At 35.3% G+C, this 144179-nt stretch overlaps 4 protein-coding genes and 2 long non-coding RNA genes across 7 annotated transcripts in view; 4 read left to right on the forward strand and 2 right to left on the reverse strand.

The window, feature by feature from the left end:
- Positions 1–2539, forward strand: part of LOC113317592 (peroxidase 55-like) — a 4169-nt gene extending 1630 nt beyond the window's left edge. For both annotated transcript variants that reach the window (XM_026565757.1, XM_026565756.1), the window contains 2 exons: positions 1291–1485; positions 1631–2539. In XM_026565757.1, coding sequence (XP_026421542.1) covers positions 1291–1485; positions 1631–2194 — 759 coding nt within the window. In that variant the 3' untranslated portion in view covers positions 2195–2539. The remainder of the gene's footprint in view (positions 1–1290; positions 1486–1630) is intronic.
- A 2804-nt stretch (positions 2540–5343) lies between these two features.
- LOC113318651 lies at positions 5344–7941 on the forward strand. The gene is made up of 2 exons (XR_003344742.1): positions 5344–5787; positions 6095–7941. It is a non-coding gene; the product is annotated as an uncharacterized LOC113318651 (long non-coding RNA).
- An 8123-nt stretch (positions 7942–16064) lies between these two features.
- Positions 16065–49605, forward strand: LOC113315509. Its single transcript, XM_026563779.1, has 3 exons — positions 16065–16247; positions 47953–48401; positions 48861–49605. Exons 1-3 carry the CDS (start codon positions 16065–16067, stop codon positions 49603–49605), a joined length of 1377 nt encoding a protein of 458 aa, XP_026419564.1.
- Positions 49606–52902: 3297 nt separating this feature from the next.
- Positions 52903–54335, reverse strand: LOC113315510 (digestive organ expansion factor homolog). The gene is made up of 3 exons (XM_026563781.1): positions 54141–54335; positions 53107–53487; positions 52903–53058 (listed from the first exon to the last, which is right to left on the reverse strand). The coding sequence occupies exons 1-3, from the start codon at positions 54333–54335 to the stop codon at positions 52903–52905; spliced, it is 732 nt and encodes a 243-aa protein (XP_026419566.1).
- Positions 54336–56535: 2200 nt separating this feature from the next.
- On the forward strand, positions 56536–60344 carry LOC113318579 (mannose-1-phosphate guanyltransferase alpha-B-like). Its single transcript, XM_026566763.1, has 15 exons — positions 56536–57007; positions 57092–57189; positions 57262–57362; positions 57455–57533; positions 57736–57796; positions 57898–57944; positions 58047–58139; positions 58265–58355; positions 58617–58665; positions 58840–58956; positions 59064–59211; positions 59357–59449; positions 59536–59604; positions 59881–59923; positions 60031–60344. Exons 1-15 carry the CDS (start codon positions 56950–56952, stop codon positions 60129–60131), a joined length of 1248 nt encoding a protein of 415 aa, XP_026422548.1. The 5' UTR covers positions 56536–56949; the 3' UTR covers positions 60132–60344.
- Positions 60345–68209: 7865 nt separating this feature from the next.
- Positions 68210–69189, reverse strand: LOC113318450. Its single transcript, XR_003344556.1, has 3 exons — positions 69121–69189; positions 68732–68802; positions 68210–68414 (listed from the first exon to the last, which is right to left on the reverse strand). It is a non-coding gene; the product is annotated as an uncharacterized LOC113318450 (long non-coding RNA).
- Between the last annotated feature and the right edge of the window lie 74990 nt (positions 69190–144179).

The following is a 144179-nucleotide window of genomic DNA, read 5'->3' on the forward strand; positions in this document are numbered from 1 at the left end:
GTTTTGTTCGTTGTTGTGATTTGCAAATTTGAATGTCTTTCTGCCGCTTTTGACATTATTGCACCTGGATGTTGCATTTCTAGTTATTTCTTCATTCTTCATCAAAGATAATAAGCTCTCTTTTTTCTGAGATTAGTAGACCTATTTCTCTTTCACAACATTTCAGTTTCATGTTTATCAACTTTGTTTTCGAAACTCTATTATTATGATCAACTATGGCCAAATTCTGGATCTCTTGAGATGTTTTCTTTTTCTTATTAACTTATTGTTTATTTCTTATTTCTGTCATCCACCTTAATTTTGTTTTACTTTTCTCTTGGTTACTCTGTTGGTAGATGTGATTGTAGTGAATTTAGATTGTGGTAGTCGCTTTCATATTTTCTGAAGGTTCTTTTTAGCTTTTGCCATTGTTTTGTTAGAGAATTCCTCCGTTGTCTTTTTCACATCATTTGGCGAGTTTCCTGCACTGTTTATGTTATTATCCTTCTTGTTGCTTTTACTCTTCATCTTGCACTTCTTGTTGTTTTGGTTACAGTCATTGTGTTTTTGTTGCAGTCTGGTTCTTCTTGTTACTTCATTTACAACTGTTCCAGTTCTCGTTGTTTTCTCAGTCTTCATTGTAGTCGATGTTCTCCCCTTACTCTTACTAGTGGTTATGTTTCTGCAGTTAATGTGATGCATGGTTGTCCTAATTCATGTGAGATGACAATTGAAATTTGGCATGTGTGTCGTTTTGTTCATTCTTTGTGATCTGCAAATTTGAATGTCTTTCTGCCGCTTTTGACATTATTCCACCTGGATGTTGCATTTCTGGTTATTTTTTCAGAGATTAGTAGACCAATTTCTCATTTGGGCACATAATATATTCAGTCACATTATATGCCAGAAGTTATAATGTAGTTTGTTTTGAATATTATTGTTCTAATTAGTTCTTAATATACTGCAAAATTGTTGTAGGTTCCTTCTAGTACAGTGAGTCTACTTGCATGTATAAGAGCTCCACTGAATTCCCCGAGACTGTAATTGAAATTCACCAAGAAATTTTCATGAACAAAAGAGATATTGTATTAATACCTAACATTATAAAACCATATAGACCGTCATGGACTAACTAAAATAGTCCGTGGCAGTAGGGGACCTCACAGGACTAAATATCTAATTTGAATTGAATCATGTTATATATGTTGATATCGATCCGTTTTATGAACCGAGTTGAATGAACAATCGCTTCTTTTCAACTTATTCTATCCAACTTGTAAAGGTGAAGCTAATCAGTACTTTTGTTCGTAGGGTTGTGATGGTTCTGTTTTGATCTTACCAACGGAGGCCGATAATTCTGAGAGAAACGCATCTATCAACCTTTCTTTAGCTGGAGATGCGTTTGACATTGTTGACAAGGCTAAGGCGGCGTTAGAAAAAGAATGTCCCGGGGTAGTCTCATGCTCGGATATCCTTGCTATCTTAGCACGTGATGTCGTACACTGGGTAAGTTATCTGCATCTTATAATGCTAATAAAAGAAAAACGTTGATTCAGTTTTATGTTGCAACTTTCCCAACATTAGTTAAAGGCAAAATTGGCGTGGCAAAGATGTTAAAGGATTTGACGTGTGACTTCTTTGTTGTGAACAGTGGGAGGGTCCGCACTGGCAGGTTGAGAAAGGAAGAAGAGATGGACTCATCTCCAATGCAACTGAAGCTCAACTACTCATGCCAAAGTCTGACGAAAACATAACAACTCTCATCCGTGGATTCGAATCGATTGGACTCTCAACTACCGATCTCGTAACATTATCTGGAGCACACACCATAGGTTTCACACATTGTATAGAATTTGCTAGTCGTATCTTCCACAACGACACCACATTGAACTCTAAAATACGAGAAAAGGTAATTCTTAGCTGTCCGTTTCCGAAGATAGACAGAAATGTTGCTGAAGCACTTGATCAAACTTCTGAGTTTGTGTTTGATAATAAGTTTTACAAGAGCTTACGACAACGGAAAGGCTTGCTCTTGACGGACCATTATTTGGCTTTTGATGAAAATTATCTCTCTCGTAAACTAGTTTATAGGTACTCCCAAGACCAAGAATTGTTCTTTCAGGAATTTGCAAAAGCCATGGTGAAATTGGGAAGAGTTGGTGTTAAGTCCGGAAATGAGGGTGAAATCAGAAGGGATTGCAAGAAATTCAACTGATCAGAATTTATCAATTACTATGCCACTGTGAGCATAATAAGAGGGTAATTTACTGTTTGTTAGGAGCTACATACATGTGAATTCCCCATCTATTGAATGTTTGCTTTTCAGTTTAATTCTTTTGCCAATACCATGAATGAAAGAACTATAGATTTTAAAGCATCTTAATAGAATTGAACTCCTCTTCATCCGTCTTTGTACATAGTATTCTTTAAATTTCACCAAAATGTAACTAAAGAAGATTCTTTGGTAGGCTATGAAGCAAACGGTTGTCATTTAGAAATTGAAAATGACTCAACTGGTATCGTTTTTGTACTTCACTAATAAAAATGAATTTAGCGTCCCTAACTTTTCTATTTGCGTCGTTTTGTATATAAGAGGAGAATATCCCAAGCATTTGTATTTTATATTGATAAAAGAAGATTCCTGATTCGTTTTCCATCAAAACTCAGATAATAGGGAGTTTGTGTATCGTATGATCCTTCTGAATTCGACATTATTTTATCGACTCAATTATTATTAGGTTCAGGGTTGTTGAAACTTTTTTTTGAATCTATTAATCATGTATGTGTCCCGCCAATGCGTATCGGATTTACGAGTCATATCACCCTAAGAGCATCCACAGTGGACAAGTATAACCAAAAATTTGGGATGAGATCGTAACACAGTGGGACGGAGTAAAGATCAAATTCCAGACCAAATATGGTCGCGACCAAATCCCAAATTCTAATATAGTCGGGCGTAAATTTAAAGTACGCTTGTTGCTGGGCGTAAATTTAAAGTACGCTTGTTAACGGGCGGAGATTTAAATTACGCCCGATGAAAATTCAAATTAAATAAAAAAGAAAAAGAATGATGAAAGTTACAAAAAATGGGACGGACTTTTAAAGTCCGCCTGATGAAATTTTACGAAAAAAAAAATGGGGCGGACTTTTTAAGTCCGCCTGATGAAAGTTACAAAAAATGGGGTGGACTTTTAAAGTCCGCCTGATGAAATTTTACGAAAAAAAAATGGGGCGGACTTTTAAAGTCCGCCTGACGAAATTTTAATCATGTACCGTTGCGTCACAACACGGACTAAACCCAAAATTTGGTCTTTTTTTTGATCTTTGATCTTTGGTTTTGATCGCACCACTGCAGTTGCTCTAAGGATTAGGCATTAAAAAATGAAAAAAAAAACCGTAGGAGTTGATGTTTGTCGGACATCTGACCGGGGTTGAGCGAGATGGTGAAGAAAATTTAGATGGTGAAGCAATTCCGAGTCAATAAAGAAACAAATGGACATTATCTCACACATTTATGAACATAGAGCAAACAATAACGGATTTGAAACTAATATTTTGGGATATATATTCTTCTTACGAAGCTACACGTTTTATCAAAAATGAGTGCATTCTGGAGTATTAAATCTCACCATCTATCAATATTAATTTTAATGGTAAAAAATCCATTGATTTTCAACGGCTCATTTTCAGAGTGCTAGATAGTGGTGTGCCACAACAGTCGCAACAAACATTATTCGTAATGTCAGGCATTATCACCCTTTAAACCTTGATGTCTGGTAAATTACATTTATGTATATATAGATTTAGAGGGAGGATCCTTTCACACTCTTATTTTCACACTATCTCAAGCTTTAGTCGTTTTTTTTGTATGAATAAAAAATAAATGATACCGATTTGAAGTTAATATTTTGAGGATTTGTTCCCAATAAATTATGAGTATTGAGGGATCATCGATTTAAGAGAAATGAAATGAGACAAGAGATTTAACGTGGTTCGGTCAACTCGACTTAAGTCTACGGACAAAACCCTGAAGGGTGAAATATTATTGATCTCCATACTGATTGTACTGGAATGATTTATAATTACAACGACATTCTTTATTTATAGTGTGAATATGTAAATAAATATTATCTTATTCTTGAGATTAATTAGATACTTTCCTATATAGAAAACTAACTAAATTACACAAGATCTTTTATTCATGGAAACTTATCTCGATCTCCATCAATCTTTTGTATTGTTTGATCTCTGTCGATCTTCTAGTAAGCTTGAGTCTTGATCACTTCATTTTGGACTCTAACTTATAGCTTGGGTCTTGGTCACTTCATCTTGATCGTTGACTTTATCTTGAACTTAACCTCCTCGATATATTCTAACAGTTCCTCTTACAAAGCTCTACATACCTACAAAAAATGTTTGGCTTAAACAGTTCAGTACTACAACAAGTTCTCGTTGGTATTATCAAATTTCATTAACATTAAAATCTCGTTGTTACATTTTGCTCAAACACATGGAAATAAAAGAAAAACTTGGTAAATGCATGGGCTACTTTCTAAGTTAATTTACTAATCATCATGATGTATCTGTAATTAGTTGTTGTTTTTCTTTTATGGGAGTCTTTTGACTCAACCAGCTGTACATATCTTTCACTTTTAATACAACCTTTTCTTCTCGAAAAAATAAATAAATAAGTTTCTTAGAACATATTATTAGCCTAAAAAATCTAGTCATATTATGTTGATTTTCGAAAAGACAAGTTTGCATTTTAAGATCATCCTACATCATTAGTCCAAGAAATCTAATCGTATTATATTAATATGCGTATGTCTTATGTGGGATTATTTTAAGATCATTATACATTATTAGCACGAGAAATCTAATTATTTTTTGTTTTTGAAAATTATATGGCAAACTTCAATAAAACTAGGTAGTCAACAAAGAATTGACACAAAAAAGTATACCAAAAAATAGAGATCAAATCCAAAGGATACAAAATGGGCTTGTTGCTTTCAATAACATCATTACAATTACAAATTGAAGTCTTCAAAAAAGAAAAATTGTGCGCTTGCCCAGTTAAAAAGAATACTTTAGTAAAGATTATGAGTCGATTCATAGATTCTTACTGTTGTAAATAAGATTATTTCTTTCTCTCCAAATATTCCACCAAAAAATAAAAGCTAGAATACTCCAGATTTTTTATTTCAAAAAAAATGAATACTCCAAATCGTCTTCACTATCTTATTTCTTAAATAAAAATAACCACAAATTATTATGGCAACATAAGAATAAATATTGGTTTATCTGATGCTTAGCCAGACAAAACTGGTAAATAATCGATCTAATCTTTCCCATCCTAAGCGGGATGTCTAATGCTAATGCTAATGCATCATTGTAACATAGGTCCAAAATAAAAATGAAGCTGTTTGATAAAAAAAAAAACTTCTAATGAACTTTAGTTAATAGTAAAATAATACTAAGCTCATCTGTAGGTGTAACTAGTTTATCAAATTCATTTTTATTGAATGCTTTCCCATGAAAGAACCGATTCTTTTTCGAGTTTTCTTTCTTTCTTCTCCCTTTTCCTTCTGGTTTCTCCCTCTGCCATGAGCGACTAATAAGACGTTCATAGGCTCTGATGGTAGGGAAGCACTTAAATCTCTAGTTCTTTTGCTCAACAGGGTCATATTTTATTAGGGTTAGATCTAATTTTATATTTGAAGCTTGGTAGTGGTGGTGGCAGTCGAGAAATTGTTCAGAAGCTTTGCAAAATCTACACGGTTGCGTTTGATTTTCAATCTACTATGTCAGGTAATGATTATGATTATCCCATTTCAGTCTGATTCTCTAATTATTCAGCCCTCTGTTGCCGGATTTGGTGGTCTGTTTATCAATTTTAGCTCCCATATTGGACATATGTTGCAATACCTTTGTTCTTCTTACATCTGTTAGAATTTGATTATCAACCTACCTATTCAGCCAATCGATGTTAAATTTGCTCTGTGTTGTTCAATTTTCAATTTACCTAATTGAAACCAAGTGGAACAATTCTTTATTCTTGCTGAAACCCTAATTTTCCCTATTTAATCACCTTTTCAAATATGTTTTCTCAAACCAGGTTATGCTTTCTTTTACCTGAAATCTCTACAACATTTTCTCACCAAATTTCTTTCCTTACCATTCTAAACTTTGAAGTAGCTTTTCAGCTGAGCCCTAGTATCACCATGAAAGTTGTTTGGCATGGTGATGTCTCACAGTCAACAAAACTTTTACAAGCCTCCCTGAGTCTGAGTAATGGTAGGCAGTTTGCTTTATAAGAAGTCATTCCACCTAGGTTCATGAACAATGAACAACTGTGGACAAGCTGTCTGTTAGGGGTCTTTGTTGAACCAGTTGCTAGAAACATCTGGGACGTTAGAAATTCCCTTCTTTTTCAGTGGAAGATTCATGGAGGACTATCATTTAAACCAGTCAATGACTGTATGTTTCTGGAGAGATTTGAAAGAGAAGAAGAAATACATAGAGTTATAGATGTGTCTACAAGAGTAGTCTATGGTGATTTATTCTGCATCAAAAAATGGGATAAAGCTGAGAGAATTGTTGATTGGGTTCCTACTGAAGAGAAGTTATTTACCACAGTGCACAATCTAACACTTGCTCAGGTGAATAGTGACAACTTAAGAAGGTACATATCTTGCATGGGAGAAATCCTTTCCTTTTCTTATCCTGTGAGAAAAGCAAATGGGAGCTACTCTATCACTAGTAGAGCCAACCTAAGATTCATACAAAGACTCATTTTTAGTGTTTATGCTGAAAATGAGATGGGATACACTGATGAATTAACCTTTCAATTCCATCACTTTCCAAACAACTACTGTGGATTCTGCAAGGTGATTGGGCATAAGTTGGAAAACTGCCAGCAGTTTGTGGTGTATTAGCAGCAGATTGAAGAGCAACAAGCTGAAACAGATGTTGTAACGTCAGCTATGCAAAATATTGATGAACATCAAATGGAGATTGAGAATTTGCAATAGCTAGCACAACAGAACATGCAATATGATATGGAAGGTTTTGATGAGGATAGCTTAGCCAGTTCTGATGCAGAGAAAGCAGCTTCTGTGATTTCTTGCTCTGATTACCTCAAGCAGTTTCAAGTGGATCATGATAGTCAAGGAAGTTTTGTGGAGCCTCAACAAAAAAAATGGTAATAGGGAACAGACTAATGATTGTTCTCTAAATGCAGCAGCTGGACCCTCTCATGTTGATATTCATATTGCAGCAACACTTCCATACCCATATGCTAACAGTGCCAACAAAGATTCCTACATGTGGAAGGTATTCAATAAAAGGGACAGACCTGGTAATTGGAGTGTTTCTATCTCAGCACAACAACCTCCCAATATGGATTCAGCATACATCAGTAACTGTAAGCAATGCAATCTTTCTTCCATTGGGATGTGCCACTACCAGCTTCAAAGAAACTAAAGATTTCTGAGATAGATTTAAGCTTCCAGCCACCACAAGTATCTGAGATTCCAAGAGACATTCATGTGATTGAGGATAAACAAGTGAACACTAGCATCAGATCACATCCCCATCAGTGGTTCAGTGGTGAAGGCTCTTATGCATCTCAGGCCAATTTGGACCCTAAAGCAAAGGGAAAGGGAGTTGCAAAAATGGGCTGATGATTCTATGACCCTAATGAATAACAGAAGACTATGAGTACCACAGTGTAGACTTACTCATCAGAGCATATGGCTCTTTTTCTTGATAGTTTTTTGGTTTTCAGTTTGCTTTTTATGTTAGTATCCGTTATCTTTCTGTGCAGTTATCCTGTTGTAATTTGTTCTTTGTGTTCTTGTTAGTGTAATAGTTGTGTCATGTATAATAATCTGTGTCCTGATTTGTGTCCTGTAAATCTTAAGCTCTTCTGTAGCTATCTGCTTTATTTCCATTTTTGCTTAGTTTGTGTCTTGTTTAGCCTGCTAAATCTTTTTATTTCTCCTTTTTGTTTAGTGTGTGCATCTTTCTACTATAGTGCTAACTACCCTGTGAATCCTGTGTTTATCCTTATTGTATCTTGTGCAATTCTTGGGATACCTTGGCCCTCCAAATGTTCATTCTTTTGTCACTATATCATCTGTTTAATCTCTTTTGTACTTTTCTCCCAAGTGTTGTACTTCAATACTCTGACTGGGCTTGAAAATCTTACTGTTTTCACCCTTAACATCAGATTTCAATAATATGCTTTCTTTGGCTAGCTAAAATCAACTCTCTCCCTATAGGCCTCAATTTTCGTGTGTTATTTATTTCATTCTGCCAATATTTTAATCTTAATCTCTTTTATTTGCTCTAATTGTGGTCCTTTTTCTCCCCGATTGATCCTGCTTGTTTTCATTTTCCTCAAAATGAAATTGTTATCCTGGAATGTCCAGGGTTTTGGGTCGCCGCTCACAAAGGACCAATTCAATTATATGTGACAATATTACAAAACTGATGTAGTTTTCTTAGCGGAGACAAAGTCCCAATTAACCCGCATGGACTTTTTTTTAAAAAATTCTTCGTTCTCTGACTGGTTCATCGTTCCTTCCGCGGGAATATCCAAGGGACTAGCTATATCCTGGCATAATACCATCGAAATGAAACTAATATCTTCTAATCTTAACCTTTGTCATTTTGATTCAAAGATAGGAGATACAGAAATCCTGATCACATATTTCTATGGAGCAGTAGAAGTAGACGATAAAATCCAACAATGGACATATATCTCGGACGCGGCGCAACAATTTAAGAAACCATGGGTGCTGATAGGGGACTTAAATATTATCTTGGACTCGGAAGAAAAACAAGGTGGGAATAAGGCAAGCTCCAGCAGTAGATCCTTTGTTCTCAGCATTATTGATTCTTTGGGCCTCATAGATGCGGGATATGATGGATCGCCTTTCACATGGTCCAACAACCAGAAAGGAGAAGCAAACATCAGCGAAAGGATAGACAAAGCTTTAACCTCATTCACGTGGTCTCAGAAATTTTTGGACACTAAGGTAACTCATCTTCCGAGAGTAGGCTCTGATCATATGCCGATTTTATTAGATTCCAACCCCGAGAACTATAGACTACAAAAACCGTTTAGATTCCTAAGATCTTGGTTATCCACTCCACTTTTTCTACGGTCGTGGAAGCTGCTTGGAAATTGCACTCCGACAGATCTGGAGTAAATAGTTTCTCGGGGCTACTCAAACTATTATCTTCGGACTTAGCCCATTGAAACACAAATATCTTTGGAAACATCCACAAAAATATTAAATCCATTAATAATCAAATAGACAGCATCCATAGGACAAGGAATATCGCTGGAAAAATAGACAAACTTAAGAATCTACAAGCGGAGCTAGGGAAATGGTACAAAATCAAAAATGATTATTACCACCAACTTTCTAGGGATAAATTTTTAAAGAATATGATCAGAACACAGAATATTTCCGTGCTTCCACCTCAAATAGAAAAAGAATCAATGCGATCAATTCTCTGAGAGAACCTTATGGGCTTTGGCTTTCAGATAGGGATCAAATCAATTCTTTCATGCTTAAACATTTCCAACAAATATGTTCATCTCAAAACAACAATTTTGTTTTTGATTTTTCTACCATCATATCTCCCTGCATAAATTTCGAAGAAAATGTAGCTTTGATTGTAATTCCCACTAAAGAAGAAATTTGGCTCACCATTTCCAATATGAATCAATGGGGAGCTCCGGATCCGAATGGATTCCATACGGGCTTTTTTAAAGCCAACTGGGACATCCGGGGAAATAATATAGTCGACATTGTCCAGAAGTTTTTTAGATCAGCCACTCTAGACAAAGATCTGAGTCATTCCTTCATAACTCTCATCCCAAAAATCTCCACACCCCAATCACCGAGAGACTTCAGACCTATTAGACTGAGTAATACAATTTATAAACTCATCTCAAAAATATTATCTAATAAACTAAAACCCATACTCAGCAAAATAATATCCACAAATCAATCAGCCTTCCTCCCTGGTCGTCAAATCACAGATAACATCATAATTGCTCATGAACTCATCCATTCGATGAAAACCTGCAAGAAAAAAAGGACTTCCTGGCTTTAAATCTTGACCTATCAAAAGCTTTTGATAGAGTTGAATGGAGTTTTATTGAGAAATTCCTAATAGCTTTTGGCTTTTCGGATCTTTGAACAAAACTCATCATGCAATGTATCTCAACTATCTCCTTTTCAATTCTTCTAAATGGTTCTCCAGGAACTTTTTTCAACACATCCATGGGTTTACGTCAAGGTGACCCATTATAACCGTATCTTTTCCTAATTTGCATGGAAATTCTTTCTAGACTCCTAGAAAAAGCAATCGAAGACAAGAAGATATCTGGATTTCAAATAAATAAAGAAGCCCCGAATATCTCTCACCTATTTTTGCAGACGACTGTTTTCTATTTACAAAAGCGGACCTGGGAAAAGCGAAAATCCTGTTGGAGATATTACAATTATTTGGGAACATCACGGGCCAAATGGTTAACCTACAAAAATCCAGTGTCTACTGCATCCCAAAAATTCATCCACGACATGGAAAAATCATAGCATAAATTCTAAAGGTCCCGCTGATGACGAAAAATAATAGATATCTGGGAATCCCGCTCTTTTTCGACAAAAACCGAAAAGCCAACTTTGAGCCGTTACTACAAAGTTACTACTCCACTTTACAAGGCTGGAAATCTAAATTGTCATCTCAAGCAGTGAGGAATGTTTTAATAAAATCGGTCCTTCAATCCTACCCAACTGACCAAATGAAAGTACTAGCTCTACCAAAGACAACCCTTGATCATCTCGACTGCATTCAAAGAAATTTTTGGTGGAAAAAAAAAGGTCAAAACAAACAAGGATGATTTATTCGGGCGTGGAAAAACATATGCAAACCCATATCTCAAGGAGGACTAGGAATTAAAAACCCACATCATTTTAACCTAGTACTGCTCACAAAACTTGCCAGTAGGTTGGTAACAAAACAATACCAACTTTGGGTCAGACTCTTAAAAGTAAAATATTTTCCAAAATCCCACCCCCTAGAAAAATCCAGAACTTCGAATCTTTCGTGGATTTGGACCAGCATATTAAAAGGTTTGGAGTTGATAAAGGGCAATTTTTTTTGGCATGTCAAAAATGGAGCCTCGATGAAAATCTGGGAACACCGATGGATTCCTAATGAGGATATAATCCAAAAAATCCCCAACACTCAAGATCAGGCACCAACAAGAGTTCAAGAGATAATCACGGATCAAGGTAGTTGGGATCAAGAAAAGATAAACCATTTCTTCTACCCGGAAGATAAGGAAAAAATCCAAGCTTTAAATCCAAGGATTAATGAGCAAGACATTATTAGATGGAGACATCATCAATCAGGAAATTTCTCGGCCAAAAATGTCTACACCTTTCTGGCCAATCAGGATCTTGACAATAATGATACTCTAGAATTTCCATGGAACAAGGTCTGGAGAATACAAGCAATCCCAAGAATTAGACTTCTCATCTTAGAAACAGCATAAAAAGCGCTATCAACGTTGGCTAGATTAGGTGCTCATAATACGGAAATAGACCATATTTGCCAAATTTGCAACGACCAAGCGCAAGAAACGGAAACTCATCTTTTTTGCGAGTGTTCTTTTGCTAGAGCTGTTTGATTTGGACTATCTCTACAACATATAATTTCTAGAAACACCCACAGCACAACTACTGATTGGATTAAATGATGGATTATGGAAGCTAATTTGAGCCATCTGCAAGGAAAAATATCCACCATAATTTGGTTCATTTGGAAATACAGATGTTCTGTAATCTTTGAGAAAATCCATCCAAACCCAGTCAGCTTAATAGAACAAATAAATAGCTTCTTAAATTCAATCCCGTTCAATACCCCTCAAAGCAAAAAGCAGACTCAGGAAAAAACATCAATTAACAATTCTTGGTCAAACCTAAATTCGAATTGGATAATTTTCGTTGATGCTTATTATAAAAAAGAGAACTCTTCGATGGGATACGCTTTGATCCTTTACTATGCTGATGAGGAGACTTATGTGCATATATCGGCGGGCTCATAGTGCGCAACGCCAGCCTTCCACGCAGAAGAAAAGGCCATGTTAAAGGCGGTTACATGGTTAAAAGAAAATATTTTATCAAGTGTGATCATCGTAACAGATTGCAAAGCTCTGGCCGATAGCTTAAACAAAGTACAGTCAGACTCTTCGTGGGCGGCGGAAAATACCTTGCAGGAAATAAGGATCAAAATGGGCGACCTTCCGCAAGCTGAAGTGAAGTATATAAGAAGAAACAACAACAACGCAGCGGACTACATTGCAAAGGAAGCGAGGATTAAAAGATTCCAGCATATGTCGGAAAATTTATCTCACAAGGTTCAAAAATCTAGCATTGATTCTAGTATCTTTGATAACAATGATCTTGTAAATATATTGTACTACATTTGCTAGTTTTAATTCATATCTTTTCCATCAAAAAAAAATTCATTTTTATTTGAAACCTTGTATAATAATAATGTAACGTAACCTTTAATATATTTCAAGATTTTCTTTTCTTGATAGAACACCATTTTAGCATTTCAATATTATATAATATGTTTGACTAAATTAAACAAGATAAACTAGTATAAAAGTATCTAAAATATTCAAACTCACAAACAAACAAAAAATGAATTGTTGAGTTAGGGACGGGCCATTTTATGAATTCCTTCGTATGGCCGTGCTAATTGGTATTTCCTACAAACCATCATACATGAAGACATCAAGAAGTCTAAATCACATATGAAAAAAGATCTAAACACCATCACAAAGAGATTTAAAACAAAAAAATATCTGAATCAACTAACAAAGAGATTTAGATAAAAAATATTTGAACAACATTATATAACATGAGAGAGATAATAACATTTGAAGCCTGAAATTGATAGGTGTAGAATACACCGTATTTACTATATAGAGTTTATGCTTTCTTTGTTATTTTTCTTGTAAATTATGTGTTTTGAGTTTTATAGCTACTTTGGAGTCATGCGGAAGAAAAGAATAAGAAATCATCCAAAATTGAGAAAGAAGGATAAATTTTTCATTTCATTGGCGAATACTATTGGGAACCCAGCCAGCTGATGTTAAGGGGTGGCCACATGTTATAGGATATCTACTGGGTGTCCTCCTAGCCTGCAGTGGGGTACCGTTATCCATCCCCAAACCACCTAACCCTAAAACCGATAGTTTATTCTCTCGTTCCTCATTTTCTCAGTCATTATTTACTCATGAAACATAGACGAGAGAAACAACAGCCGCTGTATATCCGATTGATCGAAAAAGGGATCTGTTGTTGAATTAATGAGATCGACAGAGATGATGTTAATGTGAGAAGAAACCAAGTCGGGCCGTCGACTTTAAAACAAGCGCTAAATGGGAGGCAACCCATAGGTTTTGTATTTCTTATCCTTTTACTTTTACTTTTTATTTTATTTTCTTTTTGTTTTGTTTATTTATTTTTTCTTGTTCCATATCATACTAGGATTTCCCACCTTGACTTTACTTGGATGATTTAATTACATTGAGGACAATGTAAGGTTTAAGTGTGGGGGAGTGGTTAAGCATATTTAAAAAAAATTGCATAAAACCTCCAACTTGTAGAGATTTTAGAGTGACTAGCATACTTCTAGGTATGTTTACATAGAGAATTCTGACCGACATAACTGAACTTGGAAGTGTTAGGGAACTACGTTCGGATTTCTTGCTTGTTAGAGTGTTAAATAATGGATTTAAACATGTCGGTGATGCAGATTAGGAGCAGGGAGACATGCATTATTAGAGTTGCTGATCAATCATTAGTGGAGACTATCCTATTTATATCATGCGAGGCACCGACCAGTTATAAATAACTAAAGAGCTTTCTTTTGAGTGTGTGTCACCGTACGTTAATTCCGGGTAGAATGGTGAGCTATCCAACCTCACACCAATAAAATCACTACTCTTTGATCTCTTGAGTGCTAATTTTGTCAATCATGAGGTGACGTCTATAGATGAAAGCCTCCTTCTTGTAGTTCGATTTGCAGTTAGCATCATTCTCTCTCTCGACAACAACGGATCCATAGAAACACCATCATCATCAACAAGGGAGCGACATGAAAATCTACAAGGAAAGTTGAAAACGTTCAAGGTTTACAAGCAACGGAACAACAAAAGAGTAAATTTCATATCCAAGTAAAACAACATAAAATGAGCGGATTTTATATATACATGTTGAAGACTTATTTACAAGAGCAAAGAAAACCAAAAGGTGAGAATTATTGAAGTTTATGATTTCGAGACGATACAAGTTGTGAAGAATCAAGCGGTAAAGTACTTTTCCCACGGCCATGGTTTGTTTTTATTTTCACTTTGTTTTGTATTTTATTTCTCTTGTCTCTAAAATTTAAAAAAAAAAGAAGAAAAAAATGAGACAAGAGAAAAATTTATCATTGGTTTTATTTATTTAATAAGCTGTGGGGAAGGAAAATCTATAAGGAAGTTTCAAGCAACAAGAATTTAAGGTAAAGAGTTACAAATTGTCAAGGAATTACGAAGTTCGAGAGTTTATCAGCATAGTTGAAGCCGAAGCCGAAGACCAAGAAGATGAAGGCGGGGAGCGAAGACGTTTCTATTGGATGCCGTGAGAGTGGTGTTATCATAATTTTCAATCGGATGTGAAGGTAAGTAAGTAAGTAATCTCATCCTCGATAATAGTGGTTGATTTCCTTTCTTAGAGATCGTTAGAAAAATGGTTTTTCAAAATGTTAAAAGATGTGGGTTTTTAAAATATTTCGGAAGTTGTCCTTCCCACCATTCAACGTGTTGCAGGAATTCTCTCTTCATTCCTACCTGCAGACATGTGAGAACCATAAAAGTACGACTTTTGAGTGCAATTTCATAAAACTCTTTTTGGTGAGGCAGAAGTCGAGGCGAAATGCTTATTGATCGCTTCTCAAACACGCGTTTTCTCATTATGGTGTGGTTATTTCTCACTCAACATTTAAGAATGAGAACATGTTCTTTGGTATTTCTAATTTCTTATTACTAGCATGCAGAAACTCGATGTCTTCATATCTCTTTGGATACTTGGGACGCTGGAAAGCTTTGAAGTTGTAAGTTTTAGTTTGATTTTCTCGAGGACTAGCAAAGTTTAAGTGTGGGGGAATTTGATAGGTGTAGAATACACCATATTTACTATCTAGAGTTTATGCTTTCTTTGCTATTTTTCTTGTAAATTATGTATTTTACGTGTGTTTTGAGTTTTATAGCTACTTTGGAGTCATGCGGAAGAAAAGAAGAAGAAATCATCCAAAATTGAGAAAGAAGGATAAATTTGTCATTTCATTTGGAGAATACTATTGGGAGCCCAGCCAGCTGATGTTAAGGGTTGGCCACATGTTATAGGATATATACTGGGGTGTCCTCCTAGCCTGCAGTAGGGTACCGTTATCCATACCCAAACCACCTAACCCTAAAACCAAGAGTTTATTCTCTCGTTCCTCATTTTCTCAGTCATTATTTACTCATGAAACAGAGACGAGAAAACAGCAGCCGCTGTATATCCGATTGATCGAAAAAAGGGATCTGTTGTTGAATTAATGAGATCGACAGAGATGTTGTTAATGTGAGAAGAGATTGTTGAGTTCTGCTGAATTGAGATGAGAAGAAGGATATTTAAGGGTTTTTAACTGAGAATGAAATCAGGAAATGCTGACATTGAAGATTGATGATGGTCTGCAACTGGAATTAAATCATGGAAGATGATCGTGATGTTGTTAATGAAATGGGTTTGTGGTTATATATAAGGATTAGAATTGATTGAGGTTGAATCTGAGATGAAATTGAAAATGGGTTCGATCTGCGAGAATTAAAGATGCTGCTGATCCTGGGTTCATTATAAAATATGGGTTATGTTGGTCGAAGAATTATGTGAAGATGGAGCTGCCATAGAGGAAGAGATTTATGAAATTAGGGTTCCTTGAACTAAGATTCAAAGCTAGTGATGATAAGAGATGGATTTAACAGAATAACAAGGATTTTCATGGGTAAACGCCGTGGAATTGCAGCTACAATTGTTGAAAAGAATGAAATGGGTTCTTGCTGCAATGGGGTTTATGGTGGACTGAATTTGAGAGATGCTGATGATGTTGGTGACGCTTCAGGGTTGGTTAAAATTGATGTTGCTGTGAGTTTTGATTAAACAAGAAATTGAACAAAGATGGAACTGATGTTGCGGTTGCGTTGAGAATTCAGGGGATGATAGAAGATGGGTTTGATCTGTGTTGAGTAAATCCGAGAATTGCTAAGATGAGATTTGTTGCCTCTGTCAAGAACAACGAGAAATTGAGTTATTGTTGCTAAGGAGAAAATAGGTTTGATTTAGAGATTGGTATTGAGATGATGAGTGAAGCTCTGCTGCAGGAATGGAGACTATAATTGTTAGATGTATGCTAGGAATGTCGCAGGTATTGAGCTGAAAGAATGGCCCGAACTTGGCCTGGGAATACACCTGAAACAGAGTAAACTCTGTCTAAATTTTCCCTCTGATGAGTCAACTTAGTGATTGATCCAGCTCACTTGTCTCAGACCAGTCAGCCGAGTTAGAAGCTGACTCGGCTGACATCCCTTTTTTTGACCCGATTGACTGACGATGACCGTTAGTTTAACTGTTAACTTAAACGGTACCGTGACGGAATATTCCATCGACGGAGAAGTATATCCAGTGACCGGCAACGACTTTCCAGGACGATTTTCAGTGATCCCGAGGACATTCCCGGCGACCCAAAAATTATAGCTTTTTGTGTGGATTCTTCTCATGGGGGTGAATACTTAGATTTGGAAGTTGGATGGAAACTTGGAAGATTTGGAGAATTGGACTTAAAATTGGAATTAGGCTCAAATTGGTAAAGTGGTGTATTATGGAATAAGGATTCTATTCCTAAGAGGATTGCTAGAAAATTGAAGCCTATAAATAGAGAAGTTCTCTACACAACTTTGACACACCTTTTACAGACACAACACTTCTCTTTTCTTTATTCTTTGTGTGAACTTCTTAACATGAGTATCTAATTGTATTGATTGAGGATGAATTCCTAGTTCTTGATATGTTTTGAGTTTTTTTTTTAAATCTACTTTGAAGTTTTCACATGATTATCGTTTGTTTTTACTAATAGGAATGTTTATATATTCATGGTTGATTGATAGGTCGTTTAGGATGCATACTAAATTGATTTGTTAATTAATCTAAAGCTAGTGAAAGTTAGGGTATAAGTAATCGTTTCTTGACTCTTTACATAAGTAGCAAACACGAGACCTTGCGGAGGGATTATGTTGAGCAATTGTGTTTGGGAAACAACGTTAGCAAGTATACCTTGAGCTAAGAGTCTAACTACTAATATAAACCTAATAAATTCATAAATCTTAATGTGTTTAACTAAATTACATCTTGAGTGAGCGACTACTAGGTGGTTTGGTGAATAGAATCCGGTAGTCGAGAACTTCCGTATCTGGTGATACTAGGGATTTAGGGGTTTAGCAATGAGCTAGCTGCTTTACCTACGGTTGGTGATAATCTGTGACTAATAAAAAGTGGAAAAGAACATAACTTGAATCATTGTTTTGCAACGAAGAAGGATTCCCTGATTTAATCTCTCTTATTGATTTCAACTTTATCTTTTCAATTGCTTTGTTTATTCTTTTACTTTATAAAATCTAAACCTCCCTTTTTTTGTGACATTATAAGACAACTAAAACCTCTTGCTCCTCGTGGGAACGATCCTTACTATCTCTATATTACTTGTTAATTAGTGAGAAAAATATTAATTAATTTGTTGTGGTTACGACACGCATCAAATTTTGGCGCCGCCGCCGGGGAGCAGCGGAGCAACTTTAGTTGTTTTTATTTTCGTTTTATTTTTGTTTTCTATATTTTTTATTTCAGGTACCAGTTTTCCATGTACGGTGGACAAGAGTAAGCATATTACAACAATCGATACGGTTTTCAACCTCAACATTATGGCAACTTCCAACCATCTTTAGGATACAATCAAAACCAATCTTTTGGCTATGATAAATTTCCTACAAAACCTTATGGATATTCTCATACATATCAACAACCTTGTAGTAGGTATGTAAGTCAAGCACCAAGGTGGGATAAGTCTACTTCTAAATGGCTTCATTCGAGTTGTATGCAGATTATGAAAGAATAGCAAGATATGCGACAAATACTAGACCAACTTGACCGTGATAAAAATAACGTCGCACAAACCAATTTCTGCAACACTTTTTCTTATCCGACTCTGGATCGTAGTTATGATCATTCACCCATTCAAAGGGAAGAGTCCTGGGAAAGAGAACCTATTGTAGCCAACAGTGGTAAGCGTGTGAACGTCAAGAAACTTGCACATAAATTATACAAGTTGAAGATGATGGAACCTCGGAAGAGCTTGTCGCAGAAATTAGTAGGACTATTCATATGGAAGTTAAACGACGTCTGGATAAAGGTTATGAAAACGATGAAGATTCTTATTATGGTGAGTCTGAAAGTGAAGATGATTGTGTTGAAAAGGACCAACCTTTGGAGACTGTTGATGACGCTAGTGCATCCTACTCGAGCCTTGATCTTAATAATGATCAATCACCTATTCAAAAGGTAGAGCTTGAGAAAGATGCAATTAGTGCTTTTAAAAAAATCCTTTGGGAAAGAAATGAGGCCACGGTAGTGTATGAGCGTTGCAACAATGAGGAATTTATTCCAACTCCGGATCATAATAACGATCCTTCACTTATTCAAAAAGAGGACATTGGGTGTGACTTAACTATTGTTATAAACGGTGTAACACCCTCACAAGATCTTACAATTTATACCGATGAAAATCATTTTAGTGAATGACCCGATTCCGATGATGAGAATGTTGAAGAGATGATGCTAAAGGATGAAACCAAATTCATTGATTTTATGGAAGACCCAATTGAACTTGCCAATGATTTTAAATATGCCGAGACTTTGGTTAAGGTAGAAAACGACGAAGAATGGTTGCAAGGTTTAATAGAGGACCACGATATACAAGAGGTAAGTAATTCACTTGAATTTTTTAAAGATGAAGAGGATTTCGTAATACAAGAAATTGTGCAAGGTTTGTCAAACCCTTTGCATATTGATTCTTCTCCTTTACCTCTTATTGGTTTAAATGTATGTGCTTCGAAAGTATTTTTGGATGATTTTGTTTCTATATATCCACCATTGGAAACACTTGATGCTAATACTACGCAGGTTTGCCAAAAGGAATACATGGAAGTTCCCAAATTCTATGTTCTTTATGCACTTCCGAGTGTGGACAAGACTAAGTGTGGAGGAAATTTCTATCGAGCGATAACATTATTATTATTTTCTTGTGCTAACATTTGTATAGAGTTATTGTTTGCAAAACAGGTATTATGGGTGGATCCCCAAATTTTCAGATTGTTAGTATATGGGGAGTGAATCTTACAAGAAACCAAGTCGGTCCGTCGACTTTAAAACAAGCGCTAAATGGGAGGCAACCCATAGGTTTTGTATTTCTTATCCTTTTTATTTTACTTTTTATTTTATTTTATTTTTGTTTTGTATTTATTTTTTTCTTGTTCCATATCATACTAGAATTTCCCACCTTGACTTTACTTGGATGATTCAATTACATTTAGGACAATGTAAGGTTTAAGTGTGGGGGAGTGGTTAAGCATATTTAAAAAAATTTGCATAAAACCTCTAACTTGTAGAGATTTTAGAGTCACTAGCATACTTCTAGGTATGTTTACATAGAGAATTCTAACCGACATAACTGAACTTGGAAGTGTTAAGGAACTACGTTCGGATTTCTTGCTTGTTAGAGTGTTAAATAATGGATTTAATCATGCCGGTGATGCAGATTAGGAGCAGGGAGACATGCATTATTAGAGTTGCTGATCAATCATTAGTGGAGACTATCCTATTTATATCATGCGAGGCACCGACCAGATTTATTTATAAATAACTAAAGAGCTTTCTTTTGAGTGTGTGTCACCGTACGTTAATTCCGGGTAGAATGGTGAGCTACCCAACCTCCCACCAATAAAAGCACTACTCTTTGATCTCTTGAGTGCTAATTTTGTCAATCATGAGGGTGACGTATATAGATGAAAGCCTCCTTCTTTTAGTTCGATTTGCAGTTAGCACCATTCTCTCTCTCGACAACAAAGGATCCATAGAAACACCATCATCATCAACAAGGGAGCGACATCAAAATCTACAAGGAAAGTTGAAAACGTTCAAAGTTTACAAGCAACGGAACAACAAAAGAGTAAATTTCATATCCAAGTAAAACAACATAAAATGAGCGGATTTTTATATATACATGTTGAAGACTTATTTACAAGAGCAAAGAAAACTAAAAGGTGAGAATTATTGAAGTTTATGATATCGAGACGATACAAGTTGTGAAGAATCAAGCGGTAAAGTACTTTTCCCACGGCCATGGTTTGTTTTTATTTTCAATTTTTTTGTATTTTATTTATCTTGTCTCTAAAATTAAAAAAAAATGAGACAAGAGAAAAATTTATCATTGGTTTTATTTATTTAATAAGCCGTGGGGAAGGAAATATCTATAAGGAAGTTTCAAGCAACAAGGATTTAAGGTAAAGAGTTACAAATTGTCAAGGAATTACAAAGTTCGAGAGTTTATCAGCACAGTTGAAGCTGAAGCTGAAGACCAAGAAGATGAAGGCGAGGAGCGAAGACGTTTCTATTGGATGCCGTGAGAGTGGTGTTATCATAATTTGCAATCGGATGTGAAGGTAAGTAAGTAAGTAATCTCATCCTCGATAATAGTGGTTGATTTCCTTTCTTAGAGATCGTCAGAAAAATGGTTTTTCAAAATGTTAAAAGATGTGAGTTTTTAAAATATTTCAGAAGTTGTCCTTCCCACCATTCAACGTGTTGCCGAAATTCTCTCTTCATTCCTACCTGCACACATGTGAGAACCATAAAAGTACGACTTTTGAGTGCAATTTCATAAAACTCTTTTTGGTGAGGCAGAAGTCGAGGCGAAATGCTTATTGATCGCTTCTCAAACACGCGTTCTCTCATTATGGTGTGGTTATTTCTCACTCAACATTTAAGAATGAGAACATATTCTTTGGTATTTCTAACTTCTTATTACTAGCATGCAGAAACTCGATGTCTTCATATCTCTTTGGATGCTTGGGACGCTGGAAAGCTTTGAAGTTGTAATTTTTAGTTTGATTTTCTTGAGGACTAGCAAAGTCTAAGTGTGGGGGAATTTGATAGGTGTAGAATACACCATATTTACTATCTAGAGTTTATGTTTTCTTTGCTATTTTTCTTGTAAATTATGTATTTTACGTGTGTTTTGAGTTTTATAGTTACTTTGGAGTCATGCGGAAGAAAAGAAGAAGAAATCATCTAAAATTGAGAAAGAAGGATAAATTTGTCATTTCATTGGCGAATACTATTGGGAGCCCAGCCAGCTGATGTTAAGGGGTGGCCACATGTTATAGGATATATACTGGGGTGTCCTCCTAGCCTGCAGTGGGGTACCGTTATCCATACCCAAACCACCTAACCCTAAAACCGAGAGTTTATTCTCTCGTTCCTCATTTTCTCGGTCATTATTTACTCATGAAACAGAGACGAGAAAACAGCAGCCGCTGTATATCCGATTGATCGAAAAAAGGGATCTGTTGTTGAATTAATGAGATCGACAGAGATGTTGTTAATGTGAGAAGAGATTGTTGAGTTCTGATGAATTGAGATGACAAGAAGGAGATTTAAGGGTTTTTAACTGAGAATGAAATCAAAAAATGTTGACATTGAAGATTGATGATGGTCTGCAACTGGAATTGAATCATGGAAGATGAGCGTGACACTGTTAATGAAATGGGTTTGTGGTTATATATAAGGATTAGAGTTGATTGAGGTTGAATCTGAGATGAAATTGAAAATGGGTTCGATCTGCGAGAATTAAAGATGCTGCTGATCCTGAGTTCATTATAAAGTATGGGTTCTGTTGGTCGAAGAATTATGTGAAGATGGAGCTGCCATTGAGGAAGAGATTTATGAAATTAGGGTTCCTTGAACTAAGATTCGAAGATGGTGATGATAAGAGATGGATTTAACAGAATAACAAGGATTTTCATGGGTAAACGCCGTGGAATTGCAGCTACAATTGTTGAGAATAATGAAAATGGGTTCTTGCTGCAATGGGGTTTATGGTGGAACTGAATTTTTAGAGATGCTGATGTTGTTGGTGACGCTTCAGGGTTGGTTGAAATTGATGTTGCTGTGAGTTTTGAACAAACAAGAAATCGAACAAAGCTGGAACTGATGTTGCGGCTGAGTTGAGAATTCAGGGGCTGATAGAAGATGGGTTTGATCTGTGTTGAGTAAATCCGAGAATTGCTAAGATGGGATTTGTTGCCTCTGTCAAGAACAACGAGAAATTGAGTTGTTGATGCTAAGGAGAAAATGGGTTTGATTTAGAGATTGGTGCTGAGCTGATGAGTGAAGCTCTGCTGCAGGAATGAAGAATATAATTATTAGATGTATGCTAGGAATGTCGCAGGTATGGAGATGAAAGAATGGATTGAACTTGGCCTGGGAATACACCTGAAACAGAGGAAACTCTGTCTAAATTTTCCCTCTGATGAGTCAACTCGGTGACCGATCCATCTCACTTGTCTCAGACCAGTCAGCCGAGTTAGAAGCTGACTCGATAACTGACTCGGCTGACATCCCTTCCTTTGACCCAATTGACTGACGATGACCGTTAGTTTAACTGTTAATTTAAACGGTACCGTGACGGAATATTCCATCGACAGAGAAGTATATCCAGTGACCGGCGTCGACTTTCCAGGCCGATTTTTGGTGATCCCGAGGACATTCCCGGCGACCCAAAAATTATAGCTTTTTGTATGGATTCTTCTCATGGGGGTGAATACTTAGATTTGGAAGTTGGATGGAAACTTGGAAGATTTGGTGAATTGCACTTAAAATTGGAATTAGGCTCAAATTGGTAAAGTGGTGTTATTATGGAATAAGGATTCTATTCCTAAGAGGATTGCTAGGAAATTGAAGCCTATAAATAGAGAAGTTTTCTACACAACTTTGACACACCTTTTACAGACACAACACTTCTCTTTTCTTTATTCTTTGTGTAAACTTCTTAACATGAGTAGCTAATTTTATTGATTGAGGATGAATTCCTAGTTCTTGATATGTTTGAGTTTTGTTTTAAATCTACTTTGAAGTTTTCACATGATTATCGTTTGTTTTTACTAATAGGAATGTTTATACATTCATGGTTGATTGATAGGTCGTTTAGGATGCATACTAAATTGATTTGTTAATTGATCTAAAGCTAGTGAAAGTTAGGGGATAAGTAATCGTTTCTTGACTCTTTACATAAGTAGCAAACACGAGACCTTGCGGAGGGATTACGTTGAAAAATTGTTTGTGGAAACAACGTTAGCAAGTAGACCTTGAGCTAAGAGTCTAACTACTAATATAAACCTAATAAATTCATAAATCTTAATGCGTTTAACTAAATTACATCTTGAGTGAGCTACTACTAGGTGGTTTGGTGAATAGAATCCGGTAGTCGAGAACTTCCGTATCTGGTGATACTAGGGATTTAGGGGTTTAGCAATGAGCTAGCTGCTTTACCTACGGTTGGTGATAATCTGTGACTAATAAAAAGTGGAAAAGAACATAACTTGAATCATTGTTTTGCAACGAAGAAGGATTCCCTGATCTAATCTCTCTTATTGATTTCAACTTTATCATTTTAATTGCTTTGTTTATTCTTTTACTTTATAGAATCTAAAACCCCCGTTTTTTGTGACATTATAAGACAACTAAAACATCTTGCTCCTCGTGGGAACGATCCTTACTATCGCTATATTACTTGTTAATTAGTGAGAAAAATATTAATTAATTTGTTGTGGTTACGACACACATCAAATTTTGGCGCCGCTGCCGGGGAGCAGCGGAGCAGCTTTAGTTGTTTTTATTTTCATTTTATTTTTGTTTTTAACTTTGTTTTCTAGATTTTTTATTTCAGGTACCAGTTTTCCATGTACGGTGGACAAGAGCAAGCATATTACAACAATCAATACGGTTTTCAACCTCAACAGTATGGCAACTTCCAACCATATTTAGGATACAATCAAAACCAATCTTTTGGCTATGATCAATTTCCTACAAAACCTTATGGATATTCTCATACATATCAACAACCTTGTAGTAGGTATGTAAGTCAAGCACCAAGGTGGGATAAGTCTACTTCTAAATGGCTTCATTCGAGTTGTATGCAGATTATGAAAGAATTGCAAGATATGCGACAAATACTAGACCAACTTGACCGTGATAAAAAGAACATCGCATAAACCAATTTCCGCAACACTTTTTCTTATCCGACTCTGGATCGTAGTTATGATCATTCACCCATTCAAAGGGAAGAGTCCTGGGAAAGAGAACCTATTGTAGCCAAAGGTGGTAAGCGTGTGAACGTCAAGAAACTTGCACAAAAATTATACAAGTTGGAAGATGATGGAACCTCGGAAGAGCGTGTGAACTTCAAGAAACTAGCAAAAGGAGAACAAGCAATTAAATATGGAAAACTAATCTGAGACTGAAATTTGTTGAAGAAACGATTTAATCCTCCAGGATCTCATTCTTGTTATAAACCATTATTTTATTACTAAGATGCTCTTCGGGTCTAAGTTTAGGGTTACATATCTTGGACACCAAGTCGTCTATCTATATAAATAGAAGCTTAAACATTGTATTTTATACACACATTAATAGAAATCTCTTTCTCTTCTTCCCATCTACTTTATGTCTTCCTCTCCCATTTCTTTATTCCACAAGACGTTATCATGCACGTAGCTGTGCCGCTTAGCCGTATAGGATTTTTTTTATGATAATTAAACACAAAAAGATGATTAAGAAAAATGAAAGAGTTGACCCGGAGAACAATCTGCTATTTATAGAATACTATTTTATTATTCTTGTTTTCAATCTTATGTCGTCTATTTTTTAGTTATTGTACACATGAACACAATATACTAATTATTGTTTGTTTGATTTAGATTTGTACGTGGGATGACTTCTATAATTCCCAAAGCAACATCCGGACGTTTTAACCCAAAGAATCATGGGCTGGGAGATACCATACAATGGCTGGTTGAATTGCGTATCAACTACCACGATGTTCTTGTTGTGTACACAATATTGGTAGTTTTGCTTCTCTTCTGTTTTTTTACAGCTATCTTCCAAGCTACAGTTCTTTATTTTTTAGTTACTGGTTGTGATTATATGCTTCGTTAAGATATTTATTTATATATGTGGGCAATCAATTTTAGTTTCCTTTCTTATCATATCCATTTTATATAGAAAGAACAAAAAAACAAAAATTGTCGAAAGATGTGGTTCACAATTTCAACCCCCTAATGAAGTTGTAATCACCAAAAATTGGTATTTTGTTCTCTAATTTTTTCATAGACAAAAAATCCATCTTTTCAATTCCTTTAATGAAACTGTAATCACCAAAAGTTGGTGTTATCGCAATTCAATTACCTTTATGGTAACTAGTCACGTGCATGGTTGAAAACCTACGGCCAATTAAATTTGGTATCTTTGTCCTTTAGACAAAGATCAGGTAATTTGCCCATATGGTTTCTATTCCTTGCAAGAAACCATCCTCCAATCAAAAAACAGATTTTACTTATGCGATGACTAAGATGACAATATTTGTTTATTTTGTCGATACAAGTTTGATAAACCAATTCTATAAGGTTAGACAAAATAGATTGTCTTCTTTTCTAAAATTTTGCCTATAATGTTGTGATTTTCGCCTATTCTGAAAGATTGGCGAAGATCGTTTGAAACAATTCTTTTACCGTTTCAACCAAATTTTTACAATCAAATATACAAGGTTTTATCTAGTAATAAACCATTATTTTCTTTTTCTTAAAAGAAACTATTTATCAACTACAACCTGGTGTTTTACCTAGAATAATACTGGTTCACGATTTCTTTATCTTCTTAAAAAGAATCTTTCTCTTAATCAATTCCAAAAGGGTTGAATATCGTTATTCGTAGTACTTGCAAATACCAATTAAATGAAGAATTGTTACATCCTCGAGGGATATTGAGCAATTTTCACATATACTTTTTTTAACGTGGTAATAATCTCCAAAACTGACCCTATTCCACTTGTAGTTACTTTAGATCACAGAAGATCAACGGGTCCACACCTGTCATGTTATCTTGTATATTATTAGTCTTTGTAGTAACTAAATTGATATTGAATTTAATTTCTTTTGAAAAATATAATTTCCGTAATCTCATACTGAATTAATTATCGTGTTGGTCCAAGAGGTCGTGTTTGGAGTGTATTTGCATATTTTATATGTTTTTGGTTGTAACCAATAAAATGCATGGTTGATGTTCAATTTGTATTTCAAGCATATTGTAATTTCAGGATTTTTTTTTGACTCTTGGAGTTTGTATCTACTATCCAACCTAGTATTGATTTCGTATATCAGATGGAAATATTTTTTCCATTATCAGGGAGAGGCTATATATTTACTATAAGAATCTTGTGTTAATTAACTTAATAGTTATATAGCTATCCCATTATGATCAAATCGATAAAGGATGCCATATATGATTGACGTAAATTATAACACCCCCTCAACCACGACCGACGATATTTCCCATCCTTTGGACACCCCACGGGGGTAAGTGGTTTAGTTCCTGGGGCTTTTTAGGACCCCAAAAGGCCCCGTCAACTTGGAGAATTCGAAGCGTACCTTATTATCCCAGGCTCTGGACTCTTCTTGAGAAATGTGGTACTATTTCAACCACACCTCCAAAATAGCCGTCCTCGGCTCTGATACCAAGTTTTTAACAACCCCTCGACCACGGCCGACGATATTTCTAACCCTTTGGATACCCCATAGGGGTAAATGGTTTTGTTCCTGGGGCTTTTTAGGACCCCAAAAGTCGTCGTCAACATGGAGCATCTGAAGCGTACCTTATTAGTCCAGGCTCTGGACGCTTCCTAAGGAAATGGGGTACTGTTTTAGTTTGTAACACCTCATCGACCACGACCGACGATATTTCCCACCCTTTGGACACCCACATGCATACGTCTTTTTGTTCTTGGGGCTTGTTAGGACCCCAAAAGACCTCGTCAACTTGGAGAATCCGAAGCGTGCCTTTTTTATCCAGGCTCTGGACGCTTCCTGGGCAATGTGGTACTTTTTTTTTTCCAAATATTGTTAAATTATTTTTATTAATTATTGTTCATATTTAATTAATCGATACAATTAGTGGCTAATTCGTCTATTTACCGCTCTAATAGCGTTGACGTGATTGCGGGTCTTTACATTCTCCTCACCTTATAATATTTTCATCTTCAATAATAAAACCGTTCTTATGATCTTCAAAAACTCCCCACCTTATAGAGAAACATTATCTATTGACTTAATGCAAGTATTGCCCATATTTACAAACGCGCGAAAATTAACTCACTTTGAATGAGTTTGAAGCAATATAAAATGAAACACAAACCTATATGGCTTTCTACCACTAAAATCTATAATTTGTAGCTCTGGGTTCAATAGACTATTTTCTATTCAAAATATTACTGGTTTTGAGTATATTAGAAGATACTCTATAATAAAGTTTCTATATGAATATGTAATCTTTCAATCAAAAAATTATCAACCTCAGCTATACTGCTTTAAACACTAACAAATATATAATTCTAAGTTCTTGAAACTAATTTTTATCTCTATAAATTGATAGTGTTACATATAAGTCAAGGTACTCAATAAGTTTCTATATGAATTTTGGGATCTATCAAATATACTAATCTCATTATTTTTTCTAGCACTGGACTGTCTACATGTTCATAATTGTTAGAATATTACTCTCTAATCTCTATTAGCTTTCCAAAACATAAGGTAATTGGTTCACCCTACTATTTTTTTACTTCTTAATACGCCCATACAACAAGAAAAACGAATCAATCAACCAGGTAATTCATTTAGTTTTTAATAGTTTTTAGTGATTAAGATTTATCTCACAACCCACCACGGTTCTAAACTAATGTATTTCACCATCTGATACTAACTATCATCTATTATATCTCATGTAAAATCTAATAGTGAGCTCTGATACCAAGTTTTTAGTTACTCCTCGACCACGATCGACGATATTGCCTACCCTTTGGACACCCACATGGGTAGGTGATTTTTTCCTGGGGTTTGTTAGGACCACAAAAAGCCTCGTCGACATGGAGAATCCGAAGCATACCTTATTAGCCCAGGCTCTGGACGCTTATGTCCAAATTATTGTTATATTATTTGTTATTAGTTATTAGTTATTGTTTATCTTTATCGGATAATTCGTCCCTTGACCGGTCTAATAACGTTGACGTGATTGCGGGGTCTTTACAAAAATGTTTCATTTCGGTTTTTTAAAAGCTTTTTCCTTTTAACAGGAAAATCCAGTCACATCTAACAAGTAAGTAGCATTCTATAAGAGGCTACATGTAGGTTTTCATTTGAGTTTACCAAATTCACATTCTCAAATATAATATCTTCCCACTTGAAAACAATGATATTATAATACCTGTGGATGCTGGTACCAGTAACTAATTGAATTTTCAAGATATGCATAAAATTGAGAGTTGTGTAGGTAAGCCAGTTATTGTCGAGTGTTCATTAATGGTAGCTACTGAAATAATAAATGATGGTGGTTGTTAACCCCTCTGCAGAGGAATATCGTCGTATGTGATTGGTTGGCATACAATTCAAATTAGGTTGGATTAATCTCGATTGATTGAAGCAATTTTGGATCTAAGACTAACACCTTTAAATTTCCAAGCATATTAGTTACAGGTTGGTGTAGTCATAAATGCGTTACACAAGGGTTGTGTTTTATCTTAAATCCTAGGACTGGTTCAATAATCAGGTTTAACAATCTTTTTTGTGTTTTTTGTAAAATGGTAAAACTTAAGATCAAAATACGGATTAGTTGATCATATCAACTTTACAGGTCTCTTGAGGAGTCCCTAAAAACACAAAAATCCACGTTTTAACAGCATAAATATTATTTTTCTTAAATATGTAGTTTAAATATTATGCTTGCTTAAAACTTGTCTATGATACAAACTATATTCATGATTTTAGTGCTTGTTTTCTGTAATACGCATATAGTTGGGTTAGCATCTATACATATGTCAAAATTTGTACTCTCTTTCCTTCGTCAGGGTTTTTTCCCACTGGGTTTTTCTTGTCACGGTTTTAACGAGGCAACATCTCGTTGATATTTATTTTTCTTTCAAAACTTTGATATTTGTGCTCTTTTTCCTTATTCCAATTTTTTTCCCATTAGGTTTTACTGGCAAGGTTTTAGCGAGGCAATTTTATTCAACATGGCGGTTATCCAAGGGGGAGTTGTATAATTTCGATTATTTGGTGGATTCCACCGTTAACTAGGTCATTCGATTAGATCAAATCAACATAACCATTCCCTAGTAATTTGGATGTTATTCATAATTACAATTTTGTTCATTTATGGTAAAGTATATACACCTTGTCTCTTTTTTGAAGAAACTACATCAACTACCACAAATCATTCCCTAGAATCTAGCTATCCAAGACACAGGTCCTCAATATGTTGAAGAAGAACGTATATTCGACAAGAGTATTCACGAAGATAACACTGCTTGTATTGCACAAAAGAAGACTTCATCAACTAGCAATTTTCTTAAAGAAAGTGCAACAATCTTCTGCATTCTAGAAATCTGTGCACCAAAGTCGGAAGTCTCGACTCAAAGATTCGCAATACAAGAATTACTGAAGTACTCATCAGGTGGAGCACCGTCATTAAAGGTGCATTTACTGTGCTTATCGCCTTGTAATCTTTTCCTTCATAAAGGTTTTGTCCCACTGGATTTTCCTTGTCAAGGTTTTAACGAGGCAACATTTACGTGTCCAACACTGTTTTAAGTGTTTACATGCTTATACATTTTAGGTTTTTCTCTTTTGAGTTTTCCTGGTACTTTTGTATTGACTTAGACACAATGGTCATGAGGGGATTGTTATAAACCATTTTTTATTTATTAAGATGCCCTTCTTGTCTAAGTTTAGGGTTACATATCTTAGATACCAAGTCTCCTATCTATATAAATAGAGGCTAAAACGTTGTATTTTATACACACATTAATAGATATCTCTCTCTTGTTCCCGTCTACTTTATATTTCCTCTCCTATTCATTTATTTCACAAGACTTTTATTTGTTTAATCGCCACCAAAATTTCTCTCCGTCTCGCTTTCTCTCTCTCAATATTTTCTGAATTCAAATATCCGATCCAAAATAAACTCAATTCAAAAACCTATATTTTTACATGGAATTGGTGGAAGGTTATTTCTGGTATTCAAAAAACACAGAAATCGCTGAAACGTTTGGACTTTGAACTAACTCGTCTAAAACTTGGATGAAACTGTAGAACCTGGGATCATTTGGACTATAGCATACTAGGATCCGGGATTTGGAGGTTTGAACCAAAGGTCCAAAATCCCACTAAAAAGTGATTAAACATTATTTCCTACTATAACTCACGTTAAATAATAAGAAATTTACACGTGAGAATGCAGCAGTACTCGAGACTCGAGAGAGAGGTTTTGAGTAGGAAGTTCTTTTTGAGTCGCTTTATCACAACGATGCGACTGTGTGTCATCCATCTTTCTTTCTTTTATCTTCTGCATCTCTCCTCATCACATCATCAGCTATCATTATTATTACTAAAGCATCCCATGATTTCATGAGCAGAGAATATCCTCCATTCTTAGATCTCAAATCATCAAAAACTCAATTTCTTCTCGCTTTCTCATTATTTTGTCATCACTCTCTCAATCACTGGACGACAAACCTTGAATTATCTGACAAAATCCAAATAATCTCTAAATTAATTTGTATAATAAGGAGTGAGAGCCACACTATGGAAATGAAGTACCAACAACTCTCAGTTTCTTAGAGATCTTTCTCCAAATTTTGATTTCTTGATCTGAGAAAAAAAAAAGAGTTCTAATGAGAAAGTTGTCATTGTGATTATGGTTGGTGGTCCAACTAAAGGTACCAATTTTTTCTATCCATTACAGAATTCAGAATTTACCTTACATTTGATCCACTATTTTATCTATTAGAGTCATATCTTCTTATGTAACTACTTACTCTTTATTATTACGATACCCGTGGATTGATGTAGGTTCCATTAACAACCGAACCACATAAAACTCATGTGTGCTATATTTACTTATCTTGCCTTATTTACATCATATGATTCTTTCTTTAAAAAAACTGGTAGGTACATGGGCTACTTTCTAAGTTGATTTTCCAATAGACAAGTTTGTATTTTAAGATCATCTTATCCTTAACCTAATAGATCTAATTATATTATTTTGATTTTGATATGTGTATGGCTTATGTGGGATGTATTTTAAGATCATTGTATATTATTAGCCCGAGGAATCTAATGATTTTTTTATAAATTTAGAAAATTGAATGGAAATTTCATTATAAGTAGGTAGTCAACAAAAAAGTGACAAAAACACAACGAAAAATAGAGAGAAAATCCAAAAGATACAAAATGAGCTTGTTGGTTTCAATAATAGCATCACAATTAACAAATTAAAGTCTTCAAAAAAAGTTCCTGCCTTTCCCAAATAAAAAGATACATTTACTAAAAATGATGAGTTGTGAAAAGGTGAGGGTACCCAAATATACCTCAAGCTAAAACTTTTCCTACCTATAAGTCCTTTCTCCGAAAGTAATTGTCTATGGAATGTGTCGAGACAATGCAACTAATCGGTTCACACTTCGTGTGATTTTCTATGGATACGAGATCAAGACAATACAACAGTGAAGTGTGTTTACTTGATAAAAAGGTTCGGACTTAACCAAACATAATAGGATTGCTTATCAAGTAAATAGGAATTAACGTTTGTGTAATTTACTTTAATTATAATAAAACAATTATAATGTGGAAATATAAAGTAAATGACACAACAAGTTTTTTTTTACGAGGAAACCGCAAATGCAGAAAAACCCCGAGACCTTGTCCAGAATTGAATACTCTCAGGATTAATCCGCTACACAAAATTAAACCAAGTTCGTATAGTTGAGACCAAGCAACTAAACCTATAGTTCACCTAGTTCCGTTTATATTCCCACGCCTCCAACTTATGAATAAGTCACGTACTTGGAACAATTCATTTAATTCATATTCCAAACAGTAAAGGAGCAACAAATCTGTTTGGTATCAACTCTCTTCAACCAAGTGACGTGAGTCAGACAAAGGCTCTTCTGTTTATCATAACATAAACTCCTTCGTCAGGTTCTTATATCTGTCTTATGTTCAATCACTGAAGTGATTGTTAAGATTTTGCAATCAATACTTTTAATCACAAAGAATTGTATTGATGCCGATCTGCACAACTAATCAATCCAATCTACCACAAGGATAAACCGATTATAGTTGGATCCTCTTATACCGAAACAAATATTGTGCACAAATCAGAAATCTTTAATATCTTCTTTGTCTTCAAATCTTCTTAGATCTTCAATAAACACATACATACAACAACTTGAATCTCTTGTGATCAACCACGCATAGAACGAAGTCTGTTAACAATGGATTATCACAAGATCGTCTTTAGCACTAACAACAGTCTAAAGATCCCTGTCGAAACTTCGATCTAGTTTGAGTAAATGTTATATCAGAAGAGAAGATTCTCAAGCATAAACAAACAAGGTGCAATCAAAGTTCAACCACGATTAGTCAATCAAATCAATGGAAAACACAAGATAAACCGCAATTATATACTTTCCCACCAACGGTACTCGTAGAGCTTCTCAATCCAAAAGAAGACTTTAAACTGAGCGGCCGTTAGAGATTTCACCTAATTAGGTTACTCTCCTCTCCGATTAGGCGGCTACACCAGTAACAACACAATCGAGGAAGTTTGTTGTCACGAAGGATTAGTTTGCTAGAAATGCAAACTTCAAGTATTTATAGACAAGGAAGTTTGGACACCAAGGAATTTCCAAAACCGAAAATATTCTCAAAGATATTCAATATATTCCAAATTCGGTTTTCATAATTCCTGGAAATGCTCTGTCCAAAATAATGACCGAAAATCTCTTTGGAAAATCTCAATTAGTAAATATACATTACTAATTCTCATTTTCCTAAAATAAAATTAACAACCTTAATTAAAAGATTCTTAACTTATTTAAATTTTGATCCTGGGATTTTCTTCCTGTACCTATTAAGGAATAACTTTGAACAATTAAAAATAAACATTCACATCACGTGTTCAAATTATGTCGACATCCTTACTTTGTAAGTCCTCTTTCATACTTACAACGTTGAAACCGATTTGCCACACTTTCAAACAAGTTTAGAATTGGTTCATCCGACTTTCAAGAACTCTGTGATTGATCAAGAACACTCAATCATAAATCATGGGTTTAACGGTTCTACCAAAACAAGTTTCGGTTCTACCTCCATGTGAGTACTGTGCATAGTCACACTATCTTTCCAAAATTCAGTTGACTAGGTACTAGGATCGGTTCCCCAAATATATATGGTATATAACTTATATGTGTTGCACATGTCCATAGGATCGGTTCCCCTTTGCCTAAAAACGTGTTGCACATGTCCATAGGATCGGTTCCGCTTTCTGCTATAAACTTGTTGCACCTCATACAAGGATCGGTTCCCCTTTCTGCTATAAACTTGTTGCACCTCATACAAGGATCGATTACCCTTTGTGATGTGTTTCACCTCTTCATAGGATCGATTCCCCTTTACCCAGATTCGGTTCAACAAATCACAAACTTGATCATACCATCTCAGGTGATTACTTAAGATCGGTTTCACTAATAAAATTCATACCAATACATAAGTCAGGCCTTTGTGAATAATTTTACCAAGAACACAAACAAGTCGTGAACGGCTATACCAAATCACACATATTGGATGTTCATAAGATATGCTACAAATAACAATCCCAATAACGCCTGGCGATTTCCTTTTTACTTCCTTAAAACACATGTAAAACATTGTTTCCTAGGATAAAATCATCACCTCATACCCATACATAATCACAATAGCATTTAAACGATTATGTCGATGTTTTATCTACAAAGTTTAATGGTTAAGCAATAAACTTCATATTGTCTTCCTTAATACTATGTCTATCTATAGTGTTCATGCTTCGCAGTTTCGTTTTCAATATGCACGACTTGAAAGATATGTTAGGGAATGAAACAGTTCAAGTCAATATCACTAACCTCAATCGGAAGGATGATGTTGTCGTTGTAGCTTCTTACTTCTTCACTTCTTCAAGTCTTCGCAATACTTGTAATGTCTCATATCCTAATACTTTCAAGCTAACCTATACGAAGTTGACTGATCGAATTTTATATAGTGGTAAGAAGGTTGTCGTTCACTCGGACTTTGTTGAATTGATTCTAGGCTTAAATATAAAAATACTAAAAATAAGAAATTATATACAAAATATGTCACGGGATGAAGAATTTACTGGGACTCGGAATTCCACTGCTTTTCATGTTCATGGGGTTAATAAATTCATCCTAGACATTTATAGCTCAAAACAAAAGAAACAATAACTATATTCTTTGGCAAAGTAGATTTCATAAAACATTAGTTGTAAGTTGTGAGCATGACGCATCAAAAGTAATTAAAACCAAGCATGCAACGTCAAACAAAATAACAAATAATTAATAGAAATCATAAAACAATTAAATTCTATGCAAATAATTATTTTAATTACCACATGAACGAAACACAGCCTCCTCCGTCGTCCCAGTGATGGGTTTAGTTCCTCATTATTATAAAGAAAACTAAATAGAAGAAATAAAAGAAAATTGTGAAACTGGCTACCGGCTCACCGGCTCTCCAATCACTCCCCTGGTTTCCTGTTCTCGACATCAATATATAGATTTCAACAAAATGTAACCTTCCTCTTTTAATTATCTTCTACATTTCATGTCCAATGGGAGTGTTCCACTTGTCTAAGAATACACAATATCATCTAATAAAGACTCGCCACATGTCCGACCACTTGCTTTTATTTTCATGGGAAAGAAAATATTATATGAGCACATACTGATCTTATGCTCAAAATCAATCTTCTTTAGTTGCAAAAGATGTTTAGTTTCCTTTCTTCCTCCACCATGTCGACATACCTCGTACATTAATTATTGAGTAGGATTTTTCATTTTACGTGATACCTCCTAAATCCTTCGAGAACTAATCACCAAGTCCTTCATCCTAAAATCCACGAGACCAAAATGCCCGAGCATGTTAATTTCTTAAACCAACTTCAGCCCATCATCTCCTTCACTAACTTAAATTGGGAGTATCCCATTTAGATCCGAAAGTATCCACGACCCATGTACTCCGTAGTCCATATTTTTTTCTTGGAATCCTAGGTTTAGACGATTTTCTTGGAAGAGCCCATTTTATTCATTTACCCACAAAAACACAATAAATACCAAAATAAGCACCAACAATATGTATTTTGGGTAGTAAATATGTAAGAAGTAATCGCTCATCACACCCCCAAACTTATATTTTGCTAGTCCTCGAGCAAATTTATTCTAGAAAATAAAAACTCACTAGGTGGCCCTAGTGACCGAGTTATAATCTCGGGAGGGTTTACCAGAGGTATACCCACAAAACCTTTACTCCATATCCTATCTATCTACGCAGAACCTTGAAAGGCACTAAAGAATCTCCTTGGTTGGCATACAAACATTGACTATAGGAGGAAGTACCATGATGCGAAATTGCAATTGTTGTACACGAGTTTGCACTCAACATACTATAATTCATATATAAGTGACAGAGCTCTACTCAGATAGTTTCTAGACATCATAACCGGATTCAACCAATCACATGGAAAGATTAAGAAGATGGATAAAGAGAAAAATAGATGGTTTAAAGTGAACAATGTTTCCCATATGTGTCTGAAGGCCTCTGCCAAGATGAACCTATCCTAATGTACTGAGATACCGGTCTGACTGATATCAACACAACTGGAAAATACAAGGGAACCAATGGTCGATAAACCTAACTCTAGGTTAACACAACTGGCATATACAAGGGCACCAGTGGTCGACTTTATTGAATTTATTTCGGTTGGTTTGATGGTCTGGTCTCAAATTTTTTATTTTTTTTGGTATCTCAGTCACTCTATTTCACCCTAGCAATGGTAACAACTTGAATCGGGTGCCCCACCAAATCACTTCAAAAAAATAAAAACAGAAGGATTATGATTCAACGAGATATGGCGAAACTACCATTTTTTTTTCAATTCTAACACCTGAGCTCTGTGCTTTTATGAATAGACTCTTTAGATGTTTCCATCTAATCAGATTGGTTCCTCAACTCCTACAACCAAGATGTTCCCATCCACTTAAATTGGTTAATGCCATCCTTAATAAACATAAATTTCTAGGCTTTGGAGTTTATTTATTGCAACTAAAAAGTTTCTCCCATACCCCCAAACTTAAATTTAACATTGTCCTCAATGTTCGAAAGATAAAATTAAAATCATGAACAAGGAGAAACTGTTACCACTCGAAGCAAAAGAGTTAAGGAAAGATATTACCGTGTTGCATGAGATTGGGTTACCTCCCAAGAAGTGCTAAGTTTAAAGTCTTCATCCAGACATCGAAAATAATTAATCACCTCATAGAGTCATAAAGCAGTAGCCGGAATAACTGTGGGTCATCTGGATCAAAAAATGCTAACCACAAGAAGAGGAAACTACAACAAACCAAGAAAATATCGAACATACCCTTGTTTAAGACAACATCTAGTTGTGGTTCAGGTTCAGGCTCTATAAAAGGGTCTAAATAAAAAGATTTCATCGGTTGGATTTCCTCAAAGGCATTCTGAAGATAAGACTGAAGAGTCTGAAAATACTCAACTAAGAACTTAGAAGCGCATAACAAAAGCCTGAATAATTGGGGATCCTCTAAGTCAATCAGATTTGACTCACACAGCTGACCACAATGAAAGAGGTGGTCTTCCTTAAGAAAATGTGTCGACCCTATTTTCCTAAAGTAATTAGGTTTAGTCTCAAAACTTAATAACCGGCACATCTGAAAATCATATTTTCCCACAATTGGAAGAAAAGTTTTTGGTAGGAAGACAATGTCAATCTTGGTATCATAGCCTGGGTTAACCACATCAACCAGAGGATCGGTTTCTAACAACTGAGCTCTCTTATGGAAACAACTAGGTTCAGGAAAAAGTGTATGAAGATAATCTTGTAAGATGGTCGAGGCACAAATGTCAAGTCCTACACGAGGGAACTTTCTAAGAGTTGAAGGTAAGGCACCAGGAAAGTGATAATCACCCTCAAACTTAGAGTTTTCAGTGTCTCTAGGTAGACTAGTCACAAATTCCCTAATTTCTAAATCATTAGATTCCTGAAAATGGTCAATTGATTCTTCTAAGTTGTAATCAGGTGCATCCTCACTCATTTTTACGAGTTCACTTTCTTTGTCTAAGACTGGTGTTTATAAATCGCTAGACTCAAAACTCGTTCCTCTAAACCATCATCACAATCATATAAAAGATTATCAGAGAAAGTTTCTAATAAAGGCCCATTAACTAAGGTGTTAATCAAAGTTAATTCCTCCGATTCGCTGATAGGCACATCTAATAATGGATTATCCAACACACTGCAGGCAAAAGGATCATGAACTACATCGTCTAAAACAGTGGTATCCCTAGTCAAATCATCATCCTTTTGAATAGGTGAATAATTATTAAAATTATTTGGGTTTGTACTAGAAACAAAACTATCATTATAAAACTCAATCGGAGTAACAAATTCCTGATCACTATGCCTACATATTTCATGTTCTTCATCAATAATATCCTCATCATAATCATCATTATAATAACATGAAAATGATCGAACCTCATCTAAACAAGTAGTGTTACCAATTTTAACCTCTTCATCTTGATTATTATAAAAATTATCCTCATTTTCATGGGTGATATAGGAAAGAATGTATTGGAAATCACGAGTAATTCGAGCTTCTCTTTATTTCGTCTCTAATTCAAGCCTACGTGTTGACTCAGCAAACTCACGTGTTGACTCGGTTAACTTACATGTTGACTCAGCTAACTTCCTGAGGGTATCTTCTAAAGAAGTTTCACTCATTTTTACCGTTCTTTCGTCCATAACTAAGTCATTTGTGTCCGCTAACTTATGTGTCGACTCAAGTAACTTACGCGTTGACTCAAGTATCTTACGTGCTTCATATAGAGGAGAGGAATTATAAGAATCTTGCTCGTATGACCGATGAGCATGTGGATAGTAATTGGGATCACCATGGTATGACCCATAACCTTTAAAAGTTTGGTGTTCCCAACCACTATTCACACTATGGTCATAAAAAGAATAATGTTCATGTTGCTCAGTCGAATAATCATTGTATTGGCTATACCAGTTCGACATCCTAACTGCAAGGGAATCCTAAACAAACACAAAGAAGGCTGACTCGACCACAACAAGCCTATTTTATCTAGCAAACAAAAAGCATGATGGCTCCCTTAGATTTTTTCTAGACCAGCTTTTATTCTTTCGAAAAGGAATTCGTTACAATCTGAGCAAACCTCTCTGGAATCAATTCGATTTAAAGTAAGTTGAATAGAGACGAGGGAAGCTCAGTGGAGCTTTGATACCCAAGGCCTCACCGGCATTACAAGGCGGCGTATTCAACTCACAGAAACCATCATGTACTTCAAAGTATGCTCAAAAGAGTAACCAATATTTTCTGAACGACTTTCCTAATAAGCTCGTTACCCTATCGGTCACGTTCTAGTCCAAATTTTAAGGCTTAGGTTCACGTAGGTTACGTGTTCCTAAGGAGGGAAAGAAGGAAACGGTGATGAAATCCGAGTCCTTATCTTGATTTGGCCAGGCCTTTCCCTTTACTAGAAAATTAAATCCGATTTCAGGTCCTCAACATATATGCTTATGAAATCATCTAGTAAACCCGCTAACAGGGGATTCGCGGGTATTCAGAATTCTTACCTCCCGTTCCAGACGGGGGATGAACCGTTGAAGTCGACTGGGGCCACGACTCCTATGTCATGTACGAACCCGAGGGTCCGAGGCGATATCATAATCGCCGTCCTTCTCTGCAAACAATTTATTTAAAACTACCTTTCCGTAGGGTTTTTAAAAATAAAGTCCAATGTTCAATGTCCAAAAGAAAAGAAGAAGGAAAAATGTCCAAAAATAAAATATTACAAAAATAAAAATCTTAATTACAGTTTCTAAAAAAATAAAATTAAAATTATTTACAAAATCTTCTTCTTCACTCCTTTTGGATTTCTCTTTTCTTTCCTTTTTGGGTTTTTGCTTTCTTTTCAGCACTTTCTCTTTTCCTTTAGCTTAGCTCCAAATCTGAAAGCAAACAAAAATACCAAAACGCGTAAAAAAAAAAACAAATAAAATAAAACTTAAAAGCAAATCTATAAACAAATCCGCGTCGGCGCCGCCAAAAATTGATCGAATTGTATATAGTGGTAAGAAGGTTGTCGTTCACTCGGACTTTGTTGAATTGATTCTAGGCTTACATATAAAAATACTAAAAATAAGAAATTATATACAAAATATGTCACGGGATGAAGAATTTACTGGGACTCGGGATTCCACTGCTTTTCATGTTCATGGGGTTCATAAATTAATCCTAGACATTTATAGCTCAAAACAAAAGAAACAACAACTCTATTCTTTGCCAAAGTAGATTTCATAAAACATTAGTTGTAAGTTGTGAGCATGACGCATCAAAAGTAATTAAAACCAAGCATGCGACATCAAACAAAATAAAAAATAATTAATAGAAATCATAAAACAATTAAATTCTATGCAAATAATTATAAAAGAATTATTTTAATTACCACATGAACGAAACACAGCCTCCTCCGTCGTCCCAGTGATGGGTCTAGTTCCTCATTATTATAAAGAAAACTAAATAGAAGAAATAAAAGAAAATTGTGAAACTGGCTACCGGCTCACCGGCTCTCCAATAACTCCCCTGGTTTCCTGTTCTCGACATCAGTATATAGATTTCAACAAAATCTAACCTTCCTCTTTTAATTCTCTTCCACATGTCATGTCCAATGGGAGTGTGCCACTTGTCTAAGAATACACAATATCATCTAATAAAGACTCGCCACATGTCCGACCACTTGCTTTTATTTTCATGGGAAAGAAAATATTACATGAGCACATACTGATCTTATGCTCAAAATCAATCTTCTTTAGTTGTAAAAGATATTTAGTTTCCTTTCTTCCTCCACCATGTCGACATACCTCGTACATTAATTATTGAGTAAGATTTTTCATTTTACGTGATACCTCATAAATCCTTCGATAACTAATCACCAAGTCCTTCATCCTAAAATCCACGAGACCAAAATGCCCAAGCATGTTAATTTCTTAAACCAACTTCAGCCCATCATCTCCTTCACTAACTTAAATTGGGACTATCCCATTTAGATCCAAAAGTATCCATGACCCATGTAATCCGTAGTCCATATTTTCTTCTTGGAAACCTACGTTTAGCCGATTTTCTTGGAAGAGCCCATTTTATTCATTTACCTACAAAAACACAATAAATACCAAAATAAGCACCAACAATATATATTTTGGGTAGTAAATATGTAAGAATTAATCGCTCATCATTGACTCTAGTACACAATCAAGTGACTTTTAAAATGAGTTTTGATTCACTAAAATATGACAACCGAACTTGACATACCAACGCTTGGAGGGTTCAACCGAGCTATGCTCTAACAAGTTGATTCGTAGATCTTTTCTTATTGCTTTGAACACGATTATTTCGTTCTTTCCAAATATTCCACAAAAATCTAAAAACTAAAACACTCCAAATTTTTGATAATAATAAAAAAATACAAATTGTCTTCACTATCTTCTTACTTAAACAAAACTAATCACAAATTTTCTGACAATGTAAGAGTAAATGTTGGTTTATCTGATGCTTAGCCTCACAAAACTGGTAAATAGTGGAGAAAATCTTTCCCATCCTAATTAGAAAGTCTAATGCTAATGCATCCTTGTAATATATGTCCAAAATAAAAGTGAAACTTCAGCTAACAACAAAATAATGTTAAGCTTGTTTGTGTGTGTAACTAGTCCATCAAATTCATTTTTGAAACTTTATATAATAATAACGTAATGTAAACTTTATTATATTTGAAGATTTTCTTTTCTTGATAAAACACCATTTTAAGACTTTCTTAACTTTTTCGTTGGAGAAAATATATAATTGGCGTTTTAATCTTTTATAATATATTTGACTTAGCTAAACAAGATTAATTATTATAAAAAAGTATCTAAAATATTTAAACTCACGAAAAAATACCAACTGGAAAACAAATAAGTATTTGTATGCGAAATATATAAAATAAAAAATCATATTATAGAAAAACTAATGGCAAAAGATGTATCTATTTTCGAATATTCATATGCAAAAAAATAAAAAAAATAAAAAACAGTAGGATCGATATCGTGTTTTAACAGATTGAGACACATTTTTTACAATTAAGTTGGTACTAATGCAATAATGAATATGTAAAGAAATATGGATTTTTATTACCTATTTTATGTAATATATACTTATATTAGGATATGACCCGTGCCGTGACGACATGGGCTTTAAACCATTATTATTCACGTCACACTGCGGCACGGGCTTTGATCCGTTATTACGCATGTAAATTCATGTAGCACACGCACACACATCCATATAGTATGTATGATGATGATGCAAACTATACCTACTACTAAACATATGATAATGCAACCAAACCTTACATATTAAGTCCCCCTTTACTTTTTTTTAATCTTTTTGATCAATCGATAATGGAAATTGAACCCGTAACCTATAGGTTGGAGTCCAACCCCGGTTTACTGAGCTAATGCCAGTTGGTTCCCTTTACTTAAGAATTTTTTTTCTTTTCTATAATATATGGTTAAAGAACATTTTGCTATTTTGGAGTCGGCCTCGGTTTGTCTTATGAAATAAACATATTTTTAGGTAGTGATTTTAGAAACTGACAATAGAGTGTCTAACACCAAGTTAGACGTTGAATATTTTTACCAAGAAACTCATCAATATTCAGATCTCTATAAAATCTACTTTGGTTCTAGATTTAGTTTGGCTTCTTGATTTGAACAGTTTTTCCCTCCTTTTAACCATGTCACCGCAAAGAATGCAAGACTTAGCTCATTTATTGTGCCTTCACGATTTATAATGATTAGAAATATACCCACCTCAAGAGCTACTTCAAAAGTTTACAAACATTTTAAAAAACGAAGAAATAATTCAACTGGTTGGTCTTTGATCTAACTATATGTAGACATTTAAATTCACTCTCCCTTTGTCGTAGTCATATCTTTTTATTTTTTTTAGAACTTTTTATCTAACATGGCATCTATCTTGACACCTTTTTTTTTTATGATTCTTGATCTGTCAATTGTAAAAATAAATAAATTTACCTTTGAGTCGACAATAAATAACAGCACTCCACTACCAATTACCAAATGCACATCAAAATTTTCTGTAGAATTTCCTCTGCCGTCATTCGGAAATGAGAAGATTTAAAAGAGCTTGACTTATACCCCACAATGCTTTGGGGTTAATCGTACTTAATGTGCGGATTCGGCATCGAATATTGTCGTAGCATTTCCTCTAGTTCTCTTTGAAATGTTCCAACAAAAACATACTGTACCACCTTTAGCTATATTTAAAATTTAATTATCATGTAAACAAAGTCCGTGGTTAGTATTGAATTACAAAATCATGCAAATGAGGAAAAACCAAACTTCAAATAGAGGAATTGATGTTAAAAACTTAAAATAATCTTGATCTCGTAGCTGATAAAAATGCATATGAGCAAAAACATAAAAGATAGCTAATATAAGCGGATGTAATTGGAATAAAACCAAACTGAAACTTAAACGAAAAAAGTGGTCCAAAGAGGAAGACTCGGATTAAAACGAAGCGAGTAGGAAATGAGAAATTATGTTGTTATGAACATGGTGGTGTAGATCCAGCCAAGCCTAAAATAAAGTTTTATGAATCTAATATTTAATTCAACACAATGGTATTGATGAACACTTGCCCACAATATTGGATCACCTTAACCAACAAAAATGAACACAAAAAAAAGAATCAAATCAAACCAAACCAAATGAATACATAATAATCGTGGTTGTGATTTCTAACCTGAGCAGCCACTCCACTAACTACACATTTTTCTGCTTCAGAAAAAAAAAATGCATATTTTTGCTTCCCCTCTTTCGTCACTTCCACTCTATAAATTCTCCTCTATCACTTTATCTTCTATTCTTTTTGATCCATAGAAAAAAAGAAACCAACAACAACAACTAATTAAATCTCTGATTCCCCAATTTTATTCTCTCCGGTGAAAAATCAAAATTGCTTAAATATGTGAATGTGATTCAATGTACGGGTGGACATTCAATGTAGTCAAATAGAGGGCTAAAGAAAATGGGAGGTTCTTTAAGGATTCAAGAAATACGTTACAAAAGTTTTTAAGAGTAAAAGATACGTGTTGAAATGCGGGTGAGTGAAAACACTCATTTGCGACCATAAATGAACTTGGAAACCGCTGAAACTGAATGGTAATGAATTATGGCAAGGGAAAAAAGAAATGCTCCTAGTTAAATACTTACAGCATGACTAATCAGAGCGTCATCGGAATATGAGAATTTGTAGCTGAATCTCGACCACTCTTTATATACTTAATCTGTAGATCTGCGTCCAACGAAAAGGACACACATGTTGGAATTCTTAACTAAATCTTGACTGTTCTTTATATATCCGAAATGTGGATGACCGTCCAATAGAAAAAACACCATTGTCCCTTATAATATAGATATAATAGTAATAGCCATGGAAAAACTTATATCTAGCATAGAATACTTTAATATTTATATGAAAAAAATAAAAAATAAAAATCATCCCATAAACTTTGTAAACAAATTAGTTTAACATTTTCCTTCCACCTGAGCATGAAGTACAGGTTGAAGACGACGCCAATACGCAATTGGACATTGTTGATTATATTCCATCTAAGAATATTAACAGAGCATCAGAGATAAAAGGCCAGCATTATAACTGGATTATATTGTGTATGAATAATAGTAAGGAAGGATAAAAATAATTTTATCAAAGTTATTGTCGTAGAATGAGTACAGAGAGGCTCAAGGGAAAAAAGAAAGATAGATCAGAGATGGAGCAGGAGGGGATATGAGATATTATATATGATTTTTTTGGGGCAAAACTAAGCCGTGGAGATTTTTTTTCCATCTGCGTTAAAAGTTTATGAAAACCAAAATTATTTGCTATAACATTTATAGTAATTTTATTGCTGTAATTTAATCATGTTTTTGGTTAATCATCAACGATCACATTGGTTAATCATGTTACTGTGATTCAAGCACGCTGATGAAACTTCAGATCACGTTGGTGGGTGAACCCTTAGTATTTTTTGTCTTCTTTTAAACGTGTCATGCTTAGATTTTATGCGGAGAAACCAATAGAAGTCGTGATTTTTTTACTATGAAAATTATTTAATATCTTATAATTGATATTCAAAGTCAGGTCTTACTAGTTGGATTGACATCCCATTAATAATTTCTAAAAAAACGAGTAAAATCCTGGCTAGATGTAACAATTAGTATTACAGGTCAAGGTCCATAATCTCATGGTTTTAGTATCAATTTCATATCACGTGCTCAATGAAAGTTCACAAAATTTCTCTCGATTATTTTTCTCGAAGATGTAGCAGCAATCTTGTCTTTTCCCTTTATAATTGACAATTTCATATGTTTTCTTATATTTATTAATTTCATTGTGATCAACTTGTTTTAATTGATATATATTAATTTCTCATAAAGTAATGAAATGAATACAATGGTGTTTTAAAACCATACCTGAGTTCTCTATTGCTGTGAAATCTCCTCCACATAAGTAAGTTAGCTTCATATACTAGTCCAATTCAAGGATTGATGGATATTCAAACATAATCAATATACATATCAATGGGATTTCCTAAGCTTGGATATGGGGGTAGTTATAGCGGCCATATTAGAGAAATATTTGAAAAACACTTCTTTATTTTTTTTAATGGTACTAATGTTATATCATCGCTTCTCTCTTGACAATATTTGACTGGTGACTCGCAATAATAAATGCTTGGAATCTTATTACAATAAATATATGTTGGGAAATTTGGATAAAAAACACACAAGGATTATAGGAAAGTCGAAATATGCTCGACAAGGGACAAAAGAAAGGGAAAATTAAGAAAGTGACCAAATTCTGAACCCCTAAGTAATAAACCGACTATTTTTTATTCCGTTATATAAAATGGATTTCCCGTTAGATTTTCTATCTGAACCCACCAAAACTGTCAACCACGTTGATTTAGTCATTTATCCTCATCAAAATTACCACATATCCTTTGCAACCCTAGGTATATCTTCACTTTGTCGAGACCAACCCTATTCCAAAAATTTATTCTCTCAAACATGGGAGAGCCGCAGAAGGAGACATTGTTGGTGAGAAATCAGTCAGAAGATTTTTGAAGTTTTGAGAAATCAGAGGAGGAGACCAATATTACCATGTTTGGAAGATTTATGATGTTTTGGGAAGATATTAAAAATCATTGGAGGAAAGTTGCAGAGAGTTCTTCCATTTTCTTCTTTAGTTGAGTGGTCATGATTTCTGATAGAGTTTTGAAATTTGGATTGTTTGAGTTTCAATTATTGTTTGAATGAACCGATCTTCCACCATCAAAACCTCTATGTCTCAATTGTTCCTACTCTCCCTCAATTATTCTTAATCTATTGTAAGTAGGTGGTATTTTTTTTATTTATTTTTTTCTTTTGTAATTTTGATAATTCTTTAATTAGATTGATTCAATTATAAAACAATGGGCTTATATTAATTCATTTTATACATGTTTTTTTAAACTTATTTCATGAATTAGGATTTCTGAATTAAGAACTAGTATAAAGCTAACCCATATGATCATTCATGATCCAAGGTAAAAACCATGACATAACGTGTACTTGAACACAAACCTGAATCAAGTTTTATGTCCCCAATCATTTGGCACAAAGCACTATCACTATTTTGCCCAATCACCAGCCGCAAAGAATCTAAACCACAGGTTGGGCGCATAGAATTCACTATTGCGTCCGATGATCAGGCGCAAAGAATTCGAACCATAAAATTAACATACTCGTTGATGATCCATTTCTTGCATCAAATCAACAAATGTAACAAACTCTTGGGCGCAGGAAAAAAAGAGTTGAACCAGCATAACTTACTGTCCTGCTAGAGCCACCATGGACTGTATCCAGCAGATTATACCCGTGGGACCCCCAGAAATTTATAGGGTTTTTGAGTCAGGTGGGTCCCACGTTGGGATGTCTCGCGTCATTCAACTTGAAAGTTAATTTTGGGGACTGAAATTACCGTATGGGAGGTCGGTTTGATATCCAAAAGGTAGAAATTGACGTTTAGTCCAAAAGTTACTAGGTTTGGGACGCTTCAGTCCACTCATCTCAGGCCTAGTACTCTTTAGTCCAAAAAAAACCCGCGTACAACATTTTAGTCCAAATATGGACGAGTTAGTCCAAAAACAGAAACGGTTCCGATTTTCTGTACTTCCAATATCCCCTAACTACCGTTGAGCCGTTTCCGCATATATAATCAGGATTTGAAATCGATTTTTTTGGATCTCAAACATGAATTCAAGATAGGGAGACGTTCAGAGAATAACTTTGGAGGCGATTTAACATCAGTTTCAGAGAATTTGTTCTAACTAATCGTTTCTTCAACATAATTCAACTTCAGGTTACCGTTGAAGTGTTTTGAAATTGATTTTTTTTTATCTCAGATTTGAATTCACGACAGATTCAGAGATAGATCGATCCAGATATAAGTTTCAGAGGTGATTTAACAGATTCATAGAGGTTAGGTTGGATTTGATCGTTTCTGCAGCAGAATTCAACTTCAGGTTAGTTTTCTTTTTTCTTCATCGTTGAATTTTCTTTCTGATATTTAGTTTTTTAATTATTTTATGAGTTGTTGATATGAATTCGATATGTTGTTTGTATGTTCTTGATTTGATTTTTGTTATATTTTAGCTTTTGATTTTCGTTAAATGATTTTGATTATTGTTTTTTGATTTTGGTGTTATGATGCGTGATATGAAATCGAACTGATATTAGATTGTAGGCTTCTGGTTTATTCAACTATGTGTTCTAGTAAGATTTTGAAGCTTATATCTTCAATTAATCGATGGGTATTTTTCATTTAGGTTTACGGTTATTTGATTTTTGGCTTCGATTAAATGTGTACTTTCTTGTACACTGTTTAAGTTTTAGGTTTCCCAAATCTGAAATTTTGATTTTAAGCTTCAAATGTTTATTATTATTTCTTTTGTAATATGTAGGGGTATCAAATATGTCTGAGAAGTTTATTCATGTTGTTTTGTATAATACTGAGCATTCTGTTGCTTTTCGTGTTAATACTTCGAGAACCGTAGATGAAGTGAAGCATTTTGCATGTAAGCAGTGGAGGACTTTGTCTCCCGGGAGTATACGTTTGAGCTATATGGATACTAATTAATTAGTTGTTGTACAAGGTGAAATATAGCTGCAAAGTTTAATTGGTTTTGTTATTCTTATGAACAATGAAGATATCTATTTGAATGTCGATGTGATTCCGAAGCGTACTTCTCGTTCTAATTCTGGGTGTAGCACTAGTTCTGGTTCTAGTACTGCAAATTCTTGTGTAAGTGAAAGTCCTAAACTTCTAAGGGTGGTCGATCATGACGCGGACAAGGACAAGCCTCTTATTATCGATGAATGGGTTTATATTTTTGACAAGATTGGTAGAGAATTTATGGGTGGTGTTAAAACTGCTAGGATTGCTGTTGATAAGTACAAGATTGCTACTGGTCACAAGATTTTTATTCTTAAAACAGACAAGACTCGTTTTACTGCAAAGTGCGAAGAAGATGATTGTGGTTGGAGGATTCACTTTGGGCCTGTTAATGGTGACATTTCTCGGTTTGTGCTGAAAGATTCTAATGTTATTCACAGGTTAGTGGTGTTCATATTAGTCTACATTACTGATTCTTGTTTTTGTGATCCACGTTATTTATTTTTAGGCTTTAATATGTAGACTTGCTTTAGGTTTACTTTGTGGTGCACATTACTTGTTGTAGGCTTTTTAGGTGGCACATTGTGGTGTAATTACATATTCTTGCTTGGTCTGTGCTTTCTTTTTGCATATGTATTGTTTGTTTTGAGATCTTATTAGGTGTACATTGTGGTGCATATTACTTATTCCAGGTTTTTTTTTAAAGAAAACAAGTTTATTAATCATCATCAACAACAAGGAGTTTACAATTGTTGGATGGAAGCCTGGCAACAAGCTGTGCTCCAATCCCTTTATTGAGAACCACACCTATCCTATGAAAGAGAAAATCCCCGATAAAGACATTCTCATCATGACTAGCCATATAGTTTTTTTTTTGGTAGTTGTGGTGTTGGTTTGAGGTTGAAGAGTCCTGCAGTGACAACCAAGTTAGTTAAGCATTTGATCGTTGACAATATACATGGTGATCCCACTTCAAAACCCAGACAGATCATGTCACTTTTTAAGAAGACTTATGGGTCCAATATTAAGTATCACCATGCCCATAGAGGGAAACAAGTCGTATTTGAAGAAAAATTTGGTGATGACGAGAAGTCGTATAGCGATTTAACTTGGTATGTCAAATCCATTGAGCAAACTAATCCTGATAGCTTTGTGAAATTTGAAGTTGATCAAGCAACCAGAAGATTTCAACGGATTTTCATTTGTTTCGGTGCTTGCAAGCATAACTATAGGTATCTCAGGCCCATGATTTACTTGGACGTTACTTTCCTTACTGGTAGATTCATGGGTACTTTGATGGATGCAACATGTATCAATGGAAATGATAGTTTTTACTCATTTGCTTTTGCTCTTGTATCCGCTGAAAACAAAGATAACTGGTTTTGGTTTCTGGATAATCTTAAACAAGTGGTCGATCGTCATCCAATTGTCTTTCTTAGTGATCGTCACGAAGGACTTTTGCAGGGCATTCCAAAATCATTTCCTGATTCATATCACAGCTATTTCTTTTACCACATCAAGTGCAATCTCCCTATTGGATCACGTGATGCGAATTTCAAGGCTGTTATTGATTTGTTTTACAAAGCTGGTTACTCTTACACATCAACTAACTTTGAAGAATCTTGGGGGCATGCATGCAATTAGATGTGGACATGTTGCCAACTATCTCAGGACTATTCCAAAGGATAAATGGGAAAATGCATTTTTCCCTGTATGCATATATGCTCCTCACTCTTCAACTCTTTCCGAGTCATTCAATAACTGGATTCTTGAGTTCAAAAAGTCGCATGCTTTTTCTCTTCCCGATGCGATACGGTGAGTTTTATGTTTAGTGTTTCATTCATTTATTTTTTACCTGTCTTTTTACATGTGTACCACTATGTACACCTTGGTGTACAGTGGATGCTACTAGTCTATTTTGTTTGGTAATATTCTATGTTTTCAGATCTGTATAATTAGTAATTACTTTTGCTATGTTCAATTTTTATGTTTTCACTTCTACATGCTATAAAAACTTTAGTAATATTTTTATGTTTTCAATTTTTATACTTTTGATAAAGTATAAAAATCTGTCAGTACATGTGTACCATTATGTACACCTTCTAAACATTTTCTGCTCTGTCAGTAACTGTGCACAATCAAGTGCACCTTAATATTTCAAAACCTGTAATATACACTTCAATGGTAGCTAGTGATAAGTCATAAACTTGTAACACCAATAACATCAATATTGAAACTAATAAAAATATTAATTCAAGGTCTTTATAGTAGTGATAAGTCATAAACAAAGTGATAAAAATTGAAATTTGAAAAGTTGTCTGAAAGATAGAAAATGTTTAGAAGCAATTCAGAAAGTCATCTTGTATGATGAAGCTTAAAAACTCTTCTTCCTATTCAATGGTTTCATTTCCATACTTAGGCGCCACTCCTTGTGATGTTCATCAGTTGCTATATCCCACACCTTTTCATACACTCCGACTTTTTTCAGCATCTTGGCCACCAATTTTGCTCTCATTCCCTGACAAATGTCTTTGGCCCTCTGCTGATCTCTTTCGGTACTCTTTCTCTTCTTCACACTTCGTTTCATAAAGTAGCAAGTGTATAGGAGGCAGTCTGGATTGATTCCTTGAGCAGGGAATTGCATGATGTTTATTTCGTGTGGTTCTATAGGTGCATCACCCTATAACGCTCTCTTCTTGTTGAGTTCCAATTGCACTACATTTGCCATTTGCTGTGCATCATCTTTATAGTCCTCATTTGAGTGCAACGAGTTGTACCACTTCCACTCTTCAGCTTTAAAATCAAACTTCAAAAGCGACCAGTGAACTCCTACTGCCATTTGTACTGTAGAATGATTGACGGGGATTACAAGAACTTCCAGATTGTCAGAAGTGTCCCATATGAAATCAACCACAAGCTTTTGTACCTCGTTTATGATATTGTTCTTCACATAGTACTGCAATCAATAATTTGTTGAAAAATAAAACGAATTAGGTACACCTAAATCAGACCAGAAAACTAACAAGCATGTACCCTACTACATATCAAACATATGTATGATATAGATGTATCCATAACGTATGATACAGGTGTACAACTATGTACACACCTAAGTAAATCTAACAATCAAGCATCCATGCAAACACTTAACAAAGCATGTGCCAATCATATAGCATACTGGTGTATATCTATGTCCACTCCTAAGGAAATCTACAAACACATATAACACGCCATGTCAATCAGGTGTACTAGTATGTACACGCCATGTCAATCAGGTGTATGAATGCTATCTCTGACCATTGATGTGCAACGTCGATGGATATAGAACTGCAGTACCTCTTGGTCCAGATATTTGTTGAACATGAGTTCACGAAGTACTTTTCCCGCAATCAGAATTTGTTCCCTGACTGTTGGATCTTCGAGTACTGTTAGTTCCCAAGCTACAGAGATGCAGAATCATAAAGGAAATGTTAACATCGTGTACATGCATATACCTTTCTTTCAATAAGATTCAATCATTCGTATAGTGCGAGGTCTTGTTTTCTGAACTTACCCCAGGCTTGCATAGTCGAAGAATTTATGTATCCTTTTTTTGTCCTGTCCTGGTTCCATGGTTTGGTATAGTGGTGAATGACGAACATCTGGCAATGGGAGAGCAGAATGATACTCATTTTCATTTTTCCTTTTTGGTGCAGGATAGCTTGGTTCATCTCCCTCTTTGATCCCCTTTGCCTCATCCACTTTCATCCTAACTTGTCTGGTTTTACCCTCGGCAGTGAAGTCAGGAGGTAGTTTTTTTTTTGCAGCTCTCTTTGGTGGTGTCTTGGAAAACTTGCTAGACGCTTTTGTCTTCAACATCTCTCCTTCCTTCATCCTATCTTCTCTTGTCCTCACTGGTGTCGTCTTCTCTTCTTCTACCTCTTGGCTGCTAAAAAATTCAGTATGATTTTATTGGATGAACTGCACTGCTTCAGCAACGATCATTTCTCTTACATCTTCATTGGATAACGATTTTTGGGACCACTGTTCTTTAGGATCTTCTTGGCTCAACAATGAAAAGCTTGGACAATCGTGTCGGATCACGGTTGACATCTTTTCCTCCACTTCAGATGGTGCCGTTTTGTGACAACCTTTTTCAAGCTTTACGAACACAGATTCATACAAGTTATCTAGAAGGTCCTCAATTGATTTATAAGTCTCCTTCTCTGTATATTCTACTTGTGTGAGTAAGAGGACATCTTCTTTAACCGGAAACATGCCTTTAGGGTCCATTTGAGATATTGTTTGAACTGCGATTATCGTAGCTTCATCAATTTCAACATTTTGAGTGGTATTCCTCACATCCTGGTTATCAAGTCCATCTCATCTTCAGGGATTTCATTTGTCTTTGGCAGAGAGCTGCTGAAAAAATGCAATTTTGTTAGGTTGTACAAAGTTGAGCACTACTGTACACACACACATAATAAATCAATAAGGTGTACATCTTGGTACACATATACAGAAAATGAAATGAAATATGAGTTGAGATCATTTTATTTATACCTCGGCTTGTTAGCAGTTTCAGACTCAACTCTTAGGCTTGTTCCATCCTTGCCATACTCTTCTTCATTTGACTTTGGCAGAGGCCTGCTGAAAAAAACAATTTTATTTGATTTTTATCAGTGGTGTACAAGTATCTACATAAAAAAATGAAAAGAAATGCGAGCTTAGATCAACATACCTCGGATTGTTAGCATTTTCAGACTCAACTCCTTTGTCATATTCACTTTCATCCTCCATATCCTTTTATTCATTTCCCTCATTAGTCTTTGATGAAGCAGTGCTAAAAGATGCAAGTTTTGAGAGAAGATATGAGTCACTGGTTTACAACTATGTACACATATAAAGAATATAAAAAAATGACTGCCACATTTAATAAAAGTGATATTATACCTTGGCTTTTTAGGAGTTGGATTCAGTTCTATCCTCATCATCACCACCTTTGCTACCCTCTTTGTCATTGTCATCATCATGTAGATTACCACCATTTCCACCCTCCTCCTCATCATCCTCATCACTATCATCATGTATATCACCACCTTTCTTACCTTCCTCCTCCTCCTCATTATCATCATCACTATCATCATCATCATCACCATCATCCACATCACCACCTTTGCCACTTTTTTCACCTTCCTCCTCCTCCTGCTCATCATCATCACGTTCATCCTCACTTTTTAATTCTTTGTTAAATGAAATGATTTGGTGCAAGGTGTCAACAACTAAATCAACAAGATCCTTATCATTTTGCACATTACTCAGATCAGTTGCATGAATTTTTTTGCTTTTTTCTTCAATGAACCTAAAAAGATTTTCATGTTTAACCTGCAAGTCAGAAAGCTCTTCCAATGCTTCATCTCTTTGCTGTTGTGCTATGTACAACTTTCTCTTCAGTGCATCTGTGCTATTTTCTTGCCTATTCTTTATGTACTCATCCAAAATCTGTTGATGTTCATCATTGCAAGCTTTTACCCATGCTGGTTGCATCTGAAAAAATGCCAAAGTATCAATATGGATCACAGGTGTACATCTTTTTACACCTGTATTATAGTGTATATTGTTATACACATGACAAAATTTTGAATTTTGTCACCATTTTGTACACCTTATCAAGGTGTATATTAATGTACACATCTAGGAAGAAATCACTATCTTAAGAAAGATATCGAGTTACCTTTTTCATAGCTTCATTAATGTCTTTCTCAATTGTTGTACTGATGTCACTTGTTACTCACCTTAGAAACCTTGGGAAGCCTTGTTCATTGCTTGGCATCATGCTGTTGTTGTGTTCAGCAAACCAATACTGTATTAATAAACAAGTAAAGAGTTAGAAATTTTAGGACTCAACAAATACAATGAACCAAAGCATGTAAATTGGTACAACTTAAAACTGGTGTAAAACAATGTATACATGTAAACTCACCAACAAGTATACCATACAACCATTAACTTTAAGGGGTGAATCGATATGTTTCCTAATGTTATCCATTAGATATTTATGTATATGAACTGGTCAGTTGGTTTTTTTCATTCTATCCAATTATTCAAAGTAGTGAGCAAATTGGCTCTTGGTAAGCGCGCTTCCATTTTCTATGGTAAAAAAAAACAGTGATGCACAGGTACATCCCAAACAACACTACCAAGTCCTCAGCATTTCTTTCAATCTCTCTATCCAACTTTGGTTTTAACTTCATTATACACAATATTTCATTCTCCACATCTAGTTTCCCCAACTTAGTTGGATCCTTCAGTTTCATTCGGGTTATCAGTGAACCATATCTCGTCTCAACTCTAGTTTTGGTACATTCTCTTTCTACAGGTTCTGATGCCACCATATGTAATCCAAAAATTAAAACAAATCTTCTTCCATACTTTCTACCTCCACAAACTTTTTCTCCTCGGAAGTATTGAAAACAAAAACATTTTCCCCTGAATTATCATGGCGGAACTGGTTCACAATCTTAAAGATTGATGCTGGATTCTTGAACCACACATCTCTCTTGTTCTCCTTTTTCTTTTCTGACTTTTTCTCCTCTTTCTTTTCAGATTTCTTGTGAACAAAAATGTCTACTAAAGGTCAAAAAGGGCTCTCCTTTTGCTTCTCTAACTGAAAGTCAGTGAATTACATTTTTTTAGGATCCTTCTTCCTTACTTCTCCATCCTCCTCAAGGTTCTTGTTCACAAACTCATTGATTGCATGAAAACCTGACCTATAAGGTTTGTTTGTATCTACGAAAATAGACAAATGAGAATAAGAAAAGAGAAGTAAAACACAAAATACTCGTACAAAAATGTTGGTGTACAAACCAGTACACTGATACATAAACATCTTTAAAACACACATAACATGCCCTGAATCACTGCAATAGAATGCTTGTGTATAAATCTGTACACATAACTGAAAAAAACAACTCCAAAACACATATAACATGCCATTAACCATAAAACCACTAACACACTCACATAACAGGACATGTTGGTTTACAAATCTGTACAGACCAACAATAATTCTCACAAAAATTGGTCAAAAATAGACATATGATGACATGAAACAGTACAACAGCATGTTTTTGTACTAGTATGTACACACCAACAAGAATTCTCTGAAAAATTTCTCAAAAACAGACAGAACTGGACATGAAACACTGCAACATCATGTTGGTGTACTAGTATGTACACACCAACAACAATTCTCTGAAAATTTCCCAAAAACAGACAGAACATGACATGAAACACTACAACAACATGGCGGTGTACTAGTATGTACACAAGCAACAATTCTCTGAAAAATTTCTCAAAACAGATAGAACTGGACATGAAACACTGCAACAACATGGCGGTGTAATAGTATGTACACACCATCAAAAATTCTCTGAAAAAATTGCTCAAAAACAGACATAACATGACATGAAACACTACAACAACATGGCGGTGTAATAGTATGTACACACCAGCAACAATTCTCACAAAAATTGCTCAAAAAGAGACAGAACTGGACATGAAACACTGCAACAACATGGCGGTGTACAGATCTGTACATATATACAAAAAATCTCATAAAAAATGCTCAAAAACAGACATAACTAGACTTGAATTGTTACTTTATTTCTTTTAACAGATGTTGAAGGCTTTGAAGACTTTTGATGCTTTGGAGGATTTGAAGGCTTTGAAGTCTTTGAAGTCTTTGATATCTTCTTAGTTGGTGATATTTTTGAAGTTTCTGGTACTGAAATTGATGTTGAATCTTCTAATGATCTCTTCGATCTCGTTTTTGGTCCTGTTGATTTCGGAATTCTTCTGCAGCAACTGATGGAGTTGGGGATGAAATTGGTGTTGAATCTTTTAATGTTGACTTTGATCTCATCGTTGGTGATGTTGATTTTTGAATTTCTTCTACCGCAACTAATGGATTATCTTCTTCAGTTGATGTTGAATCTTCCACTGTTGGTGTTGCGTTTGTCTTTGAAGCTACTTTTTTTCCTTTGAACATGATGTTACTGATACTGCACTCATCTAGTAAGATTTTAGGGTTTTGATTAAATGTTTTCAAAGAAATTTTTAGGGTTTGTCTGCAAAATTTCTTCTGAAGTTTTTTTGCTGTTTCTCTTCTGGTTTTAGTCTGCAAAAGCAAAATGTTTGATTTAATGTTTTCCCCATTATGCTGCAGTTTTAATTCAGTTTCTTTTTTCAAGCTATGTGTCACAACCACGTCTATTCTGTCAGTTACAAAACTGTATCTATTTGCTGCATGTGTGCTTTATTAAAAGCGTGCAAAGGATATCAGCGTTTTTACACAATTCTTGGATTAATCTGTACCTATTCAACTAGGTCTGGACTAGAGTGTATTATTATTTGAGAGGGCGTTTTTTTCCCATCCAAAAAACTGCTTAGCAACTGCCGGGCTAGAAGATTCTGTAGGGATGAAATAGTTTGGATAAAGCCGGATCTCAGCGTTGAACCTCATCAGAGGGCATGTGAAACTCACGGTAGATAATGCGCAATTTACACGTGACAGTGCAGCAGTAGTCGAGACTCCAGAGAAAAGTTTGAGTAGGAAGTTCTTTTTGAGTCGCTTTATCACAACGAAGCGACTGTGTGTCATCCATCTTTCATTCTTTTATCTTTCTCCATCTCTCCTCATCATCATCTGCTATTATTATCATTACTAGAGCATCCCATGATTTCATCAGCAGAGAATATCCGCCATTCTTAGATCTTAAATCATCAACAACCTCTCTTTCCCCTCGCTTTCTCATTATTTTGTCATCACTCTCTCAATCACTGCACGACAAACCTTGAATTATCTCACAAAATCCAAAATAATTTCTGAAATTTAGTTGTATAATAAAGAGTGAAGAGCCACACTCTGCAAGTACCAACTACCAACAACTCTCAATTTCTTAAGAGATCCAATCTCCAAATTTTGATTTCTTGATCTGAGAAAATAAAATGGGGAGTTCTGATGAGAAAGTTGTCGCCGTGATTATGGTTGGTGGTCCAACTAAAGGTACCAGATCACAGAAATCAGAATTTCATTCACTGAAAATGCGCCAAAGTATGGAGATTAATAAGTTTAATTTTTTTTTTGCAGGAACAAGGTTTAGACCGCTATCGTTGAATGTTCCGAAACCATTGTTTCCATTGGCTGGTCAGCCAATGGTTCATCATCCAATTTCAGCTTGCAAAAGAGTAAGTCAGATTTCAATTGTAGAACTAGAGATGTCATCTCAGAGGAAATTTAACTGGAGTTTTGTTTTTTAGATCCCAAATTTGGTGCAAATTTATTTGATTGGATTTTATGAAGAAAGGGAATTCACACTCTATGTATCTTCCATCTCTAATGAGCTCAAAATTCCAGTCAGGTAATTTCCAAACACACACAGCTTTTAGGTATGATTAACTCTGAGTATAAAACAGTGTTTAAACATTTGGATCTTATTGGTTATTGGTGTAGATACTTGAGAGAAGACAAGCCACACGGTTCAGCTGGTGGTATTTACAACTTTAGAGATCAGATAATGGACGACAGCCCGGTTTGAATCTTCAACTCTTTTCTAATTTCTATTTTATATATTGAGATTAAAATCTGGCTGGCTACATGAGTTAGATAGATCATTTTTTTCGTGCTTTTGTCTGGCTGCAAGAGTTTTGGATTGCCAGAAAAACTTTGCTGTTTTGATTGGATCTGTTTCAGCAATTATTTATTTGTTTTGGTGGTTGTTTTTGTTGTGGCAGTCTCATATCTTTCTATTGAATTGTGATGTTTGCTCTAGTTTTCCATTGCCTGAAATGCTCGGTAAGTTTTGCTATCATTATTCACAGCTTAATAGTTCCTTGGATTTTCTTTCTTTTCTTTTTCTTCGTAAGCTCATCTTAAAGCTCGATGTAAATTTGCAGATGCTCATAAGAGGTATGGTGGGATAGGAACAATTTTAGTAAGCAAGGTGATAAATGCAGGCATGAACTGTTTCGTTTCGGCAAATGAGTTTCAAACATTTTATAATTTTTTAGGATACTCATGATGCTTTCAACTTTTCCTTTTGCAGGTTTCAGCTGAATCAGCGAGTGAGTTTGGTGAATTGGTGGCTGATCCAACAACCAATGAACTTCTGCACTACACGGAGAAACCCGAGACTTTTGTATGTACAATCCCGTAAAATTAGCTACATTTGTAGAATATAATATTGTTCAGAGGTTCAAGTGGTTGGTTCTGTTTTCTCCGTCCTCCACATAATATGGTTTCATTGCTTTATGTGTTATTCAGGTGAGTGATCGGATTAATTGTGGTGTGTACATATTTACCCCTGATATCTTTAAGGCTATCCAGGATGTTTCATCAAACCGAAGAGATAGGGGTGGGTAACCGCAGTTTCTTGTCAAGTCTTGTGTTGAGGGTTAGATCTTACAGTTGATATGTAGGCTTGGACAACACAAGCATCTTAAGTTATATGGTTCACATATATATCTTTGACAGAACAAGTGGAGTTATTCCTAGTTTCTACTTAACAATATTTGAATAGATGTACTCATTTGTTGCAGAATCAATGTGCATCAGTATCATGTTCCGAACAACATACAATAACCTGGTCTTACTCTCTCGTTTTTCATATTTACAGCTAATCTTCGACGTGTGTCCAGCTTTGAGGCCCTTCAGTCTGCAACGAAGTAAGACTTTTTTCTGCTTCTAAACTTTATAAGCATATTAATTTTCATGTACATAGTAATTGTTTTGTTTTGTAATGGTGTACAAATTTTTTAAAATACCATTTATTACTTTTTAAGAAAACTTTACTTACTCTGGAGCTCTGGAATGACTAACGAGTTATATTGCTTCCACAGATCATTCCCTACTGATTTTGTAAGACTGGATCAAGATATCCTATCACCTCTTGCCGGGAAGAAGCAACTTTATACTTACGAAACACTAGATTTCTGGGAACAGATCAAAACCCCTGGGTAGACCAATCTGCATTGACTTTCTTTTATTGCTTACATGTTTCCTCTATAGTTTTGAGTATACTTGTTAACATAGAATGACCAGTAAGATTTGTGTTTAATTTCAGAATGTCTTTGAAATGTTCTGCTCTGTATCTTGCCCAATTCCGCCACACCTCTCCTCATCTTTTGGCAACTGGGGATGGCACAAAAAGTGCTACCATCAGTGGTGATGTGTATATCCACCCATCAGCAAAAGTACATCCAACTGCAAAGGTTAGGACTCAATTTGACCCCCTTTCTGGATATGTACATGGCATCATCATTTATCTGTTAGAGTTGAAGAACATTTACATATTCGTAATATGGACACACTCATGTTCGTATATTTTGATAATAACAAGCCGATTTGTCTGCACAGATTGGTCCCAATGCATCAATTTCTGCAAATGCTCGGATAGGACCTGGTGTAAGGTTAATCAACTGCATCATCCTAGATGATGTTGAGATAAAGGTATGGACTTGACTCAAAGGATGTAAAAACTACATGTAACATGTTTCTTTAAGTCTGACATTGCTGTCTTTATTATCTACTTACAGGAAAATGCAATTGTTATAAATTCCATTGTTGGTTGGAAGTCTTCAATTGGGAGGTGGTCGCGAGTCCAGGCAAGTCTCTCTTTTCTCTATGTTTTCATCTCTAGCAATAAATTGGGGGAAAACCCTGCTTATTAGTCATTGCTTCACACTTTCTATCTCCTGACTCCTGAAGTTAAGCGAGCCAAACCGAAATGAACATACCTGCTTAGAGTATATAAACACTCGTATTTAATAATTGTATACTACGCTTTGTGAATGACCCTATGAATTATCTTTTTCTTTTTTTTTTTAAATTTATTGCTTGGATTTTTTACCAATAAAAACACTTTTCATCACCTGTTTCAGTCTATTGGAGACTACAATGCAAAACTTGGGATTACCATCCTCGGTATGTTATTCTGTTATAATTTAATTTCTGTGTGTTTCCTGTTTTCTTATTTCCCTTGAAGGAGAGATCCCAATCACTGTTCTAACAAATTATTTTTTTCAATGCAGGAGAAGCTGTGAATGTAGAAGACGAAGTCGTGGTCATTAACAGTATTATTCTTCCAAATAAAACTCTCAATGTCAGTGTGCAGGAGGAGATCATTCTATAAGTACCAAGAATACGCCGCTTTACTCTTAGATTGCAAGTTTTTCTTTTTTTCTTTCGCAGTTCACCTGTTTCATTATTTGTTTCTGTTGTATCATAATTTAAGATACATATTGGACTTCAGACAATGGCATAAGTTCTACCCCATCTTTGAGGGGCTTCAAACTGTGTGAAAAAAATAATAGTAAAAATAAATCGAGGCATGTCTTTTACAGTGGTTTTACTTGCCAAGCAACAATAGTGTCAGACAGAAACTTGCCAGGCCACAACACGGACCGTGAGTTATGACCCCGAATGTGTCATTATCTATATACAAAAACTCCAATAAAACAAATCATGCACAAAAACCTCATTTGATTAATCTGTCTACAATACCCTTAGGCCAAGCACTGTGGTTTGCCTCATCCCTTCCCTATCCCTCGTTCGTTGGGATAAATCCCAAAACGCAATCACTATGGTCTCCCATATCCCTACAAACATATGTATTCCCTTTCCTACGAAGTGTATCACATCTGATAAGGTTTGTAGGGAAGGGAAATGTGACGGAAACTCAGTTTCCGTAGCATTTTTGACGGGAACTAAGTTTCCGTATTTGATTTTTTTAGTTTTACCTTAAAACTTTCTTTTTTCACTTTTTTTTTTTACTAAAACTCCTTTTCTATCTATAACTAGTTGGTCACCCGTGCTATGCACGGTCCAGTATCTCGATGTTTTAAAATTCAATAAGCTTATGATCCTGAAAATTAATAAAACATCCAATAAACTAATAAAAAGCAATGTAATAAAAGAAAACAAACTAAAAAGTTATGCCTTTGAGACTTTTTCTAGTTTTGATATTTTTTAAATTTCTGGAGTTTATGCTTTTTCTTTTTTGCTTTTTAATGTATTTTATTTTTGCATTTTCTGGTCCATTCAATCATTATGTGCATGTACTTCATCAGCAAAAGCGTCATAGAGATCGCGATACATGATAATCTGCTCAAAAGATTCTCGTTTGGCCATTTGATTTTTTATAAGCTCCCCAGTCGCGATGATGTCCTTCGATATTTTTGGTATATCATTGAGGTTAAATAGATGTAGTAATTTTTTCGATAACTTAATAACTTTTTCTGATTTTCTTTCTTTGCATAAAACTAAAAATACTTTAAATGAAAATTAATCACTAAATAAAGAATAATTAGAACTAAAATAACATAGAAAAATTAAAATCAAATACTCTCTCTGTCTTTTTTAATTTATCTGTCTTCTGTTCTGTTTTGGTATGTCCTTTTTATCTATCCGCTCTTTTTATAGACATATTTTCTCATAACTAGTCATTTTTAATATAAACTTATTCCTAAATTTTAAATTGTATCTCAATATATAAATAGAAAAATCTATTTAAGATGTTTCTTATCAACTTTCATTCCTTTTTAAATAAATAAAAATATTAACTGTCAGATTTTTAATAAAGCTTTTTATCTATCTCCATTCCCTTTCTAAATAAAAATATTTGCGGCTATATTTTCTAAATAAAAATATTTATGGCTATAAGATTCTTTTAAACATTCCCCAGAATAATAAAATTACCTTATACATTTTTTTTATCAGTAACAATATAACATTTAATATGGTTGGTCACGAGATTCTCACCGGTCCCTTTAATAACTTGACTTAGTCAAATAAGACACTTAATAAAAGACAGAAGAAATACAAAATAGAAATTACAAACATTCGAGGATCCACATAAGTTATTAATTAATTCAGAAAATATAATTACACAATGTTGTAACCTACTTGTATTTTTGATGGAGCAAATCATGTTGAACTGGAAACACTTTCATTTGTTCATGTATTTTGACTTATGTATAAACTATAATTACTTCCTTGGCGTAAGGCCGTCTTACTCGTCTAGGGTATCCTATGCAAACTTGAAATTTGAGGTTTTTTATGGGTTACCAAATCATTATAAGAGATAAAATTTTAGATTATAGGAAAATATATTTTGTATGTTTAACGCGATAACTTGAATTAGGCTATGGCCGTAACAAAAATTTCAGCTCCTTTGGTTAGATTTTGGGTTCTAACCTGAAATTTTGGCATAAACTACTGCCCAAACTGGTTGCTGTTTTCAAAAGCTAAGATTTTAAATAACTTTTGTAATTGTTACAAACCATTTACTAACAACTATAAGTGTTACAAATTATCTGTAATGCAAATAAGTGAGACAGAACACTTTACTCATTATATGTTACACATTAACAACTATTAGAAGAATCTTTTTTTATTTTGACCCCTTAAAATTTGGGGCCCTAGGCGACCGCCTAGTCCGCCTTGCTCCTAAGACGGCCCTACCCTGGCGATTTCCACTGAAACGGATTACAGAGTCTCTCCAAATCATCACCGTCTTTTCGAATAAAAATGTATCTACGTTCACAAATCTCAGACATATAGTATACGCCAAGCAATAGTGGAGCGAGGAATTATTGTTCCTTAGTGGGGGGAGAGGGAGTTGATTAACCAAACCAATGCCAGTTTTTTGATAAGCTTTTTTTATGACTGTATCTAGTTCATGTCTTCCGTACAACAGTCTCATAGGTTGAAACTTATACATGCAATTTATAAAACAATATCTGATCTTTTTCAATTTTTAGTTTGGATGTTTGGTTCAGGTTCCATCATAAAATTGGGTGCTCACATTTTCTTTAAAAACAACATTATCCGAGTATCTTAGTCATCCAAGTTATATACACCATAGAAAAACAACATTATCCACGCATCTTATATGTTAAATGCAGTTCATTATATGGTTAATCATTTGTAATCCAAACCGACGCATTTTTAGTATTTGATGTCACTGTCACAGTGGAATAATCCAAGTACAATACATGCTTCTCTATAAGTCTTGCAGAGGGTTACACGATCCTTCAAAAATGTTCAGCATACAAAGAAAATACCTTTTCACTGCATGCAGTATGATGAGCATTATACAGTCTTTTTTTTTTGATAAGTCAGATGCATCTAGCACACTGAGGATTCAAGTTCCTGAACAACCGAGTCTACCAAATTCATTTCGTTTTTTCTTTTCTTCTTATCATCCATTTTGTTGTTTTCTTCTACTCCATTGCATCGGGTTATTGCTCCAAATGAACTTTGTTGGAAATCCTGCGTAAGTCAGTTCTCTAATCAGCTCCCAAATGAAAATTCCCTTCTGCATCAACTACATATTTCAAGGACAAATGACTATTCCTAATAAGTGTTCGTCCATTGACTATCCTTACAATCTAAAAGCATCATACTCATGCGTGTCTGACGCTTCAACGTGGCATTGTTGAGATATAAGTTTTGTGTATTTAATTTAGGAATTGCAGATAAACTCAACTTGTACCCAAATCAAATCTTTGGCATCTCTTCACATGATTGCATCTCTATTCATTCTACGATTTACCCTTGTTTCTTCTGGATCCATCCTTGGAAATCTCGGAACTGCTCCTATAACTGTATTCCTCCTTCCGACACTAAAAATGCATTTAAAACAGTAATTTAATATCTCGTGCAAGTTGAAGAATAATACATACATATATGTACATACATCTCACCGAGACGTATTCCACGTGTTCTCTTATTTTTCCTCTCTAATATCACACCCTACGTCGCAAACGATTTAGTCTTTCTTGTAAAGGAGTTACCGGCTCCAACAGCCTAACTTATTTAATTGATTTCATGCATCAATTATTGCATTAACAAAAAATAAAATTTTGTTCCCATGAAACTCAAGAATACCAAAGCATGCATCGGAATCGTAAATATGTGTATGCCAAACGTACATTCGGTTGATGTTGTTAACTAAATGAAAATTTTAGTTTGTTTTCCGCCACAATTTTCGCATTTATTTATAAACTTTTTAGGGTTTTTCCAAGGTACTGTGAGTTGCAATTTCAGGTTGATATCTTGTTGAAGCTTGTGTATACCCCAACAGTAGTCTTGATTGGAAACTTTCCCACCATTTAATATATTTCAGGTAACATATCTCTTAATACAGTTGGAAATATGTGTTAGGAACCGTATCTAGTAATCAGTCCTAGCACCAACAATATCTTTGGATTCTCTTTAACATCCTAAAAAGTTGCAACGAAAAGACGCGACTCTGGGTAGGATATCAACAGACAGATTATTGTAAGAACCCACAATATCATCAGGAAACCACCCACTAATTCGTAACTCCTTAACTTGTAACTCAATTTTATCTGTTGGATGTGCTACAAGTATGCAAAAATGCTATTCCTAAAGTAGGTTTTTTTAGTTCGGAATCACTCTAGTTTGAACAATTGTTTCCGCCGCTAACCACACCGATACATAAGGCCCTTTTGCATGTCAAAGAAACATTCCGTTGGAGAGACTTTTTATTATTAAAGTACTTGGAATTAGTTTTTTACAAACCCAAAACTCCATTGGATGCTGAAGTGTAAAAAATCTAATCAGCTGCATATCCATCAGCTCGTTTGTCACTTTCCTTGCACGACTTACGGTTAATACGGATGTCCCGTTGGGAAGGCGGAGGAGGACTAAGATTTGTTGGAGTAAGCAGGAGAAGTGATTTTGTTTTCGAGGCTTCGAGGAAGAGAAGTATTAGGTATGTCTAGGGACATTATAGCTCTTTTTTAGGGATAAGTCACTTGGATGTTATCTTCTTCTCCCCAATTAAGTCCTCAAGAGTATCATACAATATAATATTAAATCTGCACCGTTGTTATATATGCCATATTACCTATAGTATTTCGTCTTCAAATCAATTGGGATTCGAGTGCAACCCTTACAACTATTGGTATTTGATACGAATACAGATAAGCAAAGAAATTATAATGCAGTCGACAAACATGAAAGAGTTTATATCAGTGAATTGACTAAATCCTAAGACAAACCAAAGAACTCAACCTATAATGTAACCGTGATGAACTCCTACGCCATATCACTTATTATAACCCTTTGTCGAACCCTTGGATGCCACCCCATACAAATTCAGGGTCTTCATAAACACAAAGAACCTGAATTAACCTTTACGCAAAAGAAACGATTTAGTCGAACTAAACCAACAACATGAAAACACGCATTTTTTTTTTCTTGAAAGTCAAAATTTCCTTCATCTAATATAACCCAAAACAGTTTTTACAAATCTATCTATTTACAACATTCTCCTTCTGTTTCTTGATCTTAAAAACCTTCTTGACAATCTCCTGCTCCAAAACCAAGAAAACACAGATAATCCTACAAATAACAAAGAAATTTTTAGTTAACAACATTCATTCAAGTTACCGAAAATCTGCAATGGTCTCATATGACAATCTTCTTGACATATATTGTTGATTTAAAAATATTCAAATTGATTACGTTTCTCATATGATCATAAAACCTAAAAAAAATAGTGTGATGGTATATGTTACAGCTTAATCTAAGCTAGCCTAAGCGATTACTCCGTTTATGAAGTACAGTTAGCATTTCTTGCAAGAATGTATTTGCGATTTTAGGGTGCAACATCGAACTTGCATATAATTAAGTAGATTCAAAGATTCAAAAGAGATATACCAAATCCTTGCGGAAATTCATCAGGATTCTCATAAGTACTTTCGAGCTTCCCATGAAAAGCTTGAGCATACCTGCAAAACAAATGCATATTAGTAATCAACCAACAATAAGAAAAAGAAAAAACACGACCAATACCGTAGATGAAAAGCTTTTGAGCATACTTGCAAAACAAAAAAAAAACTACGATCAATACCGAAGAACAAAAAAGCAATGTGCAATATTTTGTCCAATTTTAAGGTGCAACGTCAAACTTGCAAACAGAAAAGAGCTCGCATTATCACCCACGGTGCCAAATTTCAGAATCAACTTATATTGGGTATCACAATATTTAATCAACTTGCGTATAAGAAGATTCAAAAATTCCAAAGAGATATACCAAATCCTTTACCTCTTGCGGAAATTGATCATAATTCCCATAAACACTTTTGAGTTTCCCATGAAACACTTTTGAACGTACCTGAAAAACAAAAAACAAACGCAAATCATTGATCAACAAATAATAATAAAAAGAAAAAAACTCGAACAATACCGTAGAAGAAAAAGCGACGTGCAAAATAATGTCTTGTCCTATTCTTGAGTGCTTTATATAGAGCAAAACCTGCAAAATTCATTAACCTTAGTTTTGGAAATAATATAATAAATTTCTTATAGTTTTTAGTATGTTTTTGGATAGCAGAATATTTTCCGATAACTATGTTATTTGTTGCAATATTTTGTCTAATTAATACCTTATTTAACGATCCAAAAAATATATTTTGTACAAAAAATGTTAAACATCTATTTTTCACGTCCAAGAATATAATTAATATTTTTTATTTTATTTTTTGTGTTTGCTTTTTTACACAATTGAGATATATTGAGCATTTTCTGCACATTTAAGAATGAGAATCTTTTTTTATGGAATGAAAAATAATATTGAAACTCATTCATCATTTTGTATCTCATTCATCCTTGAATTGCACCCTTGGATGCCACCCCATACAAATTCAGGGTCTTCATAAATACAAAGAACCTAAATTAACCTTTACGCAAAAGAAACGATTTAGTCGAACCAAACCAACAACATGAAAACACACATTTGTTATCTACTTGAAAGTCAAAATTTCCTTCATCTAATATAACCCAAAAAAGTTTTTACAAATCTATCTATTTCCAACATTCTCCTTCTGTTTCTTGATCTTAAAAACCTTCTTGACAATCTCCTGCTCATAAACCAAGAAAACATAGATAATCCTACAAATAACAAAGAAATTTTTAGTTAACAACATTCATTCAAGTTACCGCAAATCTGCAATGGTCTCATATGACAATCTTCTTGACATATATTGTTGATTTAAAAATATTCAAATTGATTACGTTTCTCATATGATCATAAAACCTAAAAAAATAGTGTGATGGTATATGTGACAGCTTAATCTAAGCTAGCCTAAGCAATTACTCCGTTTATGAAGTACAGTTAGCATTTCTTGTAAGAATGTATTTGCGATTTTAGGGTGCAACATCGAACTTGCATATAATTAAGTAGATTCAAAGATTCAAAAGAGATATACCAAATCCTTGCGGAAATTTATCAGGATTCCCATAAGTACTTTCGAAGTTCCCATGAAAATCTTGAGCATACCTGCAAAACAAATGCATATTAGTAATCAACCAACAATAAGAAAAATAAAAAAACACGACCAATACCGAAGAACAAAAAAGCAATGTGCAATATTTTGTCCAATTTTAAGGTGCAACGTCAAACTTGCAAACAGAAAAGAGCTCGCGTTATCATCCACGGTGCCAAATTTCAGAATCAACTTATATTGGGTATCACAATATTTAATCAACTTGCGTATAAGAAGATTCAAAAATTCCAAAGAGATATACCAAATCCTTTACCTCTTGCGTAAATTGATCATAATTCCCATAAACACTTTTGAGTTTCCTATGAAACACTTTTGAACGTACCTGAAAAACAAAAAACAAACGCAAATCATTGATCAACAAATAATAATAAAAAGAAAAAACTCGAACAATACCGTAGAAGAAAAAGCGACGTGCAAAATAATGTCTTGTCCTATTCTTGAGTGCTTTATATAGAGCAAAACCTGCAAAATTCATTAACCTTAGTTTTGGAAATAATATAATAAATTTCTTATAGTTTTTAGTATGTTTTTGGATAACAGAATATTTTCCGATAACTATGTTATTTGTTGCAATATTTTGTCTAATTAATACCTTATTTAACGATCCAAAAAATGTATTTTGTACAAAAAAATGTTAAACATCTATTTTCACGTCCAAGAATATAATTAATATTTTTTATTTTATTTTTTGTGTTTGCTTTTTTAAACAATTGAGATATATTGAGCATTTTCTGCACATTTAAGAATGAGAATCTTTTTTTATGGAATGAAAAATAATATTGAAACTCATTCATCATTTTGTATCTCATTCATCCTTGAATTGCACCCTTGGATGCCACCCCATACAAATTCAGGGTCTTCATAAACACAAAGAACCTAAATTAACCTTTACGCAAAAGAAACGATTTAGTCGAACCAAACCAACAACATGAAAATACACATTTGTTATCTACTTGAAAGTCAAAATTTCCTTCATCTAATATAACCCAAAAAAGTTTTTACAAATCTATCTATTTCCAACATTCTCCTTCTGTTTCTTGATCTTAAAAACCTTCTTTACAATCTCCTGCTCATAAACCAAGAAAACATAGATAATCCTACAAATAACAAAGAAATTTTTAGTTAACAACATTCATTCAAGTTACCGTAAATCTGCAATGGTCTCATATGACAATCTTCTTGACATATATTGTTGATTTAAAAATATTCAAATTGATTACGTTTCTCATATGATCATAAAACCTAAAAAAATAGTGTGATGGTATATGTGACAGCTTAATCTAAGCTAGCCTAAGCGATTACTCCGTTTATGAAGTACAGTTAGCATTTCTTGCAAGAATGTATTTGCGATTTTAGGGTGCAACATCGAACTTGCATATAATTAAGTAGATTCAAAGATTCAAAAGAGATATACCAAATCCTTGCGGAAATTTATCAGGATTCCCATAAGTACTTTCGAGCTTCCCATGAAAAGCTTGAGCATACCTGCAAAACAAATGCATATTAGTAATCAACCAACAATAAGAAAAATAAAAAAACACGACCAATACCGTAGATGAAAAGCTTTTGAGCATACTTGCAAAACAAAAACAAAAACTACGATCAATACCGAAGAACAAAAAAGCAATGTTCAATATTTTGTCCAATTTTAAGGTGCAACGTCAAACTTGCAAACAGAAAAGAGCTCGCGTTATCACCACGGTGCCAAATTTCAGAATCAACTTATATTGGGTATCACAATATTTAATCAACTTGCGTATAAGAAGATTCAAAAATTCCAAAGAGATATACCAAATCCTTTACCTCTTGCGGAAATTGATCAGAATTCCCATAAACACTTTCGAGTTTCCCATGAAACACTTTTGAACGTACCTGAAAAAACAAAAAACAAACACAAATCATTGATCAACAAATAATAATAAAAAGAAAAAACTCGAACAATACCGTAGAAGAAAAAACGACGTGCAAAATAATGTCTTGTCCTATTCTTGAGTGCTTTATATAGAGCAAAACCTGCAAATTTCATTAACCTTAGTTTTGGAAATAATATAATAAATTTCTTATAGTTTTTAGTATGTTTTTGGATAGAAGAATATTTTCCGATAACTATGTTATTTGTTGCAATATTTTTTCTAATTAATACCTTATTTAACGATCCAAAAAATATATTTTGTACAAAAAATGTTAAACATCTATTTTCACGTCCAGGAATATAATTAATATTTTTTATTTTATTTTTTGTGTTTGCTTTTGTACACAATTGAGATATATTGAGCATTTTCTAAACATTTAAGAATGAGAATCCTTTTTTTTTATGGAATGAAAAATAATATTGAAATTCATTCATCATTTTATATCTCATTCATCCTTGAATTGCTTCGATCACACATCACAAAAGTGAAGCAGCAGGGACAACATCATAGGCGCAAAATCATAAAAGGGAAAAAATCATAGGAACGGTAGCAATAAAGATCCGAAACAAAGATAACCAAAGATGCTCATTACCTTACCTATACACTCATACGAAAGTAAACGTCCAGATTTAATTTTATTCTTCAATATTGACTATGAGGAAAGATTAAGATCAACTGAAAAATAAAACCAAATATAAATTAAAAGGAACAAAAATACTAAACAATAAAAGGAATAAAAAAAAACGGTTGCATAATAGAAGATGTTTAAGGAAAAACTGTGAACTATGAAAGATAAAAGTTCATCGCTTCATCCTTCGGTGCGAGGATATATCACCATCATCTGCAAAAAAATTCAATTTCCAAAATAAAAAACCAAAAAACAATAAAATTGTAAAGACCCTCAAGCTCGTCAACGCTATTAGACTAGTCAAGAGACGTCTTAGTCGTTAATTACTCGATTAGTTTAACACGAACGTTAATTAATAAGAATTAGTCTAACAACGATCTAGATACGAAACTAGTATCATAGATGAGATCTCGAAAAGTTACGTGGATTAGACTACTCAAACGTGTCATTCGGTTACCAGACGAATAAGAAATCATCGGAACCGTGTGAAAGGCAAAATAAGCATTTGGTGTTTTAGCCGACCCGGATGGCCTTATCATTTTGAGGTGTCCCATTAACAAACCTTGACCTTATCCCTAGCCGATCGAGAGGATAACTCTCATTCTTTCTTCTTCTTCTTCTTCTTCATTCCTCCTTCTTCTTCTCTTTCTTTTCTCCCTGCTCTTTTTCTGCCGACATTTGAGAGGTGAGTTTGAGATTCGATTTGAGAGAATCAGTTGATGAGGATATGCAGAGGTTGAAGGTGATGGTGTTGTTGTAAGTTGGGAAGAGAACAATTAGTAATCGAAGATATTAATCAAGGGAATTACAGTTAGGGTTTGTAAAACTAGTTAACTGAGTTCGTATGGAATTGATAGGGTAATTAGGTTGCTGCTAGATGAAGAAGCAATGGGTTGAGGTTTAATTGCAGTTTTGAAGATGTTCTGGAGTAAATCAGTTAGTTAAGGTTTCTAGATTTGAAGCTAGATTTGCATGGAGCTGATAATGATGATTTCTAGTTGTTAATGGATAAAGATCAAATGGGTTGATGTTGTGTTTGTGAATTGAAGAGATGAGGCAGTTCTGCTGAAGAATCAATAAAAGGTAATTAGGGTTTCTCAGAAGATTGTTTAGGAATTTGGATTTGTGATGAACTGATGAATTGAGAATTGAAGGTTGAGAAGTAAGATTAGAGATGGGTTTTATCTGAATTGGAGATTGAGGTTGAATATTAGCTTGAAACTGGCAGTTAGGGTTTGGATCTTTTTTATGGAAGATTTGGGATTTGAATTGGATTAATTGAGAACCGATTGTGATGATGGGTGCGTTTTGATGTTGAATTAACTGAATTGAGGGGTTGTAGTTGTTCTTGATATGAATTGCAAAATCAAGACAAGTTAAGATGAAGAATCTGATTTCAGTTGCTTGTGAAGAATCATTTAGAGGTAATTGTTCTTTTCAGCTAACTTTGTAATGTTATCTACTTTCATTAATGAAGTTTTGAGTTATGAGTTGTTATGAAGATGCTTGAAAGGATGATCCATGCAGTGAGATAGAAATACCTTTTGGAGTGTAATCTGTGTTGGTAGTGGTTGTGTGAGTTACAGAGATACGGGTGATGAAATTGAACTATGGTTGTAGTTTAGTAGGTATTAGAGATGATATGAGTATTTCCCTGAGAAGATGTACATGGTGGTGGCTTGCTGAGGTAAACTAATTGAACTGAAGTGATGAGTCTAGATGATTGTTGGGTCTAATGGTTACTACAGAGAAGAATTGAGTTAAATGATAAACTGTGAATGGTCGAGATGATAAAGAGGAATGAGTAATGGTTATGTAGCTGTAATTAATGGAGTTGTAGGAGTTATGTCTATTGATTGATGCAATGATAATTGAAGATCATATATGTGATGGTTGAATTAGATTTGGGTCACAGTTGGTGCTGGTGCTGATGCTGTTGTGGTGATGTTGCACAGTTGGTGGTGTTGGAGTGGTTAAGGGAATTGAAGTGTAAAGTTTATGGAGTTAATGAATGAGTGTTGTTGAGTTGGGTTGTGTGTTACAGTGGTGTAGAAGATGATGTTTCATGGAATTGAGATGTTTCCGATATAGTGTCTGGTAGTGGTGTAGTCTTGAATCTGGGATTGAGATAAATAGGAATGTATTGATTGGTAATGGCAGTTGATGCTAGTGTAGTTATGGTAAAGTTTCGATATTGGTGACTGTAAGAAGTTAAGTGTTGTGGTTGTAGTTGAGTTGCATGACAGAAATTGGTAGTGTCATAGTTGTTAGAACTTGATGGTGTTTATAAGATGCTTGAGCTGAAGTTGAGTGTAATGTTGTTATGCCAGTGATCTTAGTGGAAGCCTGCAGTGCAGATTAAGGTAAACTCAGTTTACTTTTGTAATTGAGTTGTGGAGTTTGTTTAATAATGAATGTATAATTTTAGTTTGATATTTAAAATGTTAATGAAGTAGACTTTGAAATGAAGCTAGGGCAGGGGGAAATGTTGCTCAGTTTGAGCTTAGTTTAGTATGTTGAGTCTGATGATGCATCATTATGGTGCAGCTCAGATTTTGGCCTTGAGTTAGTTTAGCTGAATCGGTTTTCTGACTCAGTTGAATCAGTTTAACTCAGTTGACCTGACTTGACTCGGTGGATTTTGACTCGTTGACCGTTTAACCCTGGACTTGACTTGGACGGATGTGGACTGTTAGTGACCCTTTGACCGTTATATTAACCTGAATGGATAGGCCTTAAGTTAATTGGATGGTTTAATGGACTGGGATATAGGGCTAGTTTTCCAGTTTGAAGGATTCAGTCTGGGCTAGTTTTCCGGTTTGAAGGATTGGACTCATAAGGAGTCTGAATTAGCTTTCGGTTTCTTTTACAAAGTTTTAGATACTTATAAGACCTATCTAATGACTACAGAACCAACCTAATTCAATTAGTAAACCTTAGCTATGCTAAAGATAGATAAATAAAAGATGTAGAACCTTAAATGGGTCTAAAATCATTAGAAAGACTTGTATAATACTTGTGTGAGCCATTTTGGCTAGAATCTTATAATTCTTGTGTGATTAACAGTTAGTTATTAATAAAGATTGATTCAAGGGATGAACCAGTGGATCGTGGATCTCGAGGTAGGCGTGGCTTGTCATCGAAAGAGGTGGGAATACATTTGACTCTTTGGTAACCATTATTGTTTTCCTTTACAAAAGTTTATGTTTAACAAACTCATGTATTTATGTTTATGCGTTCTATGCATTGTTTAACTTGTTTTACGATGATTTTGTTGATTCTGTTAATCTTTCCATGGTTTGGAAAGGACCTGTAATGTGTTGTGGTCAATACGAATTGTTATGGGAAATAAAAATTTCCACGTGTAGTATATAGGATACGCTCCTTCACATTTATACCTAGAGCTTTTATAATATATTGGTCGACAGTTTGCGAGTTCGGAATTGTCGACATCCATATTTACAATTAGGTGTGGATTTGCGAGTTCGAAATTGCACAACCATAGTATACATTGTTTGAAGAAAGAGTGTTGTTATGCATAAGATGTTATTGCAGTATGTATAAGATGTTATGCAGTATGCATAAGAGGTTATGCAGTATGCATAAGATGTTATGTAGTTAATATTGGATCTGCATAAGATGTTATGCAGTTAACTAAAACATATTAAAGAAGAAACACAGTTTAATGTGGTTCGGCTATAGCCTACGTCCATGGGAGAAGAATGATTAGGGTTTCTTATTATCAATTGAGGTTTTACAAGACGTGTATATATATCTCCTATACATGCCATATACTCGTATAGATAGCAACATATCTAGAGAATATTTTCTTGCAGTGTAAGCCAATCGTAAATAGAGAAACCAAATATTCTCCTTTGTTCCAACACTCCCCCTCAAGTTGGTGCGAAGATATCAATGGAGCCCAACTTGGATAGAATTCCATTGAATTGCTTGACAGGTAAACCCTTAGTAAAAACATCTGCCAGTTGTTGATGACTACGAACGAAGGGAGTGCATATTACTTTGGCCAATACCTTCTCTCTAACAAAATGACAATCCACTTCTATGTGCTTTGTACGCTCATGAAAGGTGGGATTTGATGCGATTTGTATCGCTGCTTGATTGTCACAAAACATCTTAGCTGGCTGAGGTGACAAAAAACCCAAATCTTTAAGTAATGCTCGCAGCCAAACAGTCTCACAAGTTGTTGAAGCCATGGATCTGTATTCTGCTTCAGCACTTGATCGAGAAACAACATTTTGTTTCTTGCTTCTCCATGTAACCAGATTACCACCAAAGAATATGCAGTACACTGTTGTTGATTTACGATCAACTGGACATCCAGCATAATCAGCATCTGAATATGCTGTTATACAGCAGCTATAAATTGAATAGGCTTCATTCTTTGTCATCAAGACTCCTCTTCCTGGTGATCCTTTTAAATACTGTAGAATCCTAGTTACTGCATTCAGATGGTTAACACGAGGTGTATGCATATAACGACTGACTAAGCTTACTGCATGTGCTATGTCAGGTCTGGTAACAGTGAGATAAATTAACTTGCCTACTAACCTTTGATATGACCCAATATCACTTAACACATCACCATCATTATCAAGTTTGTTGCCAATTTTTGTAGGAGTATCACAAGGCTTTACTCCCATTTTTCCTGTAGCCTTCAACAGGTCCAACACATATTTTCTTTGATTCAGAAAAATACCCTTCTTTGAGTAAGCAACTTCTAATCCCAGGAAATACTTCAGTATTCCTAAATCCTTGATGTCAAATCTGGAATGAAGCATTGCTTTAAGATTTCTAATTTCTTGTTGATTGTCTCCTGTAATCACAAGGTCATCAACATACACTAGAACTATAGTTGTACCAAGATTACTTCTTTTAATAAACAAGGAAGAATCGACAGAGCTCCTTTTGAACTTATTCTGGATGAGCACTGAACTTAGCTTTGCATACCATGCACGTGGTGATTGCTTTAAACCATATATTTCCTTCTTAAGCTTGCAAACCATATTGCTCTCTCCTTCTCGAGGGTGTCCAGGTGGTATACTCATATACACCTCTTCTTCTAGATCACCTTGTAAGAATGCATTCTTCACATCCATTTGAAACAATTTCCAATCTTTATTAACTGCAAGAGACATAAGAACACGAAACATATTCATCTTTGCAACTGGTGCAAAGGTTTCTGTGTAGTCTTCTCCATATCTCTGAGTAAAACCTCTTGCCACTAATCTTGCCTTATAACGCTCAACAGTTCCATCACTTCTGTATTTAATTTTGTACACCCATCTACATCTAACAGTCTTCTTCCCGGGAGGCAACTTGACAATACTGTATGTATTATTTACATCTAAGGCACGTAACTCATTCTCCATTGGTGCCCTCCATTTTGGATTAGACTTTACTTCATTGTAGTTTTTAGATTCTTGATGACTGGATATAGCACTTAGAAATGCAGAGTGTGAAGAACCTACATGATCATAAGTTAAATGTGCTTGTATAGGATACGCAGCGGAATGATATGTAAAGAAATCTTTGTATTTCTCTGGAGCCTTCTTCTCACGACTTGAGGTTCTGACAATTGGTACCACTGGTTGTGGAACCATAACCTCAGTTTCTGGAACTTGATGTGGCACATCTTGTAGTCCTGTATTATCATCAGTAACATTAACATTATTGTCTGAAGCTTCTTTATGAACTGCTTCATTATGCACATCCAACACTGCAGTAGGTAAGTCCACCAACTCTACCCCATCACCATTATCTCTGTGAGAATCTGTTGCAGTAGGTATCTCATTAATAACTGGAAGTGGTGCCAAATCTGTACAACACTCCCCCTGAGACCGACTGCCAGAATCACACTGAAAATACGCCACTGTTTCATCAAACACAACATCACGAGAAATCTGTAGCTTTCTAGTGGGTGGATGATAACAAATATATCCTTTCTTTGTAGAAGAGTAACCAAAGAACACACACTTAGTTTCCCGTGAATCCAGTTTATCACGATGCTTTGCTTGTAAATGTACATAACACACACAACCGAAAACTCTAAGATGAGAAATGTCAGGCTGTTGATGTTTTAAAACCTCTAATGGAGATTTGAACTCAAGCACACGACTAGGCAGACGATTGATCAAGTAAGTGGCGTCAGAGAACCATGAGACCAAAATTTGTTTGGAACATGCATCTGAATCATAAGAGCACGGGTTGTTTCCAGAATATGACGAAGTTTCCTTTCAGCAACACCATTTTGCTGTGAAGTACCAACACAGCTAGTTTGATGGATAATACCATGACTACGCAAATAACCTGGAAGAGGGCCTTTGACAAACTCAGTGCCATTATCTGATCTAAAATTTTTAACCTGTGCATCAAATTGGTTGCGGATCATACAATGAAAATCCACAAATACAGATGAAATTTCAGTTTTGGATTTGAATAAATAGATCCATGTAGAACGTGACCAATCATCTATAAAGATAACGAAATATTTATACCCATCATAAGCATCAATTGGAGCAGGACCCAATAAATCAGAATGAATTAATTCAAAGGGCATTGTAGCTCGAGTCACAGAGTTAGGAAATGGAAAACGAGATTGTTTAGAAAACTGACAAACATCACAGACTTGAGACTGAACAGAAGAAGTGGGAAAAATCCTAGACAAAACACGACTGGAAGGATGTCCAAGTCTTTGATGATAAAGAAACTGCGGAGTTGATCTGTGAGTGAGACATGCAATGTCACTAGAGCGTAACAGGTACAATCCATGAGAAAAGATGCCTCTACCAATCGTCTTCTTCGTCTTTCGATCCTGAAAGATGACCGAGGTAGGGGTAAATGTAACATCACAATTCAGAGAATTAGTGATTTGACCAACAGATAACAATTGAGTAGGAAACGAGGGAACAACAAGTGCATTAGATGGCGGACAATTTGGAAAAAAATGCACTTTCCCACTTCCCAGCACAAGAGCAGTAGAGCCATTAGCAACAGACACATTTTTATGAGAGCTGCGAATAAATGCATGAACTGACGAAGGATCATTTGCCATATGATCTGTAGCTCCTGAATCAATAATCCAAATGTGATGGTTGGAAACAAGCGTAGTAAGAAAGGCTAGAAGGTTACCTGAAGTATGGTTGGCCTTGCGCTCATTCTTATTACTCAACTGGTGAAAGAAATCCTTCAACTGGTCTATGGTAAAGGATGAATTATCAGCTACAGCAGCTCGAGCAAGCTTATTTTTGTCAAAATTAGCTTTAAGATGAGGATAAATATCCCAACAACGATCCTTGGTGTGACCAGTTTTATTACAATGATCACAATGAAAAACTTCTCTCTTACCCTTAGCACGAGAAGTCTTGTCCTTATCAAATGGCATGGCTCTTCGTTTATCATCTCTGGAGCTCAGAAGAGCACTGGATTGCTTTTAGAAACAGGATTCATAACTTTCTTGCGTGTCTCTTCACGATGCACAGTCGCACAGACACTAGACAAACTTGGCAATTCAGCACTCATGAGAATAGTGCTTCTAAGAGATTCATACTCTGATGTGAGGCTACTGAGCACATCAAAAAAATTATCCTCCTCAACCCTCTTTAAGAGAATTTTGGCATCAGTTGTATGAGGACGATATGTATCCAGTTCATCCCACTTCCTTTTTAAATAACCAAAATGCTCAGTAAAACTTTTCGTACCTTGTGCAGCCTCAGCAATCTCACGCTTCAGCTCAAACACCCGAGCAACATTATTCCGTAAGCCATACAGACTAGCAACAGACTTCCACAAATCCTTTGCAGATTCTGAAAACGAGAAAATTTCCGAAATATGTGGTTCCATCGACTGGAGAAGCCACGTGCGAACCAGTTGATCATCAGCAATCCAATCTTCATACTTTGGATCTTTAGCATCTGGACAAGTACTATTCTCACCAATATACCCAGACTTTCTTTTACCCCCAAGAGCAAGAGCAGCATCCCTAGACCAGCTGACATAATTGACATCATTCAGCAAGACAGAGGTTAAACGCAAACTAGTATTATGATCTGATTGTGCCATAGTAAACACACAGAGAAACGAAACTCGATTACAGAGAAACGGCCAGGATCGTTAACGATCCCCTGATACCATGTTGTTATGCATAAGATGTTATTGCAGTATGTATAAGATGTTATGCAGTATGCATAAGATGTTATGCAGTTAATATTGGATCTGCATAAGATGTTATGCAGTTAACTAAAACAGATTAAAGAAGAAACACAGTTTAACGTGGTTCGGCTATAGCCTACGTCCACGGGAGAAGAATGATTAGGGTTTCTTATTATCAATTGAGGTTTTACAAGACGTGTATTTATATATCCTATACATGCCATATATTCGTATAGATAGCAACATATCTAGAGAATATTTTCTTGCAGTGTAAGCCAATCGTAAATAGAGAAACCAAATATTCTCCTTTGTTCCAACAAAGAGCTTGTCCATATTCGTGTTTGTGTATCTCAGTGACTTGGTCACTATTTAATGTCTGAGAAAACATTATTGTTTTTCTTATCTTGTTTATGATTACTTAGAAGTTAAATGTTAATTATTCTCACTTTCAGTTTTCAGAGACAGATCAGAGTTGCGCAGCGAAAGCCACAAGTGTTGCCTCCGTTAATTAGTTAACTTCTGCTATGTTTATTATGTTGTTTATTGTATCTGTAAACCAATTGACTATTATATATGTATCATTTGAGAGAAGTTCATGTATTATATTCTGAGCGGGGTTAGTTTTGGGATAAATTTTGTAGCAGATTTCTTAATTGAAGGTTTAAGTATTTGAATTAGATTCGTAATGCCTCTTTATTTAGTTAATCTCTTGGATTAGTCAGCTGCTAGCTTAGGAGGCGATACAAAAATTATAGGAGAAGAAAAAACAATAGGGTAAATGATAAGAGTTTACCTTTGTGCGAGTGCTTTATATAGAATTCGACCAAGATCGAAAATTCCATAAATAGAAGACGATTTATTGGAAATAATATCAATTTATGGTAACCATATTTATCTTCTGAAGAAGGAAAAACTAAATCTTGGAAATAATATCGATTGATATTCGTAAATTTCTTACCATAATCTGGTTGAAAAGAAACTGCATCATGCATTAATGAGGAAACAAAAAAAAATTATGAATTGGGAAAAGCAAAATAGAATAAGTCATGCTACTGTTGGAGGCAGCAAATGCAGGAAACAAACAAAAAAATTAAGAATTGGGAAAAGAAAAATAGAGTAAGTCATGCTACTGCTGAAGGCAGTAAATGATGAACCCAAAAATTAGAAAAAGCAAGAATTTTAATTGCCAGTGAAAGAATAAACAGAAAGTTGATCTGGTTTCAGGTACACATATTATTCGCCCAAAATTCTTTTTTCCCATGGAAAACTAAAAATGCTCGAAATACAGATTCTAAGAAACAAAATATCAAACTCATCACCTCATCTTTACACGACATCATTGAATGTTGATTTATCGCCACTAAAGCAAAGAGATTCACAACCAACATATGTAAATCAAAAACCAAACATCATCATAAAGATCCGATATTCATTAATATTATTAATAATAATAAAAAAAATGAATAATAAAAAAGCAAGAAGAAAAAATCTTAGCGGAAAAAAACTCACCACGTGATCCCAACCTTGCAGAGCACTTTATATAGATAGCGTGAGCATGAAATTCCCAGGAAAACAAAACCTCAAAATAGGTAAAACAATATTTAATTTAAGGAATAAAATCGTGATAGGTATCAAAATCTCTTTAAATTTTGGACATATATATTATATCCATATCATCATAATCAGTGGTTGGAAACATATTAGTATACAAAATCCGGGGCATATCAAGACATAACAAAATTAATAATTCATCTTGTTTAATCTTTCTTTTTTTAATTTATTTTACATCTATTTTGTTTTAATTATGGTATAAACAAAATTTTAAAAAAAGTAACGTCTAAATGACGTTAACTAATTCAACAATATTGCTCGTTTTTTTATGATTATTTTGTATGAGCTTAGTCCGTTGTATTTTTTGTTTGTTTGCTCGATTATATGCTAATCAATATTTGTTCCTATTATTTTGTTTCAAATTCTAACGATTGCGCAGTTTTTTTGTTGTCAAACAGGATTAACAATAAAGTCATTTGCAAGAAAGACACATTCTCTGATCGAAAGGTTAGTATCCACAATCAATTTAATCATTTTTTTAAGTTTCTCATTATCAGAAGTGTCATCGGGAATAATTGATTTTAATTGATAGAACGAAATTGTAATTAGGAAAAGAGAAATTCGAAGAATTGTAACAGGACATTGGATATACTTTTCATAATTTTTTTTTTTAATTTATTAATGTTATAATCGATGATGCGATTGATTGCGTGATTATTTTCGTGATTGATGCATGATTAATTTAGTTTTTGGGTGAAACCGTGAATGCATGACTTAATTATTTTTGTTAATATTTTATTTTTTGAGATAAACTTTTATTGACAACAAAAAAATATTTTTTTACAAAAAAAATTCGTGGAATCATTTTGCACTTTTCCTTATGGTACACGTCAAATAAACTTCCTTTTTAAAAATTCGGTGGGGCAATCAACCAGAAGTTCTGATTAACCACGTCGCTCGAAAAAACTCTGTTTTTATATAGAAATATCTATTTTTTACCTAGTATATCTCATTTTTTATTATAAATTATCTTTTTTTACCTGAACTAATATATTCCAACGAAAAAAAAGGGATTTTTTTTTACGGAAACTGAGTTTCGGTCACATGTAGGGAAGGGACGGAAGAACATCATAGTGGAGCTGCCTTATGACATGTATCCCTTCCCTACAAACGAGGGATAGGGAAGGGATGATGCCAACCATAGTGCTTGGCGTGATGAGTTATATTATTCCCAACAAACATAAAGAAAAAAGAACATGTTTCCTCTTCCGCTCTTTTTCTTTGGTTTCACTACCACCAATCAGCATGTATTCTCCACCACTAGCCAACTCCACCACCACCAGCAACAATACAACCACCAAGTAGCAGCAGTACCAATGTCACCACCACCAGTAGCAGCACAACCACCAACTTGCACCACCACCAACCACCACCAGCAACGAGTACCACCGATCACCACCACTAGCAATCAGAACAAACACCAACTACCATTAGCACCACCACTAATGAGCACCTCCAACCAGCACCGCCACTAACCACCACCACTACCAACGAACTATCAACTACCAGGTCCACCACCACCACCAACGAACTACCCCCACCAATACTATCGCCACCACCAGTACCCAACACCACTCACCATCACAAACCAGCACTACCACCTACTAGCAACACCACCACCAATATCACCAACAATATTGGTTGCAACAATAAAAATTAGGTATAAAAATGATGAAACCAACATAAAATTTGTAAATTTGATGAAACCAAAACCGGTTTCATCATTTTCCTGACATTTCACCAACAAAAAAATTTGTTTTCAACGTTGTTTAGTTTTGTAAACTTTGATGAAACCAAATTTGGTTTCATTGTTTTTCTGACATTTCACCAACACAAAACCCTAGTTTTGAAGCAATGATGATGTATCATTTTTCTAATGATGATTTGCGACGATGATGATCTGGAGGTGTTGGTGATGTTTCTAGAGGATAAAATAAGGAGGAGAAGATGTTGTTAGTGGCGGATCTGGATATATAGTTATGTTTGGAACCAATTCTGTTAGAGGTTTACTTACTAGTTTTTTTTTTTTGATCAAATCAAATTTGGTTTCATCATTTTTTTGTCAGTTCACCAACACAAATGTTGATTTTGACGATGATGATACATGTCATAAGGAAATGTTGGTGGTGGTTTTAGAGGATTAAAGCAGGAGGCGGAGGTGTTGTTGGTGACGGATCTGGAAGTGGTGGTGGTGGTTGTAGATGATAGAAGAACAACAATACGGAGGTGTTCGTTGGTTTCATATCTGGAGGTGCTAGTGGTGGTTGTCGTGAATAAAAGGAGGAGGTATAGGTGTTGTTGATGGCCATCTCCAAACATGGTAATAGGTTTGGTGATGGTGTAGGAGAAAGAAAAGAAGATGTTGGTTGGAAAAGTGGAAGCGCATGTGTTGCTGGTGGTAGATATGGGTATGGTAGTGGGTTGGATGGTGGCGTGGGATTAAGAAGAGTTGGTGTGGTGGTGGGGGAAGAGAAGAAAAAGGATGCGGTTGAAGCGGAAGAAGAAGATAAGAAGAAAGATAAGAAAGTGCAGGTATGACTTTTAAGAAATTACTAAAAACTAAATTTAAACACTATAAATATAAATGGGATTTTTGTGCCATTTTATGTTCAAATGGTTTGTATTTGTAAAAAATAATATGGCTGGAGTTTTTGTACCTTAAATTTACTCACCTTGGTGTTTTATCACTAGTCCTGAAAGAATTTTTTTTGTGCACGCTCTTTAAAGGAATGCGCACAAGGTTGGTCTCAAATGTTTGCTACATATATAACAAAAGCTAAAATGCTCTAGAAATTAGTAGTTACAATATCATGGACTTCTTCTTTCCCATGCCTTAATCCTGGATTTACCACAGTTGTAATCAACCCAAGACCCTTCTTATTCTGCTTCTTTATCTCGTTCTATAGATGAATCATAATAGAAACCAAATCAGATGCGAGTTTGACACTTTACTATCCAGAAAGATACATACAAAACAACTCCCTAAACTTTATTTAAATTTAAATTCATTTTGATGAGAGCTACAAAAATGTTATCTACAAACTGGAAGGGACGATAAAACAAATGCATGAAACCTATGCGAGAATTTTCCCTTCTTAGAAACATCTAAAAATTATGTATATGCCAGCAAAAACTACATCCAACCACCAACAAAATGATAGATAACCATAAAGTTCTTACCAGAACCTTCCTACGCAACTCAGAGTTCCAACCAAAAGGCATCGGTTCGGAAAAGATCACTGCATTAGTGTTGTTCACGCGCTCCTTGCGCATGCACCAGATCAATCTTGACCTTCTTGTATGTACACCTTTCATCATCCACCACGTGTACAGAAAGAGACACGTGGAAGGCATGCAAAACAAGATATCAAAACGTGATAGCAAGCATCTCATCAGAAGATGTCACCGGTCAGCAGATCTGACGGTCAGGGACAGAGGGTCACAGAGATATGATGGCTCAGAGGAACACCAGATAATACCCCTTGGGTGTTATCACATCCAATCCCGAGGAAGATCCCAGATCAACGGCTGGTGGGCCCGGAAAGCGTATAAAATTAAGCGTAATAAAAACAGGCCTACAGTAATACCGCAAGTGCACGGTCGTCAGTTGTAGCTCGTGCAAGTACGGGTCGATCCACAGAGATCGGGTGTGTTTTGTAGTTTCTAGCTATTTGGGCTCTAAATTGCTATTGGGCTATGAAGCCTTTTGGGCTTTGGACTTAGGGTACCTTTGGATTATAGGCTTGTTTGATAGTAAAATGAGCTTGGGCTTAGTTGGTCTTGAAGTGCATTAGGCTTTGGCCTTAAACTTAGGCTTGGGCTCAGTTGCAGCAGCAGCAGCAGTGGAAGGAAAAGGCAGCTGCAGCAACAGCAGGGGAAACAACAGCAGGGGAAGCAACATCAGCAGTAGCAATACTGCACAGTAGCTGCACAAGCAGTGCAAGTAAAGAGGAAGGAAAACAGCAGTACTGCAGCAGCAACTGCACAAGGCACAGAGGGCAGGCAACAACAGGGCAAAAGCAACAGCACAAGGGCTTCTGGCTTAGCAGCAAAAGAGGAGTGTAAACAGTGGTTCTAGGCCAAATTGGAAGCAAACCAGAGAACAAAAGAATGGCAAAAACAGCAAAGATTAAACAGACTAAAAACTAAACCGCAACAAAACAGTGAACAAAAACAAAACAAAATGGAACAAAGTGAAAGTGACACAAAGGCAATTAGCCTAAGGCAGGGAAGATGGTGAAACTAACATGGTGACAATGCAAGGCCAAGGGAAGAATACATGCATGCAAATAGAATGGGAAGAGAATTAGCTTGCTATGAGCACTAATTTCTCCCAATGCTCAATCAACACAATGCATCCTAAGCATACAAAAATGGAATGGCAAGATAATCATCTTGCTATGAGCACTGATTTCTTCCATTACTCAATCAATTCAGTGCTTCAAAGGCTTCTAGCCTAGCATTAACAGGAACATAACAGGAACATTATCAAAGGAACTTATCAACACAATGCATCAAAACAAGCACATTAACAGGATCATCAACAGGATATGAAAACAAGCACATTAACAGGAACATAAACATGAAATTAAAACAAGCACATTAACAGGAGCATAACAAACATTTAAACTACTAAACAGGGAATGTAAAACAGGGAAAGAAACTAAAATTGAACAGAAATGAACATGAACAGAAATGAACAGAAATGAAATTGAAATTGAAATAAAATTGAACTAAAATTAACAGAACTAAGTTCTGGACACTGGCTAGTCCAGCATAAAGTTTTACAACAACACCCACAAGGCTATTTATACCCACAGACACAATTAGGGTTCTACCAAAAAAAAATCCCAAATTAACAGTAGACTAGGGTTTGATTTTTTTACCTAATTTGATATAGCAACATCAAATTAAACTCGACCCATTCTTCCTCTGACTCTCCTGGTGCCTTTCCCATACCTTGATTTCTTTTCTAGCTTCACCTAATTCTCTACCATGTCTATCAATGCTTTTTCTCTATTTTCAAAACCCTAGACTAGGGGAAAACAGTGAAAAGAAGTGAGAGGCATGTTAGAGTGATAGGGGTTTCGGTGGTTGAGCAGGTGGAGAGTTGGTGGTAGCGGATATGGAGGTGACAGAGGTGGAGAAGGTGGTGGTGTACGGTGGCGGACGTGGGTTTTCTGCAGAGGAATGGGGGAGAAGAGGGAGGAGAGATCGATATTTTTAGGGATAGGGTCTGTTTGGCTTGAGGTCTAGGGTGTTCGACACTTGGGTGTGAGGCAAGTGTAGAGAGTTTGATGAACAGCAAGACTAAGCCGTGAGATGTGGAGCTGGTAGGTAGATCGGACGGTGATGCGGAGGCAAGCGAGGAGCGACCGTCGGATGAAGGGATACAACGAAACGAACGGTGCTAGATTAGGTTAGGTGCTGTAGTGTAAGGCGGAGATATCAAACTTTGATGAACAGCAAGGGAGCAACCGTTGGATTCAACTACCATCTAATCTGAAGGCTTGGAATTTCAGCGCTGTGGTGCTTGGCAGAGAGTTCAGATTTTGATGCTCTATGAAGGAGCGACCGTCGGATGCTTCTGAGAACTGATCTGATGGCTGAGAACGGAGGCGTTTTTGTGTGTAGAAAATGAGGTTGTGCGCACCATTCTTCGCGGCTTCCTTGCGTGATTTCTTCCGGCTTTTCACTACTTTTCTGCTCTTTTTGCTCCGCAAGTCATCCAGACTTTATTTATTACCTAAAAATGCAAAATTAATTAATAAAAATATTTATTCTTGAAAACAATGAAAATACAGAATATGGGATAAAATGTAGAATTAATGCATAAAAGATGAGTTAAATGCCAACAAAAAGGGATAAATATATACAATATTTGGCACTCATCAACGGCCGAGAGGAAGTTAGGCTGACACAGATGTGACCAGACAAAGAGACACTTGTCTGACACGAGCAGACAATCATCTACCCGCATTAAATACCAAAGAGATATAACGTGTCAATCAACTCGTGGAAGAGGCGAGGATAACTCTTCGTATTCAAGCTCAGGCCGCAGCATACGCCGAAGACCTCTGTGTAATGGGCACAAAGCATAAGAAGATAAGAATACAACGGCACCTCAGAAGTAGAACCCACGTTCCAACCCTATAAATACCCCTCTTCACTAAGAAAGAAGGGATCGATCAATTCAGAGCAATTAGAGGAGAATATAAGAGAGATAAATAGGAAGAGTGAGTAATCCCCCTACTTCCGCAGACCTATGGATATTCTAAAGTCATTCGACTATCTTTTAACCATTCAATACATAGTGAAACACCAGCCCCGTGGATGTAGGACTTAGCGCCGAACCACGTAAATCTGTCTTACTTACATTTCAGCACCTTACATTCAGCGTTAAACTTCATATGCTTAACATTTATACTTGATTCTTGGTTTATTCCTTTATTCGAACATTATTTACGATAATACTCGACTAGACAATGACAAGCCCGAAGGCTTCGAGTCGATGAATCGGTATAATCATCCCCTTTATGCATACGACGTACAATTCTAGAATTAGGATGTATGCGAATATTGTTTGTGAACACGTGGATGGCTTCGTGATTTATGTGTTCACACTTCTCATATAAGGTCAAAAAAAATTCCAGGTCCTCTGCTGCTATCATGTTATCATGTATCACCAATTAATGTGCTTTACAATCTCTGCACCGTCTAGCTTCTTTTGCATCTGAAAAATAAACATAAGAAGTAAGAAACGACATGCTATAATTGAAAAAAGTTCATCTCCCAATCAACATTAAGGAGACGACCTCCTCCATTCATTCCATGCTTTTCCAAACACTATTGCTAGGTTCCAGGATTTCCATTGGTTGGTTGGGGATGTGAGGAACCTCAATTTTTCTCCACTCCCTCAATTTTGCAGCCTGCACAGTAACAATACTGACACAACAAAAATAGATTGATACAAGTGTGTATAGAATTTGGACATTTAGTTAATGAAAAGGATACTGACAACTCTGTAGAAAATTACTCATGCTTACATAAAATACACTAAGCTTAATCATGTTTTCAGTGACATAACCCTTTCCTATAAATACACCACTTTTAGAGATTACAAGTTGATAGACACATTTTTGTGTCTAATTAGTCTCAATTCTATATAATGTTTGTGCCTATTTTTATACTTATTATGGTGTTTTATGTGTGTATAAGTATTTTCGGGAAAGAAATATTTTTAGGAAAATCGACTAAAAAAATTACTAAATGCATCCCAGGGTAACTGCTAAAGGACCCCCTACCAGATAGGGGACTCCACTTTCCTCCTTAGAAATTGGTGGGAAATTTAGTTTCCTGCAAATTTAGTTTCAAATTTTCAGTTTCCAACGATATTCTCTGGCAGTGATTTTGACGAGTTTCGGAGAGATTCAATCGTAGAATTATATTGGTTTGGACTTGATTGGGCTAAACATGGTTGGTATAAGCTTTGAATTCAGCTAGATTGGGTTGGACAATCGGATTTGAAGAAAACAAGGGACCACACTCACCGGAGGATATATTCACGGAATTACATAAGTTGCAGAGAGTTTTACACGTGTCCGTAAAACTTTATATACCATTTGGAGCGCGAAGGACAAAAATAAGGAGATTTGGCAGCTGCAGAACACATGGAGAAGATTAAAAAGGGAATTATTCTCGTAACTTTACCGAGTGTAAAGAAGGATTATTTGCAGGTATTACTGAGATTTTACGGTGCTGCGAAGTATATAAAGAGGTCTGGGATACCATAGAAGAGATACAAAAAGTTGGGAGAGAATATAAAGCGAGAAATAAAGAATTGCAGAACTTTTGTTGATGTTGTAGAGAAGAAGAACTTGAAGAACATTGAGCTACTGAAGATGGTCGTTAATAAACCGTGGCCTATTAACGGTCGTTAAGTTTACAGTATTTTTCTTATGCGACAATTTATTTGCATGTTTTCTGTAACAGTGAGTTCGCAACGAATATAAACGTAGCAAATTTATGGTTTTAATCATTTTTTCTTTCATCTTTGTAAACCATTTTTGAGCATGATGACCTAATTCCCACGTAACTAAGGCAATAAAGGAAGCTATTTACGCACGATTGATGGGTAACTATTCTATTTTCTCTAGTGTTAATTTATAATTCACTTAATCACTTCTTTGGAAGAGTGTTAAGTTGTTTGCATAATTTTCCTAATTACTTTTGATTCAGTTTGATAGGTTATACTTTGTTTAATCAATTGATAATCTATGCTTAGTCAATACAATTAATATTTGAGAATATGCTTGATTATCTGTGAATTAAGAAGTAAAAGGACTTAGAAGATAACTAAGGTTTTGAAATATTTGTAACATAGTTCAATCATGTGTAATAGTGGAATCCCATGTCTTGGTTGTTAATCAATTTTGAGTTATGTATTTCTTTATTTTTAGTTTTTAAAATTTAGTTTAAAATTAAAATCTTTACAAGTCTGGGAATCGAATCCTTATTACCGCTTTTTATATTATATCACAAGTTTATTAGACTCAGCAAAAAATTTAAAACCTTTCCTGAACAAGCGGGGGTCTAACAACAGCACCCAATATTTCGCTCAGCAATCTGTATGGACTAACTCCAATATACTTTTCTAGATAATCAACTAGACAGTCAGACTCAATCTAGATTAAAGTATATCGAGGAGTTAATATTTCTTTCTTGATTTGATTTACTCGAGCTAAAAGAATCAGCGAGTCTTTAATCAAATACAAGGAATAACTTGGATGGTACCGAAGACCAATATCCAAGGATCAATCAATGACAATCAACAACCAAAGGTTGGATTACTCTAATTGATGATCTAACGCACAACCTGTATTATTTCAATTATAAAGATAAAACAATATAATGCGGAAATTGAAATACCACAGACACCAGAAATTTTGTTAACGAGGAAACAGCAAATGCAGAAAAACCTCGGGACCTAGTCCAGATTGAACACACATTGTATTAAGACGCTACAGATACTAGCCTACTCCAAGCTAACTTCGGACTGGATTGTAGTTGAACCCAAATCAATATCTCACTGATCCAAGGTACAGTTATGCTCATACGCCTCTGATCCCAGCAAGATGTTGCGCACTTGATTCCCGTAGCTGATCTCACCCACAACTAAGAGTTACTACAACCCTAAATCGCAGGCTTTGACAATAAACAAATCTGTTTCACACAGACAAGTCTATCAAAGGATCAATCTGTTTCCCACAGATAAACCCTAAAGGTTTTGTTCCGTATTTTGATAATAATCAAGGTGAACATGAACCAATTGATAATACGGTATTATATTCCTGAAGAACAGCCTAGAGTTATCAATCACCTCATAATAATCTTAATTGTATGGTAACGAAACAAGATGTTGCGGAATCACAAAAAATGAGACGAAGGTGTTTGTGATTACGTTTTATATCTTACCTATCGGAGATATCAATCTCAAGCCAATCAATCTGATTGTACTCGTACTATAGAAGATGCAAGATCATATCACACAACTACGATGAAAGTAGTATCGGTTTGGCTTCACAATCCCAATGAAGTCTTTAAGTCCTTAACTGGTTTTAGAAGAAGAAAACCAAAGGTTAAAGGAGAATCGACTCTAGTATGCAAACTAGTATCACATGTGAGGTGTAGGGATTAGTTTTGCACAATACTAGATGTCTCCTTTATATAGTCTTTCAAATCAGGGTTTGCAATCAATGTCAGCTTAGTAACAAAGAATTCCATATTCACCGTTAGATGAAAACCTGATTTAGATTCAAGCTAATATTTCTCAACCGTTAGATCGGAAACTTAGCTTGTTACACACACTTTACAATGCACACTTCTAGGTTTATTAACCGTACCCAAACGTATGCACTTGTTGGTTCAACAATAATTAACCAAATGGTTAGCCATGTGAGCATTTCATATTAACCATGTTCTTCTTCACCATAACTAGTTCAAATGACTTCAAATGAACTAGTTAGAGAGTTGTTCAATTGTAAGGAAATCTTATGTACTACACAAGACACAATTGAAGCAAAGATGATTTGATTCACTCTAATCGGTTCATGAACTTTTATAGACACGTTTTGCAAACTGCATTCCTTAGTCTTTTTAAGTTTAAGTTCAAAAATCATCTTCAGATATATAACCTTCTCAAGTTCGCAGACTAGGTTCGCGGACTTAAGTTACCGGGTAGAGTTTACAAACTCCAGCAGAAATTCTCGGGTATGAGAACTTCGCAGGTCTGCAGACTTAGCTTCACGCAAGTATTTTGTCAACTCCAACGTAAATTCTCGGGTTTGAGAACTTCGGCAGTTCGCGGACTTGGCTCACGCCATTCTCCGGTTCTCTTGATCAACAAAGTTCGCAAACTTTGGTTCAAGGAATAGGACTTACACATAAATGTGTTTCCACAAAAATGCTTATGTCCACCATTTATTATGTAATCTAAACTCTCATTTCAATCATTGAAACATTCTTAGAGGACGTTATATAGTTGTTACATCATTTCTCGTCAAAGCAATTTTCAAGATGATTGAAACATAACATGACTTTCGTCACATGGTAAAGATAAACTTGATCGAAGCAAAAAGCTTTCCAACACATATTTCGAGATATAGATAGGCGAGGTATACTCGGCTCGAAATACCAAATGTGTATAATCCAAGTCTATATATATAGCATACGACTTCTTGTCTCAAGGAGTAGGAGATAGAGTAGATGGACTTTTGAGTGATAGATAAGTTCAAGTCTTCACATACCTTTTTGTCGAGAAGGTCCACCGGTTCCTTGAGTAGTTCTTCTACTTGTATGATGAATCGCCATGAATTCCTTGAGCTCAACTACACTTTCTATCCTAGTCCGAGACTTAGCTATAATAGACTAGAAATCAAGACTTATAGTTTTGGTCACTAACATTGACAAACATGCTTGAGATAGCAACGCATGCGATTTCGACCTAGCAATGCTCTAACAATCTCCCCTTTTGTCAATTTTAGTGATAAAACTATCAATACATATGGAATACAAAAAAGATAAAGAAACTTTAGTAGCTCCTATTCCACGTGTCTAATCGTCAACATTCCTCGAAATCTTCGTCAGTTCCAAGTACTCCAATGATCCCAAAGGTTGTAAGTTTAGCATCACCGCTATTGAAGATCCGTAGCTATAACAATGAGAAAACATAGTTCTCGATCATTATTATAAAGTGTCATAGTATTATTACACAGCGTCAAAGTTCAATTGTATCACAACTTCAACAATAATACTATGGTGATATGTATCACTCCCCCTTAGTCAATACTCCATCTCACATGGAAACCACTTCCCCTTACATAATGATCCGAAAACCATATGTATTTGTAGTATGAACTACATATTATTTCTCCCCATTTTTGTCAATAAAATTGGCAAAGGTACAAGAGCGGGATCATAATGAAATTTTTGAAAGAGACATTTCATGACCAAAAGAAAAAATACAAACCAACTAATTTAGATGCAATCATAAAGCCGAAGCTAAATGCATTCATCAAGGAGTTTAATGATACAAGGTAACCCCTCTAATATTCCACAGTCGCACTCCCCTTAAGATATTACCATTAAGAACAAGTTCAAAAGAACTCTCCCCCATTTGATGTCATTCCCGAAAGAACAACAAGAGCGACCTTAATTTCAAAAGAAAAGAAGGATTTTATTGGACACCAAAAACCATGAGAATGATTTTTTATGTCCAAAAAACTCAATCAAATTAATCACAAGTAAACCTATGATTAATTTAATCGGAATACACAATCAAATTAAACACAAGAGGTGATCAATTCAATTGATTATGCTCAACATAAGAGAACTTACGGAGACACGAAAGTACTCAACTAGATTAATTGCAAGAGAACCCATAATTAATCTAATTGGAATACACAAATAAACTAGTCACAAAAGTAATCAATTTAATTGTCATTTGTTTTGCTCGACATAAGAAAACTTACGGAGCAATAACCAAATAACCAAACAAGATGATTAATTTAGTTTAATATGCTCGACATAACATATCTCATGGAACACCAACTAAGTTAATAAATCAACTTGGTTGTATAGTGCTCAACATAATATGCATTACGGAGCCTCACAGTAATACATAAAATATGGATCAGGGATGATCAATACTGCGGAATACACAAGGATTCATTCTATCTTCAATCACTATTTGCATATCGACAATTAATAGAAATAATCCTTGAAAACAAAATATTTTAACCTATATTCCATCAAATGTTTGACAATATAGGCTTAACTTTTGTATTTGTCAAAAGTCCATTCATTCTTTTATCAATACATGCATATCGACATATGAAAGATTTTACTTTTGACAAGGTATGTGACAATCAAGTTCACAGACGTAAACACACATATCCCATAACAATATTGCAATATAAGAAACCATGAAGATTAATACTGCAAAAATCATCTTCCAAACAAATTTAGAATTTAAACAAATAAATCTAAAAATATTAAAGATGAAAATGTTTGGCAATAGCTATGTGTAACCACAATAATTGATATTCCAAACTCTAGTAATCCTTCTCAAAAACAAGAATAAATTCTCACAAGAATATTCCTAGGCATCAAGACAAACTCGTAATGCACATATAAGATGATTTGTCCTTAGTTGGTAGAATCAATCTTTTTTTTCCGGATTTACACCAAAAATAGCTACCAAAGGCGTATAAAAAGATTTTCTTAATAAATAAGAACATACAAAGTCATTAACGACCATGCACTTCACATAAAATGACTGTGAACATTCAAGAATCCCATAGTAATGCGTGTTACTGCCCATTCTTGAACTTTCTTCTTTGTGATTCACCAACAACATTCTTGTAAAAGCTACAAATGAGCTTATAAGAGTAGTACTCCACGAATAACAAGTGCCCAAGTCCAAGAGAAGTGGAACGAGTGCGACGAAATGAAAAACACTCAAAAACAAGAGAAGGGACAAAAACCAATCTTAACTCATCCAAATACAATAATTCTCATATCCATTTTGAAGAGAATTCAAAGGGGAAGAGAATGTAAAAATAATGAGGTCATTCCGAGTTCGGACGAACAAGTTACGGCCAAAACAAGTTTACCGAATATCGACGTCTACAGGCAAGTATGCATACGGGTTTGCAAACGAATTTTCGTGACCTGAAGCAGTATGCAAATAGGTATGCGTACTTTAGTCCCTGGATTTTGATTCTAAATGATGGTATGCACACCAGGTATGTGTACCATGAAGTCGAAACATCCCGAACTACTATTTTCAAACCTAAACATTTAAGGACCTTAAACACAGATCTAGTTAGGTAGAAATGAACGATAAAAAAGGTACGTGGATCATTATAAAAACACAAATCTTTCTCAGATTTATAGACATACCTTTTTAGAATAATCCGGTCGAATTCTACAGCCTTCCGAACATAATCGGTGTGCCCCAATTATCGTGTTTCCCTCACCATATACATAGCAGGGCATTCCTTTGTGAGGATGCACTTACAACACAATCAAGTTGCGTGTTGGGGGGAACAATGTCTTGCTCACCACAAGTGACCTTTGGATTATCATGAAAGAGATCGCTTTTAGAACCTTTCACATCCAATTCCATTTTTCCAAAAAACTTGTTAAGTTCCAATATCATGGATACTGCCTTCTCCATAGTCATGGAAATTTCTGGAAGATCATTCCTTTTCACACTCAAAGCATCATTGGATTTCTTTGGTACCCATTTCTGAGTGCGTTTAGGAACAACCGGAACCTTCTTCCCATTATTCTCTTCAAGATTTCTCGGAAGAGAATTGGATCGACTATTCTTTTACAAGTTAGTATTTCTCCAATCGGGAGCATCAGATCTTGTCTTAGTCTTTACGAATTTATCCTTTTGATAACCATTACGATTGTGAAAAGGATTCGTATGACGTTTATAGGAAAATCTTGATTTATCATTGCATTGATTCCTTTGCCTAAAGGTTGGACAGTCACAACCTGTAGTGTTAAGGGGATTAGTCTTAACATATGATATTGGTTTCACAACTTCTTGTGATGCCCAAACAAGAACATCATGAAGTTTCTCATTCCTTATACGGAAACGACATCTCCTTTCCAAGTGACCTTTATTTCCACAATAGTGACAAACATAAGGAATGTTCTTACCTCGATCTGTGTGTGCTAACTTTGGAGGTTGATATACTTTGCTCTTTCGAACCTTAACTGCCGGTGAAGGTATTTCACTTTTGCCATCAGTGGATTCCTTTTGTTGAGAAGCATCACTAGCCTTGACAAATTTTACCTCTTTGCTAGTACTTGGAGCATCTATTCCCTTATAGCCCAATCCTCGTGTATCATGGTGATTTTTACTTTCTCCTAGCATAGTGGTTAATTTGCTTGAACTAGTATTGAACTTTTTCAAGTCATCTTCCAACATCTTGATTTTATCAAGAGCATCAGTTAAATCATCCTCAAGGTGCTTTTCTCGAGCGAGATAAGCACTTTCTCTGTCATCAAAACTAATTTGTTGAGAGTTAAACCTTACTTCAGATTCCGCAAGTTTCTCTTCCAACAAAAAGTACTTTTGATAAAGATTATCACATTCAAGTGACTTCATACGTAGGTTTTCCTCAGAATCCTTGAGGATCGATTTGTTATAACGATTAGAAAAATAAACACATGCGTAACATCTTCTCAGTTTCTTGTTATCTCGAAAGAGAGGAGTCAGAAGAGGTGTGACATGAGAAGTTGTAATCTTCTTCATTTTCCACGAATCCAAAAACTTAACATACTCTGAGATTTCCTCATCAACATCTCTATCAATATCGGAATCATCTTCATCAGAAAGTTCATCCAACTGTTCTTTTAGGAGTGTTTCCCAATCAACAGTTTTTACATCAAGAGAATGTTTAGATATTGACTTAGATGTGACAGTTCTCTCAGGTGAATCAAAGCTTTCAGAATCATCTGGTAGTTTATGAACTGGTACGTTATTAGAGATAGACTCGTCCATATAGTCAGACCGCTACAATCACAGACTTTTGAGGTCTTGAACGTGTTTGCCTGCTCTGATACCAATTGAAAAGGCGGGGGTCTAACAACACCACCCAATATGTTGCTCAGCAATCTGTATGGACTAACTCCAATATACTTTTCTAGATAATCAACTAGACAGTCAGACTCAATCTTGATTAAAGTATATCGAGGAGTTAATATCTCTCTCTTGATTTGATTTACTCGAGCTAATGGAATCAGCGAGTCTTTAATCAAATACAAGGAATAACTTAGATGGTACCAATTCCAATATCCAAGGATCAATCAATGACAATCAACAACCAAAGGTTGGATTACTCTAATTGATGATCTAGCGCACAACCTGTATTATTTCAATTATAAAGATAAAACAATATAATGCGGAAATTGAAATAACACAAACACCAGAAATTTTGTTAATGAGGAAACTGCAAATGCATAAAAACCCCGGGACCTAGTCCAGATTGAACACACATTATATTAAGCCGCTACAGACACTAGCCTACTCCACGCTAACTTTGGACTGGATTGTAGTTGAACCCCAATCAATCTCCCACTAATCCAAGGTACATTTATGCTCATACGCCTCTGATCCCAGCAGGATACTGCGCACTTAATTCCCTTAGCTGATCTCACCCACAACTAAGAGTTACTACAACCCAAAATCGCAGTCTTTGACAATAAACAAATCTGTCTCACACAGACAAGTCCATCAAAGGATCAATTTGTTTCCCACAGATAAACCCTAAAGTTTTTGTTCCGTCTTTTGATAATAATCAAGGTGAACATGAACCAATTGATAATACGGTCTTATATTACCGAAGAACAGCCTAGAGTTATCAATCACCTCATAATAATCTTAATCGTATGGTAACGAAACAAGATGTTGCGGAATCACAAACAATGAGACGAAGGTGTTTGTGATTACGTTTTATATCTTACCTATCGGAGATATCAATCTCAAGACAGTCAATCTGATTGTACTCGTACTATATAAGATGCAAAATCAGATCACACAACTACGATGAAAGTATTATCGATCTGGCTTCACAATCCCAATGAAGTCTTTAAGTCATTAACCTGGTTTTAGAAGAAGAAAACCAAAGGTTAAAGGATAATCGACTATAGTATGCAAACTAGTATCACACGTGAGGTGTAGGGATTAGTTTTGCACAATACTAGATGTCTCCTTTATATAATCTTTCAAATCAGGGATTAGTTTTGCACAATACTAGATGTCTCCTTGTTGGTTCAACAATAGTTAACCAAATGGTTAGCCATATGAGCATTTCATATCAACCATGTTCGTCTTCACCATAACTAGTTCAAATGACTTCAAATGAACTAGTTAGAGAGTTTTTCAATTGTAAGGAAATCTTATATACTACACAAGACACAATTGAAGCAAAGATGATTTGATTCACTCGAATCGGTTCATGAAATTTTATAGCCACGGTTTTCAAACTGCATTCCTTAGTCTTTTTAAGTTTAAGTTTATAAATCATCTTCAGATATATAACCTTCTTAAGTTCACAGACTAGGTTCGCGGACTTAAGTTACCGGGTAGAGTTTACAAACTCCAGCAGAAATTCTCGGGTATGAGAACTTCGCTGGTTCGCGGACTGAGTTCGCAGATTTATCTTCACGCAAGTACGTTGTCAACTCCAGCAGAAATTATCGGGTTTGAGAACTTCGGTAGTTCGCGGACTTGGATCACGCCATTCTCCGGTTCTCTTGATCAACAAAGTTCGCAAACTTTGGTTCAAGGAATATGACTTATACATAAATGTGTTTCCATAACAATGCTTATGTCCACCATTGTTTATGTAATCTAAACTCTCATTTCAATCATTGAAACATTCTTAGAGGACGTTATATAGTTGTTATACCATTTCTCGTCAAAGCAATTTTCAAGATGATTGAAACATAACATGACTTTCGTCACATGGTAAAGATAAACTTGATCGAAGCGAAAAGCTTACCAACACATATTTCGAGATATAGATAGGCGAGGTATACTCGGCTCAAAATACCAAATGTGTATAATCCAAGTCTATATATATAGCATACGACTTCTTGTCTCAAGGAGTAGGAGATAGAGTAGATAGACTTTTGAGTGATAGATAAGTTCAAGTCTTCACATACCTTTTTGTCGAGAAGGTCCACCGGTTCCTTGAATAGTTCTTCTACTTGTATGATGAATCGCCATGAAGTCCTTGAGCTCAACTACACTTTCTATCCTAGTCCGAGACTTAGCTATAATAGACTAGAAACCAAGACTTATAGTTTTGATCACTAACATTGAAAAACATGCTTGAGATAGCAACCACATGCGAGTTCGACCGAGCAATGCTTTAACATTTCCCAAGTAAGATGGTCTCAGAGATAAGATTCTTGCATATGTCCGGATTTACCACAGTTATAGCAGTTACTTTTGGTGGTGTTTTCAGAGACACCATCCTTAAGTTTAAGATGGTTACCTCTAGAGTTACGCGTTTGTTATGTTTGTTACCATTTTTGTTGGATATTTTCCATCATGTCCTTTATTTGGAGTAGCATTATCATATAGGATATGAGCTTTATTTGAAATGTCTTTGCTCAATAAAAGGTTTTTGTCCTTGCAGCATAGTAGTTCTTACACTTGAATCTTTTTTCCCAGCTCTATCACGATGATTTCACGAGTCTTATGTTGCAATATCCCTTTGTACTCAGTCCACGAAGGTGGAAGTCTTTCAATGACTGCAGATACTTGGGAAGCTTCATCAATAACCATTACTTTCGTAGAAATTTTATTGATGATTAATTGAATTTCCATGAATTGATCAGCCACAAGTTTTCCATCACTCATTTTGTATTCAAGGAACCTAGCCACCAAGAACTTTTTGCTTCCAGCATCCTCAGCAAGATAGTGAAATTCTCATAATATCAAAAGTAGTGAAATTCTCTTTTGCATTATAAAAATCATATAGTGAATCATCCAATTGGAGATCATACTTTTGCTTATGTTTTGGAAAATATCCTGATGTGTTGGAAGGTAACTGTGATGCAAAATACACTAGTAGGTACATCTTCACACTTGGAGGTGCACATGTCTCACGGAAGTATTCCAAATACTTGTATAACTCAATCCACTATGGAGTCAAAGTTTATGGCCTTGGAAAAGGATGGAGAAGAAGTTGAATGGCTAAGTATTTTCTTAGAGGGTATTCCACTTTGGCCCAAGACCGTGCCTTTAATCGCTATCCGCTTTGATAGTCAAGATGTTATTCGATGTACAAAGAACATCGTGGAAAGTATAGATATATTCAAAGAAGTCACGAGACAGCGAAACAACTACTTTCTAGTGGTATTATCTCTCTTGATTTCGTAAGGTCCAAAGATAATATTGCAGACTCTTTGGCGAAAGGATTGTCTAGAGAGGTAGTTAAATCTACATCGAAGGGGATGAAACTTAAGCTCATAAAATAAATCACCATGAAAGACACTCAACCTTGTGATTGGAAATCCCAAGATATAGGTTCAATGAGAGAAAAAGTTTATGGTAATAAAAGCGACACGCATTATCAAGAGATTTTATCTTTGTTCCTCCCTATGGTATAATTGTGTGATAGTGCTACCTTCATGAGAAAATATGATTTGTTATGGTCTTAATGGGTTCCATAGCTTTGTTTATAGCAAGGATTTTTTGGACATTAGAATCCTTTAGGTTGAGCAACATAGACATCTTCCTTAAGGCTCCCATTTAAGAATGCGGATTTCACGTCTACTTGATATAGCTTAATCTTGAGAAAACAAACATGAGTTAATAGAAATCATATGGACTCAAGACGTGCAACAAGAGAGAAAGTTTCATCAAATTCCATTTCTTCAATCTTTGAGTAGCATGAGCGACAAGTCTTTCTTTATTTTGAAACACCTTTCTAAATTCATCTGACTTGTTCTTAAATATCCACTTGGTAGTTGGTACCAATAATATTTACAATATTTGGACAAGGAACAAGATTCTACTTCTTGTCTCTTGAATTGATTAAGCTCGTCATGCATAATACTAAGCCAGGAAGGATCATTCAAAGCTTCATCAATATTTTTAGGCTCATCTTGAGACATGTAGCATGTAAAGTTGCATAGGTTTTGAAGCTGACCACATGTCTTAACAGTTGAGTTTGTACCACCAATGATATTGTTGATATTATGATCCCTACGAACCTACAAATTACGATAAGGAGTACATTTGATAGGGACACCCTTGTTTGCCAACCGTAGGGCTTGTTCACGAGTTAGGGTGATACGGTTCGTAAACCGGTTTCGTTAATATTACTACACTACCGAACTCAGTTGACCATGATTTGTGAACCGGGTTCGCCAACTGCCATCCAATTTATCCAACTTATAATTTTTTGTATAAGTCCGACCACTTAGGTATGCGTACCCTTTGATACTTGAGTAGGTTAAGTTCTAAAATCGGTTTGTTCATGAACTAATACATTTATATAACAAGGAGTGCAATCTTTTGCAAACCGTGGCTATAATGTTCATGAATTGATTCGAGTGAATCAAAATTGATTTTGCTTCAATTGTGTCTTGTATACTTCTATGAGAATATAAACTATTGAACAACTCTAGAACTAGTTTCATTTGAGTCATTTGAACTAGTTATGTTAAGATGAACAAGGTTGATATGAAAGTGTTCATATGACTAACTTCGGTTAATTATAGTTTAGCCAACAAGGTGTACACATTTAGTAAAGATAAGTCTTAACTCGTATTGTCTTCCCATGGCAGTCAAACTTATCTTTTGGGTTCCAAATTTGAACGAGCTCATCATTCAACCAGTTCATGTCATAACTTGGATAGGGTGAGTCGACTGATATATCATGGATATCTTCTAAAGGGATACCTTTGAGAACAACACAACTTCCTACTTTGTGCCCAAAATGCAGGCAGTGGGAGCAAAACTTGGAAGGAATATTTAAGTAGTTGAAATAGATAGAAGTGACTGGGTATCTTCCCACTTTGATTAACAGATAATCTATAAGGGTTTTTTCAATGTTTACCCAAACTAAAACTCTAGGTTGGCAATCAGATGTTTCACGACCTTTGCATACTCTTGAAACTTGTCCAATCTTGTTGGCAAATAATCCTAACATTTCATGACTTTTCCTATGCTGATATTTAGTTTTTGAGATGGTAGCCCATATAGGGATTTCTTTAACTTTGTCAGTTGAAATACTCATTCCTTGATAAGCAGTAGTTGCAACAAGAACATAACCAAATGGATACCACAGACCATTTGTTGAGATCCAAATGAAATCATCTTCTGTTTTAAAGGTGATAACGAAGAGGTTCGTATCTACTTCCCTTATTTGAAACCTAGATGCACACCTCAGAAGTTATTCAAAGCTCCTCTAGCCTCTCATTGTTTCACAATAGATGTTGAAAAAACCCTAGCTAAGATACTAAATGGTTTAATACTATAGACTCTAATAAAGGAAGGTGGAGTCGGGAGAAGCCCAGTATTACCTTGGTTTGCAAAACGTTGTGCTAATGAGAGGCCACTTAGGTGTTTGTAGAGATTTAAGTGATCTCCCATTCAAAAAGAAGTTAGATTTCAGGGAGGAAACTGATTTTTGGTAACTAAATGTTATACCAAAGGTTTATATGGAGAGAGTGAAGATAAAATTTTAGATGAATAACTTATGAGAATTATCATGTTGCAGAACCAGTGAATGATGAAGAGTTCGAGAAGAAGATTTTCTTATATCATAGTCTATCAACAATCGACAACTGCAAGATTCAAATTTAAACAGATAGGAATGATACCTTAAGTAAAGGTTAGCAGTAATCCTTTGACTAAACTATTTATTGGGATATGTATTATCTTAGGAACATAGTCCAACAATACGAGGTTGGATGACACTGACATTCCTATGTTTTCTTAAAAGAACAATGCACGGAAAAGTGAAAAAACAATATCAGGGAGGTTTGAAAGTGAGGTAGATGAGCAAGCTAAGGGCACAATACAAAGATAGTGTTATTCTAAATAATTTTCTGGGATGAGAGACCCTAAACAGATTAATTTTATTGAGAATAAGAGATTACAAAGGTAGTATTTATTTACCTCTTAAAGTTTTCCTTGGAATCCTCTGAGATACTAGTTAGCAAGACAAAGGAGAGGAGTACACACATGACATAGTAGGGTTTTATAACTAATAAAGTAAATCTATGCCTTAGAAATGTTCCAAAACCATGGTTTGAACAAATATAAATTCATCATTGTCGAATTTAAGAATGATCCTTCCTAAGCATGGAAAATTAATTTAGATATAATCGGTGGTCCTATTATGTTCAGTCCTCACTATATATAAGCTAAAAATATTGCAAGGTATCCTCAAATTACCAATGCTACCTTACTCTATTACATTCTAAAGATTGAGAATATAACTATGAATTGATCGCTCAAAAACCATAGAAAGGGAATCGTGAAAAACTGTCCTATAAGTACATGGCATAGGCCTAATTAAGGAGCTACTTTTTAACCTTTGGGAACTCTTCCTTTTATACAAAGAATAAATTAAATATCTTAAACCTAAATATCTCATTAATGCTGAATATTATTTAATAATTCATCTAGCTAATATGTTACTGATTTTCTTTACTAGACTATGACAATATAGGAAGGCATTCTGTCACTTCCAATGAGAAGGAAAGATGTAGAAGGAGTGCATAGTAATCTTGTAAAATAAGAACCTAAACATACCTAAACTTATTAGGGGTCTATTACTGATAGACACATTTTTATGTCTAATTTGATCTCAATACCATATATTGTTGGCACTCGATTTTGTACTAATTTTGTTATTTTATGTATTTTTAGGTATTTTTTGGAAATAAATATTTTTGGAAAATTCGGCTCGAAAAGTTGATTTTGGCACCCGGAGGACACGTGTTGTTCGGACTCCCAAGTTTGGATAAGGGGTAACCTAATTACTAAGGGGCACCCCCAGGTCACCCCAAGGCATCTGCTATTCGCATCCCAGAACTGGATAGGGGGACACCCTTCTTCAAAATTCAAATTCTGAAAATTGGCGGGAAAATGTTCACAGTTCAGGAGAGATTTCGATCGAGAAAATGAAGGAGTTGTAGGTCGATTCAATGGCTGAAATTTGATAGAGAGATGTGATATAGGTTAAGGAACACATTTTGGGCAGTGGGTTTGATCGGAATTGGCTGGAAAACGCGTGATGATTCACACACCCAAAACAGAGCACGTGTACTGTAACACGAGCAAAATTGAAGTTCTTGTGTGCATGGAGGAGTTCTACTGGCATTGGACGAGTGCTGAGGCGTGTAGAAGGAAATTGGGAGTGTGCAGGAAGCAAGAGTACGTAAGAATCTTCTATTTTTGGCAATTATTCCATATTTTTGGACAGCGGAAATAATGAAGATTATCTCGAGTTATGGCGAGATTAAACGCACCTGTTGGGTATAAAAAGACCCCTTGGATTTAGTAGAGAGGTTGTCGAGAGTTTGGAGGATATATGAGAGATAGCAGAGTCGAGAACCATGATTTCTCTCTGCTGCTGCTGCTGCTGCCATTGATGAAGGTGAAGAACACGAAGAACACACTGTAGAAGACAGTCGTTTATTGACAGTCGTAGTGTGAGTCATAAAACGCGACAACGACACCTTTATCCTAGGGATTCTTGATGCGCCATGCTTAAAAAATACAAATAATATTTTTATAAAATCTACTTTGGCAAAGAATAGAGTCAATAATTATTTTGTTTTGAACTATAAACGCCTAGAATTAAATTCTGAATCACTTGAAAATGAAAAACAGCCGAATCCTTAGTCCCAGTCTCTCGCACCACAATTGTTAATATTCTTGTATATGTATTTTAAAAATCTAAAAATTTCATTTCCTTCACAAATCCGAGAGTTTGAACCTCACTACTACTACAACCACATTAAATATTTGATCAAAATGGCGCCGCCGACGCGGACTTGTATATAGATTGATTTTTTTTTTTTTTTTTTAGGTTTATTATTTTTTTAGAATTGTTTGTTCCTTTTTACGTTTCCTTTTGTCTTTATTTTGCAGGTTGAAAGTGAAAACTAAGGACTTGGAGAGGAAAAAGCTTAAAGCGAAAAGCGAAAAGAGATGAAAAAAAAAGGACAATTTTAGGATTTAATTTTTAATTTTTTTTAGAGTGTGTGAGAAAAACTGTAATTTATTTATTTATTTATTTATTTTGTACTTTGGACTTTATTCTGGACGATTGGACTTTATTCTTTTTTTTAACCCTACGGAAGGGTATTATTAAAAAAAATAAAAAAAAATTATATAAACTGTGTGCAGGGAAGGACGACGATTACTATATCGTCTCGGCCCCTCGGGTTCGCACACGGCATAGGAGTCGTGGCCCAAGTCGACGACAATGGTTCATCGCCCGTCTGGTACGGGAGGTAAGTCCAATCGAAACACCCGCGAATCTCCTGCAAGCGGGTTACTGTCTGCCTTAAGGTGATAATTGTTTGAGGACGAACCAGACTGTCTTTATTTTCCTAGTAAAGGGCAAGGCCTGGCCTAAACAAGATAAGGGTTCGGATTTCATCACCGCTCCCTTCTTGCCCGCCTTAGGAAAACGAAACCTAACGCGAACCCAAGCTTAAAATTTGGAATAAAACGAGACCGATAGGGTAACGAGCTTAATAGGAAACTCGTTCGAAAAATATTGGTTGCTCTTTAAGTACACTCCAAAGTTCATGATGGTTTCTGTGAGTTCAATGCGTGACTGCGCCGCCTTGTGATAGCGGTGAGGCCTTGGGTATCAAAGCTCCACTGAGCTTCCCTCGCCTCAATTCAACTTACTTTGACTCGGATTGATTCCAGAGGGGTTTGCTCAAATTGCAACGAATTCCCTTTCGAAAGATAGAAGCTGGTCTAGAAACAATCTAAGTGGAGCCATCATGCTTTTTGTTTGCTAGAAATCTTTAGGTTTGTTTTGGTGGAGTCGAGTCGGCCTTGTTTGTGTTGTGTAGAATTCCCTTGCAATTAAGAATGTCGAACTGGTATGATAGAAGCCAATACAATGAGTATCGACCTGAATTTGAATATGGACATCATCCTTTTTATGACCATGTTGGGAATAGTGGTTGGGAACGCCATCCTTTGGAAGGATATGGGTCATACCATGGTGAGCCCAATTACTATCCACACATGCATCAGTCTTACGAGCAAGAAGATTATAGTACTAGTTCTTCGTCTCTAGAGGATACAATCAAACTATTGAAAACTAGTCCCTATTATGATCCTTCTGAACCTGTTCTTCCTCTAGAAGAGTCTCTCAAACAATTAACTGAGAATACAAATAGGTTTGTGTTAGAAATGAATCAACAAAATGCACCCATGAGTGAACCTTCTATACACGATACCATAAGGAAGTCATGTGAGTCGATTCAAAAGCTTTTATTCGAGGCCCAGAAGAACTGCTCAAGATAGTCTTAATTTCCAATATAGTGTTTCCAATTCTACCCTTGATATCAATAGTGAATATTTGCCCAATCTAGAGGACGAGGTTAGAATAAAAGACACTACTTTAGATGAGGTTCATGATGATTATGATGAAGATAATATTGATGAAGAATCATACATTTGTAGGCATAGTGATCCGGAACTAGTTACTCCATTTGAGCTTCATAATGATAATATTATTTCTGGTTCAGATCCCAATAATTTTAATGATTATTCACCTATTCAAAAGGATGTGGATCTGACTAGAGATACCACCGTTTTAGACGATGTAGTTCATGATCTTTTAGCCTACAGAGTATTGGACAATCCATTATTTGATGAACTTATTAATGGATCGGAGGAAGTAACTTTGATTAACACCTTAGTTAATGAGCCTTTATATGAAACTTTCTCTGATAATCCTTTATATGATTGTGATGATGGTTTAGAGGAAAGAGTTTACCCTGAGAATACTGTTTTAGAATCTAGCGATTTAGAAACACTAGTCTTAGAAGATGATAAACTCGTAGAAATGAGTGAGGATGAACCCAACTTAGAAGAATCTATTGACCATTTCCAGGAATCTGATGACCTAGAAATTAGGGAAATTGTGACTAGTCTTCCTAGAGACACAGAAAACTCTAAGTTTGGGGGTGATTATCATTCTCCGTGTGCTTTAACTCTTAGAAAGTACCCTCCTGTAGGACTTGACATCAATGCCTCACCCATCTTATAAGACTATCTTCGTACACGTTTTCCCGAACCTAATGATGTCCAGAAAGAAGCTCAGTTGTTAAAAACCCATCCTCTGGTTGATGTGGTTAACCCAGGCTATGATACCAAGATTGACTTTTTTTTCCCACCAAAAACTTTTCAACCAATTGTGGGAACTTTTGATTTTAAGATGTGTCGGTTATTAAGTTTTGAGACTAAACCTAATCACTTTAGGATATTAGGGTCGACACATTTTCTTAAGGAAGACCACCTCTTTCATTGTGGTCAGTTGTGTGAGTCAAATCTGATTGACTTAGAGGATCCCCAGTTATTCAGGTTGTTGTTATGTGCTTATAAGTTCTTAGTTGAGTTTTTACAGACTCTAATACCTGAACCGGATCTTAGCTTTGAGGAAATCCAACCGATGAAAACCTGTTATCTAGACCCAGTTATAGATACTGAACCTGAGCCACAACTAGATGTAGTTGTCTTAAACAAGGGTATGTTCGGCATCTTTTTGGTCCGTTGCAGTTTCCTCTTCTTGTGGGTAATACTTTTTGATCCAGATGACCCACAGTTATTCCGACTACTTCTATATGATTCTATGAGGTGACTAATTCCTTCCGATGTCTGGCTAAAGACTTTAAACTTAGCACTTCTTGGGAGGTAACCCAATATTCTTGCGACACGGTAATATCCTTCCTTATCTCTTTCGCTTCAAATGGTAACAGTTTCTCCTTGTTCATGCTTTTAGTTTCATCTTTAGAACATTGAGGACAATGTTAGATTTAAGTTTGGGGGTATGGGAGAAACTTTTTAGTTGCAATAAATAAACTCCAGAGCCTAGAAATTTACGCCTATTAAGGATAGCACTAACCAATCTAAGTGGATGGAAACATTTTTGTTTTAGGAGCTGAGGAACCAATCTGACTAGATGGAAAAATCTATAGAGTCTATTCATAAAAGCACAGAGCTCAGGTGTTAGAAATAACATATAGTTTCGCCATATCTCGTCGAGTCCTTTTCACTTTCTATTTTTAGTTTTCTTTTGTTTCAAGTGATTTGGTGGGGCACACGATTCAAGTTGTTACCTTTGCTAGGGTGAAATAGAGTGACTGAGTTACCTTTTCAAAAAAAAAAAAAAAAAAAAAAAAATTTAGACTAGACCAGTTAGACCAATCGGAATAAGTATTAACACTTGGATAGCAATATGCGTGTGTTCTCCCTGTTTCCGTCGCCTAAGCAAGCGTGGAATGCAGGACCCGTGGGAACTATCGTGTAATCTGCTGACAAGAAGCATGTGCTTGGATCAAAAAGATCTATTCATGTCGTTAAGTTAAAAAAAAAATGGTTATTGTTATGTGTAGTCAACTGCTGGTTCCCTTGTATTTGCCAGTTTGTTGATCTAGATTTAAGTTATTGACCACTGGTTCCCTTGTATATGCCAGTGTGTTAATATTAGTCAGACCGGTATCTCAGTCATTTAGGTTAGGTTCATCTTGGCAGAGGCCTTCAGACAGATATGGGAAACATCGTTCGCTTTTCAACCATCTAAATTTTTCTTTTTCCATCTTCTTAATCTTTTCATGTGATTATTCTGACTCCGAGTATGATGTCCATCGTGAAACTATCTTAGTAGAGCTCTGTCACTTATATGAATTTTAGTATGCTTGAGTGCAAACTCGTATACAGCAATTGGAATTTCGCGTCAGGGTACTTCCTCCTGTAATTAATAAGTATGCCAACCAAGGAGGTTTTTTAGTGCTTTCCAAGATTTTTCGTAGATAGCTAGGGTCTGGAGTATTGGTTTTTGTGGGTAAACCTCTGATAAACCCACCCGAGATTAACTCGGTCACTTTTCAAGAATAAATTTTGCTCGAGGACTAGCAAATAATAAGTTTGGGGGTATTTGATAGACACATTTTTGTGTCTAATTTGATCTCAATACTATATATTGCTGGCACTCGATTTTGTACTAATTTTGTTATTTTATGTATTTGTAGGTATTTTTTGAAAATAAATATTTTTGGAAAATTCGGCTCGAAAAGTTGATTTTGGCACCCGGAGGACACGTGTTGTTCGGACTCCCAAGTTTGGATAAGGGGTAACCTAATTACTAAGGGGCACCCCCAGGTCACCCCAAGGCATCTGCTATTCGCATCCCAGAACTGGATAGGGGGACACCCTTCTTCAAAATTCAAATTCTGAAAATTGGCGGGAAAATGTTCACAGTTCAGGAGAGATTTCGATCGAGAATATGAAGGAGTTGTAGGTCGATTCAATGGCTGAAATTTGATAGAGAGATGTGATATAGGTTAAGGAACACATTTTGGGCAGTGGGTTTGATCGGAATTGGCTGGAAAACGCGTGATTATTCACACACCCAAAACAGAGCACGTGTACTGTAACACGAGCAAAATTGAAGTTCTTGTGTGCATGGAGGAGTTATACTGGCATTGGACGAGTGCTGAGGCGTGTAGAAGGCAATTGGGAGTGTGCAGGAATCAAGAGTACGTAAGAATCTTCTATTTTTGGAAATTATTCCCTATTTTTGGACAGCGGCAATAATGAAGATTATCTCGAGTTATGGCGAGATTAAACGCACTTGTTGGGTATAAAAGGACCCCTTGTGCAAAAGATTCAGCTTAATGGTACCACGAAGATGAGGGGGACTTTCTTCGGACCAATGTCTCGATATTGGTGCTGGATGGAACCAGACTTACATGTTTAGTCAAAGCCAATATCAGGTACCCATAGCATATCTCAGTAGATGTACCATTTACACATCTTTTGTGTAATGCGAACCACAAAGTGATTCATTTCCTTTGCTGAGATGTAAACCGATCAATCTTAAAAAGTAAGGGATTACGTAAATGCAATTGTGTCAGCTTTTTCATTTAAATATGTCTAAACCTTTAATGTTGACGAAATTAATGGACTTCTAGCTACAACGCTCAACCAACAGATTGAGACCATGTTTTACCGAGAATTTATCTCGAACTCCTGATTTAAGCATTTTTGTTCTTTGGAGAACTCTTCAGGAGTTCCAATTAAGTAGATGTTGGATAAATCAGATCTAGTAAATACACAACATATGAGCATATAAGATGGTTCACATATCCCTGGATAATATAAGCATTCACTCATACGATTGACCACTTTCGTCTATATTGAGCGAATGGATATGACATGGTAATTCTACTGATAGGTGAAAAACCTTTTTGGAATTTGTATGAAGTTTCCGTATCTAGTCTTTCATACAGATCTGCAGTAACCACATCAACTAGATGCACATCGAGTCCATAGGGACTGCCAGAAGAATACCAAAAGAGGTATTTGCATCCACAACAGGGAATATTTTTCTTTGCAATCTATCTCAGGTTTCTGTGAAAGACTTTGTGCCATTAGTTGACTTTACTTTTCTTATTATGCACACACACCTACCCGTAGCCACTCGGGGTTACATTATCGGATGTCGAAACTGCAAACACCCACCTATGGCTAAGAGTGGCTCACATTATCGAGTGTTCGGGTTGCAGTACCAATGTTATGCATGTTGCAAGAAATTTGTTATTCTGCTTCGAACTCTCATTTAACCAATCATATCTTTGATGACATTCCCCTATAGAGAGTGGTTTAACACCAACATCATCTATGACATCATCATTAGATACTTTTGAGTATGTCACCAACAATCATTGTATTACGACCGCAAATTTCTCTATTGCATGCATGCCTTATGGAAATCCTCTCAATTTGAAGTTTCACAGCCTTTGCATAGACATTCTCTTATTAGGATAACTATACTAAGAAAAATCAGATCTTCTTTTGATAGTCTCTTCGAGAGCACTATCTTTAAATGATTATATGACCGGTTTTTCCTTTTAGGAGGCGCAGAATATTTTAAGTCAACTAGTCATCTACGCTGAAGGTGTGTTTTATGTGACACACTTGATACTACATTCACAGCTTCTCAAGGAAGCAAATTGATTAATAATTTCTGAAGATATCAAGTCTTCTGCATATCTTTCATTGCTTAAAACATCAAGATGAGATACATCCTGGTTTATATTGTGCAAACCAGAATACTTCACGCCGTTTTTCAGGCGACAGCCTTTCCTCCCCCGAACGGTGGGAAGACTTTCTCATCAAATTTGCAAATCTTTTAGTAGTACTAGTAACCATAGTGGATTTAGCACATGTCAAACAAGAAAACATGACAATGGTTTCATGAATAATAAGTTCAAAATGCTTGATGAATGAATAACAAAACCATTCAACGAATGCATAAGAAAAATAAAATACTCACCATCAACTCCTAGAGCATCACTAGAATGATACAACATCAACGATTGACAAACATGAGCTTCATTAAAATCTATATGAGTATAGATACACAATTACAACTCAGGTGATGTGTCGAGTCATGCATGACAACCAAACCATACTTTCATGAACCTGGTTAGTATCCGTGGAAACTCGTTGTCAAGGTTGGCGCTATACAACGAGTGACTTTAATTCTCTCATCACGCTTTCTTATAAACATCAAATTTCGAACTAAAGTTCGTTGATGCTAAGATTGAGGTCCTAAAAGCAAATACAAGTGAGAGAACAACCCAATATGGACTGAGATCCATATTTTCCAATCATAAGAACTTAGTCGATAATTTCTTTGCAAAGGAGGGATATCCATCCACATCGAATTCAGTAGCTACTCTGAACATTATCGACAACCAGTTAACAATCAGTTAAGAACGATCTCACATCATTCTCTCAAGTAGGAGGATATTTTAATTTAAGTCGAATCAAGCAAACGTACTCTTGATAGACCTAGCAACAGAGTAATCTCCAACACCTCAGGCATTTCTTGGTGTGAGAATTTAGATGAGACATAATTGGAATTAACGAATGTCTTCGACAATTCTCCCCCTGATCCATAGGCAGGAATGTCTCATCAACAAAATACTCAATTCTGCAGGACTCTACCTATGAAGGGGGAAACTGGGTGCAGAAAACAATAATAACACGCAGCCCAGGAGAGGTAACTGATCAGGTTTCCTCTCTCATTTACTGTCCAGCTGGAATAATTTTAATAATTCACATTTCCATGTAAAACTAATAGTAAACTGTAAACGAATTTTGTGACCATATACACTATCTCACTATCAATACTAGTCCTGTCAAGACGACTGATAGAGATTAACAAAAATGAACAACATTTCAAATATACGTACTGTGTCTTTTATGTCACATCGATAGCAGAGCTCTTCCAAGCTCAAAGATGGCTTATTCAAACCAATCATTATGCTATCGTCCCGTATTTTTCCACTTCTGACGGTACGGGGTTTACCAGATTTTTCAAACCTGATAACTATTTTGGTTCCCATAATCAAATATGCCTACCACAACTGTATTTTCCTCATTTTCCTTGTCTATTAGTCTGTGAGAAATAGACTAATATTTTTATAGGTACAAGTGCAAACCTAATTCACCAAATCCATGATTTTAGGTAATATCTCAGGCGACAGAAATACTTGATATTAACTCTAAATATCATTTAAAGAAATGCGACACTCATTATTGATTGACGTTTGTATATCATACGAGGCGCAGTTAAAACATGCAACACTCGATTGATGTTGTCACAACATATACAAAGTGCAAATTAAGCACTAGCCCTTTAAATTGCTCGTCGATGCATATAATAGGCGCATATTATGCACGTCGTAAAACTAGCAGGAACACATAAGAGCGCAAAATATGCGACTCTCCTTATTGCTCGCCGCAAAATTACATACAGTGTATATAGATTCTCTAAAAATCGAGACGAACTATTTACTCTAAAAATCAACGGTGAAAACAAGGAAGACAACATTCAAAAATGTAACATACACAGTTCTAACACAATACCGACGAATCTCCGATTTCTTTTATTAGGGTCGACGAAATATTAATTTATCAAAGTTGAAATATGAATACATTCTTCATACCTTAAAAGAATCTGTCTCGATATCAATTGCAGATCACTTCAAGGTCCGTTGATAGAGACTGTCTAACCGTGTTAACCCGACGTCCATTTTTCATCGTATTCCAACTTTAGGTGGAACTACTTTGAATTCTGGAGATTACTATAGCAAAGGAATATTAAAATTTTGCTATCCCTTAGGATGCAACAATTCCTCACTTTGCCAGTATTAAAACTGTTAACACCACATAAATCATTGGTGTACTAACAAAAGGCAATTTTATTCTCTACCCTATCCAAAAAAGACGCCGAAAAACCTTCCGTTGGTTGGCTAAAGAGGAAAATAACAAAACGCTACAAAATTCAAATATTTGGCTAAATTCGGAAAATCGAATAATGTCACAAATATGAGTCATTGCTAATACGTACCTATTTTGGATATATCTTCATATACCGTATAATTACCTGTGCTCCAAATAGCATATACGAGACGCGGTAAGATGTATAACTTTCTCTTTAACAAGTCCTAATCAAATTAGGAAACAAAGTTAAACACTACATGCATAAAACTATTCAACAATAGTTAAATCAAATATGCAAGGGTTGAAGAATTATCCTTTTTCGTATCGTCCGCCCCCATGCCGATTGCCGCAGAGCAATTCGTGCTGATAACGTTTTACGTAATCATCTATTCTATGTTCTGTAGTCACTTCATTCAGTTACACAGTTAAATAAAACACCCGTGCACACAAGACAAATAAGCTAATTTAATTAGCATAAGGCGAATGGAGAAGATGAAAGAAATGTCAACGAGAAATGAAGTTTTTATTACTTCTAGCAAAAACCGTACATGAGACGAACCCTTGAGGGTTATTTATACTAGGTACAACATGGGATAAACATCCCCATAGAAAGATAACTATTAACGTATAGATGCCATGTCACAGACCATGTGTGATATGCTTGGTGATTAGTGTGGGTCCCACATAAAGATCTGTCCACGGGTGGATCAGCCACTTGGACCAATAATTACACAACATTTCACTCAATATTACTTGAATAGGTTCGGAGTAGCCGGACTACTAATCGATTTATAATTGAAAGAACTTGAAGCTTTTATGCAGTGTATATTAATCGATCTACCATAGGAGCTTGTACAAACTTATGCAGTGAACAATAAACGTAACATATTTCTCTAACCCTTCCTTAGTTTTGCATAGGTGACGACCACCAAGTTGTCTTGACCTAGTAGCTTCTGCTAATAACAGAAAGGTTCAAGAGAACAAGGTTAGCAGTAGTGGCTAGGATAAGCAACTCAGCAAAACATTTACACCAATAACTCCAGAATGCAATTGAACCTGATCGCACCTCAAACCCTACAAACAATATAAAACAAAAACGCCATCAATGTAGCTGAATATGCATTTCTAGATGTTAAAGAATGTTTCATTAATAATACGGTGATTCAGTAGTATTTAGGATAAACTTTCTTGTCAATAAACCTATACATGGGAAAAATAAAATCATGCAGTTATGATTTTTATCAATATGTCTAAATGATAAAACCCGTAAAACTGCTATCATTTATATCAAATCACACCACATTAAATCACTTGTTAATTTAACTTCTTAATTAAACAGCAAGAAAAGCAAAATACAGTAGATTACCATTTGTACAGAGACCATATAAGGTTTCTTTTTAGAGCGTCAATAGTTGTGATCTTGTTCCCGTCAAGTCGTTAGAACCATTTGTAACCATTAGAGCGGATGGATAACATAAAAAGGAAAATTAACTTTAATGACCCAATTTTGATGAGTAATACAAACATGAATCAGTAAATAAAAGCTACAAAATTTATCAAAAGTCTCACATAAAATCGAAAATAACAAATTTCATAACCACCAAAAGGGTGGGTATTCTCACCGCGCAACTTGGGGGCTTATATGAGTTAGGATTTTAAAGGAATTGATTCTACAAAAGGGGATATGGGTTGTTTAAAATACGTTAAAATAAGAAACTTTAATCATTTCTATTGACAATCCAACTTTTGATTAATATCTTTCTTTTTTTTCAAATTTCATTAAAAAATCAAAATCTAAAACCTAATCACAAATGACAGTTGAATTCTCAGGGTTTTTTTTTGGTTTGAAACAATATTTTGGCGTCAACGAATTCAACTAAAACCAACTGCTTTATGGTTAGTGACACACCAAACTTCTTCTTCTTCTGTCTTCTCAGACCTTTATCCCTTAGTCTCTATTATACCATAGAGTTCTTTACAATATAATCAGTGTTTCATATTCTCCTTCCATATCATATAGTTCTCACCGGTCAAACTAAAAATTTATTACAAGTGCTAGCTTCCTTAATTGCGCAGGATTAGCTCAACCCAAAAGCTTTGATACCACTTGTCGAGGGAGGCTTACAAATCCGAGTTTGTATGCACAATACGAAACATACACAAGCAATGAAATACAATGCGGAATAATACAACTAAGATGATATAGAAACAATCACACAAAACCAAGGATTACGTGGAAAAACTCCTCAAATGCGAAGCGTAAAAAACCCACGGGCAAATCTTCCACTATCAACAATAATGGTTTATGCAGTTTCTCCTAAATTGGGGATAGCAACAACTTCAAGGTGCATATAACACTTGGATACTTAAGGCTTATATGCTTTATTTTAGGATTTTAGACATCATTCTTTGATGTTTTGGTACTTTCTTACCAAAGAAAACACCCGACTTTTCAAAGTTGATAAGTTGAGCAGAAGCTTTACTAAAGGTTGCGCTAGTGTCTAGTAAGTTACTACATTCTACAAGATCATATTTCACAAAGAGAAGACAGTCATATGCGAAGAAGAGATGTGAGATAGGTTCACTCTTAGGGGTTATCTTAACCCCATGAAGGATCTTCTTATTCTCTTGGTTAATAAGAAGTCTAGAAAAAATCTCCATACGTATAATGAATAAGTATGGTGAGAGAGGATATCCTTAGCGTAAACCTCTAGAAGGGTTAAAAGCCTCCCCAGGAGATCCACTTAAAAGAACAGAGATAGTAGTTGTTGAAATACATCGTTCTATTAACATACAGAAATCCTTACTAAAACCAAATGAAGTCAAAGCTAAAAGGAGAAATTTCCAACTGAACCTATCAAAAGCTTTAGACGTATCTATTTTTAAACCTAAGCCACCAGTTCTGGCTTTCTTATTTTTGAAGGAATGAATAATTTCATGTGCAATTATATTATTATCAGAAATTTGTATAGAGGAAAGAAAGGCTAATTGGTAGGGGGAGATTATTCTTTCCAAAAACGGTTTAATTATATTGGCAATAATCTTTCCTATTACTTTGTATACAATATTACACAGACCTATTGACCTGAAATAACTGGGAGTCTTATCTTGTTTTATCTTAGGAATTAAAAAAAGATGAGTTCTGTTTTATTTCAAAATGCATTTCTTATGTATAAAGAAATTTTGAATTGTCAGAGTGAGTTGAGGGCCTATTATGTTCCAATTTTTTGCAAGAAAAAATTAATTAGGAAACCATCGTCTTGGTGATTTATTAGGCTTCATATTTCTTAAAACTAGAAAGATTTCCTCCCTAGTAGGGGGTTCAAGATGCTAAAGTTATCTTGAGCAGATAAAACTGGGATGATATCCTCAAATAGGTGATCATTAGTGTGCTGATCTGGGGGAGCTTCAGTAAAAAGGGTTTGAAAATAATCAGTTAAAACTGTGCTAATCTCGGTTCTATTTATAGTAGCCATATTTTGAGCATTTAGTAAACTTTATATGTTGTTCCATTTTCTTATTCTCAAGGTAATTGTACGAAAGTATTTAGTGTTTATTTCCTCTAGTTCAATAATGTCATCCCTAGATTGCTGCTTTGCTATGGCTTCTTGAGTACCATTCAGGACTTCTAATTCTATTAATTTTTCTTTCAGTATTTTTTGTTGATATTCTGTATATCCACCTTCTTTTAGCCTTTCAATGTCTTTAAGAAGTTTTTTAATCTTCTTTGAGGGAAGCCCAAAGATATTTCTTTTCCAGTCCAGTAAGTTAGTTCCTACAGTGTTCAAATTAGTCACTAGATTTTGAAAACTATCATCAGTATTATGATCTTTCCATGTTTCTTTGATGACTTGAATACAATAACTCTCTTTCAACCAAGTATTGTAAAATTTAAAGACCCATTCCATTTTAGTTGTTATGTTATCTGTAGAAAGCATAATAGGGAAGTGATCAGAGCCTATGGCTACAAGATGTCTCAGGGCAGCATTAGGAAATTGAGAGAGCCACTCAGCATTAATTACTGCTCTAACTAGCCTTTTTTGAATGTTAATTGTGACTTCCTTCTCTATGATTATCCCAAGTGTAGTCTAAACCAGAGAAACCTAAATCATATAAGCCAGCTCTTTCTAGAATGTTGTAATAGTATTCATTGTTGGATTTATTGAAAGGCGGACCTCCTAACTTTTCAGATTGATTAGATATCATGTTAAAGTCTCCTAGAACTATCCACAAAATATTTATCCTAATTATTTGTACACTTATTTCTTCTAAGAAGTCCCAAGCTATGTTTCTATTAGAGGGGTAAAGACTACCATAAAAACATGTTAGAGCCCATTGTTTGGTGTCAAAAGCATAGTTAACAATTGTTAGAGCATAGCTCGGTTGAATTCACCAAGCGTTGGTATGTCAAGTTTGGTTGTCATATTTTAGTGTGTCAAAACTCATCTAAAGTCGCTTGATTAAAAACTAGAGTCAACTTCGTTTAGGTTAGACTAGAAAGTTTAGGAATGTTGAGACATACAAGTATTACACCGAAGACCTGAAGAATGTAAAGAAGAAGCGAACTACAACGACGACATCATCGTTCCTCGTGATGTTAGTAATATTGACTTGAACTGTTTTATTCCTAACGTATCTTTCAAGTCGTGCTATATTGAAAACATAAATACGAAGCTATATATATTGTATAATAGTCTAGTGATGTGACATGGTCATAATTGTATGATCATAGTATTAGGGAATTAAACTACAAAGTATAACGCTTATCTTTAGAACTTCTTAGATATGACATCGACATAATCTTGTATATACTGTTATGATTATGTGAATGGGTTATGGTGTAGATTTCATCCTAGGAAACAATGTTTTACATTCCTTTAAAGGAAGTACATTCACGAACTTGTTTTATGAATCGAAAGGGAATCATTAGGCTTATTGGTACGGCTATTCATTGCAAATCTTTGGCTTACCAATATGTGTGAGATGGTAGAACCGATCGTAACTTTGTTATGTATCTTGGTACAACTAATCACAATGCTTGACTTATGATTTGGTATGACTAGTTTTTAGTAATTGGTGTAACCGATCCTAGTAATTGGTGTGACCGATCACATAATATTGTGTAATCGATCCTTGTAATTGGTAATCGGTCATGGTAATTGGTGTAACCGATCTTGGTAACTGGTGTAACCGATCACAAGCAATACCATGAGAATATGGTAACCGGTCCTGATAACTGATGTAATCGGTTCTGGTAACTTGTGTGACTGACCATAAGTATTTCCATATTGAGGTATAATCGATCCTAGTGATTGGTAGAACCGATTGAACCCTTGTATGTGATTTGATTTGATCAATCACATAGTTATTTTGGAATACAGGTCAACCAATTCTAAACTTGTTTGGAAGTATGGTATAACCGATTCCAAGAATGTAAATCCATGCAAATATGAATAAGTATTTACAGTGAAAAGATGTCGACATACTTTTAACACGTACAGTAACTCTTATCATTTATTGTTCAAAGATATTCCTTAGTACTTAAGAAGATCATGTGCCGAAATAAATTGAGAATATTTTAATTATGGTCTTTGGTTTTATGTGCTTTAGTTACTAGCAATTAAATGCATATCTCTAGAGAATAAAAATTAGTAATCTGCATTTCCTAATTGGAGAGTTTCTATTGAGAGATTTCGGAAATTTTGGACAAGCATTTATTGGAATTAAGAAAACAGAATTTTGTTTATTCATTACATATCTTGAGAATATTTTCGGTTTTGGAAAATTCTTGGTGTCCAAACATCCTTGGTCTATGAATACCTAAGTTTGCATTTCTATCAAACTATCCTAAGAGCCAGGAAAACTTCATTCTTGTTGTTTCTGGTGGAGCCGTATAATCGGAGAGGAAAGTATCCTAATTAGGTGAAATCTCTTACGACCTCTCGTTTAAAAACTTCTGTGGGATCAAGAAGCTCTACGAGTATCGTTGGTGGGAAACTAGATAATTGCGGTGTTATTAGTTTCGATTTGATTGACTAACGGATGTTGAAACTTTGATTGCACCTAGTTTCTTTATTCTTGAGAATATTCTCTTCTGATATAAGATTCACTCAAAGTAGATCGAAGTATCGACAGGATCTTTAGAACTGTTTGTAGATCTAATGACATCTTGTGATAATCCATTATTAACAGACTCCATTTTGTGTGTGATTGATCACAAGAGATTCAAGTGGTGTTGTGCAGGTTATTATTGAAGATTAAAGAAGATTTCTTATTATCATATATTTGTGTGTGCACAAACCTTGATCGGCTGGGGTCCAACTAGAATCGGATTTATTCGATTGATTAGTTTCTTGAGATCGCCATTCTCAATATATCTCTTTGAGATTTATTTTGATTGAGTGTGAATCTAAACGTAACTACTTTTGTAGTTATTGGATAGATTGATCTAACCAGGAAAATAAGTTTATTAGATTAAACAGAAGAGCCTTTGCATATGACTTGATATATTTTATCTTGAAAGAATCAATAGAGTTGTTACCAAACAGATTTACTGTTTCTTTACTGTTTGGAATACGATCCAAAGGAACCTTCAAAGTCGGAAGCGCAGGGATACTGAGGAAACTAAGTGAACTAGGGGTAGTTTCTTGGTCTCAACTATACGAAGTTGGTATAGATTTTGTGTAGCGGCTTAATTATGAGAGTATTTAATTCTGGACTAGGTCTCGGGATTTTTCTGCACTTGCAGTTTTCCTCTTTAACAAAATCTTATTGCGTATTTAATTTTGTTTTCCGCAGTTATATTTGTTTATATAATTTAAAGTAAATTACACAGACGTTAACTCCGATATACTTGATAGTGATCCTATAGAGTTTGGTTAAGTCTGAACCTATTACCAAGCATCACACTTTGGTAGTCTTATTGTCTCGATCCCATATCCATAGACAATCACACAACATGTGAATACCGATTTGTTATATTGTCTCAACTCTTTCCATAGACGATCACTTTCGGTAAAAGGACTTATAGGTTCAAAACAAAAATATTGTGGTGTATTTGGGTACCCTCGTCTTTTCAATTGGTATCAGCGCGGGAAAACACGAAAATATCTAACAATCTGTGTTTGGCGCGATCCAACCTATAAGAATTGAATCTAATGACTAATTATGTTAAAGTAATACAAGATACCAAGAGTTTTGAATTAACTCTTGATGAAGAGAAAAAAAATGATTCTTCGAATATAGAAACATCTCAGTCAAAAGCATTATACGAAAAATTTCTTTTATGTTCAACCAAACTAATTCATGCATTAGAAAGAGAAGGAAAGATTCTAGACAATATAAGTTGTTTGCAAGCCAAGAATGATCAACTTATTATTGATCTTGCCTCCTCAAAGATTGAAAATAATTCTCAACATATATAGAATCTTGAGGACAAAGTAAGTGCTAGTCTTTATCGAGCGGAACTTTGAGAGAAAGATCGTAATGCTGCTCTTGAAAAAGTCTATTTGTTGGAAAAGAAACTAGTTGAATCTGGAGTAAGGATTAACTCAAGTATAAATCATCGTGATACACGAGTATTGGGTTATAAGGGAATAGATGCTTCAAATATTAGCAAAGAGGTAAAATTTGTTAAAGTTACAAATTCTTCTCAACCAGAGGATTCCACTAATGTCAATGATTCTCCTATTTCTCGTAAAGAAGAAAACCTGTCATTCCTAAGAATTTTGTTCAAGCAGACTCTTTAATTACAACCATCAAAGAAGATACTTCTGCTAATGTCAAGAAAGCAACAACATTAAACAAAGATAAGAAGAAGAAGAAACCTCGTCGAGCTCCAATTCAAGAGTATTAGAGCACTGATCGGTCGAACTCGCAAGCTTTGCTATCTCAAGCTTGTTTGTCAAGTTTAGTTTCCAAATTATAAGTCTTGATTTCTAGTCTAATTATAGCTAAGTCTCAGATTAGGATAGAAATTGTAGTTGAGCTTTAGAATTCATGGCGTTCATCGATTGATGATGAAGAACTACTAAGGGGATCTTGTGGAACTTCATCAACAAAAAGCATGTGGAAACTTGAACTCATCTATCACTCAAAATTCTATCTACTATACCTCCTATTTGATACAAAATTCGTATAGTTATATAGACTTCGATTATACACATTTGATATTTCGAGCTGAATTTAACTCACTTACATATTTCCCGAAATATGTGTTGGTGAGCTTTCACTTTAACCGATTTCATCTTATATTCTTGACGAAAGTTAAAAGATGATCATGTGAAAATCGCCTAGTAATATCTTACATGATTTGTGTGAGATAGTCATTTGATGTAGACTCGAAATATTTCGTATTGATCTTGAAAAAGCGGGGGTCTAATAACCTCACCCATTATTTTGTTTAGGCAATCTGTATGGACTAAGTCCAATATACTTTCAATAGAATCAACTAGACAGTCAGACTTAATCTTAAGAAAAGTATCCAAGAGTTATATCTCAATTTTTTAATTCAATCTGCAATCAAACAAATAGGAATTTGCGAGCTCGATTGAATAGAATAAATAACTTGGACGGTATCAAAAACTAATATCCAAGTGTCAATCAATTTAATCAACAACCAAAGGTTGGATTCACAATTGATTGAACTTATGCACATCCTGTGATATTTCAATTATATAGAAAATATAATACGGAAAAGAAATAACACAGACACCAGAAGTTTTGTTAACGAGGAAACCGCAAATGCATAAAAACCCCAGAACCTAGTCAATATTTGAACACACCACTTTATATTAAGCCGCTACAGACACTAGCCTACTCCAAGTTCACTTCGAACTGGAATGTATTTGAGCCCCACCAAATCTCACACTGATCAAGGTACAGTCACATTCCTTACGCCTCTAGAACCACGCAAATTCTGCGCACTTGATTCCCCTAGATTATCTCACCCACAACTAAGAGTTGCTACTAGCCAAAGTCGAAGACTTGATAAACCAATCTGTTTCACACAAAAAAGTTTATTGAATAGATAAATATGTCTCCCGCAGATATACCTGTGAGTTTTTTTCCGTCTTTAGATAAATTAAGGTGAACATAAACCAATTGATATAACGGACTTATATTCCCGAAGAACAACCTAGTAATATCAATCACCTCACAATAATCTTAATCGTATTGTAGAGAAACAAGATATTGTGGAATCACAAACGATGAGACGAAGATGTTTGTGATTATTTTTAATCTTGCCTATCGGAGATTAAGTCTCGAGAAAATATTAGAGAAGATAGTACTCAACACGATAGAAAACAACAAGATCAGAACGTGCAACTACAGAGAAAATAGTTGAGTCTGGCCTTAATTCGTTAACCTACTGGGTTTTAGAAAAACCTAAGGTTAAAAGAGAATCGACTTTAGTCGCAACTAGTATCACACAAGAGGTGTGTGGATTAGGTTTCCCAGTTGCCAGAGTTCTCCATTATATAGTCTTCAAATCAGGGTTTTCAATCAATGTTACCTTGGTAACAAAGCATTCAATATTCACCATAAGATGAAAACCTGATTAGACTCAAGCTAATATCTTTCAACCATTAGATCGTACTTAGCTTGTTACACATAAATGAAAAGTGACTTCATTTAGATATGAGTAACCGTACCTAAACGTATACACCTTTTTTGGCTCAATAGTTAACCGAAGTTATCCATATGAACACTTTCATATCAACCTTATTCATCTTAACCATAACTAATTCAAATGACTGAAACTAGTTCTAGAGCTGTTCAATCGTTTGTATTCTCATAGAAGTATACAAGACACAATTGAAGCAAAATCGATTTTGATTCACTCGAATTAATGCATGAACATTATCGCCACGGTTTGCAAAAGATTGTATTATTTAATATATAAATGTATTAGTTCATGAACAAACTTATTTTTGAACATAACCTACTCAAGTATGCATACAGGTACGCATACCTAAGTGGCCGGACTAAGTTTGGGTTCGCTAGTATGTGAATGGGTACGCATACCTTCCAAACTTAGTTGAATTTTCGGAACTTGAAACTCACGCCGGTATGCATACTAAGTTCCCGGACTTTCAGTAACCAACCAGTACGCATACGGGTATGCATACTATGGTTCCCGGACTTGGAATAACTTGCAACAGTTAGCATAAAAGTATACATATTGTGCTATATCCAATCATGGTTATTTGTTCTAAACTCGCATTTCAATCATTGAAACATTCTTAGAAGACGAAAACAGCTGTCTCACACAAACTATTATCTTTGAAGCAATTTTCAAGTGATCGAATGATCAATACGAAACATTCCGATCCTACATCAAATGACTGTCTCACAAATCATGTAAGATGTTACGAGGCGATTTTCACATGATCATCTTTTGACTTTCGTCAAGAATATAAGATGAACTTGGTTAAAGAGAAAGCTTACTAACACATATTTTGAGAAATATGTAAGCGAGTCAAACTCAGCTCTAAATATCAAATGTCTATAATCAAAGTCTATATAGATATACGACTTTTGTCTCAAATATGAGACAAAGGAGATAGAATTTTGAGTGATAGATGAGTTCAAGTCTCCACATACCTTTTGTTGATGAAGTTTCACAAGATCCCCTTAGTAGTTATTCGTCTTCAATCGATGAACTCCGTGAAGTCTAATGCTCAACTACACTTTTTATCCTAATCCGAGACTTAGCTATAAGTATACTAGAAATCAAGACTTATAGTTTTGGCAACTAAACTTGACAACAAGCTTGAGATTGCAACGCTTGCGAGTTCGACCGAGCAGTGCTAAATAAACTTTGTATCTTCTCATCCAAATGCTTGATTACCTTGGTTCTTCAACATTAATCGAAATCTTCATCACTTTCAAGTACTCCAGTGATTCTGAACGTGTTCAACTCAGCATCATATTTGTTGAAGATCCGTAGCTATAACAATAAGAAAATAATAGATCTCAATCATTGTTATACAATGTCATTGTATTATTACACAACATCAAAGTCCAATTGTATCACAACTTTCACAACAATACCATGGTGATATGTATCATTCCCCAGTAAACTATATGTATATGTAGTGTGAACTACACATTAATTCTCTCCCTTTTCATCAATATAAATTTGCAAAGGTACGAAAACGAGTGGGATCATAATGAAATTCTCATAGAGATACTTCATGACTAAAAGAGAACATATCAACTTTGTTTCGATGATTTCACATTGTCGAAACTTAGTGTATTCATCAAGGAGTTTATAAAGATACAAGAAAACTCCTACAATATTCCACAGCCGCACTCCCCACAAATATTTGGCAATTAAGCACAAGTTCAATTATGAACTTTACCCCATAAAATGTCATTCCCGAATGAACAACAAGAGCGGCCTTACTTTTACAAGAAAAGAAGGATTTTTTTGGACATTAACAAATCACGTGAAACATGAATTTGTATCCAGAAAACTAAATTAAATTAACCACAAGAGAATCCATGATTAATTTAATCGAAAATGCTCAACATAAGAGAACTTACGGAGCCGCACAGTACTTTCACATAGAAGTGGATCAGGGAAAAGCCAATGTTGCGGAATATTCAAAGATTCATTCTATTTTCATCAACATTTGCATAAAGACATATATTAGACTTAATCTGCAATCAAAAGTTCATCCTATCTTCCATCAATATTTGCATAATGACATAATAGGCTTAACTTTTGACATATATGGGACAATCCTAGTTCACGGACGCAAACACGCATATCCCATAACATTTTTTGCAATATATAAAACCAATAAAGATTGATACTGCAAAATCAAATAAACTTTAGAATTTAAATAAATAAATCTAAAAACATTGCAAGATGAAAATCGTTGGAAATAGCTATGTGTACTCACAATAATTGCTATCCCAAACCCTAGTTATCCTTATTAAAACACCAGAGTAAATTCTCAGAAAAAGTTTCCTAGACATTAAGACCTTTGAAAAATTCTTTATCATCCCCGAACTCCTTGTCGTCAACATCCATTGGAACATAAGGTTCATGAAGATAGGAGTCAATTCCAATAAACCTTCTTGACTGATGCCGAAAAAAGGCCTTCTGAATTTAAAGAGTCCTAAAAACAATAGCTTTTATTTGCAGTATCTCCTTTCTTGTTTTCTTCAACTCTTCAAGAACACCAGAAAACTTCTGAAGATTTGAAGGGACAACCCTTGGTTTCCTCACATTCCTTCTTTTTCTTTTCAAGGAAGAGGGTACCGGAGATTTATCATTTTCCTTCATGATTGATGTCTTGACAATCATATTAACCACTTTTCCATCAGAAGTAATAATGCTTGGAGTCTCCTTAATAATATGGGTTTGTGAGAGAAATTCACAAAGCAAGCTCTACAAGCAAAATTGTGATAAAAAGAGTTTTACAAGGAAGGAAAAAGGAATGTAGGGTTAAGGCATCCTTTGTACAAAGTAAGAAGACTCACGTACACACAACTCCCAACCCTAAAGAAGGCATAATTATCGACTTTACCCCTCTTTTAATGAACAAACATGGAAACCTCTTTTCAATACCAATCTAGGATATAAAAAGATCAACCGAAACCAAAACAAAAAGAAACAAAACAAAACAAAAAATCTTTTTCTTAAGACCTGTAAGTGCTTAACTCTTGTCTCTTTAGGATCAGGCACTTAAGACAAGATGCACAGCCAACACAATTAAGTTGTGTTGGGGAGAACAATAATTTGTACACCATGAACTTTTTGGAAAGAGTTCCTAAAATTCTCCTTTACAGAATGTTTAGACCGTGTTCTTTTCTAAAGTGGTCTAAATTTTTCTTTAAAAATTAACTTCTTTGGATAAGAGTTGAGTTTACATACCTTAGACGACTTCTGAACAAGTTTAAGCTTGTTTGCTAATCGATTTGCTCTCCGTTGAAATTTTTTGACATATCTTACTTTATGCTTATACTTGAAACAACTAGAGAGCCCGTGACCCTTAATAATACAGTAATAACATGTCAAGTGGTGGCTCTCTAAAAGAGTCACAAACTAATACCACAAGTGCACGGCGTCGATGTAGCTAATGTGCAAGTGCGAGTCGATCCACAGGGACAAGGTGTGTGTAGTTGAAGCTTAAGATTTCACTAAAACTAAGTTGTAAGAAAGAGTCTTGGTTGTGTTAAAACACACTTGAGATGATGGCAGTGACTGAACTGAAAAAACAGTAGAATGTAAAGCAAGTAAACAGGAACATGCTAGGGCTTTTGAATCCACCTCTAACTCACACTGATTATTCATCACTGACAGTAACATTGTTTTTCTATAACCACCAGCAAGAGGGATGTCAATCCTCTATATAGCAAGGGTCATTTTGATATGAAATCTCCTATTACAACTAAGGTACCTTCCCTAAGTATTAACTGTCTGTTTAAAGCACAATTAATCAAAAGAACAATATATAAAATTAAGCATGAGTTGCAGTTCAGCAACACTAGATGATTCTAACTACAATGGATGCCTGACATCCAATGTGAAAGACTAGTGTTGAAGCCCTAAGATGGAGTTTCACTATGAGCATTTACACACATCATGGCTACTGACAAGAGCATGAATAACAAGCAATAAGCTAGGGCTTCATCTCAACCCTAGAAGAACAGGTTAGAACATAATTGACAGTGCAAAACAATTGAAAATAACACAAAACAGTTGAACTAAAAACAGGACATGAACAATTGAGGAACTGGCTAGTCCAGTCCTCTTGGTGGTGCACTGGCTAACCCAGGCATGCCTACAACACACACCATATCATCCTATTTATACCCAATTTACACAATTCTAGTTCATACACACAATTCCCAAAAATCCCCAAATTTAACAGTGAATTAGGGCTATGAAATTTACCTACTTTGATGGGTCAAATCTTACCCACAATGTCGACCCAATCTTCCTCTGACTTCACTTCTTCATTCCCACGCCTCAATTTCTTCTTTAGCTTCACCTAATTCATCAATCTCTAACCTAGGGTTTCAGGGATAGGGAAGGTGCGAGATTGATGAAGTAGGAGGCTAGAAAGATGGGGAAAATGATGGGTTTTGCTTTTATGGAAAAGGTAGAGTGGTTTGGTGGTGTTTGGTGGCGTCAGGGAGTGGTGGCGATGATGGAGAAGGTGGTGACAGTGGAGTAGTGGTTCTGCAGAGGTGAGGTGGGGGAAGATGGGTTCGATGGGAAAGAAGGAAGGGTGCGTTTGGTTTGGTAGGGGAAGGTGTTAGGTGCTCGTGTGTTTGGCGAGTTTAGCAATTATTGATGAACAGCGAGGATGCGACGTTGGATGCGAAGATGATGGATCGATCTAACGGCGAGACAGAAGGAAGCGAGGAGCGACCGTTGGATGCGGAAGTACAACGAAACTGACGGCTCAAGATGGAGTTAGGTGCTGTAGTGTTTGACAGGAGCTTCAGACTTCGATGCACGATGATGAAGCGATCGTAGGATACTGAAATGCTTCGATCTGACGGCTGGAATCCGAGACGGGCTTGGATAGTGGAAATGTGTTTGAGTAAGGGTTTTGGGCCTTGGGTATGCCAAGCCCATATCTTCTTTAAGGACAATTCTTCTTCTTCAAGACCATTCCTAGCCTTTTGGTCTTGTGCACAACATTCTTCGCGGCTTCCTTGTGTAATTCCTCCCGGCTTTTCACCGCTTTTCTGCTCTTTTCGTTCCGCTATTCATCCAAACTTTATTTATTACCTAAAAATGCAAAATTAATTAATAAAAATATTTATTTTTGAAAACCAAGAAAATACAGAATATGGGATAAAATGTAGAATTAATGCACAAAAGATGAGTTAAATGCCAACAAAAAGATATAGAAATATGCACTTTTTAGCACTCATCAAATACCCCCAAACCTGAATTTTACTTGTCCTCAAGTAAAACAAAACTAAGGAAATCCTACCTATACCACTGTCGCTGGTCTCTCGAATGCATTTAGCATATGCACTAAGCCTTTTAAACCACTAAGTGTCCCTAGTGGACGAGTGAAGTCTCGTGAAGGTTTGCTTAGAACGTACCTACAAAGTTCTAGGTCAAAATATAAGCTCAGATTCCATCAAATGTGACATGTGCAAGACAGTTTAAGCTCACGGCAAAATGGAGATGTCAATCTAGCTATCAAAGGCACAATCCTATCACTGATAACAAAAAAAGACATGTGATAAGAGTGTAAAGTATATCTACACATGTGTAAAGAAAGATCGGAAGTTATGACTACTAATCACCAAGAGAAAGTTTCTCAGGCTAAGAACCAAGGTCGAAATCTAGCTAGCTGTCCGGACTTTACGAGAATTGTGAATGAGTTGGAGGTATTTCACAATTACTCGCGTTGTACATCAATGGCATGCACCCTTCCTTGCTTAATAAAACAAAAAATGACTCTTTACATGACTCTTATTTACATTGACTACTCTCTTTTATTTTTGGAACAAGAGAGAATGGAATTGAAAAATACTTGATTTTTTTTTTTCTTTTCTGAATATATACAACGTTTTTTTTTTTTGACAAGGAAACACTTTTGATACAAATACAAAAGGAAACAAAAGATTACATGACACTTTGCAAGAGGTAGCCCTTTTTGATGCACTCAGTTAAATTCGATGGTTGTTTTTCTTAATGTAACCTCCACCTTCTATCCCAACCAACCAAAGAACAAGCTAGTCAAGTTTCGTTCAGTATTCTAAAGTGATTGGCAATCGTAACTTCCTATCAAACACCTTGAAGATCGAGGCCAAACATGTATTGGTAGATCGTGCGCGTGCAAATTTCTTATCACTATGTGAATTGTGCTAGAATCAGGGTGCCTAAATATCTAGACTAAGACTCCTAATAATTACATATTTGCACAAGAGTCAACATTTCAAGGTAAATGAGCTCCATTTTTATGATTTTTCATTTTTCAATTTTTTTTTTTTGAATTTTTTTCGATTTTTTCAAAAGAAGAAGGAGTTCATTTTCAATTATGGCATATTATCAAAGTATCTACTTTTCACCCCCAAACCTAAACTAAACATTGTCCTTAATGTTTCAAAATATGAACAAAATTATAATACAACATATGAAGAGGATCATGTTGAGTAGAGAAAAAGGAAAGAGAATACCCGATTTCGGCGAATGCAAGATTAGAACTCCGTTATTTAAGGCAAAAATCCAACATATTTCGACTAAGAGTCACATTGGATTAGCACAATATATACAAAAGAAACAAAAGATTTAACTAAGAAATTATCTACTGGATTATATACAAGAAAATTCTACCGTACATTTGGTTTTGATGGGATTGGACTTTCTAGGAAAAATTTGGTTTTGTCGGGAGACATTTGGTTTTTGTGGGGAATGAAAAACGTTTGGTTTTTATGGAAAAAGAGAAAATTTTGGTTTTTAGGGAAAAAGAAGGGGAGTTTGCAGATTGTTTGAGGCCCAAAGTTCAGTTAAGTTGGGTTTTGGGCTAACAGAATAGCCAAAATTCGAGGCCCGCTTGGGCTTTGAAAATGTTTTTCAATTTTGAGTTGGGTTAGGCTCACAGTTATAGCAGTTTCAGTTTTAAAACAACATTGTTTTACAAACTTTGTGTTGGTATAAGCCCACAGTTCAAGAGTCACAATTTACACAAGTCTACAGAATTCTTGAACAATAAACTCAAAAAAATGAAAACAAGCCCACAGTTCAATCAAATTACAAACCCAACAGAAATCGGAAGCCCACAATTCGGGTTCTCTTAATGGGTTTAGGCTTACCCCTTCTTGGCACAGCCCAGTTGGGCTTTCTCAGTTGCACAACCCAGTTGGGCTTGGTTCTCAGCAACAGAATCTGCAGCAGCAGCAGGCTCGGCAGCAGCATAAGGAGCAGAAGGTCAGCAGCAGCAGCCAACAGCAGCAGCAGCACCAGAAGGTAAACAGCAGCAGCTACAACTACCTGTACACTCAAATGTGTGTGATCAGTACACAAAAAAAACAGGCAAAGTGAGCAAAATTGAAGAACTGCAATGCAGTTGTGCAGTTGTAGATGGATCTCAGGCCAAATGAAAGAGCTGCAGTTGCAGTCAGTTAACTGATGCAGGTATGCTGGCTAATATGCAGATGCAGATGCAATGCTAATGATGCAGATGCAGATGCAATGCTAATGATGCAGATGTTAGCTAATGATGATGCAAACTAAGATCCATGCTGAGTAGATGCAAACTAAGATGCAGGCTAATGATGATGCAATATGCTTATGATGCTAATGCAAAGCTAATGATGCAGGTGTTAATGCTTGACTGAGTATGCAAGATGCAGCTAAGATGATATGCAGTAAAGATGAAATGAGTATGCAATGCAAAGATGATATGCAGTAAAGATGAAATAAGATGATATGCAGCTAAGATGATATGCAGTAAAGATGAAACAAGATGCAATGAATGATGCAGATGCAGTTGCAATGCTAATGATGCAGGTATGCAGATATGGATGCAATGCTTACAGTAAGATGCACAGCAAGTTATGCAAAAACAACAAACTAAGATACAAAAAAAAAAAAAAAAAACTTCAACACAACAGCAGCCAAGTCCCCGGCAGCGGCGCCAAAAACTTGGTGGCTCTCTAAAAGAGTCACAAACTAATACCGCAAGTGCACGGCGTCGATGTAGCTAATGTGAAAGTGCGAGTCGATCCACAGGGACAAGGTGTGTGTAGTTGAAGCTTAAGATTTCACTAAAACTAAGTTGTAACAAAGAGTCTTGGTTGTGTTAAAACACACTTGAGATGATGGCAGTGACTGAACTGAAAAAACAGTAGAATGTAAAGCAAGTAAACAGGAACATGCTAGGGCTTTTGAATCCACCTCTAACTCACACTGATTATTCATCACTGACAGTAACATTGTTTTTCTATAACCACCAGCAAGAGGGATGTCAATCCTCTATATAGCAAGGGTCATTTTGATATGAAATCTCCTATCACAACTAAGGTATCTTCCCTAAGTATTAACTGTCTGTTTAAAGCACAATTAATCAAAAGAACAATATATAAAATTAAGCATGAGTTGCAGTTCAGCAACACTAGATGATTCTAACTACAATGGATGCCTGACATCCAATGTGAAAGACTAGTGTTGAAGCCCTAAGATGGAGTTTCACTATGAGCATTTACACACATCATGGCTACTGACAAGAGCATGAATAACAAGCAATAAGCTAGGGCTTCATCTCAACCCTAGAAGAACAGGTTAGAACATAATTGACAGTGCAAAACAATTGAAAATAACACAAAACAGTTGAACTAAAAACATGACATGAACAATTGAGGAACTGGCTAGTCCAGTCCTCTTGGTGGTGCACTGGCTAACCCAGGCATGCCTACAACACACACCATATCATCCTATTTATACCCAATTTACACAATTCTAGTTCATACACACAATTCCCAAAAATCCCCAAATTTAACAGTGAATTAGGGCTATGAAATTTACCTACTTTGATGGGTCAAATCTTACCCACAATGTCGACCCAATCTTCCTCTGACTTCACTGCTTCATTCCCACGCCTCAATTTCTTCTTTAGCTTCACCTAATTCATCAATCTATAACCTAGGGTTTCAGGGATAGGGAAGGTGCGAGATTGATGAAGTAGGAGGCTAGAAAGATGGGGAAAATGATGGGTTTTGCTTTTATGGAAAAGGTAGAGTGGTTTGGTGGTGTTTGGTGGCGTCAAGGAGTGGTGGCGATGATGGAGAAGGTGGTGACAGTGGAGTAGTGGTTCTGCAGAGGTGAGGTGGGGGAAGATGGGTTCGATGGGAAAGAAGGAAGGGTGCGTTTGGTTTGGTAGGGGAAGGTGTTAGGTGCTCGTGTGTTTGGCGAGTTTAGCAATTGTTGATGAACAGCGAGGATGCGACGTTGGATGCGAAGATGATGGATCGATCTAACGGCGAGACAGAAGGAAGCGAGGAGCGACCGTTGGATGCGGAAGTACAACGAAACTGACGGCTCAAGATGGAGTTAGGTGCTGTAGTGTTTGACAGGAGCTTCAGACTTCGATGCACGACGATGAAGCGACCGTAGGATGCTGAAATGCTTCGATCTGACGGCTGGAATCCGAGACAGGCTTGGATAGTGGAAATGTGTTTGAGTAAGGGTTTTGGGCCTTGGGTATGCCAAGCCCATATCTTCTTTAAGGACAATTCTTCTTCTTCAAGACCATTCCTAGCCTTTTGGTCTTGTGCACAACATTCTTCGCGGCTTCCTTGTGTAATTCCTCCCGGCTTTTCACCGCTTTTCTGCTATTTTCGTTCCGCTATTCATCCAAACTTTATTTATTACCTAAAAATGCAAAATTAATTAATAAAAATATTTATTCTTGAAAACCAAGAAAATACAGAATATGGGATAAAATGTAGATTTAATGCACAAAAGATGAGTTAAATGCCAACAAAAGGTATAGAAATATGCACTTTTTAGCACTCATCATCAAGGTGGAGGATGGTTCAGACACCATAGAGGAGCAAGCTTCTAGACAAATTGTGATATCTGACACATTAGAAATATGATTTCCAACAGAAAAATCCATTTTATCCTCTAGAATAGTTGAAGAAGTTTCTCCAGAAAAAATATCAAATTGATATGAATATTGTTACAATTATCAAAATCAAAATTTTCACAGAGGAGTGCAGCACTTTATTTCTCATCTTCATTATAATCAAGTGATCAAACATTTCATCAAGAGTTGCAGCAAGACCTTTGTTTCCAGTGTATTTTCTACGATTCATACACTTATTTGCAAAATGACTAAATCCTTTACACTTGAAGCACTGTGGCATATCCTCATCATCAGTATCGTCAGTATCCCTGTTTTTAGGAGGAACACGATTATGTGGTTTAACTGATGACATAGATTTATCTCTAGTGAACCGTTTACTTCTCTTCAAAAGAAGATCTCTAAATTGTATTGTGATCAAATAGAATGACTTGTCAAGATCTTCATCTGATGAATCAGTCTCAGTAGGATCATCTTCAGAGATGCCAACACTTTTACTTTTATCAAGTAATTTAGTGTTCTTTTGTGCTTTAAAAGCGATATCCTTTCCAGATTGATACATGCTCATGATCAAAGATCTTTAACTTCCCAACAAGAGTATTTCTGGAAAGAGTTTTTTAAGGTTATTTCCTTCAACGATGGCATGTTTCTTAGAATCGTATCAAGATGGCAATGATCTGAAAATTTTCATCACAATGTCCTTTTCAGGAATAGTATACCCAACGCAAAAGATGCATTAACAATTTCAGATACTTAGTAATTAAACTCATTTAATGAATCTTCATCTGCCATACGGAGGTTTTCCCAATCAGAATTTAGGTTTTGAAGCCTAGCTTCTTTTTCACAAGTATTCCCATCAAATACGGTTTCTATGATATCCCAATCAGAACGGTTACATCGCCTTACGTAAAAACCAGAGGATATAGCCATTAACAACATAAACCCATGATTTAAAATCACGCGCTTGAAGAAAGGCACACATATCAATTTTCCACCATAAGTAATTGGAGCCATCGAAGACTTGCGGTACGTTTATAGAGATAACACTTATGTCCATAGAGTCAGATCACTACAAACACAGACTTATGAGGTTTTAAACGTGTTTGCATGCTCTGATACCAATTGAAAAAGCGGGGTCTAACAACCTCACCCAATAATTCGTTTAGGAAATTTGTATGTCTAACTCCAATATACTTTCAAGAGAATGAACTAGACAGTCAGACTTAATCTTAAAAAAAGTATATCCAAGAGTTATATCTTAATTTCTTAATTAAATATGAAATTAAACAAATAGGAATTTGCGAACCCGATTGAATATAAGAAATAATTTGGACGGTATCAAAAACCAATATCCAAGTGTCAATCAATTTAATCAACAACCAAAGGTTGGATTAACAATTGATTGAACTTATGCACAACCTGTGATATTTCATTTATATAGAAAATATAATGCAGAAAAGAAATAACACAGAAACCAAAAATTTTGTTAACGAGGAAACCACAAATGCAAAAAAAACCTCGGGACCTAGTCCATATTTGAACACCACACTGTATTAAGCTGATACAGACACTAGTCTACTCCAAGTTAACTTCGGTCTAGAATGTAGTTGAGCCTTAACCAATCTCACAACTATCAAGGTACAGTCGCTTTCCTCACGCCTCTAGAACCACGCCGGATTCGTCGCACTTGATTCCCTTAGATGATGTCACCTACAACTAAGAGTTGCTACAATACAAAGTCGAAGACTTGATAAACCAATCTATCTCACACAGAAAAGTCTATTGAATAGATAAATCTGTCTCCTACAGATATACTTGTGCTTTTTGTTCCGTCTTTTGATAAATCAAGGTGAACAAGAACCAATTGATACGCCAGACTTATATTCCCGAAGAACAGCCTAGTAATATCAATTACCTCACAATAATCTTAATCGTATGGTAGCGAAACAAGATATTGTGGAATCACAAACGATGAGACGAATATGTTTTTGACTACTTTTTATCTTGCCTATCAGAGATTAAATCTCAAGAAAATCTTAAAGAAGATAATACTCAACACGATATAAAAACAAGATCAGAACGCACAACTAGAAAGAAAATAGTTGGGTCCGGCCTCACAGTACCAATGAAGTCTTTAAGTCGTTAACCTACTGGGTTTTAGAAAAACCTAAGGTTAAAGGAGAATCGACTCTAATCTCAACTAGTATCACACATGAGGTGTGAGGATTAGGTTTCCCAGTTGCTAGACTTCTCCCTTATATAGTCTTCAAATTAGGGTTTGCAATCAATGTTACCTTGATAACAAAGCATTCAATATTCACCGTTATATGAAAGCCTGATTAGACTCAAGTTAATATCTGTCAACCGTTAGATCGAACTTAGCTTGTTACACACAAATGAAAAGTGACTTCATTTAGATATGAGTAACCGTACCTAAACGTGTACACCTTTGTTGTCTCAACAATAGTAAACCGAAGTTAGCCATATGAACACTTTCATATCAACCTTATTCATCTTAACGATAACTAAAAACTAGTTCTAGACTTGTTCAATTGCTTATATTCTCATAGAAGTATACAAGACACAATTGAAGCAAAATTGATTTTGATTCACTCGAATGAATTCATGAAAATTATATCCACGGTTTGCAAAAGATTTCATTCCTTAATATACAAATGTATTAGTTTATGAACAAACCGATTTTAGAAAATAACCTACTCAAGTATGCATACGGGTACACATACCTAAGTGGCCGGACTATGTTTGGGTTCGCCAGTATCCGAACGGGTACGCATACCTTCCAAACTCAATTGAATTTCCGGAACTTGAAACTCACGCCAGTACGCACACCTGTATGCATACTAAGTTCCCGGACTTTCATTAACCAATCAGTATGCATACTATGGTTCCCGGACTTGGAATAACTTGCAACAGTTATCATACAAGTACGCATACTATGCTATATGCAATCTTGGTTATTTTTTCTAAACTCCCATTTCAATGATTGAAACATTCTTAGAACACGACAATAGATGTCTCACACAAACTATTAGCTTCGAAGCAATTTTCAAGTGATCGAATGATAAAAAAATTTTGATGTTGAGTTGAACACGTTCAGAATCACTAGATTACTTGGAAGTGACGAAAATTTCGAGTAATATTGAAGAACCAAGGAAATCAAGCATTTGGATGAGAATCTACAAAGTTTATTTATTTTGTAATCCATATGTATTGATAGTTTTGTCACTAAAATTGACAAATGGAGAGATTGTTAGAGAAATTGTATATATTATTAGTGCTCGATTCTGTACTTATTTGGTTATTTTATGTTTTTGTAGGTGTTTTTGGAGAAATAAGCTTGTGCGGGAAAATTGGCTCGAAAAGTGGTATTTGCGCTTGTGGAAGAAAATTACTATACGGACCCCCATTGTGGATAAGGGGCAACCAGATGATAAGGGGCACTCCACCGCTATTTGCACCCCAGACATTCTATTTCCACTCCACGGATAATGGCACCCCTACCTAGATAAGGGGCAACCTTCTTCAACATTTCAAAAACCAAGTTTTGGCGGGAAATATCTTGGCAGCCGAATAGATTTTAGGGTTCTTGATTTGGAGGAGTTTAAGGTCGATTAAACCTCTGATTTTCATAGGATAGACTCCTTATGGGTCTAGGAATTTGGGTGTTGAAATCGATTAGACTGCGCTCAATTGACGGATTTTTATCACAACAGAAATATATGAAAAGTCACGTGTGTGATCTGTTTTAGGGAATTTTAGAGAGATTAAAGTGCTATGAACCTTCCCAAAGATTTGTATCTATCTAAGGAAGAGTTTAGAATAAAAAGGAAAGCTCAGAAACACGTAGAAATTCTAAAACAAGAAATTGCCGCAACTTTGCCGTGAAGAGAGGGGAAGAGATTTTGGAAGATTTGGGAGAGATTTAATCGGTATTTTTGATATAAATAGATTGTTTGGGTCATATAGAAGGGGTGTCTAGAGTTTGGGGACCTGAGGAGAGCCAGAGAAGAAGAAATCAGAGTTTTATCAAACTCTGTTTCTGCTGCTGCACGCTCAAGAACGCGAAGAACATTGACGCACGGAAACCAGTCGCAGGACAGTGTCATTGTTCAACAACAGAAGAGCAGTAACATTTATATACAATAGTTAATCATTGTTCCTCTTTGTACCAGAGATATGTAACACTTTTACGCTGTTGCAAATTAGCTGTTTTACACCTTTCACTCTTTTAATCAACTTTTGAGCAACAAACATGTATTTTGAGCAAGTGACTAATATGAGGAGCTAAACCCCAACACTGGGATGGAGGATAAAGCAATACTTCATGCGTGTGGTAATTATGTTTAATTCTTTTTATGACTTTTTGCATTAATTTAATCGTTTTATGATTTTTCTTAATTAGTTGTGAAGTCGTATGATGATGTATGTTTGGTCTAAGTGCTTTTGATGCATCATGCTAGTGATTTACAGTTAATCTTTTTAAAATCTACCCTGGAAAAGAATTAGAGTCAATAAACTAGAGCTATAATTATCTAATAATTGATTGTTGAACCACATGATATGAGGTTTGGTGGAATCCTAAGTCCCAGTTTCTCCAATATTTATATCATCTTTTTGTATATGTTTATTAGGGTTAATATTTAAGTCTAGATTCGAGTCTACACAAGTCCGATTTGAACGAACTTCTACTTATCACTTTCAAAACTACATCACTATCTCAAGCTTGTTTGTCAAGTTTAGTTTCCAAAACTATAATTCTTGATTTCTAGTCTACTTATATCTAAGTCTGGGATTAGGATATAAAGTTTAGTTGAGCTTTAGAATTCATGGCGTTCATCGGTTGAAGACGAAGAACTACTAAGGGGAGCTTGTGGAACTTCATCCACAAAAGGTATGTAGAGACTTGAACTCATCTATCAGTCAAAAGTCTATCTACTCTATCTTCTATTTGAGACAAAATTTATATATCTATATAGATTTCGATTATACACATTTGATATTTCGAGCTGAGTTTAACTCGCTTACATATTTCTCGAAGTATGTGTTGGTAAGCTTTCGCCTTAACCAAGTTCAATTTATATTCTTGACGAAAGTCAAAAGATGATCATGTGAAAATCGTCTGGTAACATCTTACATGATTTGTGTGAGACAATCATTTGATGTAGACTCGGAGTGTTTCGTATTGATCTATCGATCACTTGAAAATTGCTTTGAAGCTAATAGTTTGTATGAGACAGCTATTGTCGTCTTCCGAGAATGTTTCAATGATTGAAATGGGAGTTTAGAACAATTAAACATGATCGGATATAGCACAGTATGCGTACTTGTATACTAACTGTTGCAAGTTATTCCATGTCCGAGAACCATAGTATGCATACCCGTATGCGTACTGGTTGGTTTAATGAAAGTCCTGGAACTTAGTATGCATACCCGTATGCGTACTGGCGTAAGTTCATGTCCGGAAATTCAATTGAGTTGGAAGGTATGCGTACCCGTTCGAATACTATCGAACCCAAACTAAGTACAACCACTTAGGTATACGTACCCGTTTGATACTTGAGTAGGTTAAGTTCTAAAATCGGTTTGTTCATGAACTAATATATTTATATAAAGAGGAATGCAATCTTTTACAAACCGTGGCTATAATGTTCATGAATTGATTCGAGTGGATCAAAATCGATTTTGCTTCAATTGTGTCTTGTATACTTCTATGAGAATATAAACAATTGAACAACTCTAGAACTAGTTTCATTTAAGTCATTTGAACTAGTTATGTTAAGATGAACAAGGTTGATATGAAAGTGTTCATATGACTAACTTTGGTTAACTATAGTTGAGCCAACAACCAGTTCATGTCCAAATTTGAACGAGCTCATCATTCAACCAGATCATGTCATAACTTGGATAGGGTGAGTCGACTGATATATCATAGATATCTTCTAAAGGGATACCTTTGAGAACAACACAATTTCCAACTTTGTGCCCAAAACGCATGCAGTGGGAGAAAAACTTGGAAGGAATATTTAATTAGTTGAAATAGATAGAAGTGACTGGGTATCTTCCCACTTTGACAGATGATCTATAAGGGTTTTTTCAATGTTTACCCAAACTAAAAATCTAGGTTGGCAATCAGATGTTTCACTACCTTTGCATACTCTTGAAACTTGTCCAATCTTGTTGGAAAATAATCCTAACATTTCATGACTTTTCCTATGCTCATATTTAGTTTTTGAGATGGTAGCCCATATCGGGATTTCTTTAACTTTGTCAGTTGAAATACTCATTCCTTGATAAGCAATAGTTGCAGCAAGAACATAACCAAATGGATACCACGAACCATTTGTTGAGATCCAAATGAAAGCATCTTCTGTTTTAAAGGTGATAACGAAGAGGTTCAGATCTACTTCCCTTATTTGAAAACCTAGATACACACCCCAGAAGTTATTTAAAGCTCCTCTAACCTCTCATTGTTTCAGAATAGATGTTGAAAAAACCCTAGCTAAGATACTAAATGGTTTAATGCTATAGTCTCTAATAAAGGAAGGTGGAGTAGGGAGAATCCCAGTATTACCTTGGTTTGCAAAACGTTGTGCTAATAAGAGGCCACTTAGGTGTTTGTAGAGATTTAAGTGATCTCCCATTGAGAAAGAAGTTAGATTTCAGGGAGGAAACTGATTTTTGATAACTAAATGTTATACCAAAGGTTTATATAGAGAGAGTGAAGATAAAATTTTAGATGAATAACTTATGAGAATTATCATGTTGCAGGACCAATGAATGATGAAGAGTTCGAGAAGAAGATTTTCTTATATCATAGCCTATTAGCAATCGACAACTGCAAGATTCAAATTTAAACTGATAGGAATGATACCTCAAGGAAAGGTTAGCAGGAAGCCTTTGACTAAACTATTTATTGGGATATGTATTATCCTAGGAACATAGTCCAACAAAACGAGGTTGGATGACACTGACATTGCTATGTTTTCTTAAAAGAACAATGCACGGAAAAGTGAAAAAACAATATCAGGGAGGTTTGAAAGTGAGGTAGCTGAGCAAGCTAAGGGCACAATACAAATAAAGTGTTATTCTAAATAATTTTCTGGGATGAGAGACCCTAAACAAATTAATTTTGTTGAGAATAAGAGATTATAAAGGTAGTATTTATTTACCTCTTAAAGTTTTCCTTGGAATCCTCTGAGATACTACTTAGCAAGACAAAGGAGAGGAGTACACACGGGACATAATAGGGTTCTCTAACTAATAAAGGAAATCTATGCCTTAGAAAAATGTTCCAAAACCATGGTTTGAACAAATATAAATTGATCATTGTCCAATTTAAGAATGATCCTTCCTACACATGGAAAATTAATTTAGATAGAATCGGTGGTCCTATTGTGTTCAGTCCTCACTATAAATAAGCTAAAAATATTGCAAGGTATCCTCAAATTACCAATGCTACCTTACTCTATTACATTCTAAAGATTGAGAATATAACTATGAACTGATAGCTCAAAAACCATAAAATGGGCATCGTGAAAAGTAGTCCTATAAGTACATGGAATATGCCTAATTAAGGAGCTACTGTTTAACCTTTGGGAGCTCTTCCTTTTATACAAAGGATAAATTAAATAGCTTAAACCTAAATATCTCATTAATGCTGAATATTATTTAAGAATTCATCTAGCTAATATGTTACTGATTTTCTTTATTAGACTATGACAATATAGGAACTGTCACTTCCAATGAGAAGGAAAGATGTAGAAGGAATGCATAGTAATCTTGTAAAATAAGAACCTAAACATACCTAAACTTATTAGGGGTCTATTACTCTATTAAAACCTATTTGTATTGATAAGATAAAAAAAATATGACTTAACTGATTTGATTAAACTTAATGTTTCACAGACTCAAAATATTTTTAGCGTGTTTCATAGATTACCACAGAGATCGAAGAGATTTGAGTGAGAGAAAAATCAATGCAAATCTTTAAGATAAGAATACTAGAGGTTTACCATTATTAAACGAAAGAGATGTGCAATGGTCTACACGCATGCTCAAAAATCTAGAAAGAACTAGGTTAATTACCATTATATATAATGTTCTACGGTCTAAGAGAGAAACACTTATATTTCGAAGATTTTAAAGAAAAGAGAGTAACTAGTTTTAAACTATGGCTTGTAATCACACCAGAGTACCTGAGAATGCTCTTGTTTTTATTTCTAGGGTGATGCGATGCAGGAGGATAATCTTCATAGGGTATAATATTACTTTGGTCATCTATGTGGAACTGATCAATTTCTTCATGAATAACAAGCTAAACTTCTTGCCTACTGCAACATGAGACCAGAAGAGAAGGAAAAGCCTAATGCAAGGACTAGGGTAGAGATTCAATATAACCTTAAGCGGGGTATTCCTATTAATGCTTCAATTTTATATAGTGAAATGCCACGGGGTTATGTATATGATTATGTTCGGAGAATTGAAGCTATAACTGGAAGAAAAGGAAAGGCAACTTTGAGGAGGCTGAGAAAGCTGATGCCAGAGGTGAAATAGCTTTTTAAGAAGATTAAAGGTAAATGATGAAAATTTGGTTGAATCTTACTAAGTTTAGTCCTATATTTTTGGATTTAAAGTTGTTGTCTATCTTTTGTGTTTATAAAGTACTGGTTTCTAATGTTTATATGTGTAATGGTATTTTCCTATTGAATTTGATGGGTAGTCACATAGTTCGACTTTGTTACTCCAAATATCAAAAATGGGAGAAAACTAAATTATCTTGGGTATAAGTTATTATCTGAATTTGAATTATCTACGGAGAAATGAGTCTCAAAAATATACTATAACCAATTTAAATAGGGAATACTCTATAAGATCAAAACAAAGTTCATATCATGAAAAATCTCTAACATCCAAACCCTCAGAAGAAAATTTTCTTCTAGAGAGACTATAACTACCTTATTTAATCCTAAGATCTCCAAGAATTTAAGAATATTGTTTAAATAAATTTATATAATTGGCACTATTTTCCTGCCCACAATCATCTATCAAAACATTTCCAATTGACATTAAAATATAATCACTTAATTCTACCTAGTTGGACCTAAACTGACAATTATTTTCCTGCCTACAATGATTTGTCTAAAGTTTGTGTTCTTGTGTATGGGTGTTTTCTTGATGGTTCTAAAATATAGTCACTTAATTCAACCTAGTTGCACCTAAACTCAAGGGGTGGAATAAATATGCTTTATCTTAGTTCTACGGAGCTTACTAGATTTGAGCTTAAATATATGCAAAATCAATTTTAGGAGAATGCCAAGGATAGTTTAAGATTTGGGTACTCTAGTAAAAAAACAGGGCTCTAACAACCACACCTAATATTTTGTTCGGCAATGTGTATGGACTAACTCCAATATAATTCATAGAGGATCAACTAGACAGCCAGACTCAATCAAGAAAATATATCCAATAGTTATATCTATGTTTCTCAATGTAATAAAAAAATTAAACAGATAGAATCCGTGAGCCTGATTATTATGAGAAATAACTTGAAGGGTACCAAAGACCAATGTTCAAGTGTCAATCAATTTCAATAAACAACCAAATGTTGGATTTACCAATTGATTGAACTACGCATAACTGTGATATTTCAATTATATAAACAAATATAATGCGGAAAAGAAATAACACAGACACTAGAATTTTTATTAACGAGGAAACCACAAACGCAGAAAAACGTCGGGAGCTTGTCCAGATTTGAACACCACATTATATTAAGCCGCTACAGACACTATCCTACTACAAGTTTACTTCAGACTGGAATGTAGTTGAGCCCTAAACAAGTCTCACACCGATTAAGGTACAGTTGCGTTCCTTACGCCTCTTAATACTAGCAGGAATCTACGCACTTGATTCCCTTAGCTGATCTCACCCACAACTGAGAATTGCTACGACTCAAAGTCGAAGACTTTATAAAGAAATTTGTCTCCCACAGAAAAGTCTATTCTGATAGATAAATCTGTCTCCCACAGAGATACATATAAAGTTTTGTTCTGTCTTTTGATAAATCAAGTTAAACAGGAACCAATTGATAATCCGGTCTTATATTCCCGAAGAACAGCCTAGAAATAGTAATCACCTGACAATAACTTAACTATATGGTAGTAGAACAAGTTATTGTGGAATCACAAAGAATGAGTCGAAGAGCTCTGTGATTACTTTTTATATCTTCCCTATCGAAGATAAATCTCGAGCAAATCTTAGAGAATATAGTACTCAATATGATTGAACAAGTAATCTTAGGTCTGGCTTCAGAATCCCAATGAAGTCTTTAGGTCATTAACCTATAATGGTTTTAGGAAAAACCTAAGTTTAAAAGAGAATCGACTTTAGTCGCAACTAGTATCACACATGAGGTGTGGGGATTAGGTTTTCCAATTGCTAGAGTTCTCCCTTATATAGTCTTCAAATAAGGGTTTAATAACTTTGAAACAAAGCAATCAATATTCACCGTTAGATGAAAACTTGATTTAAGATTCAAGCTAAGTTTACTTAAAACCAAAGTAATATATCTCCACCATTATATGGTCTTAGCTTGTTACACACAAATGAAATATACCTTCATTTAGATATGGGTAACCGTACCTAAACGTGTATATTGAGTTGGCTCAATAATAGTTAAACGAAGTTAGCCATATGAACACTTTTGTATTAACCACATTCATCTAACACTTCTAGATAAAATGATAATCAAATGAATCAATTTGTATTACTCATAGATTTTTTCAATTGTTTATATTCTCATATAAGTATACAAGACACAATCGCAACAATATCAGATTTGATTCAAGAGAATCAATTCATGAACATTTAGCCACAGTCTACAAAGATTGCATTCCTTAATTTATATATGTATTTGTTCGTGAGTATGAAATCATACTTCACCGGTTTTAGAACTTAAACCAACTCAGTTGGCAAACGAGTACGCAAACTAGAGTTCCGGATGCTGATCACGTCCGCCAGTTCACAAATGGGTATGCATACTGTCGTACCGGACCTAAATCAGGTGAAACGGTTCGCATACTGGTATGCAAACTTGGTTCCCAGACTTTGAAAGTTAAAACCGTTTGCATACTGGAACACAAACTTGGTTCCCGGACCCGAATCATACTACAACAGTTTGCATACTGGTATGCATACTGTGGTATATCCAGACAATGGTTATTTTTTCTAAACTCCCATTTCAACCATTGAAACATCCTTAGAAGACGAAAATACCTGTCTCACACAAACTATGAGCTTATAAGTAATTTTCAATTGATCGAATGTTCAATACGAAACATTTCGAGTCTACATAAAATGATTGTCTCTCATAAATCATGTAAAGATGTTTCAAGGAAATTTTCACATGATCATCTTTTGACTCATTATTTAGTTTCCAACAAATAAATTGTTTTCCAACTAAACTCGTCAAGAATAATGATGAAAGTATTTAAAGCAAAAAGCTTTCCAACACATATTTCGAGAAAGATACAAGCGAGTTAAACTCAACTCGAAATATCAAATGTATATAATGTAAAAGTCCATATAGCTATACGACTTAATCTTATTAGGAGATAGAATATAATAGACTTCTGAGTGATATATAAGTTTTAGTCTCCACATACCTTTTGTTGATGAAGTTCCTCCAAGTTCTCCTCAGTAGATCTTCGTCTTCAATCGATGAACGTCGTGAAGTCTAAAGGTCAACTACACATTATATTCTAATCTGAGACATAGCTATAAGTAGACTAGAAATCAAGACTTATAGTTTTTATCACCTAAACTTGACAAACAAACTTGAGATAGCAATGCTTGCGAGTTCGACCGAGCAGTGCTCTAACACCTAGGAAAATCATAAACATAGGACAAATCAAAATACAAGACTAACAGTTGCATCTTCAGAAGCTTAAGAAATTTTGAGAGATTAAAATTGTTATTAAATCCTAGGGATACCAAAACTTATAATATTGTGTAAAATCCTATTACCACAAACTAACCCACTGTGGATTATCAAAACTCTTCATAATTGTCAATTGAGGCTGATAGGCTAGCTGCAATTATACCTCCAGAACATTATTGAGAAGTTAAGTATATGCAAGTTCCTAGATACAGAATGATAAGAAAACTAAGAGACTTCAAGAGGAAGATAGAGAGTTTTCATTTAATAGGTTTTCCTAACCACATTAAGAAGAAACAAGAAATTATTTATATTAATACTAGAGAGAAACAAGATTTGCATCAGTTGGATTGAGAGGAAGCACCTAAATTGTGATTTTAGAAGAAAGATCAATCTCTAATGGCTTGAAGTCACAAAGAAGTTCCCAATAATGTTCCGATCTCAACCATCGGAGTTATGCAGTGTAGAGACAATTACCTGCATCGAATCCAATATTATCTGTGTGATAGATGTGGAAGTGAAGCCTTTCTTCATCCTAATCAGGCACAATGGTTTACCTACTACAACTTAAAGAAAAAAGAGAAGGATAACCTTCATATTAGTGCTAAAAGAAGAATTCAGATTAAGATGGAGAGAGGTCTGTCTCTCGATGCCATTATATTTTATAAGGAGATGTCCCCTGGATTTGACTATGAGTATATTCTAAGGAGAGAGACCAGATATCTCCGGCAAATAGGGAAAGAGCATTATGAGGAGATGAAGAGAAAATATGTTGCAGAAGAGATGGATGAAGAGGATTAAAACTTGTCCAATATGTGATTTCTTTACTAAGGATTATATGTTGCTTCTATTACTTAAGATTTTTGTACTGGAATGTTGATCTTGTCTCTAGAAAATCATAAAAGAGTATTCTCAATATTTTTCTAATGTTCTATCTAGTTATCCTTATACCGATGTTAAAAAGGGACAAATAGCAAACTCAGAGATTGAGTTAGATTCAAGAAAAACTTGATTCACCCTAGATAGTGGACTCTGTGCAAAACTAATCGTGTTTTTGAATTCCTTAGACCTTAAAGCATTACAGGTTTTCATAAGAAATCTAATATTACTAAAACTAATGCCGAATGCGTTATAAACATTTCTTATCTCAGAATCCATTACTACCATCAGCCAAATTCATTTTATAGATTTAAATCAAGAAACTTAGTTAAGAGGCGTAGGTCATTTTGAGAAGTATTTTTTAAGAAGGAGTTGAGGATTTTTCTTAGAAAAGAGAAGAAGATTAATAAAAACAAATAGAAAGAAAAACGTACTGCTAGAGCATTGCTCGATCGAACTCGCATGCGTTTCTATCTCAAGCATGTTTGTCAATGTTAGTGATCAAAACTATAAGTCTTGATTTCTAGTCTATTATAGC

Source organism: Papaver somniferum, chromosome 10 (genome assembly GCF_003573695.1).
Source record: "Papaver somniferum cultivar HN1 chromosome 10, ASM357369v1, whole genome shotgun sequence".
In the NCBI taxonomy this organism is placed as follows: Eukaryota; Viridiplantae; Streptophyta; class Magnoliopsida; order Ranunculales; family Papaveraceae; genus Papaver; species Papaver somniferum.

Excerpts from the sequence above, each read along its gene's own strand:
- LOC113315509 (XM_026563779.1), top strand. The coding sequence starts at position 16,065 with ATGATAAGAGATGGATTTAACAGAATAACAAGGATTTTCATGGGTAAA. Across the intron at positions 16,248-47,952 it reads TGGTTAAAATTGATGTTGCT|CTGCAAAGTTTAATTGGTTT; the intron begins GTGAGTTTTGAT and ends GGTGAAATATAG. Across the intron at positions 48,402-48,860 it reads GATTCTAATGTTATTCACAG|GTTGAAGAGTCCTGCAGTGA; the intron begins GTTAGTGGTGTT and ends TGTTGGTTTGAG.
- LOC113315510 (XM_026563781.1), bottom strand. The coding sequence starts at position 54,335 with ATGGTGGCATCAGAACCTGTAGAAAGAGAATGTACCAAAACTAGAGTT. Across the intron at positions 53,488-54,140 it reads AAAGAAATGCTGAGGACTTG|ATGCAACCAGCATGGGTAAA; the intron begins GTAGTGTTGTTT and ends GCATTTTTTCAG. Across the intron at positions 53,059-53,106 it reads AAAGTGGCAAAGGTGGTGAT|GAGGAGGAAGGTAAGAAAGG; the intron begins GTGGATGATGGT and ends GATAATGAGGAG.
- LOC113318579 (XM_026566763.1), top strand. The coding sequence starts at position 56,950 with ATGGGGAGTTCTGATGAGAAAGTTGTCGCCGTGATTATGGTTGGTGGT. Across the intron at positions 57,534-57,735 it reads AGATAATGGACGACAGCCCG|TCTCATATCTTTCTATTGAA; the intron begins GTTTGAATCTTC and ends TTGTTGTGGCAG. Across the intron at positions 58,957-59,063 it reads GAACAGATCAAAACCCCTGG|AATGTCTTTGAAATGTTCTG; the intron begins GTAGACCAATCT and ends GTTTAATTTCAG.